The sequence below is a fragment of the Dendrobates tinctorius genome, unplaced genomic scaffold (genome assembly GCF_039654945.1).
Source record: "Dendrobates tinctorius isolate UK_male_01 unplaced genomic scaffold, ASM3965494v1 ptg000071l, whole genome shotgun sequence".
Classification (NCBI taxonomy): Eukaryota; Metazoa; Chordata; class Amphibia; order Anura; family Dendrobatidae; genus Dendrobates; species Dendrobates tinctorius.
Window position 1 is genome coordinate 13666185 of NW_027361739.1, and position 144179 is coordinate 13810363.

The 144179-nt window shown below is 46.8% G+C and overlaps 1 long non-coding RNA gene across 1 annotated transcript; it reads left to right on the forward strand.

Moving 5' to 3' along the window:
- The first annotated feature begins 6395 nt into the window (after positions 1-6395).
- On the forward strand, positions 6396-93250 carry LOC141096121 (uncharacterized). Its single transcript, XR_012233591.1, has 4 exons — positions 6396-6481; positions 6569-6648; positions 6724-6792; positions 92773-93250. It is a non-coding gene; the product is annotated as an uncharacterized lncRNA (long non-coding RNA).
- The last annotated feature ends 50929 nt before the right edge of the window (positions 93251-144179 follow it).

A 144179-nucleotide genomic window follows, 5' to 3' on the forward strand; every position in this document is an offset into this window, starting at 1 on the left:
TCTTAGGGAATTCCCACATGTATTCAGCTTGTCTAGCAGCCGCAAATCATGCAGCTGAGAAGACAAAAACTAGATCTCCGAGCACACCAAAACACTCGGAGATCACCCGAGCGTGCTCGAGGAGACTTAAGCAGCGAAGCTACTCGCCCATCACTAAAGGGGACCCCACGGATGTCGGTGAATTACGGATGCGCTTGTTTAGCCGTGTTCAAAGGGAGGGGGAGTCTGTGACCCAATATATAAAATCGCTGCAGGGGGTTCATGCCGCGATTACTAAGCGGGATGATGTAGGCGTGGGGCTCCTGATGTAATTTTGAGAGACCAACTAGTGGCAGGTATCAGTGATACGCTGCTTACGCATGCCTTGTGGGAGCGCTTGCGGGTCAATCCACGCATGTCTTTTCTAGAGATCTGGGCGGAAGCACGTGCAAGCGAGCAAGAGGGGATGGCAGCCTAGACAGGGAAGGTCCGGAGCAAGGAGGTATCTATTCCGCCCTCAGATGAGCCAGGTTGGGTTAGAGAAATCCGGAAGGAAATCCAGTACATGCGGGAAGAGTGGTCGGACTTAAGAAACAAACCCGTGGTGATCCCGAATTCCTTCGGAGGCAGAACTGACCCTGAGCCCCATCAGGAAATGGGGCAATCCCAAGCAGAGAGACATCCGATTTGCTTTAAGTGCAGAGACACTGGACTTTATGCCCAAGGATGCGCAAGACAGGGGATGCCACTTACCCATAGGCTGTTAAAACAGTGGGCTCCGTGGCAGGGGGATGACGCCCGGAGCCTGAGCAGCCAACAAGGAGAGAAGGTAGTCCCACAAGTTTGGTTTCCCTTAGTCCTCTCGTATGGGCCGAAGTGGATGTTCGGGCCGTCCACTGTCTAGTTGATACTGGTTCCCAAGTGACCACCATGCCAGAGACTTATTTCAGACATCATTTTTCTGAGGCGATACGGCCTGAATGGGGCCCAGTGATCAAGTTAACAGCTGCCAATCAATTGCCCATCCTGGTCGCAGGGGTGGTCTGGATGCAAATTACCGTGTGTGGCAAAGATGTGGGCCGCATAGGAGTAGTGCTGACCACCGGAGACCCTGGCAATGGGTGGCATGTCGAGTGGAGGAAAAGTCCTGGGGAAGGTGGTAGTTCCGGCTGCTGCCAAACTCGTCTTACCACTTGGTCAGACTGTGCTCACACTGCCCGTGCAAGCTTGTACACCCCTTGAAGGAGTGGAAGTCCAGTTAAAGCCAGCCATAATGGATCAACTACCTTCGGGGCTACTCATTGTGTGGACACTAGCTACTGTTCATGGCGGCAATTTTGTGGTGCGGTGTGTCAAGCTAGGAGAGGACAATCTCATGCTCTCACCCAATAGTGAAGCGGCACAAATACTGGGTATGCCGGAAGAACTGATGCAACTAGAGGTCATTCAGTTAGTGGTGAGGAGATCCCTGGACTGTAGCCGTTACCGTGTCCTCATTGCCTCGGTCCAGCACCATGAACGAAGGATTCTGGGACAGATGCGGGCTGAACTGATGGGACATTCATCACAACAGGTGCAACAGGTAGAAGCTATGCTGGGGTGTTACCAGGATGTCTTTACCGGTCATGACGATGATTTCGGGTGCACTGCAGCCATAACTCTCGAGATCCCCACAGGAAATACCGCACCGATTTGGAAGTGAAAGAAATGTTGGCACATATGCTGGAGAGTGGAGTCATCTGGGAGAGCCAGAGCCCGTGGGCAGCCCCCATTGTTTTAGCTTTGAAAAAGGACAGGACCCTGCGTTTCTGTGTTGACTACCGGTGACTAAATGCCTGTACAGTGCGGGACTCTTATCCCCTACCGAGAATTGAGGAGTCGTTGTCTGCCCTGGGAAAAACCAAGTACTTCTCGGCATTAGATCTGACCAGTGGATATTGGCAAGTGCCCATGGCTGAGCAGGACCGGCCAAAGACAGAGTTTATACTGCCTATGTGTTTTTTCGAATTCAACCGGATGCCCTTCGGTATTACCTGGAACCTTTCAGCGACTAAAGGAGTGGTGTCTAGGAGACCTGAACTTTGAAGCTACCCTCATTTATCTGGACAATATCATTGTCTATACAGCTACTTTTGAGGAGCAACTCCGACGTCTGGAGCAGATGTTGATTCGGCTGCAGAAGCACGGCCTGAAAGAGAAACCTCAGAAATGTCACCTTTTCTGCAAGCAAATTGAACACCTCGGACATGTTGTATCCGCTGAGGGAATGAGACCTGCTCGTGGGAAGATAGCGGCAGTACAAGACTGGCCCACTCCAAAGACAGTGAAGGACGTGCAAGCCTTTCTGGGGTTTACGGGGTACTATCAACAGTTTGTGAAAAACTTCACTTGTATTGTTAATCCACTGCTGAAGTTATTGAAAGGAGTGACGTCTGGTGCGAAGAATCGGACCATCCAGTGGGGGGGATAGCCAGGAAGAAGTCTTTTGAGCCCTGAAGATGTCTCTGTCTGAAGCACCCATACTGACCTATGCAGACTTCTCTCAACCCTTCATCCTTCACACCGATGGAAGTCTCCAGGGATTAGGGGCTGTATTGTCCCAGATACAGGACAGAAAGTAACGAGTGATTGCCTATGCGAGCCAATTTCTCCATGACTCAGAACGAAACCCAGGCAACTATACTTCTTTCAAGTTGGAATAACTGGTGTTAGTGTGGGCGATGATGACCGAGAAGTTTATCAAGTACCTGTCGGGATCCACAGTCTTGGTCTGTACTGACAACAATCCCCTGGCCCACCTATAAAATGGGGGTCTTGGAGCAAAGATGGGTGACCAGTATGGCAAAATATCGATACAAGATTGCATATCAAAAAAGAGCTGAGAATACACATGCCGATGCCCTGTCCAGGGTGATGCACGAGCGACCTGGTCGTGACCGAGATGAAGAGTTGGAGGCAGAAGAGATCCCTGGGATTTGGAACCTCGCCAGGGCATTGGCAATGATGCGGGAACATGACAAAGAGGTGTCGGGAAAACACCTGTTGGGACGACCTCGAGTTGACTGGGTTGCGGCTTCAGCAGGAAGACAGAGAACTCACTCAGTTGAGACAATGGGTGGCCCTTAAACAACTCCTCAGCCAGAGTGAGTGAGACGCCTTGTCTTTGGGAATGCTGCAGATTCTCCGAAAATGGGAGAGGCTTCAACTGGAAGACAGTCTGCTCTATCGGAAGGTGCAGTTGGTACAGGAATTGGGAATCACCTGGCAAGTAGTACTTCCCGAAAAGGTGATCAATCAGGAGGCCATGGAAGCTCATGTAAGAGGAGCTCACTTTGGTCCAGAGAAGATGTTTCAGTGGTGGCAGAAGCTAGTCTACCATCCCCGATTGAAGACTGCAGTGGAAGAGGCCTGTCTGTTGTGTCCCATGAATGGGAAAAACTTGTTATGTCTTTCTATGTTATGCATTGCATTCTGTTGCTTCTAGGAAGAAGCCCTGCTCTTTGAAGTTTGTCCCCTCTTCCCTTCTGTAGTTGATGATGTTAGCTCTTGCTCCTCCTTTCTTATTCATTATCAGTTTGCTGTAGCCATTTTTGGATGCACAAGTATACTTCTTTGTTTGGGATTACTCTTTCCACCTGCTGCATTGAACTTAATACTAGATTTCAGAGAATATCAACTCTGTTTCTCCTGGACTCTTTTTATTACACATACATATTAGTCCAAAAAATAGCTTCAAACGAGGTGTCACTCCATATCTGAAATGAACCACCATACCGTCACATGAATAGAAGGCAAAGGAGTGTATATTTCAACAGTAATTTTATTAATCATTAATTAACATAACACGAAAGATGCCTCAGGTCTGACAAAAGACTATAGACAAACCACTGCTCTATCTATAATGCACTAGAAAAAAACATCACTCAATGCAGCAATATAATACCCTAAATAGACTTGTTCTTAGGTGGACAATATACAAGAAATATTAAATACATCCCTATGAATGTTCACAATTAATCAAAAGTAATAAACTCTTCAAGGTGTAATTCCAAATAAATATCATTGCCTATCAATTCACAAAAAAATCTCACCTCACTTAAATACTAATAAAGTGTCTTTGTGCCTATGGGTAATTGCTGAGTGACAAATATCCCCATTTATTATGTGCCATGCTCCCTTTAAAATTAACTTCAAAAAATGCCTCAAGATAACAATAGAGGTGAGTTCGCAAAATATACCTACCTTAAGTGCTTTAATGCCTCACAAATAATCAAATGAACTGGACAGTCAATAAAAGTTATAAGGAACACATGTGAACATTTTTACTTTAGTGGTGAGCAGGAGAATGCCGCGTCTATCACCCCAACATGCGTTTCGCAACTTCTTCTTCTAGGGGTGTGCATAATGCAAAAGACTGAGTGTCTATTTAAATATCCGCTGTACAATCATCTTTTGAGATTGCTCTCACATTATCCCCAAAATACATGACACTACACTTCCGCCCCCATGTATCCATATATGCATAGAGGTATGATAGACAACATTGCATCCGGCGCCGATGTCACTGCCATGAAAGGAACTCTCATCTCCGGACGCGGTGACACGCATGTGTTCCACCCAGTTGATGCCAGGCGGAAGTCATGGCACCACCTGATGCTGGGAGTAGGACGGCCCGGCATGACGACAGCAGCGCATGCGCACCTACCAACTCCGAGAAGTAATCGTACTACATCAGTGTGATAATTGTAAAAGCCATGCTAAAAAATAACAATGTACCTAAAGTGTCCAAGTGCTGAAAATAATAATAAGGTGCAGATATTGAATATGAGTTTTATACCAATATTCTAGTAAAGAGTATAAATATTTAATAAGGTGCAACTATTGAATATAATACTTAAACTGATTCTCATACTAATATTCTAGTGAAGGCTATAGATATAAATATTAAATATACTTCTCATATAAATACAGTACTTAAGTGAACAGTATGGATCAAGAGATAAACAGATCAAACATTTATCGAACACAAATCATAATCAATACATATAAATAATAAATTAAAATACATAATACACATGAGTGTGACAATTAAAATGGATGATAAGCAAGGGAACCCAAAGGTTTACAAGTTCTCTTATTGCAAGACATCAAATCTTCAGAGGCTTCCAAAAATTACCCAAGATGGAAGTGAGCAGAAGTAATAATAATAATATAATAATAAATTTTATTTTTATAGCGCCGACATATTCCGCAGCACTTTACATTTCAGAGGGGATTTGTACAGACAATAGACATTACAGCATAACAATAATCACATACAGTAGATTATAGCAAATACCAAGAGGAAAGAGGGCCCTGCTCGCAAGCTTACAGTCTATGAGGAAAGAGGTAGACACGAAAGGTGGGTGGTAACAGTTGCCCTGATTGTATGGACCAGCCATAATGGTAAGTGTGTGACAGTACGGACACAGAGGGCTAATGGATGCATAAAGCATGTGGGAGAATGATGCGGGGAACCTGGTTATGGTAAAACTTTTGGCTCTGCCACACAGGGATAGATTAGGTTAATGTGTTGAGGCGATAGGCCAGTCTGAATAAATGCGTTTTCAGGACACGCTTAAAATTGTGGGGATTGGGGACTAATCGTATTGACCTGGAAAGTGCATTCCAAAGAATTGGCGCGGCACGTGTAAAGTCTTGGAGACGGGAGTGGGAGGTTCTGACTATTGAGGATGCTAACCTCAGGTCATCAGCAGAACGGAGGGCGCGGGTAGGGTGGTATACTAAAACAAGGGAGGAGATGTAGGGTGGTGCTGAGCCATGGAGGGCTTTGTGAGTGAGGGTAATAAGTTTATACTGAATTCTGGAGTGGATGGGTAGCCAGTGTAATGACTGGCACAAGGTAGAGGCATCAGTGTAATGATTGGTGAGGAATATGATCCTGGCTGCAGCATTCAAATAGTAACCAATTGTGACGATCAAGAGGGTAACGCTGAATAAGACATCTATATGATTAAACACATAATTAGACAGACATATAAAAACATATAAAACACATAAAAACACCCACTCTCCCATAAAACTGTGTGCTTCAGCGAATAATAGAGGGAAAAATAAAAAAGGTACTGGTTAGTGAGTATATTACCTCTTGTTAGTGATATAGACGATGACTCACAGATATGATAAGCGATGGCAGCACAAAAAATGGAGACACTGGTGGTGCGCGCTAGATAGATGATGGTGACAGTTATAAGTGATCTAATCTGCAGCTAAATGCTAAATATGGTGCGCTTACTTGTGAAGCCCGATGTTCAGATGAGTGGGCAGCATGGAGGTGCTGAGCGCTGAAAGTACTGGCAGACAGTGCGCTGAAGCACACAGCTTCCTTATTGAAAAAGCTCATTGCCAGCCAACGCCCTGGTTCTAGCTGCTCTGTTACAATTAGCACTCAGCACTTTATTCAGGGAGACCTCTCCTTTTTCATGGACCTCTGCATGAATCAGTGAGTACTCGGATTGCCTCATCAGTGCTTTGCTATTTTTCAGTTCTTTTCTCTATTTAATAATCTATTTAATAATTTTTTCATCAGTATTTCATCAGCTTTGCTCTCCAAACGGATGAAAATTTGCATTTATCTCTGAGTACACTCCATACCAACTTGTTCATTGTGTGAGTATACAATATTCAATCTATCTCAGCATTTGCGCGGTGATCCACTATTTACTTTACTTACCATTTTTACAGGAGATGGCACAGAGCCTGGTGTTTTCACCAGCTGTAGCTGAGGTTCGTTTTATTTCCTTTCTCGAGTAGGTAAGCGCCAGTGTGTATACGTATTTATCAGAAACCGGAATTTGTTGTGTTTCTAAGATTGATTTGTTCTCGAACTGGATTATACAGGCTATGTACTAGTATATCACGGAGATTCTTAGATCTTGCCATTACTGATAGTTTTTCAGGTAGTATCTTTTTCAACACAGGATCTTTATTTATGATATCCCTAAATTGAGGCCATTTATTATTAAAGGTTGTAATCCTTTGAACTTGATTAGATTTCTCCTCTTGTACTTTCTTTTCACCATATAGTAATTCATTTCTGGATATAATTACAGCTTTTTTGTATCCTCTTTTGATACTCCTTTGACTATAGCCTCTTTTCCTAAACTGGTCTTTCAAATCCTCTGATTGAATTTCAAAATCTTTGGGATTGGTACAAATTCTTTTAATTCGAATAAATCGTCCTACTGGAATTCCTCTTATCGTTGCAGGAGGATGTGACGAGGTAGTGTGGAGCAATGAATTTGTTGCTGTAACTTTTCTGTAAAGAGTAGTGAAGCCTCCACCAGGGGGAGCTGGTGAGGGAAGAGAGGTTACACACTAAGAGCAGCAACCCTGAGCAACAGCACAGGTGCCACAGGTAACGAGAGAGAATAGTCAGACGAACCGAGTCAGAAACTAGCAGGAGCAGACGTACCAGAAGGAGCAGCAATACACGTAGTCAAAATACCAAGCTGAGAGTCAGAAAGCCAGAACATGAGCACGGGGTCCAAAACGTGAGACGAAATACGTGGTCGGGGTACAAGCTGGGGAGTCAGATGCCAGAGAGGGAACGTAACAGCAGAGACAAATACCAAGAGATGGGGTCAGAAATCAGTCCGGGTCATACATGTGAATATCAGTCAAAGGCAGGAGGAACACCAAGGTACAAGGGTCAGCGGCTCTAAACTGGAAGCTTGAGCTATCACTAACACTGGTCAGCAGGCTGTGAGAGACTGAAATAGCCCAGCTAGCTCCAGAACGAGGCTGAGGAGATTAACTCCCACATGACCTGTCCGGAGTGAAGACAGCAGAAAATAAACTCCGGACTGGACCATGACAGTACCCCCCTCTCAATGGGGGGCCACTGGACCCCCAGGCTTCCCTGGATGACGAGCGTGAAAGGCCCGGAGCAACTGATCCGCATGGACCGAACGCGCAGGCACCCATGACCGATCCTCAGGACTGTATCCTTTCCAATGGTCCAAGTACTGAAGTGAACGACGGAGCAAACGAGAATCCACCACCTGTTCCACCTCATACTCGGTCTGACCATCTACCACAACAGGCGGCGGGTGCGAGGGAGACTCATCAGAGGAAGGCACCGAGGGCTTCAGAAGCACTTTAAGGAACACAATAGGAATCCGTAATGACGGAGGCAAACGCAGGCAAAAGGCCACAGGATTAATCACCTCTAAAATCTCATACGGACCAATAAACTTGGGACCCAACTTAGCAGAGGGAATTCTCAGCCTTATGTTTTTGGTGGATAACCATACCTTATCCCCCACCTGATAAGTCGGCCCCACTGAGCGTTGTTTATCCGCAAACAATTTATATTTACCCTGAGCCTCCCCAATGTTTCTCTGACCCTCCCTCCAAACCTCCTCCAACCGCAAAAAGGCCGAATCAGCCCCTGGACACTCCGAATCTAGTCTGGAGAATTCACCAAAATGAGGGTGAAACTCAAAGATGAATAAGAAAGCAGAAGTACCAGTAGACTGATTGACACGATTATTGAAGGCGAATTCCGCTATAGGTATCACAGGGCACCAATCATCCCGTCTGGATGTGACAAGACACCGCAGGATCTGCTCCAAAGACTGATTGGTCCTTTCAGTCTGACCATTGGTCTCGGGATGGTAGGTCGATGAAAAGGTCAGACTGATGCCCAGCCTTTTACAAAAAGCTCTCCAGAATTTTGCCACGAATTGCACCCCTCTATCAGACACCACACTGACAGGCACACCATGCAACCGAATCACATGCTCAATGAATAGCTTAGATAGAGTCTCAGCATTAGGAAGGCCCGTTAAGGGTACAAAATGTGCTTGTTTACTGAACCTATCCACAACTACCCAGATCACGGTTTTGCCATTAGAGGGTGGGAGATCGGTGATAAAATCCATGGACAGGTGAGTCTACGCTCTATCCGGAATTGGCAGTGGCACCAATTCCCCGGCCGGCCGGTTGTGGGAGGCTTTAGCGCGGGCACAAGTTTCACTGGAGGACACAAAACCAGTGACGTCAGACGTCAACGAAGGCCACCAGAACAGCCTAGTGATGGCTTTACGAGTGGCCGAGATTCCAGGATGCCCACTCAGAGCTGAGTCGTGGAACTAGAACAACATGGAAAGGGAAGCAAAAGACCAGAAAAAGCCATACACCTGACAAATGCTATTGAGAACTCTGCTATTAGAAGTGGAAAGGAAGAACAAAGACAAAAGAATCTAATTAATAAAAATATTGGAGAAAGAGAAACCAATCACAAACTAAAATGTTTCTATACTAATGCACAAAGCATGGGCAACAAACAAGGAGAATTGGAACTACTAACGCAGGAGAAGAAATATGATGTCATTGGAATCACTGAAACTTAGTGGGACAATACACATGATTGGAATACAAGACTAGAAGGATACAGCTTATTTGCAAGAAACAGACTTGATAAACGAGGAGGAGGTGTCGCATTGTATGTTAGAAACGCGTATATCTGCACAGAGATTGAAGCTTCAGAGACTGGGAGTACTGTGGAAACTGTTTGGGTAAGAATTCAAGGACAGAACAATGGAAAGGACACCATTGTAGGCATTTACTACAGGCCGCCTGTGCAAGCTGAAGATATGGATGAACTCTTTATGCATCAAATGGCCAAGTTCTCCCAAAAATATGACATAGTTGTCATGGGAGATTTCAATTATCCAGACATTTGTTGGGAATCTCTCTCAGGCAAAACTAACAGGTCAAGGAAATTCTTATCCTCTCTTGCTGACAACTTTATCTTCCAAAAGGTAGGGGAGAAAACAAGGGGAACTGCTACCTTGGAACTAATCCTTATAAACAGGGAGGAAATGGTTGAGGAGGTAAAAGTGGCTGGGACCCTAGGAGGTAGCGACCATGCTATTTTAGAATTTTGGATAACTAGAGGAGGAAGACCTGTGAAGACTCAGACGTCAAGGTTAGATTTCAGAAAGGCAGATTTTAAGGGATTCAGAAAGAGAATTGGAGGGATCCAATGGCTGGATATCCTTAAAGACAAAAATGTCCAGGAAGGATGGGAAATCTTGAAAAATGAAATTCTCAAAGCACAATTGTTAACAATTCCGAAAAGAGGGAAGAATAGGAAGCATTTAAGGAAGCCAGGATGGATGAACACAGAACTTAAGCACATGCTAAAAAGGAAGAAAAAAATGTTTATAAAATGGAAAGAGGGAGGCATATCTAAAGAAGAATATAATGCTGTCTGCAGAACCTGCAGGGCACAAATCAGATTAACTAAAGCTGACAATGAATTGAGGCTCGCAAGAGATGTCAAAAGCAATAATAAAGGATTTTGGGGATATGTCAAAAGTAAAAGAAAAGTCAAAGATGCTATAGGATTTTTACAGGATGAAAATAATGAAATGGTAAGACAGGATGTTGAGAAGGCCGAACTTTTAAATTCCTATTTTGCATCTGTTTTCTCTCAGAAAGGAAATGTGACATCAACTGTTCTTCACTGTCCTATTAAGGGAATAGAAGAATCCAGGATATCTGTAAACAGAAAGATAGTGAGGAAACACTTAGCTAACCTAAATGAATTCAAGTCTCCAGGTCCAGTTGAATTACACCCCAGAGTACTGAAGGAGATAGCAGAAGAAATTTTTGAACCCCTCTCCATAATCTTTGAAAATTCTTGGAGAACAGGAGAAGTCCCAGAAGACTGGAGAAGAGCAAATGTTGTTCCTATCTTCAAAAAGGGGAAGAAGGTGGACCCAGGCAACTATAGGCCGGTGAGTCTGACTTCTATACCAGGAAAGATCTTTGAACAAATTATTAAACAACATGTGTGTCAGTACCTGGATAAGAAAGAAGTGATTAAACAGAGTCAGCATGGGTTTATAACTAATAAGTCATGTCAGACTAACTTAATTTCCTTCTATGACGGAATCACTGATTGGGTGGATCAAGGAAATGCTGTAGATATAGTATATCTTGACTTCAGCAAAGCATTTGACAAAGTATCTCATACAATCCTTATTGAAAAAATGACTAAGTATGGAATGGACAAGGCAACTGTTAGGTGGATTCATAACTGGCTTAGTGATCGGACCCAAAGAGTGGTCGTAAATGGCTGCACATCCAGTTGGAAGAATGTCTCAAGTGGGGTACCACAGGGCTCTGTCCTGGGCCCTGTATTGTTCAACATCTTTATCAACGATTTAGATGAAGGAATTGAGGGTAAACTGATTAAATTTGCTGATGACACAAAGCTTGGAGGGATAGCTAATACTAGAGAAGAGAGAGAGAGGATTCAAAAAGATATAAATAAACTGGAGAAGTGGGCAGCAACTAAGAGAATGGTTTTTAACAGGGAAAAATGCAAAGTACTACATCTGGGCAATAAAAATGAAAAAAGCATATACAGAATGGGAGGAATAGGCCTAAGCAACAGCACATGTGAAAAAGACTTGGGTATACTAATAGATCACAGACTGAATATGAGTCAACAGTGTGATGCAGCAGCAAAAAAAGCAAATGCAATTCTAGGATGTATTAACAGAAGCATACAGTCTAGATCACGTGAAGTCATTATTTCCCTCTACTCCTCTTTGGTCAGACCTCATCTGGAATATTGTGTCCAGTTTTGGGCACCACATTTTAAAAAAGACATCAACAAACTGGAGCAAGTTCAGAAAAGAGCAACCAGAATGGTGACCGGTCTGCAAACCCTGTCTTATGAGGAAAGGTTGCAGGATTTGGGATTGTTTAGTTTGCAAAAGAGAAGACTGAGAGGAGACTTAATAGCTGTCTACAAATATCTAAAGGGCTGTCACATTGTAGAAGGATCAACTTTATTCTCATTTGCACAAGGAAAGACTAGAAGCAATGGGATTAAACTGAATGGGAGGAGACACAGATTAGATATTAGAAAAAACTTTTTGACAGTTAGAGTGATCAATGAGTGGAACAAGCTGCCACGAGAAGTGGTGAGTTCTCCTTCAATGGATGTCTTCAAACAGAGGCTGGACAGGCATCTGGCTGGGATGATTTAGCGAATCCTGCTTTGAGCAGGGGGTTGGACCAGATGGCCCAGGAGGTCCCTTCCAACTCTACGATTCTATGATTCTATGATTCTAACTCCTGTAGCACCCTTAACCGATACTGGACAGGCACAAAGAGCTTATTTTCAGGTATGGATGGAGGAGCTAGAGATTGGGCCTCACAAATCTCCTGCTCCAATCTCGGGGACACCACAGCCACCACCACCCCGCGCTGAAGAATGGAGGAAGGAGGCTCAGGAGGCGATACCTGATCTAGGCTGCGAGACAAGGCATCCGCCTTCACATTCTTGGAACCTGGTCTGAAAGTAATGGAAAACTGAAACCGGGAAAAAAAAAGTGACCACCTTGCCTGTCTCGGAGTCAGACGTTTGGCGGATTCGATGTAAGACAGGTTCTTGTGATCTGTAATGACAGTGATACGATGGACAGTCTCCTCTAAAAAATGCCTCCATTCTTCAAAAGCCAATTTAATGGCCAACAACTCTCAGTTACCCACATCATAATTCCTTTCAGCAGAGGAAAATTTTTTAGAAAAGAAGGCACAGGGTCTTAAGTTAGTTAATGTGGTGGGCCCCTGGGACAACACAGCCCCCACTCCCACCTCAGAGGCATCCACTTCTATGATGAATGGTTTAGACAAGTCAGGTTGCACCAGTACCGGAGCAGTCATGAAACGTTCTTTTAACAAAGAAAACGCCGCTACAGCTGGAGCTGACCAGTTTTTGAGATCTGTCCCCTTTTGGGTGAGATCAGTGAAGGGTTTGACCACTTGAGAGAACCCCTTGATGAATTTTCTATAATAATTGGCGAAACCCAGAAATCGCTGAAGACCCTTGAGATCTCTGGGTTGCACCCAATCCACAATGGCCTGTACCATCCTAGGGTTCATACAAAACCCCTCAGAGGACAGGATGACCCCTAGAAAGGACAATTCTTGAGTAAAAAATGAACATTTCTCCAATTTGGCAAAGAGTGAGTTCTCCCTGAGCCTCTGGAGAACCGCATGAAGATGACCCATATGACTTTGTCTATCAGAAGAATATATGAGCATATCGTCAAGATAAACAACTACAAAGCGTCCAATAAAATCAGAAAAAACATGGTTAATGAAATTCTGGAATACCGCTGGTGCGGTAGTCAAACCGAAGGGCATAACCAAATTTTCAAACAGACCCTCAGAGGTGAGAAACGCAGTTTTCCATTCATCCCCCTCCCGCATACAGATGAGATTGTATGCTCCCCTGAGGTCCAAATTCGAGAACCACCTGGCCCCCGACAATTGATTGTACAAATCAGGAATCAGTGGGAGGGGGTAAGGGTTTCTTATGGTTATTTTATTCTGTTCTCGAAAATCGAGGCATGGGCGTAAACCACCATCCTTTTTTTTCACAAAAAAGAACCCCGCTGCCACGGGAGAGACAGATGGCCGTTTATGCCCTTTACTTAGGCTCTCAGAGATATACTCCTTCATAGCAGCCCGCTCAGGGCCAGAGAGATTGTACAGCCGGGCTTTGGGCAATTTGGCACCGGGAACAAGATCCACGGCACAATCGAATGGGCAGTGTGGTGGTAGAACCTCAGCCTCCTTTTCAGAGAACACATCCTCAAAATCCTTCAGGTACTCCGGAATACCCTCCAGACAGACGGATGACATAGACACAGTAGCAAGACAATTTTCAGAACAACCAGGTCCCCATTTAACAATATCCCGGGACCCCCAGTCAATAACCGGCTTATGCCGTTGCAACCAGGGAAACCCTAACACCAGGCCAGCAGGGAGGTTATCCAAAACAAAGCATGACATGCGCTCCTGGCGTAGGGCCCCCACCCTGAGGGTGAATTCTTTAGAAATGAAATGGAGACCATCCTTAGTGAGAGGTGTAGAGTCAATAGCCACAATTTTTAAGGGAGTCCCCAACCTAACTGTCCCTAATCTACAGCGAGCCACCAGCTTAGAGTCAATCAGGTTCAGGGATGACCCACAGTCTACAAAAGCCGAAGTATGGAAGAAGCCATTCTCAACACCAAGTTCCACCTTTAGCAGTATCTTTGAAAAAGAAGAAAAAGGTGCCTGAGAGTCTGGGTGACCTCCACGATTATCACCTAGACTCAGCCGCTTGTTAGTCGGAGGACAGGAGGGGCAGTCTTTTTTCCAATGTCCGGGATCTCCGCAGTAAAAACACAATTTTCCATCACGTCACCGTTTCCTCTCTTTCTCCTGGGGGTTGGTGGCTCCCACCTCCATAGGTTCAGATGGAAGCAAAACATCAGGGTTAGCAGGGAAAAACGAAAACCCTCGCTGAGTAACACCTCTCTCCCGCAGTCTCCGATCCATACGGATAGCCTGAGTCATAGCATCCTCCAATAAGCTGGGAGGTGGATGGAGAGCCAGAGCGTCCTTCAAGCAATCCGACAGGCCCTTCCTGAACAGACATCTCAGTGCGGAGTCATCCCAGGACACCTCAGTGGACCATCGACGGAATTCAGAGCTGTACCATTCGGCTGAGTGCTTCCCTTGCCCCAGACCCAAAATAGTGTCCTCTGCCACCCTAACACGGTCCGGTTCGTCATAGATAAGTCCTAGGGCCTCAAAGAACCTATCTACCGACATCCGTTCCGGGGCAGTAGGGGGCAGCGAAAAAGCCCAGGATTGGGGACCCTCCCTAAGTAAGGAGATAACAATCCCCACCCGCTGAGTCTCATCCCCAGACGATCGGGGTCTAAGAGAAAACCATAATTTACAACTCTCCTTGAATATGTGAAATTTATCTTTTTCGCCAGAAAATGTGTCAGGAAGTTTAACTGAGGGTTCAGGAGAGTGCAAAATAACATCTACAGAGTCACCTGGTAGACAAACAATATGAGAGGTGTTTCCCTGCATGGTCTTAATAGTCTCAGTCTGTTCATTCTGTAAGTGGGTATGAGACATGACAAGGGACTGATGATTCACAGAAAAGTCCTGCGCCATCTGCGTCAAACTGGACACTTGATCTGCCAAGTTATGCAGCAGGTCCATGACCAAAGAAAAAAAAGTGCAAAATCCCGTTTAAATGTGGTTAGTGATAATGTAGTGAAACCTCCACCAGGGGGAGCTGGTGAGGGAAGAGAGGTTACACACTAAGAGCAGCAACCCTGAGCAACAGCACAGGTGCCACAGGTAACGAGAGAGAATAGTCAGACGAACCGAGTCAGAAACTAACAGGAGCAGACGTACCAGAAGGAGCAGCAATACACATAGTCAAAATACCAAGCCTAGAGTCAGAAAGCCAGAACATGAGCACAGGGTCCAAAACGTGAGACGAAATACGTGGTTGGGGTACAAGCCAGGGAGTCAGATGCCAGAGAAGGATCGTAACAGCAGAGACAAATACCAAGAGACGGGGTCAGAAATCAGTCCGGGTCATACACATGAATATCAGTCAAAGGCAGGAGGAACACCAAGGTACAAGGGTCAGCGGCTCCAAACTGGAAGCTTGAGCTATCACTAACACTGGTCAGCAGGCTGTGAGAGACTGAAATAGCCCAGCTAGCTCCAGAACGAGGCTGAGGAGATTAACTCCCGCATGACCAGTCCGGAGTGAAGACAGCAGAAAATAAACTCCGGACTGGACCATGACAAAAGATTGGTAGACAAACATCCCTCACTGTTAACATCAACTTTCAAATCAAGGAATTCTATGCTTCTTCCATATTTATAAGTGAGTTTGATATTCAAATCATTACTATTCAGGTTTTCCAGCATGACCCCATTGCTGTGCCTTGGGTTTGTAGATACGTAATATTTTTAAAAATAAAAATATTATGGGTCAAAGCAAATTCAAGAAGCTGTAATAATAATTCTACCATCTCTTTATCAATATTACTCGAATTCAAAAACCACGCCGTTGCCCTTAACCCATCCTCATGATGAATTAAAGTATATAAGGCTTCGACATTAGCCGTCACCATAACAGCATTCTCATTCAAATGAATATTGTCTAATCTGCGCAAAGCAGAATTAGTGTCTTGAATAAAAGAGGGCAATTCATTCACCAATGGCTTTAAATAGTGATCAATAACCGTGGCGATTACTTCACACAGTCCTTCATTGTCCGACACAATCGGTCTACCAGGGGGGTCCATTGGGTTTTTATGAACCTTGGGTATTAAGTACATCGTTGGAAGACGAGGATGCATTTCTTTTACAATGTCAACTAACTTCTTTGGAATGACTCCCTTGTTGAAGCCTTCCTCTAAGATTTTTATTAATTCCTCCTGAAAGGTAAGTAGTGGATTGGAGGCCAAATTTTTAGAACACGTTTTATCATTTAAAAGTTTAAACACCTGTTTTTCATACATTTTATTTGGCCAGGTTACCAAATTGCCGCCTTTATCAGCCGGTTTAAACACCACATCGGTAAGACTGGCTCAACCCTCAATAGCCTCTCTTTCTGACCTGCTGCAATTGGACCCACCAAAGCCATTAGAACACAATTGTTCAATGTCATGTATAGCTAATTTTGTGAACACATCCACAGCAGGGCAGATATTCAACAGAGGGAATTTTTTTTAATTATTAATGATGGACAAAGGAAAATTGTTGCTTATCAATGTGGTGTCACTTTCATCTGGCCTCCAGATTCAACAAAGCTCCCCTTTCCTCACTTGTTGAAAATAAATCTTCAACACACGTTTTATAGTGGAGTTTTTGAAGAATAATTTTTCGCGAAAACAGGTGTAAATCCTTGATAGCTATGAATGATTCTAAACGTTGAGAAGGAGAGAAGGTTAAATCTTTTTCGAAAATTGCAATTTGAACAATCCGCCTATATCGGATTGAAAAGTCCAGAACGACGCCTTATCATCCACAGGGGAATTGAGCCTGCAAGCGTTTTAACCAGACGCTGATTCAGATGTTGAGAACATTAGAGGAAGACAGGAAAGTCCGTTGGCCTGAGTATGTAGCTGAGTTGGTCTGGATGTACAACAACCGAGTGCATAGTATAACCGGATTCACACCGTACACCCTGCTGTTCGGCCGAAAAGGGTGAAAGATTACCGAGCTGGAGTTGGACCCAGAAGAGGACTACCCACAGATGGGAGTGTCCATCTGGGTACATGAACATCGATATCGCTTGCAGACTCTGCATCGACTTGTGCAGACCAAGTTTCGGGAACTTGAGCACCATGAGACGATGCCTCTGTGAGGGACAGCTCTCAAGGTTGGAGACTGAGTATTGGTCCAAAACAAATAACCTTGAGGCAAGTTAGAGCATCGATTGGAAAAACTCGGCATTAGGTGAAACGCCGAATTGGATCTAATGGTCCCATCTATGAAGTTCAGCCTGAGGGGGAAGAAGGGGACCCTACCCAAGTAGTCCACCAAAGCATGCTAAGTCCTTGCCTGTCACGAGATCCTGAAAAAGAAAAGAGAACACCAAGTGTTCTTGAAATGTCCACTTCAGCAATCTTTGATTGCGACGAAGAAGAATCCTCTGCCTCACCCTCTGACCTAGACGATCCGCTACCCACAAGCACAGGGGAAGTGCAAGAACCTGAATCTCCTAAAATGGCTGCTCCATTGAACCCGGACATGTCCCTGTCCTCAACTGCCCAACCTGACTCGACCACTCAACCTGACTCGACTACTCACCCTGACTTGCGCCGCACAGAGCGAACAACAGCTGGAATACCTCCCAATCGTTATGAACGAGACCAATTTATTTGGCAGCGAATCATTCAAGAGATGGAGGAGTGTTAATGTCCACTGCAAGAACTCTTGCCCATGGAATGGTGAGCTAAAGGAGAGGGGGAGTGTAGGGAAGAGGACCGGGCTGCGGGTAGCTGTACCGAGCCGGGTCCGAAACTGTTAAGTCTGCCTTCCATGTTGCCTGGGGGAGGAAATGAGGGACCGAATGAACCTCATGACCCAGGTAGGAGGGGTGAGATAAAAGAAAAAGCGCATGTTGTGGCGGGCAGTTGGGCGCGGAGCAGCAGTGTGCAGCAGAGTGAGTAGCACGCTCCAACCCCTGAGCACCAGCGCTACGACAGGCTGTGTCATCTCCCTCCTTCATCAGCGGGACCATTAGAGAGAGAGATGCCATGCACCCAGTGACTGTAAGAGAGAGAGGTGCCACACGCTCAGTGACCGTGAGTGAATACCACGCACGTGCGGGAGAGAGGTATCCGAGTACCAGACAGATGCTTGCGACCTTCCCTACCCTATACGCCAGTCCAGGATTGACTCTGGGAGTGCTGTGGCCTTGTTTGCCTCGGACGCATGGGTTTACAGACTAGGGGCTCAGCAGAAGGTACTGGAGACCAATTGCTGCCATCAGAAGACTGACCACCATTTAAAGGACCCCATCTGTGGACATCTTCCCGGACGTTGCCAGTGCTACAACCCCTGTGGGATCATCTGAGGAGGAGAAACATACAGGACACGATAAGTTTTACAATTGGACTGCTGCTATTCTACATTTTGTGCTCTTGTTTTTGTTTCTTGCATTAAGTCTTTAACCATTTATCTCCCTGCGAGGAGCCTATACTCTGTTAAATTAAGTTTATTAACCCTTGCTCTGTCTCCTGTCCATCACTGCATCCCGCAACCTGTTTACATCTTAGCTTAACGGTCGTCTCTCTCAGCACTAGGCCTATCCCTATAGCAGTCTCTGTAAGCTCCTTTGATCATTACACTGGCCCTAGCAGGGGTCACCAGTATTTCACGCTAGGCCACAAGTCCTCAACATTATAGTTACTGGGTATACAGTGTTCTTGTCACACTGGCCATCTCCATTCCCTGAAGCACAGCCCCAACCCACACCATGTACCGTGCATCTGCACTGCAAGTAATGGCCCACAGGAATGATCCTCTCCTCTGCTACAACCGGACTGTCTCCAGAGCCTAGTTTGGATCTGGTCACAGTCTTCTACTGGCACTGCTTATTCTACTGGTGTCATGGACTTCTGCTGGTGCGGGGCACTGACCTTCTTCACAGTTGAGGCCACTGCCCGCTCTCGGACCCTTCTGTGGTGATGGTGGCTGTAAGCCCACTTCGAGACCACACAACCTGTCAGGTTCAGCTTCTGGTACCATCTCCTCCCTTCTGGCCAGGCCTATTATATTTAATAACTGTGACACAGTTGTAACCTGACCCAGCTCCATCTTCAATCTCTTTCCTGTGGGAACATAGGTTCCCAATATTAGGTTCCTACTAATACAGTTGTTTAGCTTTCATTTTCTCTTTGATCAGCAGGTGGAGGTGTTTGCCCACAGTTACTCAGCTTTAAACACTGTTATATGTGTCCCTTCACTTCTTCATACCCTTACATTCCTCTCTTCTTTAAACTCGCCAGTCATCGGGTGAGAATATTCAGTTCAGACCTCAGATGCTCTTTTTGGGGCCAGCGTAGCTAGTATCCAGGGGTACTGCTGTGGCTTTTGTACAACAAGTTTCCAGATTAATTCATCTTCTGCATATCTCCTGGGTGGGACACCAGCGTTGGCACAATCAGTTCTACAGGGCCCTGGTGACTGACCCTTTTGGGAAAACTTAGGCTTTCTGGCTCTTCTCTCACAGGCTCAGCCTTTAGCCTATTCTCTTGGTCAGTCTGAGAGAGAATGGTATTGTTTCTCTAACCTCTGTAGGTACCACCCACCATTCATCTTCGTCCTCTGTAGGCCTCATTGCTGCTGGGTTCCTTTGCTTTTTTTTGAGGATTGGATATTCTTTCTCATTAAACACAAAGGGACAAAGTGTAGCACTCTTCCTCGTGCTTGCTCTTCACCCTCTGGTTGAACCTCTGGTTGATTCTCAGGGTGTATCCTTCTGGTGATCTAGTGGGGAGTTGTCTCCCAACTGTAGTCCAACTTGCCCCTAGGGCACATTGCTTGTACCAGCACTCAGTCTCCAGGTTCTAGTGGTGCCTTCTGCATTGGGTCACGTTGGGATGTCTCATCTCCTGGAATTTCTGTTCAACAAGCTATCTCATTGTCTGTAGCTGATGTCAGTGTTCACACATCTAGGTGCTCGTGGGTTGATATCTTCCACTGGGTTCAGCTCCAGCTTGGTTATTTCATGGAAGTATGGTTAAACAGTAACATATAGTGCATATACCTCATTTTCCGATCAGCATTTTGTAGCAACGTCCTGTTGAAGCGCTCGCAAGTCCCCTTTCCCTGAGGGTGGTGAGACACTGTTCTAGATTTCTCAATTTCATAGAGTCGATGTAGTTCCTCCATGACTTTCCTGTGTAAACAGGCCCCTTGATACGAGTAGATCCTCTCCGGGCACCCATACACTTAGAGGAAGTTTCGGCAGATAGCAAGGGCTGCTAACTGGGCCATCTTGTCCTAGGTTGGGGTGCCGACTGCGAACTTCATGAAATGGTCTGTCTTCACCAGGCATTATTTGTAGCCATTATGGGACAGGTCAATCATGAGGTCATCCACCATAAACACTTCCAGCAGCTCAGACGTCCTTATTACTTGCGTGAATGCCCTCTGTTCTGGTGGCTTAGCCCATTCAAACTGCCGGCACTTCTGGCAAACTTCTTCCACCACAAACTGCTGCAGGTATTTCAAGGTTCTCTCTGCTCTGAAGTATGCGCCTCCCAAGGACATCTGTCATCACACTCTGCACCATATCTTATGGAATCACCACTGCTCTCTCCTGCCTGTTGGTCTTCTGGTCTAGGGTCACCTACTTTCATAACCCTGATAGTTGTGAGTCCAACTGCTGCAGCTGTACCCATTCATTTCTTGGGCGTTCCAGCACTAGACTTGATCGGTGTACTTCCAATCCTTGATAGGCTATGAGAGGTGACACAAAGCTTCTAAAATCGGGGGTGTCATCACCTTCCAACTCTTTGTCCACATCCTGGGTCAGTTGTTCATGGGTCACTCTGAATAGTGTGTCCGCGTGTGTTTTCGGCCTTTGCCCGATAGGCTCTCTTGTACAGATAATTGGACATTCTCGCAACCCGCCGTTGTTCCAATGCTGCCAGGTTTGCATTTTCTATATGGGCCAGTGAGTTGTCAGTCAACAGATTTCAGACCCCAACAGATGTTCCGGAAACTTTTCAGTCATGGCCCATAGCAAAGCCAACAATTCTAGTTTAAATGAGCTGTAGTTCTCAGGACTTTTCTCAGTATCCTGTAGTACTACACCCATTCCTGTCTTTCTTGGACCTGGGCCAGCAGTGGCACTAGTCTGAAGAGATTTCCATTTGTGTATAACACAAAGGATTGAAGGAAGTCAACATAAGCCAGGATAGGGGCATTCATCAATGCGGACTTCAGTTATGTGGGTGTAGGCCACTTCTGTATGGCAGCTACATTCTCCTTTGTCAGGCACACATCTTCACTGGAAATCGTATACCCCAAGTACTCAATTTCTTTTTGGAACAAATGACACTTCAGGTGCTGTATCGTCAGTCCGTTCTTCGGAAGCTGCTCCAGCACTTGACCGAATCTACCAAGATGCTCCTCAAACGAGGAGGAATATATGATGATGCCATCCAGGTATATTAGCGTCACCCCAAATTTCAGATCACCAAGGCATCTATCACCCGCTAGAATATCCCTGGGGCATTAGTTAAGCCGAGCGGCATCTGATTGAACTCGATTACTCCGAAAGGGAGGATAAAAGCTTTCTTTGGCTGGGACCTGCCAATAGCCACTGGTCAAATCGAGGAAGGAGAAGTATTTTACTTTTCTCAATGCTGACAGGGGTTCTTCTATCTTTGGCAAAGAGTAGGAGTCTTGGACTGTATAGGCATTCAACTGTTGATAATCCACACAGGATCTAAGAGTTCAGTCCTTCTTCCTAATCAAGACCATGGCCGGAGCCCAGGAACTCTGGCTCTCCTATATCACCTCGTTCTGCAAAATTTGGCCTAACAGATCTTTCACTTCCTCATACATCTGGGGCAGGATAGATGCTAGATAGCCTCCGTACACCCGAAGTCGTCGTGATGACGAGCGAACACTTCCTGATAACATCCCAACAGGTCTTCCACTTGTCCCACTGTTCTGGGGAAAAATTCAGATAAGTCTACTTTCCTCTGCTCCAGAATATCACGGCCATCTCTGACTTTCTGCTCCTTCTTTTTCCGGCCCTTAGACACTGACAAGGTCCACAGATCTCCATTCACAGGGTTTAAGTTCATGATATTCGGACTGGCGAGATTCTCATGCATTGCATAGACTCGAGCCACTTCCGTCCTGTGAGTCAGTCGTAGGCTTGCCCTGATGAAATTAATGCATCTCACCAACACATGTCCCTGCTGCACAGTCGCCAGGGTATGTGCAACCAGCTGCCCTGGCATTACTTCCCCCGTTCCTTGGGGTTCAATTTGCACCTCTAATCCTTACAAGGGTGTCCGGTTTTGGATTGGCATAGTAATCACTGTCTGACGGTAATCACTGTCATGGGGGTAGTAGAGGGTGTACCACTTTTTCCAGGGATTTAGAGATGTCAGACGACCTCTGGATTTGACGAGCCTGAGTAAACTGGCCTTCTCCGGCATCTGACTGACTGCTCTCAAACCCTTCTGTGGCAATGGTGGCAATAAGCCTACTTCGTGACTACACAACTTGCCTTGTTCATGTTTCAGATTCTGCCGCCAACTCCTGGCTCCTATGCCTGGCCAAGAATATACATTTTGTAACTGCGAAACACGTGTCACCTTAAACGGCGTTGTCTTCAATCTCCTTCCTGTGGTAACATAGGTTCCCAGTATTGTGTTCCTGCTAATATAGTTCTTTTGCTTTGATTGTTTCTTTGATCAGGTGGCGATATTCACCCACGAATACTTGACTTTAAACACTGTTATATGTGTCCCTTCACTCCTTATTCCTCATACAACAGACTCCAAACAAACCCTGTGTATTATGGCCATCAAGCCTGTATCTGACTATCTACAATACTTACCAAGTATGTAGATTATCCAAAAAATGTGAAGTATGACTACAAGACAGACAAGGGGCAGACATAGCATTTGTGTAACCTGTGCAGCCGAACAGTGTCCAGTAGATAAGGGGGCTCCATACCACCTCCAAAGTAGTAATAAGCTTATGTCATGGACACATTATTGGACTATAAAGAGCCCAATATACTGTTCTTGCACAGGAGCCCTCTTCTGCCTCTGTCCACCTGTGGGACAGACTATAAAGAATTTGTTTAAGATCTATCACTCTGGAGACACACAAGGCTCCATAGGAACTGTAGGCACAACATTGTATGATATTGTATGATATTTTTCATTGAGACTGTATGTAAAGCTTTTTATCTTCATTGAATATAATAAAAGTAGCAAAACTGATACAGTGCATACAGTGATTTCAGTATATTCAATACAATGATGTATTTTGTCCAGTTCAAGAGCCACCCTAATTCTCCCAAACCTTGTAACCACCAACCACTTGCAAACAGCATCAAACTAATGCTACCACCTACAGCCCTAGGTTTTATACCTCAGGTATCCTGAGCAGATATCTTTCAGAGTGTGCATAAGACACGAATCCACCATGTACTCTGTATTTTGACATTAACTATCTCAGACATATGTATTGGTCTGATACACATTTGTCTGATTTCTAAAATGTTCTACAAAACTCTTGGGTAATGTCTTAATTTAGCTATAAATCAAAAGCTTGTATGAAAAGAGGTTTATTCATTGGAGGGAATCATTGAGGAAAGTCTGTCCATATATATTAGTCTATTTGTGATATTAGTTTTATATGAGAAACAGATTCATCTTTGAAGCATTACAGTTGAAAGTGGTGGTGTTAACTGGAATATTATATACAAGCCTAGTTTTAGGACCTAACAGTAAAACCGAGAGAAGTGAAAGTGGTTGCCCGGTGAAAACAAGGATAGTTGATGACTTACTCATGAGTCGGAGTCTGATCGCAAGAACCCGCACTTATTGGCAGAATGGAGAATTTTTCTCCAGGTGGCACATTTTTATCCCCATCACAATTTGGAGCGCAAGATCAGATGCCTGTCTGCTGTTCCATTTATTCTCTATGGATCTGCCGGAAAAAAACAGTGCAGAGTTTGGCAGCCTTAGGCCTGTTTCACACATCAGTTTTTGTTGTCAGTCAAAATCCGCTAAATTGGCGGATAACGGATCCGTTCCTGTACTGACCACAACGTTTGGCACCGGACCGTTATTTTAAGAGAGAGCGAGAGAGAGAGAGATTCGCCGGTAATGCAACTCAATGGGAAAAAAAACGGATCCGCCAAGAAAAATGGCGGATCCGTTTTTTTTTGCAAAACAGCGGATTTTGACTGATGGACACAAACAGATGTGTGAAACAGGCCTTACAGGGAATGAATGGAATGATGGTCAAGCAAGAGCTCTGCCGCTCCATTCTAGCAGCAATAGAAGTGCCTCATTTTGCCGATCAGTGTCAGTCACAGTGGTCAGACTCACCAATCAACATGTTATCACCTATGTCGTGGGTAGGTGATAAATAACTAATTTTCATTGGACAATGCTTCCTGGAAAAACTTGTTGCATCATTCCCAAGAAGACTCATGGCTGTATTAGCTCAAAAGGGTGCTTCTACTCAATACTGAGCAAAAGTTCTGAATACTTATGACCATGTGCTATTTCAGTTTTTCTTTTTTAATAAATTTAAAAAAATTTCTACATTTCTGTTTTTTTTCAGACAAGATGGGGTGCAGAATGTACATTAATGAGAAAAAAATGAACTTTTTTGAATTTAACAAATGGCTGCAATGAAACAAAGAGTGAAAAAGTTAAAGGGGTCTGAATACTTTCTGAATGAAGCAAAGAATAGCCCTCCAGATCATAAATAACCAGTCAGGTGGCAGTGCAATTAAGACCATGAAACATCCATATACCTCATAGTTACATTTCTATGGACATGATCTAATATATATACAGTCATGGCCAAAAGTATTGACACCCCTGCAATTCTGTCAGATAATATTCAGTTTCTTCCTGAAAATGATTGCAAACACAAATTCTTTGGTATTATTATCTTCATTTAATTTGTCTTAAATGAAAAAACACAAAAGAGAATGAAGCAAAAAGCAAAACATTGATCATTTCACACAAAACTCCAAAAATGGGCCGGACAAAAGTATTGGCACCCTCAGCCTAATACTTGGTTGCACAACCTTTAGCCAAAATAACTGCGACCAACTGCTTCCGGTAACCATCAATGAGTTTCTTACAATGCTCTGCTGGAATTTTAGACCATTCTTCTTTGGCAAACTACTCCAGGTCCGTGATATTTGAAGGGTGCCTTCTCCAAACTGCCATTTTTAGATCTCTCCACAGGTGTTCTATGGGATTCAGGTCTGTACTGATTGCTGGCCACCTTAGAAGTCTCCAGTGCTTTCTCTCAAACCATTTTCTAGTGCTTTTTGAAGTGTATTTTGGGTTATTGTCCTGCTGGAAGACCCATGACCTCTGAGGTAGACCCAGCTTTCTCACACTGGGCCCTAAATTATGCTGCAAAATTTGATGGTAGTCTTCTGACTTCATAATGCCATGCACACGGTCAAGCAGTCCAGTGCCAGAGGCAGCAAAGCAACCCCAAAACATCAGGGAACCTCCACCATGTTTGACTGTAGGGACCGTGTACTTTTCTTTGAATGCCTCTTTTTTCTCCTGTAAACTCTATGTTGATGCTTTTGCCCTAAAAGCTCTACTTTTGTCTCATCTGACCAGAGAACATTCTTCCAAAATGTTTTAGGCTTTTTCAGGTAAGTTTTGGCAAACTCCAGCCTGGCTTTTTTATGTCTCGGGGTAAGAAGTGGAGTCTTCCTGGGTCTCCTACCATACAGTCCCTTTTCATTCAGATGACGACGGATAGTACGGGTTGACACCGTTGTACCCTCGGACTGCAGGGCAGCTTGAACTTGTTTGGATGTTAGTGGAGGTTCTTTATCCAACATCCGCACTATCTTGCATTGAAATCTCTTGTCAATTTTTCTTTTCTGGCCACATCTAGAGAGGTTAGCCACAGTGTCATGGGCTTTAAACTTCTTGATGACACTGCGCACGGTAGACACAGGAACATTCAGGTCTTTGGAGATGGACTTGTAGCCTTGATATTGCTCATGCTTCCTCACAATTTGGTTTCTCAAGTCCTCAGACAGTTCTTTGGTCTTCTTTCTTTTCTCCATGCTCAATGTGGTACACACAAGGACACAGGACAGAGGTTGAGTCAACTTTAATCCATGTCAACTGGCTGCAAGTGTGATTTAGTTATTGCCAACACCTGTTAGGTGCCACAGGTAAGTTATAGGTGCTGTTAATTACACAAATTAGAGAAGCATCACATGATTTTTCGAACAGTGCCAATACTTTTGTCCACCCTCTTTGTTATGTTTGGTGTGGAATTATATCCAATTTGGCTTTAGGACAATTCTTTTTGTGTTTTTTTCATTTAAGACAAATTAAATGAAGATAATAATACCAAAGAATTTGTGTTTGCAATCATTTTCAGGAAGAAACTGAGTATTATCTGACAGAATTGCAGGGGTGTCAATACTTTTGGCCATGACTGTATATATATGTATATATATATATATATATATACAGTGTATATATGCCTTATATGGCCTGAACGGTTGTGTACCCAGCTTAATGGCATCTTCTTCCAACGTGTTTCGCCCCTCTTTTGGTCATTGAGGGTTTTATCAGGGAATTCCTTCGATCAGGACAAGAAAATAAGCCATAGTATATGAGGATAACAGCTCACGGGCCCAGGCAATATTCCCCCACATAAACCCCTCATACAATATGAGCCTCCACACAGCCCATACATACAGTATAAATCCACACACAACCCCCTTCATACAGTATGAGCCCCCACATAGCTCCCTATATACAGTATGAGCCCCTATATAGCCTCCTATATACAATTTGAGCCAGCAAATAGCTCCTTAGATACAGTAGAGATCGCACAAAGCTTCGTAGATACAGTGTAAGCCTGCACATAGCTCCCTATATACAGTATAAGCCCCATATAGCCCTCTGTATACATTATAAGCCTGCACATAGTCTCCTATATACAATATGAGGCCCCACATAGCCTACTCAAATTCAATCCAGAAAAATGTTTCAATGCTTTCTCTCAGTTTTAGAGATCACAGAAATGTTCACCAACTACGTAACACGGTATGTCTGAAAAATGAAGGCCTACAATATTTTTTAAAAGATTTTTAACAGTTTTATACATCACAGAAATGTTTATAGACTGCATATCACTGTGTGTCTAAGAAATGGAAGTCTACAACACTTTTAAAAACTTTTGTTCACTTTTAAAGATCACAGAAATATTCACAAAGTAACCCTGTATGTCCTGGAAACGGAGGCCTGCAAAAATTTTAAAAGCTTTTTTCTGCAGTTTTACAGATAACAGAAATGTTCACAGACCATGTAACACTGTATGTCTGAGAAATGGAGGCCTACAACATTTTTAAAAGCTTTTATACACAGAAATTTACTCGATACCAAGGAATAGTGTATGGCTGAGAAATGTAGCCCAGGAAACTGTTTCATCGATTTTTCGGTGTGTTATATACAGTAACACAAAAAGGACTTCAAAGCACATTATACTTGATGGATCAAAATATATTACATTTTTTGGCACCCACAAAAAAACTGGAGCTATACATTTGCCAACGGACTGCACAGGCCTATTCCCTGTCTACAGACTGGATTCTGTCACTCTTCCTGCTCCTGCAACTCTTTACTCCCTTGGCTAAGTGCAGATTATATGTGATGCAAACAATTAGCCCTTAGAAGGGCTGTTAGTATGATGGCTCAGCTTCAGCACCAGTATCAACACTACAGGACTCTAATTTGTTATACTGTGCACACAGGAATTGACAAGCACTTTCTCCCTCCAATACGAAGTGTCACAGAGCTGTGAAATTATGTCAGTGTGCCAAGCCAGGTGGCGCCTGTCCTTTAATAACCTTTGATGATGTCACATTGGCAGCCAATCACAGTAATGCCACAACTAAGATGGCCATGGCATTACAGTGACTCAGACAGTCCTCACATGCTTATTGGCTGCGTAACAGGCACCAAAGATGAGGGGCAGGGATTCAATTGTGAACTTGTGCACTGTCCATTACTCGCCAAGTAAAGAGCACATTTGGACACCGTGATACTAGAGTAATAACCGAGTATCACCGTGTACGTTAGCTCATCCCTACTTCCGATGAGTCAAGGCTGGAAGAAGTTGTCATGTTGGTCTGTGCCAAATGGAAAATACAGGACTAGTGAACAACTCCATAGGAGAGAATGTCAGCTATTAGTGGGACGCCCTCACACTCAGGGCTGTGGGGTACTCGGTACCGGGCCCGATGAGCTTCAATGGGAGATGTCACGGCAGCTAGGTCCCGGCCCGTGACATTGGACCGGCCATCATGTCTGGAAATGTCCTTATAACGAGGTAGTCCTTGTTCCAAGGGCAGGTTCCTATGTAAAACCAAGAGAAAGCACCTAAAGAGGTGCAAACTATGTACATCAACAGTTCGGGATCACTCAGCATCTATGATCTCCACAGTTCAAGTATAAAGGCTGCCAACCAAACTGGGCAACAACTGGGAAGAAAACAAAAACATGATAACCAAAAAAATAGAAAACAGAGCAAAGGGTGCAAATACCCTCCAAGGTAACAAAGTTAGTTTGAATTAACATTAGGGTTAGTTATCCCCTCCTGGGGTTCCAGAAGCTGGTTGTTTGGGCTGCTTCCAGGGGAGATGCTCTGGGAGTCTTCATCCTATTGTTGATTGCTTACCGCTCACAGGTATTCTGCTTCCCAAAGAGTGAGATTGGGGCCGGTCGGGGTAAATGAAAGGGCAACGGAGATGTCGACTGCCGGTGGGGATGGCGTGTCAGCGATTGCCGGAGGTACCTCTGCTGCTGCTAACAATTCAGCAGGTGTCATCACCGGTACTACTGAGTCTTGTTCCTCCAGTTCCATCGGGACCTCAGTTAGTGACACTGTAGCCTGGGGTCGCCGGCGAGGGGCGATTAAACCATTCCTATTCACTGGCTCTGTTCCTAGGATTAGGGTCATGTTCGTAGCGGTAATCATACCTGGCGCCCCCTGATGAGGTTCGGGTCCCCGTACAGGTACATGGTAATGAGCTGTGGTGGCCGCGGCCCCCGGAGTTGCCTGCGGGGCAGGTCGCAATTGGATCCGAGCAGGGGCAAGGTTGGTTTCTACTAAGGCCCTCGAGAGGGGTCTGCGCGGCCGCGCCAGGTCCGGACGGGGACGCAGCCCTTGTCTTCCATTCTGCTCCGGGACCCTCATGTATCTCCTCCAGGCAGGCCTCATGCAGCGGCAATATCTGCTTTGAGGTGGTGACAGGCGCTGCAGCGGGCATCTCAGCGGCCGTATGCTCCGTAGGGGCGGCCTGGGGGCGAGATGCCCTTCCTCCCCACATTCTTGTGGCCTTTTCTCTCCTTCCATCATGGCATTCTGGCGTTCTTCTTCCCACCTTGGCTCTTTTCCTGCCACTGGCTTCCGCTCCTCCTTCTGGAGGCGACATCTTCTTCCAACTCCTCCATACCAAGCCAGTATACGAACCTCTCAGGGGGTGGGCCATGTTGCTTTCGCATAGAAGTTCAGACAGGGGAGGCCCAGGACTGTTCGCGCTCTTTTCTTAGGACCACCCATGTTGTCACGCCCTTCTTCACCGCGCTGGCGGCCATTTTTAGCATTCATTTCACAGTCTATCAAATTAGGTCTTCTGTACCTTTCCAAAAGTTTTAAGTCCAACAGATCTCAGGCACACAGAACACGATGGCATCGGGTCTCGTCATCCTGTTCGTGATGCCAAAATGGGATGCCCTCACACCCAGGGCTGTGGGCTACTCGGTACCGGGCCCGATGAGCTTCAATGGGAGATGTCACGGCAGCTAGGACCTGGCCCGTGGCACTGGGTGCCCATTGTAAAAGGAGAATGTTCAGTGTGCTTATGGTAGTGAAAGTTTATAAGTGTCATGACGCCACCTGTGGTGTTCGGCAATAGAGATGTAAGCCGACGCTGTAGACAGATCCTCTGGGACAGATGGTGTGGTGCAGGAGTGATGTTATAGCCCTCCACAGGCAGGGCTGTAGTCCCAGGGCAGTGTAGGTGAAATGACACTTAGATGGTGTAGTGTCAGGCGCGAGGGATATAGCAGGGCTGGGCAGATTGGCGCAGGAATAAGTGGAGGACACCAGGGCATATAGATCCAAAGCTTTACTCACAGTCTGTTGTACAAACGGGTGCCTGCTTCCGTGCCGTGTCCTCCGGGTTAGGGACTCAGTCAACTTCCAGACCAGATGGAATACACCTGTCCAACACTCCACCAACATTTGTTGCCTTTTCTGAACGTCTCCTCTTATAGCGCCTTTGAGTGAAGTACTCCTAGTACTGAGTTACACTGGAGTTCCTCCTGTCAGATGTTCCTATGAACTCCACTTGTACAGCAGACAGCTGTAGCCTGCTTCAGGGACTCCTTGCTATTAAGTCCCGGCTCACTAATATGTTGCTATTGTGCCCCCAAGTCTTGTATGGGAATAAAGTGGTTACTACTTCTATTCCTCCGGTGTCTGCTGCAGGACCATTAGTATCCGTACAACCTCAGGGACCGGACCCCGGCCTTGCGCTTAGAACTTCAAAAGGGTTCTCTTCTAACCCTGGTCCTTGTTCTCTTATTCTCCTCACGTTCCGTGCTAATCCTTCTTCCCAATGGAGAATCAAGCTTCCTTTCTCTGTCTCTTTCCTGTGCCAGCAGACCCAGATCACTGTGGCCTGCTGCAGCACTTCCCTCTTCCATCCCTCTCCCGGGGATCTTCTCTGTCTCACACTCTGTCCTTCTACATCCTCACTCACTGACTGAGTGGAAGACTGACTGACTCAAATCTTCCCGCTCTTTTGGTGCAAACTAAACTCCACCCACCTCCCAGCACGTTTCGTGTTCCAAGCAGGGAGCCACCAAGGGGTGCTTTGCTATACTCCAAGCAGGGAGCCACCGAAGGTGCTTTGCTACACTACTTTGCGGCGTGGGGTGTAGGTGTTGGAGTGTGGTCAGGTGCTTCCACCTTACCTGGATGGTGGGGCACCACACCTCAGGAGGAGGAGCAGTACCTCTGTGGCGACTGAGCCTCAGGGGCGCCACATTAGTACCATCTATAACTGTACCATGATCACTTGTATGTTCTACCATTATATAATCACCTTATTACAGCAATATAAGTGTTGGTCTTTGTATACTGAATTATTTCCAGTAACAGCGCAATCATCTTCTGAGGTTCCCCTCCACTCATAAATAAAGTGTGCCACAGTAGTTGAAATCAGGGTTGCTTAGATAGGGGCCCACTCAGATGTTTCACATCCCCCTTAGCTGAATCTCTAGCTACACTTCTGCATGTTCTACTTCATTCTCTAGGACATATTCCATATTTTCAATTATGCAACACTAGAGATGACCCATCCCTCTAATATCTGACATGTTCTAAAATAATTCCAATCGTACAAAGACTGAAAACAAAGGATGAAAGAAAGGGTAGAATCAATGACACCACTGAAGGAATGATCCAGGGCTTTGTCTGAATCATGGTATGGATCATGCTATGAAAGAATAGTGGTAATTTACAGAGAACAAGACAAGTTCTTCAGAAGAATTGACCAAACAACCGTTACTCTGAGTGACAGTTCTTCCAGAGCCGTCTATGAATAATAATGAGATTGTCCGCACTACATAAAATATCGCTGAACAATAGGTAATTGATTTCTTTTTTATATTTTTCAACTCTTTCTATATCAAATTTGTTATAAATAGCTGCCAGAATATCTGATGTTTCATAGCAGAACTCGTCTTTTATCCAATCTTATGATGTCTTTACATTTGTCTGTCATATTAAAAGACAACCAAGCTTTTCTGAAAGTCTATCTTATCTCTATTTGCTGTGAAGCTATTAACTATTGTTAATCATTTGAGGCAGTGTATGAGGCAAAAAACTGTTTACCCTCAGAGGTGTATCTAGACTTTCCTACTCCATTTCTTTCAATATTCAGTTTGGAATTCAGGAATCCCCTGCAGATCCAGCAGGCTATAGCGAAAAGCTGTGGAATTTTTTTGGTGCTTGAAATGATTTTGGTGGCCTTTCCATGGCTCTGTAGCACTATAGGTATCAATAAAGGCTATAGCAGAAAGTGGTGAGTAGGGTGGCTAAGACCACATGGAGTGCATTGGGATTCTGCATTACTGAGACAGCAGACTGTAAACACCAGGGAGTCATCCGAAGGAAGCCCATATATTGACTATGAAGGTTGAGCCCAGAGACTGCCAACCATCTTCAGTTAGTGCGAGAACTGCTGGTGCAGGTGGTGGGAATTTTGTGAACTACAAGGGTATGTTTCCACGGTCAGGAAACGCTGCGGATTGGACGCTGTGTACAGCTGCAGCATCCAATCCACAGCGTCCAGATGTTACAGCATAGTAGAGGGGATTTTATGAAATCCCATCTCCACTATGCGTTCAAAGACACAGGTGGCAGACATGTGTATACGCACATGTGGTGCATCTTCATAGATCGCAGCATGTCTATTTATCATGCGGAGATGCTCAGTCTCCACAAGATAAATTACACAGTCTATATAGAGGATGCGGTGATTCCGCATGTGTGTAAAGAAACCCGCTCTTGACCCATCCTGCACAAACAACTACAGACCATTCTCCAATCTCCCCTTCATCTCTAAACTTTTGGAGCGCCTAGTTTACTCCCGCCTTACCCGTTACCTCTCCACTCATTCCCTCCTAGACCCTTCACAGTCCGGCTTCCGCCCCCTACATTCGACTGAAACTTCACTCATCAAAGTGACCAATGACCTTCTGACAGTAAAACGAAAACGTAGCGGTGACCACTCTCTGCTCATTCTTCTTGACCTATCTGCAGCTTTTGATACTGTTGACCACCATCTTCTACTCTCTAGGCTCCAGTCACTAGGCATTAAGGACACTGCTCTTTCCTGGTTCTCCTCCTATCTTTCCGACTGCTCCTTCAGTGTTCTGTTTTCTGGCTCCACTTCATCTCCTCTTCCTCTCACTGTTGGGGTACCTCAGGGCTCAGTCCTTGGCCACCTTCTCTTCTCTCTCTACACGGCCCCAATTGGACAGACCATCAGCAGATTTGGTTTTCAGTACCATCTTTATGCTGATGACACACAACTATATACGTCATTCCCCGACCTTACCCCCACTGTACTAAAGAACGCCAGTGACTGTCTGTCCGCAGTCTCCAACATCATGTCCGCTCTCTATCTGAAACTCAGCCTCTACAAAACTGAACTTCTTCTGCTCCTGCCGTCTACTAACCTCTCTAAATCTGACATTTCCCTCTCCGTGGGTGGCACCACAATAACACCCCGGCAGCAGGCGCGCTGTCTGGGTGTTATGTTTGACACCAGTCTCTCCTTCACATCCCATATACAATCTCTTGCCCACTCTTGCCGCTTACACCTAAAGAACATCTCTAGAATCCGCCCGTTTCTCACCATGGAAACAACAAAAACCCTCACTGTAGCATTGATCCACTCCCGCCTGGATTACTGCAACGCTCTATTAATTGGCCTCCCCGTTACTCGACTATCCCTTCTCCAGTCCATACTTAATGCAGCAGCCAGGATCATCCCTCTGGCTAATCGGTACTCGGACACATCCGCTCTTCGCCAGTCCTTACATTGGCTGCCCATTCATTATAGGATCTAATTCAAAGTACTTGTTCTCACCCACAAAGCTCTCCATAGTGCAGCACCCCCCTACATCTCCTCCCTCATTTCTGTCTATCGGCCTAACCGACCGCTGCGCTCTGCAAACGACTTTCGACTAACCTCTGCACTAATCCGTACCTCCCACTCCCGACTCCAAGACTTCTCCCGCGCTGTGCCAATCCTCTGGAATGCTCTACCCCAAGAAATTAGGACTATCCACAATTTGCATAGTTTCAGGCGCTCCCTCAAAACACATTTGTTCAGAGCGGCCTATCACATTCACTAATCACAGTCATTCTATTTGTAAGTGTGCATGTGTAGCCCATTCTCTATCTCCATCCATCCCTCACTCCCTAAAGATGGCTGGTCCATAATTGTAAATACATCATTGTAAATACACACCTGTACTTTGTATCTCCCCCACCTCATTGTAGATTGTAAGCTCTCATGAGCAGGGTCAACTTATTTTGCTTTAATTATTGTATTGTTAACGTTGTTACTTATGACTTATGTTTGGAAATGTTAAACTGTAAAGCGCTGCGGAATATGTTGGCGCTTTATGGGTCACCCTCCCAGGGCTGTGGGGTACTCGGTACCGGGCCGGTGTCAGGGGGATGTGTCACAGCAGCGGTGACCCGGTCTGTGGTCCTGGGCGCCCAAGTAATGGGGGAATGTAGTTAATGGAATAGTTTGTGACGCCACCTGTGGTGTTCGACAAAGTGAGATGTCAGGCCGACGCTGCATGCAGATCCACTGGGACTGATGGTATGGCACAGCAAAGATGTAAAAGCTCCCCACAGGTGAAGCTGTAGTCCCAGGGCAGTGTAGATGTGGTTGGCACGGGGATGTAGCAGTGCCGTAAGAGTAGGAAGCAGACAAGACACAGCACGGTGCAATTTCTGTACCTTTACTTGATAACTGTAGTCCAGGGTCCTGATTACAGATGGTAACGGAGCAGGCTAGCCTGGAAGCAATTCAGGATTCTCTCTCAGCAGACAGGCTGTGCAGTCTCCTTCCTAGCGCTTAGGTGAATGAAGTAATCCAAGTACTGAGTTACACTGAAGTTCCTCCTGTCAGATGTTCTCAAGAACCTTACTTGCACGGCAGACAGCTGTAGCCTATCTCGGGGGCTCCTTTCTCCTGAGTCCCGGCTCTCTATCCAAGCTGCTGTTGTGCCTCAAGTCTTAGATGGGAGTAGGGCATTTACAGCCTCCTACTCCTCTGGTATCTGTTGTAGGACCATTAGTATCCGTACAACCGTGGAGACCAGGCTCCAGTTCATGCGCTCTCAAGCTGAGGGAGCTCTCATTCCTAGCTCAACCTCCAGCTTCTCTCTACACGTCTGCACACTTCACCCTCCGCAGACTAACTGCCCACTCCTTCTTCTTGGCCCTCAGAGAGCACTCCTCCCCTTAATCCTGGTTCAGAGTTCCCCCTGCTGGCCTGGAGTGGAACTGTGTTGCATGTATGGATTGACTGCGAGAGAGACCCATCATTGCCTCCAGGCCTGGCATTACCCTCCCCTAGAGAAAGGCAAAGCCACTGTGGCTGCCATGCTCCTGGGGGCGCCACATTCCCCCCTAGTGCAAGTCAGCAATCCTGGGCTGAACAAAAACATGAAACACATATAAACAATTCAACAATAATAATTGTACAAGATTGAAAAATGAAAAATCTACAAAAACCAAGTGCTTCAAAAATGGTCCTATGATGATAAGTCCAGCATCAATGTCCATGGTCCATTCCTGGGCAAATGGTGAATTATTTACAGATAAAGTTTTTTTGACCACACAAGTCCTGTGGTTCAGTGTCCATAAAGAAAACAAGGAAATTCCAAAGGGAACTCTTACAGGTTACCTGTAGGCACAAAAGCTTGAAAAACAGTTACATATATACATAAGTTCAACATTTACGTTAACTATACTATATACCATATCTGATGGGCAGTATACCTTGTGTGATACGAGTAGACCTGCGTAAGACTGGGGTAGAGTGTAATGCACTGGATACACTACTGGTGGTTCTACATGGCACAGGGATACGCGATTGTCTAGTAACTCTTGGACTCACCAGGGGCACAACAGGTTCACCACTGGCAGGGCGAGGGTTCTCTGGCTCCACTGCTGGTGTGGCTTCTGCTGCCTGATTTTCCTGATCCTCAGGATTTTCTTGAGTCACTTCTTCCTGTGCTACCATTTGAGGAAATGTCAACACTGGCACCACTTCGTTCACTTTAGTCCAATTCGCAGGGAATAGCTTGGATGTTACCAAGCTCTTCCACTCTTTCCTTCAACAGGTCAGGACATAGTTTCAGGTGATCTCTTGATATTGCTGCCGAGGTCCCCCTCCATCTTTACTAACAAGGCATACCTTAGTATTATAAAAGATCGAGGGCAGAACGGTATAAGGTTCAGCTTCCCACTGATCATCCAATTTGTGCAATCCTCTCTTTCTTTTCAAGACTTGTTCTCCCGGCACCAAAGGAATGGCAGGTGCATTCTGATTGTAAAGCTTCTCCTGCTTTTGCCTTGCCTGGGCTAAACTCTTCTCCACACATTCTTGAACTCTTCTGTACCGCTGCTGCCTCTCTGTGTCCCATCAGCATCTGGTGACATTACTTCCGGCGTCAGGACTCCCATGTCCAAATCTAGAGGCAGTTTACCAGGTCTCGCTCTCATCAGGTATGCTGGGGTACAGTTGGTGGAGTTCACTGGGATATGGTTATAGAGATCCACCAGGTCTGGTAACTTTTCTGGCCACAGGTTTCTCTCCTCCAAGGGCAGAGTCTTCAGGAGGTCAATTACTACCTGGTTCTCACACATACCGTTGGTCTGTGGGTGGTACGGTGTTGTCCGGATCTTCTTACAGCCATACAGGTTACAAAATTCATGGAACACTTATGCCTCGAAAGCTGGACCTTGATCTGTTAGCACTCTTTCAGGATACCCATGTGGTCTACAGAAGTGATGTTGAAATGCTCTGGCTGCTGTCCTGACTGTTTGATCTTTGACAGGCACAACTACCAGGAATCTTGAGTAGCGGTCCACAATGGTAAGAGCATAGATGTAGCCCGACTGGCTTGGAACCAACTTCACATGGTCCAGGGCTACTAACTCCAGTGGCTGTTTGGTGATGATTGGCTGCAGAGGAGCTTTTTTGCTATTTTGATCCTTCCTGCGCAGGTTACACTGTCCACACTCCCGGCACCACCTCTCAATGGTTTTCCTCATACCAGCCCAGTAGAACCTCTCTCGGAGCAATGCTTCCAACTTCTTTTATCCGAAGTGTCCAGCTCCATTGTGGTATGCTTCCAGGACCATTGATGCCTCTCTCTTTGGGACTATCACCTGCCAAACCAGCTCATGAGTGCGGGCATTGATACTCCTCCGACACAGCTTCCCTTCATAGATGAACAGCCGGCCCCTCTCCTTCCACAATTGCTGAGTTTCCTCAGGAGCATCCGGCTCTGGGCGTGAGTCAGCCTGTGACAGTAGCTCCTTCACCAGGCAGACTGCAGGGTCACTATCTTGCGTTTCTGCCCAGTCATGATGGGGCAATGGGTTCAGGGTGACCTCCTTCAAGCCAGACCGTCTGTTCCTCACTCCTTGAGCACGTTGGGCCGCCAGTGGCCGGTGGAAGCGAGGCAGCTCTATTTCTTCAAGGGCCTCAGGGTCTTCTCCTGCATCTGGTAGGTTAGGCATCCTGGACAGCGCATCAGCATTGGCATTCTTGTGCCCTGCCCGGTACTTGATGGTAAACTCATAATTAGATAGCTGAGCCATCCATCGCTGTTCCAGTGCACCCAGTTTTGCAGTGTCCAAGTGAGTCAACGGATTGTTGTCCGTAAAGATAGTGAACTTGGCGGAGGCTAGGTAATGTTTGAACCTTTCGGTGACAGCCCAGACTATGGCAAGGAACTCCAACTTGAAAGAACTGTAGTTATCAGGGTTCCTTTCAGTGGGGGCAGCTTCCTGCTGGCATAGGAGATCACTCTTTCTTTTCCATTCTGTACCTGCCACAGTACCGCTCCTAGTCCCATGTTGCTGGCATCTGTGTACAGCACAAAGGGTTTGTCATAATCTGGGTAGGCCAGAACTTCGTCACCTGTGAGAGCCATCTTCAATCTGGTGAAGGACCTCTCCAACTCCTCAGTCCATTCAAAGGTGGAATTTTTCTGTTTGGTCTTCTTGGACTGCCCCACCAGAAGGTTTTGCATAGGGGTAGCTATTTCAGTAAAGCCCTTGATGAATCTTCGGTAGTAGCCTACCAGTCCAAGGAATTGGCGTACTTCATGGAGGTTGCTGGGCTTCGGCCAGTCCCGGATGACTGTGACCTTGTCAGGATCTGGTGCTACACCTTCTGCACTGACCACATGACCGAGGTACTGTACCTTGGGCTTCAGGAGGTGTTATTTGGAGGGCTTCACCTTCAGGATAAAATTGGACAAGGCTTCAAACACTTCAGCCAGGTGTTCCAGATGATCTTCATATGTTTTGGAGAACACAATGACATCATCCAGGTACAACAGGACCGTATCAAAGATAATGTGTCCCAGGCAGCACTCCATCAGCCGTTGAAATGTTCCTGGGGCAGTGCAGAGCCCAAATGGCATATAATTGAACTCACAGAGAACCATTGGAGTGGTAAATGCTGTTTTCTCCTTGTCTGCCTCTGCCACGGGAACCTGCCAATACCCACTGGTGAGATCCAAGGTGGAAAAGTAGTTAGCAGTTTTAAGTGCAGCTAAGGACTCTTCAATTCTAGGTAATGGGTAGGCATCTTTATGTGTAATGCTGTTAATTTTCCTGTAATCAATATACATTCTCAGGTTACCATCCTTTTTCTTTACAAAAACTATTGGAGCTGCCCAGGGGCTACAACTGTCTCTGATAACCCCAGCCTCCTTCATCTCTCTCAACATACTCTTAGCACATTGGTATTGTGTTGGGGGTATAGGTCTGTACCTCTCCTTTATGGGTGGATGGTCTCCTGTGGGGATATGATGTTGAACCCCTTTTGCCTGCCGAAAATCTAGTGGGTGTTTGCTGAATACCCGCTCATACTCTTGTGTCACTCTGTAAACCCCATTTCTTTGGTATGAAGGTGTAGAGTCAGTCCTCACCTGCAGTTGCTGACACCACTCCTCTGGCTGTTTCACAGAGCCATTGTCCTCCACCTGATCTGATGAGACCAAGGGTTCTGCTGCCGGCAAAGAGTTGTTATTAACAGTGAGCAGCTTGGCAACTGTGGCGTACCGAGGTATCGTGGCCTCCTCTTCCCCACAATTCAAAAGGCGTACAGGTAATCTCCCTTTTCTGACATCAACCACCCCTCTGGCTGTCAGGACAGTGGGCCTGCTGTTGGAGTATACTGGTTCTACCAATGCCTGGTAATCTCTCCCTCTAAGACCTATAACTGCCCGACACCAAACCAACATTTCACATCTGGGGGGTATTGCAATGGGGAAAGCATCACTCACTCTGACGCTGCCAATCTCTCCGCCAGAGAGTTCTACCTGTTGCCTTTGCATCAGGGCTCGGATCTCCTTCCGCAGGACTCGTTGTTCTCCGAAACAAGTAGTCTCAGCCACCTGTTGCAACAAGACAATAACCTCTGACAGACAGTTTTCAATTACATTTGTACCGAGTCATCATGGGATTACATTCACGTCGGTCGATATCAACAACTATCAGGCCCTGAGATTTCAGCTCTACCCGGCCCACTTTAACAGTAATCTCCTTACATCCAATCTGTGGCAACGACTGACCATTACTGGCAACTACTGTTAACTCATCTGTTGGGCCACGGGTGAGTTCAGAATCAGCCCAATACTTCTTATACAGAATTAATGGTATGCTCATGACAAATGTCATCCTAGTTAAGGATTACATCAATTATAAAGTTCGCATAATAGGACATTCATGGATACAAATAGACTTATCGCACTGATATATGAAACAAACCGTGAGCAAAGGAGCTCCAAAAAGGCGATAAATAGATCACACATAATATGGTAAAAAAATATAAATTTATTGAAAGTAATATATTAAAGAATCAAATACAGATCCATAAAGGGGGATGTTAGAACAAATAGTGTCAAATCCAAGACAAAATGGGCTAAACAGCAAAGGGAGACAGCGCTGGAGAGCCAAACTGGTTTACCAAATTGATGTAAGAAGATATAATAGGCAACTAGTTGCCCTCAAAAATTAATAATAATAGTGCGCTCTAAAAAGGCTCAAGATCATGAGTATGTCAGGTGTCCACACTTACTCATACAACATAAAGATATCATATGTCCACAAGGAGCGCAGTACAAAAATATGAAAAATGTGGCAGAGGACACTCACCAGCGGCTACCAGTCTGTACACCCACCCCGACGCGCGTTTCGGAGGGTCAGTCCTTCATCAGGGAGCATGACACATAGGTAAAACAGGGCCAAATAAATACCGGCAAAAACCGGAAGTGGCGGCGCCAGCTGACCGGAAGTGACGCATGCACAGTCTCAGCAGCCGCGGTCACGAGCGGCATCGGCGTCACGCCACGAGTGCGCACCATGGCAACCACAGGGGCTAGAGATGCCGAAAGCCGCGCGGGAGCGGGGGAGCCAGACGCGCATGCGTCACGTCAGTGACGCGGTCACAGGGGTAATGATAAGAAGGGAATCAATCACTGATGATGAACATACAAAGAGGTGTAAACAACAGTAGATCAATGTTGATAATAACAGTTTATGTAAAACGGAAGAAGGGGAGTGGGAAGGGAGGAGAGGAGGGAGGGAACGGGGAAGGAAGAATACCATCCAAGAATTGAATAATTAAATCATTAAATATGAACATGAGTCATTACATATGAAAATACTAGATGCAAGTTTATCAGAGGATACAAAAGATCATATAGTACATAAATAATACACATAGAGTAATATACCCCTGACAATACGCAGTAATACCTCATGCTAGTATAACATACAATAATCATGTATAAATGTAATAAATAATATATACAAAGAACAAAAATACAAAATTACAGAGAAATAATAATAAAATAAAAATGAAAGTAGCAAAAAAATAAGACAAAAACAAAAATAATAAAAAAAAAAAAAGGGGGGGGGAAGGAAGGGGAAAGGGAAAGGGGAAAGGAGGAGATTAGGAGGTAGTATGGTCAGCATCTCGTTGAAATCCACCAAGCCACTTGACATATACATTTGGCAGCATCAGAAATACGCAAAACTAGAATAGAATAAGAAAGAAACAATTAAAAACATAATAAAACCACACCATTCGTCATGGAAGATGACACAGATGTGCAACAGGAAAAAGCGGTCACAGAAAGGGAGCAAAGCTAAGGTTCTCATTGAGACCATTTGGGTGGACAGTATTAAGCCTCCAAATCCAATGTGCTTCCTTTTGGGCCAGGCGCCGAGAAATTCCTCCTCCCCGAATGCCTACCTCCAACACATCGATACCCCTGACCTTCAAACCACTGGCATTGCAGTGATGATGTAATTTGAAATGACAGGGTAAGGTCTTAAGAGTTGAAGCATCTTCATGTTCCATAGCGGCTTGTATCCCCAGCACATGTTCCCTCACCCGGATTTTTAGTTGTCTAGTAGTCAACCCTACATACTGTATACTAGAGAGCACGGGCAGGTAGCAAAGTAGATCACATTCTTAGTGGTACATGTTATATATTTGCGTATTTTGAATTCACGTGATCCCGAGGAATCTCGGAAGACAGAACTCCGTTCAATATTTACACAAGCCACGCAATGACCACAAGGGATACAACCACGTCTGGTTGTAAGATGGCTAAAAAAATTTGATGGAGGAGTAGGAGCATAATGACTATGCACTAATTGGTCATGGAGATTCCTGGCACGGCGATAGGTGATAAGTGGACGGTCAGGCAAAATTTTAGATAGAATGGGATCAGCCATCAGGATCGGCCACGATCGGCTACGCCGCCACTTCCGGTTTTTGCCTGTATTTATTTGGCCCTGTTTTACCTATGTGTCATGCTCCCTGATGAAGGACTGACCCTCCGAAACGCGCGTCGGGGTGGGTGTACAGACTGGTAGCCGCTGGTGAGTGTCCTCTGCCACATTTTTCAGATTTTTGTACTGCGCTCCTTGTGGACATATGATATCTTTATGTTGTATGAGTAAGTGTGGACACCTGACATACTCATGATCTTGAGCCTTTTTAGAGCACACTATTATTATTAATTTTTTAGGGCAACTAATTGCCTATTATATCTTCTTACATCAATTTGGTAAACCAGTTTGGCTCTCCAGCGCTGTCTCCCTTTGCTGTTTAGCCCATTTTGTCTTGGATTTGACACTATTTGTTCTAACATCCCCTTTATGGATCTGTATTTGATTCTTTAATATATTACTGTCAATAAATTTATATTTTTTTACCATATTATGTGTGATCTATTTATCGCCTTTTTGGAGCTCCTTTGCTCACGGTTTGTCTCTTATACAGAATGTACGGCATAGTGGTCATCTGGGAGCCAGTGTCCAGCAAAGCATTCATGGGGATGCCGTCAATCACCACAGGAAGGATCGGTCTCCCTCCCACATACTTGGCTCTTCAGTTCCTTGGGCCTGGGGATCCTACTCCTGGGGGTTGGCCCTTTGCCCCAGGGGTTGCTCGTTTAAAGGACAGTACTTGGCAAGATGACCTGCCTTGTAGCAGCGACGACAGATGGGACATCCGTCCTGGTCGTAGCGATCGTTGTTCCTTTCTCAAAGTGGCGGGGCTCTCCTCCTCTGGAGCCACGGGACTTCCTCTGGACTGGAAGCAAGCTGGATCTTTTCTTTGGAGGACACCTGCAGGGACTGCATGGTTTTCGTAAGTGCAGCCATTCCTTTGGTCAACTCCTGGACCTGAAGACGCAGCTCCTCAGTTGGATCTTTATCCAGAGTCTGTGCATCAGCCTCCACAGGGATGGAAGGAAAAGATGTTGCTTCCTGATGGTAGGTGATCACTGGGCGCCTCAGGGGCGCTGGACAGCTGTCGGTGGGTTCCTGCAGTACCCGTATAGCCCTGTCCTTAAAATCAGCAAAGTCCAGATCAGGGTCTTGCAAGGTTAAGATGTGTAACTGCCCCCTGTGGGGACTGGACAGGAGTCCTTCAATGAACTGCTCCTTTAACAGTTTATCTTCCTCCTTCACACTGTCCAGGATCAACTTGCTTAATTGCTCGCAGCGCCTCCTGCAGGTTGAGAGCATAATCCCTGACACTGTCCTGTTCTCTCTGCTTACAGCCAAAGAACCTCATCTTGATTTCAGCTGCAGGGCGGGTGTCAATGGTGCTTCTCAGCTTGGCCAGGATCTTTGCAACAGTCTCTTTATCAGTGTCCTGCCAGGCCTTCACTTCTCTCTGCGCTGCACCTGTTAGCTGTCCAATCAGGATATTCACTTTCTGGCTCTCTGACAGAGGGTATACTTTAAACAAGCTGCACAGTCTCTCTTTAAATTCACTCAGGGTATGCGACTCACCTGAGTACTGCGGTAGCCAGGCTGCTCCCGGTATGGAGGGCATGGACAGCGGCATTATGGAGTCCACTGTGGCAGGCGCTCCTCTTTGCGGTGCGGCAGAATTGGCTCGGATCGGACATTCTCCTTCCCCCCTAGTTAACGTTAGCCAAGGCAGGGGGTTGTGTGAGCTCGCCGGCGGCCGCCTCACAGGCCCGACGCTCCGGGATGTAGGCCTCAGTTCCCCCTCCTCTCGCGCTGTCCTCTCTTCCCGCGCGGCACTTCACTGCTTCGCGCTCTGTGGCAGGCTCTGCCCACGAAGGCCTGCCTCTTCTTCCTGCGCGCTCCAAGCAGCGCGGCAATGGCGGCTACTGGCACCAATTTCACACACAGTCTTTAAACACAGTCTATGGCACACAGGACCCGGGGGTACCGTGCTCCGTAATCCTGTTCGTGACGCTAAGCTGGGTCGCCCTCCCAGGGCTGTGGGGTACTCAGTACCGGGCCGGTGTCAGGGGGATGTGTCACAGCAGCGGTGACCCGGTCCATGGCCCTGGGCGCCCAAGTAATGGGGGAATGTAGTTAATGGAATAGTTTGTGACGCCACCTGTGGTGTTCGGCAAGTGAGATGTCAGGCCGACGCTGCAGCAGATCCACTGGGACTGATGGTATGGCGCAGCAAAGATGTAAAAGCTTCCCACAGGTGAAGCTGTAGTCCCAGGGCAGTGTAGATGTGGTTGGCACGGGGATGTAGCAGTGCCGTAAGGGTAGGAAGCAGACAAGACACAGCGGGGAGCAATATCTGTACCTTTACTTGATAACTGTAGTCCAAGGTCCTGATTACAGATGGTAATGGAGCAGGATGGAAGCAATTCAGGATTCTCTCTTAGCAGACAGGCTGTGCAGTCTCCTTCCTAGCGCTTAGGTGAATGAAGTACTCCAAGTACTGAGTTACATTGAAGTTCCTCCTGTCAGATGTTCTCAAGAACCTTACTTGCACGGCAGACAGCTGTAGCCTATCTCGGGGGCTCTTTTCTCCTGAGTCCCGGCTCTCTATCCAAGCTGCTGTTATGTCTCAAGTCTTAGATGGGAGTAGGGCATTTACAGCCTCCTACTCCTCTGGTATCTGTTGTAGGATCGTTAGTATCCGTACAACCGTGAAGACCAGGCTCCAGTTCATGCGCTCTCAAGCTGAGGGAGCTCCCCTTCCTAGCTCAACCTCCAGCTTCTCTCTACATGTCTGCACACTTCACCCTCCGCAGACTAACTGCCCACTCCTTTCTCTTGGCCCTCAGAGAGCACTCCTCCCCTTAATCCTGGTTCAAAGTTCCCCCTGCTGGCCTGGAGTGGAACTGTGTTGCATGTATGGATTGACTGCGAGAGAGACCCATCATTGCCTCCAAGCCTGGTATTACCCTCCCCTGGAGGAAGGCAAAGCCACTGTGGCGGCCATGCTCCTGGGGGCGCCACACTATATAAATAAAGATTATTATTATGAGTTCAATGAACACATGCGGAATCACCGCGCATACAAAAGTGGGCAGGGCTTTGGGCGGAGCTGTGTCCAAAGCGCTTCCAATATGCCCTGTGGAAATGGAACGCCCGCCAGGGCCATGGGGATGCTCAGTACCAGGCCGGTTCTTAAATGGATGTGTCACGGCAGCAGTGACCCAGTCCATGGCCCTGGGTGTCCAATGAAAAATGAGGATTAAAGGGGGAAATAAAGTTTATAAGAGGTTAATTTGAGACGCCACCTGTTGTACTTGGCAATAAGGTGTTGGCCGGCGCTACTTGAAGAGATCGCTGGGGCTGATGGTGATGCAGCAGAGTTGGTACAGCACTCCACAGGTAGAGCTAAGTCCCAGGGCAAATATATTATAAAAGATGGTGATGATGGATGTAATGCAGGGCAGGTGACACAGTAAATAACTCTGAGGACACAGCAGGGCAACAGTTTCCTTTAACTTTACTGGATGTTCTGAGGTGCAGACCGGAGCACTGGTACAGGTGGAAATGGAGATCCGGGCAGCCTGGAAGCAATTTAGGATCCCCTCAGCCAGATGGTGTTGGAGGCCACCTTACTGCGCTGTTCTCTGAGGTCCCTGCTGCCTGAAGATATGCTCAGTCCTCTGTTCCTTACTGTTCTTTAGTCTTTGCCTGTATGGCAGGCAGCTTGAACCTTTTATAGTTGTCACTCCTTCTTGGTGCCTCCGGCTTTGGTATGCTGCTGTGCCTTCAGGTGTGTGATGGGGCCAGGAGGCCTGCAGTCTCCTGCCCACCGGATATGGCTGCTGGGACTGTTGTACCCGTGCAGCCATGGACTCCGTCATCTGGTGTTAAGCACTCTTTCCTGGGGTGAGCTTGCTCACAGCTCCAAACCCCAGGCTTTCCTAAACTTTCACTTTCCTTTCTCTTCACTCTGCTCTTGGGCCGAGCTCCTCACACCTCTTGTCCCTTGTACAGACTCTCACAGACTGCCTAACCCCACCTCCAGGTCAGAACTAATAATGAAGCTTTCCTGAATCCAGGTTTGGAGCTCCCCCTTCTGGTCTGGGGTCAGGAAAGGTATTGTATGCTGGTGTTATCTGGCTAGGGAAACCCTTCTTGCTTCCAGGCATGACTTCACCCCCTGTGAGGCAGGCAATGCCACCGTAGCAATCGGACTCCTGGGGTGCCACAAAAACATACCCTAAGGGTGTGTGCAGACGCTGCGGAATGCTCTGCGGATTTGGTAAAATCCACAGGTAAATCCACAGGTCAGAAGACCTGCGGTTTATCTGCGGATTACCCTGCGGTTTTGCACTGCAGTTTATCATCTCTACAATGGAGCAGATGGCAAACCGCAGCGGAATCCGCAGAGAGAATTGACATGTCATTTCTTTCTGCGGATTGAAAACCGCAGCAAAACCACGCGGAAAAATCCGCACCGTCTGCACTGCGGTTTTCGTTTTCCATAGGTTATAATGCTACTGTACACCGCAGCAGAAACTGCTGCGATTCCGCAGGGCCAAAACCGCTGCGGATCCACTGCAGATTCTGCAGCGTGTGCACAGACCCTCATGAGCCTGCAAAGCAGTGGACTAGATTGCCTAGCAGGGTATATTGTTGATGAGATTTTCCAGGTTCTATGCAAATTTCTGCAGTCACTTTGCTCAAGTAGGATTGCCACACATACTGTTATTATTCCTCTGTATTACCAAGGTGAGTGGGTGGTCACCTGACCTCAAAAATGTGGTTTGCATAATTGTGGTCACGTGGCAACTACATTCTCATCTGTTTCTCTCAATGTTCTATTGAGAGAAACGGATAAGTATCTAGTCAGACTGATCACTTCCTTGTGGTCACGTGACCACCCATTCGCTTTAGGAATACAATAGGAATCTTGACAGTGTGCACAATGCAAATTCTATGTGAATGCAGACATTTGCTTACAGCCTGGAAAACTCTGCTGTGCTGACGTTGTACGATAAGGGCTCTGCTACATGTAGTCTAAAAGAATGGTTCTTCAGTGTCCAAACATTTTTTTGTGCAGAGACTATTGTGGCGTGGCTAAGGGTTGCATAATCGATGGGAGATATAGAATCATAGAATCATAGAGTTGGAAGGGACCTCCAGGGCCATCTGGTCCAACCCCCTGCTCAAAGCAGGATTCGCTAAATCATCCCAGTCAGATGTCTGTCCAGCCTCTGTTTGAAGACTTCCATTGAAGGAGAACTCACAACTTCTCTTGGCAGCCTGTTCCACTCATTGATCACTCTAACTGTCAAAAAGTTTTTTCTAATATCTAATCTGTGTCTCCTCCCATTCAGTTTCATCCCATTGCTTCTAGTCTTTCCTTGTGCAAATGAGAATAACGATGATCCTTCTACAATGTGACAGCCCTTTAGATATTTGTAGACAGCTATTAAGTCTCCTCTCAGTCTTCTCTTTTGCAAACTAAACATTCCCAAATCCTGCAACCTTTCCTCATAAGACAGGGTTTGCAGACCGGTCACCATTCTGGTCGCTCTTTTCTGAACTTGCTCCAGTTTGTTGATGTCTTTTTTAAAATGTGGTGCCCAAAACTGGACACAATATTCCAGATGAGGTCTGACCAAAGAGGAGTAGAGGGCAATAATGACTTCACGTGATCTAGACTGTATGCTTCTGTTAATACATCCTAGAATTGCATTTGCCTTTTTTGCTGCTGCATCACACTGTTGACTCATATTCAGTCTGTGATCTATTAGTATACCCAAGTCTTTTTCACATGTGCTGCTGCTTAGCCCTATTCCTCCCATTCTGTATATGCTTTTTTCATTTTTATTGCCCAGATGTAGTACTTTGCATTTTTCCCTGTTAAAAAACATTCTGTTAGTTGCTGCCCACTGCTCCATTTTATTTATATCTTTTTGAATCCTCTCTCTCTCTTCTCTAGTATTAGCTATCCCACCTAGCTTTGTGTCATCAGCAAATTTAATCAGTTTACCCTCAATTCCTTCATCTAAATCGTTGATAAAGATGTTGAATAATACAGGGCCCAGGACAGAGCCCTGTGGTACCCCACTTGAGACATTCTTCCAACTGGATGTGCAGCCATTTACGACCACTCTTTGGGTCCGATCACTAAGCCAGTTATGAATCCACCTAACAGTTGCCTTGTCCATTCCATACTTAGTCATTTTTTCAATAAGGATAGTATGAGATACTTTGTCAAATGCTTTGCTGAAGTCAAGATATACTATATCTACAGCATTTCCTTGATCCACCCAATCAGTGATTCCATCATAGAAGGAAATTAAGTTAGTCTGACATGACTTATTAGTTACAAACCCATGCTGACTCTGTTTAATCACTTCATTCTTATCTAGGTACTGACATACATGTTGTTTAATAATTTGTTCAAAGATCTTTCCTGGTATAGAAGTCAGGCTCACCGGCCTATAGTTGCCTGGGTCCACCTTCTTCCCCTTTTTGAAGATAGGAACAACATTTGCACTTCTCCAGTCTTCTGGGACTTCTCCTGTTCTCCAAGAATTTTCAAAGATTATGGAGAGGGGTTCAAAAATTTCTTCTGCTATCTCCTTCAGTACTCTGGGGTGTAATTCATCTGGACCTGGAGACTTGAATTCATTTAGGTTAGCTAAGTGTTTCCTCACTATCTTTCTGTTTATAGATATCCTGGATTCTTCTATTCCCTTAATAGGACAGTGAAGAACAGTTGAGGTTACATTTCCTTTCTGAGAGAAAACAGATGCAAAATAGGAATTTAAAAGTTCGGCCTTCTCAACATCCTGTCTTACCATTTCATCATTTTCATCCTGTAAAAATCTTATAGCATCTTTGACTTTTCTTTTACTTTTGACATATCCCCAAAATCCTTTATGATTGCTTTTGACATCTCTTGCAAGCCTCAATTCATTGTCAGCTTTAGTTAATCTGATTTTTGCCCTGCAGGTTCTGCAGACAGCATTATATTCTTCTTTAGATATGCCTCCCTCTTTCCATTTTTAAACATTTCTTTCTTCCTTTTTAGCATGTCTCATAGATGGCTTGTCTCCATAATGTAAGGCATAATAGATGTTGCTTTATTACTGTTTTTGCAAGGACCTGTGAGAGGTCACAGTCACGTGACCAGTCAGCTGCTGGGTTCGTGGGTGTGGCTGAGGCTCCAGGACTGAGCCTGAAGAAACGGACCTTTATGTTTTCCTCTTGAGCTGACGGCTATTTTCCTTGTTACTTGCGGCTGGATGGGTTTACGATGTAATAAACCACATGAACTTTAAAGGAACCTGTCTCTTGACTGTCTCCCGCTGCACCTGAGCGAGTCGAATCCCTACACTATTAATACCTACATCTTGATCAGAGACTACTGATACCTACCTGTTGTGCAGAGACTACTGATAGACTACCATTTACTGATTACGCTTGTTTGTGGATTGCATGCTAAGAATTGGGCTTTTTTATGAAAACCAGTGCACATTTTGATCAGTTTCACAAGGAAAGAAGTTGTTCTACATCCGAAAAAGTATATGCGACATTTACTGTCAAAAGCATTAAACCCTGTACCCCACTCCGATCATCTCACCACCTGTAATCCTGTTGTGCAGTAAAAAAACTGGAAAGGGTCAGAAGACCCGAAGCTTTATTTTCAGAATGAAAAAACAAAAATGACATCCGCACCACGACCTCTAATTACCAACCCGTATTTAGTGCATATTTACCACCAGACTGTTCCTAAATAAAAGCAAATTTATCACTACAGAGTGACTGAATAATTATTTATACAGTTACATAATAATGCAACTATACAAAAGTCAAATACCACACCAGGATCACATATAGCCACTGCAAAGTTCGATTCCTCATTCTTTACTGCACACAGGGCACATGCCCTGTGTGCTCACCCAGCTACTCCACTGTTATCAGCTTCTGTGGATTACCTCATATAATCTGTACTGGCAGATAAGTACTGTGTTTCTTTCTTATTTTGTGCAAATGGTTTAACTCCTATATCCCAGTTGCTACAGGATACTTATGTGCACACGTAGCGGAACTCTCACGAGAATTCCGTAATTCCATTCAGCGGGAAATTCGCATTTTAAATTCCTGTGATTCTCCCACGGAAAAACTAGCGATTTGCAAGCGTAATTAGCTTGCAGAATGCTAGCGTTTTCCAAGCGATCTGGAGCATCGCTTGGGGAACTGATTGACAGGTTGATCACAATCATCAAACACAGTGTTTGACAAGTGTGACCAACTTTTTACTACTGATGCTGCCTATGCATCATCAGCAGTAAAAGATAAAATGTAAAAAATAATAAAAAAAAAATAAAAATATTGTTATTCTCACCTTCTCATTAACTTAGTGGAATCGTGGTGATCCCGCACCCATAGGAATGCATTGTTCCGCTTACTTCCCACATGTGGCTGTGCACACCATGCGAAAAGTAAGCAGAACATTTGCAGATGGTACCCTTTGCGAGAATGACCGCGAGACGTCACGCTCCCGCAACGTCATCGCGAATGACCGTGGGATGTCGCACTCCCGCGAGATCTCGACGTCATTGCAGTCATTCTCACAAAGGATTACTGGGACCGGGAGCATGGAGAGAGGCAGGAAGGCTGCGCGGGACGCCGGAAGGTGAGAATAACAATATTTTTTATTTTAATTCTATTTTTTACAGGGATATGGTACCCAAAGCCCGGAGGACAGTCTCCTCTCCTCCGGACCGTGGGTACCATCCGCAAATGTTCTGCTTACTTTTCGCATGGTGGGCACAGCCACATGCGGGAAGTAAGGGGAACAATGCATTCCTATGGGTGCGGGATCACCGCAATTCCACTAAGTTATTGAGCATGCTGCGTTTTTTACCGCGAAGCGATTCCGCCGCGGAAAAAAACGCAGCATTAGCACAGCATTGCGGAATCCCATAGAATTGCATGGGATGCTTATTTTTCGCGTTTTCGCGGCAAAATTGCGCGTTTAAAACCGCCGCGAAGACGCGAAAAAACCGCGACATGTGAACTCAGCCTAAATGGAAAATGCCCTAAGCACTTGCTCTTTCATGGACTGCTACAGGTGCAAGTGTCCTATCGTCCTCATAAGCATTCCTGTTGTGCTCCTTGGTGAAGCTTTACAGTAAACCCTATTAAAATGTAATGAAATCCTGCTGCATTGAGGCTGCTCTTCCCTGTATCTGACAAGTAGGGATGGGCTTTCCGATATTGATATCTGCCTCTGCAAACTCCTTCCCCATTATCCTGAGGTGTTTCCCCTCCATTTTATCCATTATATAGCACTGTAGTGGTCATTTTGTAATTCCAATTTTTTTCTCCCATTGACTTGCATTGATATCGGAAATTGGAAAATCCGATATCCGATATTTTCCAATATCTGAAATCAGAATTCTGATACGATATTGGGCAATATCGCTCATCCCCACTGACAAGACGATCTGTGTCACTGTAATTTAAGTGATCACCGTTACTTGCCACAACAGCCCTTATAATTATCACAATTCCGAACGCTGAGCCCTAATAAGTCAAACATATAGGAAAACTAATTTAATTATATTCCATATTCACTATACAAACCATAATACCATAGACTCAGTACTAAATCATAGATCTCAATGTCACAAGATCTACTGCATAATTCACTCTTAACCTGAATCCATAGAATCCAGGAAAAGAGATCAACTACCTCCAGCAGCCACATCACACACTTTCTCTGCCAGCCGTGCTTTGGAATCTATGTCACAGGTTTTCATAGGTAAAGTAGCTCATGTAAGGGCTAAGTTATAATTTCTGGGGCAGAACAATAGTTGGGCAGAGAAGGTGGCTGCCTAGGGCATCATTGTACAGAGGTCTGCAATTTATGAGGTTGAGGGAGAGGAGCAGCTGGTAAACACTAATAAAACTCTTGATACACTGACGAGCAAAAGGGTAGCAATGTTTTGAACTTTCAACTTTCAGGCTTCATATCTCATCATCCACTACTGCTTCGAATGTGAGACTACCATCATTTTATAGACAACCATCCTGCCTATCTCATCCAAAAATTTGACTATTTTGTATATGATTAGTTATGCAGATTTGTGGCCTGTCACTGCATTGTTACTGTTTTGCTCCTAAAAATCTACATTTTAATTTTTACTATTTTGTAAAGCCAGTGCCACCTTTGCTTTCAACACTGCCTGAATCCTTCTGAGCCTACGCATGTTCAGATTCAAGCATGTTTCGACTAAAATCTATTCCCAGGTCTCTTCCATAGGTTCCCAAAGTTGGTACATTTGGTCGACTCACTTGGGTATATACACATCTTTTAGTTCAACTCTACTCACAAGCGTTTGAATGGATTGAGGTCTGGAGACTGTGGAAGCCAATCAAGCATCCCCACTTCATTGTCATTGAACCATTTCTTCTCCAATCTTTATGTATGCTTCTGGTCATTGTCCTCCTGGAACATTATGTCATCCTTTTCATACCCATAATACTTGAGTGTATAAAGTAACTTGTCTTGTAGGATACTCACATATAGCACTGTATTGAGACCATCATTGATCCTGGTGAAGTATACATTGCCTTTGTCTGTGAAAAAATCCCATATCAACAGGCTTCCCCCACGAAACTTCACAATTACTTCAATTTCTCAATCCGTTAGCCCCTTTTTCCTTCCAGTCCCATTTGCATCTATTAGAGTCTAGTCTATTGACTTTCATCTCATTGCTCCAAGTCACCGGTTTCCAATCTTCTACTGTCCACTTTTCATACTTTTTTCCATACTTGAGCCAACGTTTCTTAAGACAATATTGAAGTTGAGGCTTCTTTATCATTTTTCACGCTACTATTCCAGACTTGTGTAATGTCGGTGCTTACATTGTCATCTGTGATCTCACTATTATGAAGCACGTGAGTCACCTCCACTGCCGTGTTTGCCACACAAGAAATTATAGGCCTTTCAATGAGCCAAATTATTGACTCCGATATTTTGCCTGGACGTCCACCTCTTGGCTTTTGAATGGATGGACGGACTTCATTTCGAATTTTTCTGACCGTAATAGCACTCACGTGATGCAGTTTGGCAATCTTCTTGGCTGAGAGACAGCTTTCGATGAGCTGATTGATGCTGTTTCTCTTTTCTTGGAAAATCTTCTTCATGGCTGCTCCACGATTCAAACCAGTGACCTTTTTCTTGGGAATCAACCTAATAACACTGAGCTATTAGGGAATGTGAGAGCAGGTTGTAATTTGTAATATACAAGAAGAAAAACATTTTTCCACCACCTGGAGCAAAACTGTAAAAATGCAGTGATATGACAAGAATCTGAATAACTAATTATATGCTAAATAGTTGAAAGTGAAATTTATGTATGAGATAGCCAAGATGATTGTCTATAAAATGGTGATAGTCTTACATTTGAATCAGTAGTGGATGGTGAGATATGGAGCCTGAAAGTCAAAAGTTCAAAACATTGTTACCCTTTTGCTTGTCAGTGTAGATTGACGAGCTGGACTTCCATTTAAATTTGCACATATGCAGAGTGAAACATAGAAGATGCATTATAAATAAAAATACTAAGGATTGGTAAGGAAAGAAGTGAAAAAAAGGGGACAGGAAATCATCTAATTTCTGAGTGTCCATACAATAGCTATCAAGATGATCTACAGTTGTGGGGAGGCACATCATGAATCCCCTGCATGGGACATCAAAAAGCTTGTCCCATTTTGGTGTACAAGTTGGAGAGTATCGGGCTATTGATGTGACAGCATACAGAACTTGCTTGGTGGTGTAGTGTCGGTGGTGGGGTGCCGAGCTGGGGGGGGTGGTCCTACTTTTATACCGCGCAGAGATGACAACAGAGACACGATGGAGGCAGATTCTGGGTGCAACAGGTCCAAGTTTATTTCTTCACTTGCCGTCCGACTGACGGCACACCTCGCGGCCCTCCGTTTCCAGAGCCGCTTCTCACACCGTACACTGGAGACGTGTCTGCACACACCGTCCCCTCCTTTACTGTCGACGCTCCTGACAGTTCCGTCACTGTGGCCGCCTTAGGCCCATTAACCAACAGCGCTTCTACTGCTCAGTCGTCGTGTCACATACGGTGTCTTACACCCAGTACCTTGTCTCAACTGCGGTCCTTTCCTGTCAGGACCACCCCCCTGACGTCCTCTCTCCTCAGTCCCCCTGGTCTGGATTCTCCTCAGAGTGCACAGACTGTCGTAGTCCTCCTGTCACTTGAGCTCCCCCTGGGGACTGGAACTTTCTGGAACCCTCCCTCAGTATTTATAACTCCCCCGGTTCCTTGAAACTGTCACTCTAACTGTCACCACGCCCCCCATGACCAACGGTTTCTAAAGCCCTAAGCTGCTGTAAAGTCCTTTGCTCACACTCCACCCTGCCATCTAATGGTAATCCCAAGGTACTGCACGTCCACTACACTTTCCTAGTTGTTTCCCCACTGTAATCACTGACTCCTACCTACACTGTGCAAACCTATCTTTCTTCACTCTGACTAGTCCGTCCGTCCGTCAGGTCACCTTCCCTACACTCTCCCTTCCTTTGTCCATTGTCGTCCTCGACAATCGTCATCCCTGCCTTCGTCGTTCTGAATCTACACCTACATTCTGTTGTCGGACCAGAAGTTGAGCCAAACCCACTATCTGCGGGGGCCGAACCATACTGGGAGCACTATGCTCTGAGCAGCCTACTGCTACTCACCAGCGTGCACGCCACATGACAACGTCTTTCAAATTGGGCAAGGTACACCTGTATTCTCTCTACGGCGTGTATCTTTCCCCTACTCTCCCCTACTGTTACCTTTCACTATCCGGTACGCCATGATCGAGGCCACTCACCTACCAGATCATTGCCGGCGCCCGCCTTTCCTTCTTCAGGGGTGTCTGTGGTGTTGGGGACCTGACCTAGGACGGCTGTCTTTCTCACGTCTTCCAACTCATTTTCCTTCTTTCAATTACATGTCATGGTCGGCGTCCCGGTCTCCCAGACCTCCTCAACTCTTAGATCCCTACTGGATCTCACACTTTCCTTTGGTCCCGCAGACCTTCCCTTACCCGGACCTGTTGCATTTTACTTTGCATATTATACATCATACAACTTTATAATAGCACAAGTACCCATTTTTATATTATTTTTTTTTCATTTTCTTTTGCTTTAAAACTCAACGTTCAACAATAAACATCGCCAGTACTCCTTTTCCCTCCCCCTTCCTTGGACATGAACACTCCCTCTTGTCTTCGTATCCCCATTCTGTCAAGTTTCCAAATCAGTAAAATAACATCCTGTAAGAGGAACATTCTAAAAAAACAGCTTAATCACATAAAACATTTTTTTTTTTAAAACTAGAACTGTTCTTTCAGACTCTGACAGTCCAGGCCATCTCTTGATGGCCGGTAGCAAGGGGCCCACAGCCGTGGAACTCCTGGGGTGAAGGGAGTGTCCAATACAGTCCTCTTTACGGGGGTTCGCGTTCCTCAGGTACCGCCAGTACCGCCACCGCATAATACCCGCGGGGGCAGTATTCTTTATAATAAGAGACAAAGTCCCCTATTTCCAGGGCACGGCCGTGGCGTATGGAGGCTACGTTCACGTATACCTTCTGACCAGTCTGATCACGTATGAAGCCATACCCCCGGTCCACATTGGTGTACACCAGCCGCCCCCGGGATCTTTCCACCGCCATGCCAGCCTCTCCCCTCTCATGGAGCAGGTTCCAGACTTCCTGCCCCCTGGCCCTCTTCTTCTCTATAACTCCTGCGACCCAAACAGAGGGTCCGGCATGAGCCCTGGAGTCCGGTGGGCGGGACTTAACCGAGGAAGGACGTGGATCAGAGGCGGCCGATGATTTTTGCGGCTCAACAGCCGCTGGGGCCAGGTGGCAAATGGGGACAACCGGGTCCTTGGAGGCTGGAATCACAAGGCCCACTAAGTCGGCCGCAGTCGACTTCAGCAGCGGCATAACCGCGGCCTCAGGACAGGCCGCATCCACTACTTCCAATGGAGCCGGAGTAACGGCCGGTTCCAACGACGCAGCTGCTATCAGCAGGGGGAATGCAGCAGCGTCTTCTTTGGATGACTTCCGCACTGGCGGCTCCAGGCGGGGTACCTCAGGGACTTGAGCAGGGGCCTCGCACAACTCTGCATACACCACTGGGCCCGATGTACCCAGGCCTTCCGGTGCGCAGGGGGCAGCGTGCTGCGGCGGAATGATGAGGGCCGCTGGCGGAGGCACTGGTGGTGCCGGGGGTACTCTCACCTTCCCCGGCGCTGCGGCCTCCATCACATCAATACGCGGCTTCACCCGCAGCCTCCGTCCCTCGCTCCACTGTCCCGCGGGTCTTTCCCCCAAACTCGGGGGCTCCGCTGAGAAGTCCTCTGCTGGTATTGGTGGCGGCCGTTCTCGCTGACTCCGCTCAGGCTCCGCTCCCCAGCTCAGCATCCCGCTGCTCTCCCGTGGCTCTGAGGGCGACTTCTGGCACAGCTCCATACCCTGCCGCCACTGCCACTCTAGGCGGCCGATGCCCCGACACCTGCAGAGTCTCATACCGTCCGTTGGGCAGCACTCGAATGGCATCAGACAGCCGCAGCCAAGTTTTTCTTCTGTGCCACTCCCTCTGTGAGGTGAGGTGTCGGCAGGCCTCTCCACCCTCCTGTCAGGGTCCAATATATGGAAGCGTCAATCTCCAGGCACATACTGCTTCCTTTTGGGGTACGTTGGAGGGGGTCCCAGTCCATTCAACACGACTGCAAACACCCGGACCTCTCCTCTGCGCTGAAGCAACACCGCCATACTGCACAGTACCTGGTACCGCCCCGGATCCTCTGCTGGCCACACAGATCCGCCACAGCGCTTCCCATTTGTATTCCACAGGTAGGTCATTTGTAATCCACAGGTAATTGTAATCCAAACAGAGTAGTCCAAGTCCTTTTCCAGTCTTTGAGGCAGGTCTGCCGCAGAAGATGAGGTATTAGCGGCGTCGATCCTGCCGACTACGCCAAATGTAGTGTCGGTGGTGGGGTGCCCAGCTGGGGGGGTGGTCCTACTTTTATACCGCGCAGAGATGACAACAGAGACACGATGGAGGCAGATTCTGGGTGCAACAGGTCCAAGTTTATTTCTTCACTTGCCGTCCGACTGACGGCACACCTCGCGGCCCTCCGTTTCCAGAGCCGCTTCTCACACCATACACTGGAGACGTGTCTGCACACACCGTCCCCTCCTTTACTGTCGACGCTCCTGACAGTTCCGTCACTGTGGCCGCCTTAGGCCCATTAACCAACAGCGCTTCTACTGCTCAGTTGTCGTGTCACATACGGTGTCTTACACCCAGTACCTTGTCTCAACTGCGGTCCTTTCCTGTCAGGACCACCCCCCTGACGTCCTCTCTCCTCAGTCCCCCTGGTCTGGATTCTCCTCAGAGTGCACAGACTGTCGTAGTCCTCCTGTCACTTGAGCTCCCCCTGGGGACTGGAACTTTCTGGAACCCTCCCTCAGTATTTATAACTCCCCCGGTTCCTTGAAACTGTCACTCTAACTGTCACCACGCCCCCCATGACCAACGGTTTCTAAAGCCCTAAGCTGCTGTAAAGTCCTTTGCTCACACTCCACCCTGCCATCTAATGGTCATCCCAAGGTACTGCACGTCCACTACACTTTCCTAGTTGTTTCCCCACTGTAATCACTGACTCCTACCTACACTGTGCAAACCTATCTTTCTTCACTCTGACTAGTCCGTCCGTCCGTCAGGTCACCTTCCCTACACTGGTAAAAACCATCCCATGCTACCAACAAGAATTAGATGGCTGTACTGTTTATCTGGCTGATGTGTGGTATACACCGAATGTTAAAGTAAAACATGGACATTATGAATCTGAGTCTGGCTGCATTATTGCAGCCAGGTAGGTTTTTCTGGTTTGTATAGCACCATTAATTTCACACCCATTGGGGGATCACAATCTAAACCCTATCAGTATGTCTTTGGAGTGTTGCACATAATCTAGACAAACACTGAGAGAACATGCATACTCTTTGTAGATGTCCTTGTTGGGTTCTGAAGCCAGGGCCCCAGTGCTGCAAGGCTACAGTTCTAACAACTGAGCCACCGTGCTGTCCCTTACTTTGAAATACTGCAGCGTTTCAGAAAAAACATAGCGCCAGAATTACCGTGAGTACATGAATGAAGAATCAGAATCACCATCAGTACATGAATACAGCACCAGAACCACTGTCAATACATTAATGCAGCATCAGAACCAACATAAGTAAGTTAAGGCAGCACCACAACCACCATCAATACATGAATGCAGTGCCAGAACCACCATCAGTAAATGAATTCAGCACCAGAAACACCGTCTGTACATGAATGCAACATCAGAACTATCATCAATATATGAAAGCAGCACCACCACCGTCAGTCCATAGTTTCAAAGACAGAACCACCGTCTGTACATGACTGTAGCACCAGACTTACCTTCGATACATGAAAGCAGTGCCAGAAAACAAGTCAGTGCATAAATGCAGCACCAGAAAAATTGTCAGTACATGAATGCAGCTCCAGAAAACAAGTAAGTACATAAATGGAGTGCCGTAAACACCATCAATATATAAATGCAGAACCAGAAACATCGTCAGTACATGAATGCAGTGCCAGAACTACTATCAGTAAATATGCATAGCACAAAGCTTTATACAGTTATCCATTGTAATGTCAGGTGAGCCTCATATATATTTATATTACATGAACCTAAAAATTCACAGAGCATCCATAACAATGGATGCTGCTGGGAGTTGTTGTTACCAGCCATTATCAGACTGCAGACCATACAGGAACCATAGCACTGATGATACATAGTCAGTATCACAAATAAACATTTACATTCAGGTTATCTTCTCTGATTGGAGTCATTCTCATGCCTTTTGTCTCCATAGAGTACAGATGACATGATGAGATTTCACACCCAGAGTCCATCTCTCCAACCTTCTTCTGACTTTCCGACATGGTGAAATTAAAAAATATATATCATTATATTACCCCCATAAATAAAAATATATGAAAAGAAAAATATTTCAGCTCACCTCTTGGCATCCTCAGATAGCAGGATCCACACCGTCGCACAGAGCCACCCTGGCCTGGTGGATGAAAGTCCAAATATTCAGTATTCTCCAGTGATCTCAGGCAGGAAGGTAGTAGTAAAAATTATTCCTTTGTTTCTTTTGTTTAAAAGAACATTTTACAGACAGTGGATACCACAGTGGATGGTAGAAAATCCGACGCATTTCAACTCAGAAGAGTCTTAATTATGAGTTGAAACGTGTCAGTAGTAAGGGGGATGGATGTCTTGTCAAAAAGAAATCTGACAGGTGCCCTGACCCCTGTCAAATTGATATCAAAGTGATATCAAAGTGTATCAAATTGATATTAAAGTGAATTAAATAGATATCATACAGATATGGTAGTGCATTAAAGTGTATTAAATAGATATCATACGAATATCGCAGTGAATCAAAGTGTATTAAATTGATTACTGATACGATTCACACAAATTGATAACAAAGTGATATGAAAATGTCCGAAGTAGATAGCATACGGCTATCGTAGTGTATCAAAGTGTATTAAATTGGTTACTGACACGAATCCCAGTAATCAAAGTGAAACAAAGTGCGATATCTATTTTATAAGCCGATTGATACGTTAATCAGAATTGTTTTATTGTGCCTATTTTTTTATAGGGACAATCATTATTCTCTTTTATAGGCTATTTGATACACCTATTATTTATATAGGACCATTTATATAGGATTTATAGTGCCATTAATATGTATTCTCTTTTATTAACAATTTGATATGATAAACAGTACTGATTTTTGTAAAATAAAGAATGAGAGACACCTTTTTCAGATATAAGTTATAACGTTTATTGAACAAAATCAATCACATTTTATAAAGACGTATGAATAAATTTCATTGTTCAATTATATTCAGTCAGTTACATCATATTTCTTGAAATCCACAATACACCACAATTAATCAAATCAAATCAATTATCACTGAACACTCGCTATTACAATCATATAGATGACTCGGAATTTAATAATGTATATTCATATTATTTCTTACATAAAAATGTATAGCAACACAATTGATAACTGCTACATAGTGAGCCACGTTGATTGTAGTATCGGTGATACTCTTTTTTTAAGCCTCAATGGGCCTTGAGTGATACCTAGTGGGAGGAGTGTAAAGGACGGACCGCACAGCGTGGTTTGAATAGAGTTCGTGGCTTAGATGTTCCATCAGTTTCGTTCAATGGAATTTTTAATCGATCTAATTGTTCTCTAGTAGTGGAATTACCCACAACAGTGGAGCGCACATTTAATTCTGCCATAGCCTGCATAAACGTATCCCAGCCCCTGGGTAAATTCCGGCTGGACATGGCATGACTCTGAGTTGTGTTATGCACCAAATCCAGCATGTTAGAGCTGGGAATTACGGTTGCTTTGAATATAAATTCACTTTGTCATTCCACGATGTAATATTTTGGTTCTGTAACAGTCTGCATTCTTTTTATATCGAGGATTTACATGACTTACAATTTCAATAACATCTGTATTTTTATCAGGTTCTGAATTCAGCAATTGTTGGTGATCAGATTCAGGAGTGCTAATGATCTTTAAAGTTGATAGTTCCTCAGCATCATGTTTAACATGAGCCAAGTATCTCTGTAGTACATCACTATATTTTTTAATTTTCACATTGTCTGGTATATCATAACGTTGTAAAATCTCAGAAATTTCTCCATCAAGACGTTGGATAACACTCTGGTGTATATTGGTTGTAATAGGGGGTCTTAGTTTTATTAGTTCCTGCTTGGGAACAAGAAGCATTTTCTCGGTATGTTCCATTAACTACCGCTGAGTAAACTTGTCAATATCGGAATCGCAAAACCTAAAAGAGGACCTATAAATCCTCCCGTCTGCTTTAGTAGACGCTTCTTTTTCTTTATGCGGTTGGATTTATTACTTGTGGTTCTTATAGCTTTACTCCACTTTTTTAGTATATTTTTTGTCGCTCTTTCAGAGGAATTCGCCCTCTTATGATATTTAAAGTGATTTCCCCTATCAAATTGGCGTTTGAAGAATGGAAGCACTTTTTGGAAGGGGCGGCTCATCCGATCACTGTGATTACTGATCATAAAAATTTAGCCTATATTGAGTCTGCTAAAAGACTGACCCCCAGTCAGGCCCGTTGGTCGCTTTTTTTTCTCGGTTTCAGTTTTCCATTACTTTTCGTCCTGGGTCCAAAAATGTCAAGGCTGATGCTTTATCTCGAAGTTTTCATTCTGTGTCTCTCCCCGAACTGCCGTCCTCCATTCTTCTTCCCAGGGTGGTGGTGGCTGAGGTCTCGTCGGAGCTGGAGTGGGAGATTTTTGAAGTAGAGATGAGCGACTTTGCCTTTTTTCGGGTCGAGTCGGATTTCATGAAACCCGACTTTCTCAATAGTCGGGTAGAACGAAATCGGCCAATTATCGTGAAAAGTCGAAGGCTGACTGAAACACGAAACCCAATGCAAGTCAATGGGGAAGAAAAGTCGACAGTGAGTGGAAGACAGGAAGCACACCTACAGTGCCCATTTTAATGCCAAAAACATCAATTCTTATTACTTAAGCTTGTCAACCTTAATTTACTTTATAATAATAGTTAGGCATTGAAAACTGGGGGTTATTTGGCTAAAGTAGTGGGGGGGTAGGGCTGGCTCGAGATTTTCATGGGCCCAGGGTCAAAGAAGGTCAATGGGCTTCTTTAACACATGCCACAATTCATGATCCTCTGATACGGCAGAGAAATAGTGGTATAGTACAATGAAAAATACTTCACTTCTTACATCACATGACTGATATCCATTTTAAATTCTCCAATAGCTCCAAAAACGGACAGTATATTACTCCATACAGTATTATGGCCACCGCATAGTGCGCTATACAGAGTAATGAGGCCCATATATTTCTCCATACAGAATTATTGGTCCCATATAATGTTCGATACAGTATATGATGATACAGTAGATGAGCTCCACATAATGCTACAGTATATGTTGGTCCCCATGGATGAAGCTCCACTGTCTTATGGGCCCAAATAATGCTCCATATATAATGGGCCCCATTTCTAATGCTCCAGTGTATCATGTGCCCCATAGATGCTGCTTCAGTGTCTGATCTGCCCCATTTGGAATGCTCCAGTATATGATGGGCCTCATGGATGATGCTCCAGTGTATGATGGGCCTCATGGATGATGCTCCAGTGTCTTATGTCCACCTTTGGAATGCTCCAGTGTATGGTGGGCCCCATATATCATTCTCCAGAGTATAGTGCTCCCCAAAAATTGCTCTCAACCTTTAAAACAATTAAATAAGTCTCCTCGCTATGGAATCCCTGTACTAGTCTGGACTCCTCGTCGTCCCGATCTTCCATCTCTCTGCACTTGGACTGTTTAGGCAGAGGGTGTACAGATGTGATGTCATCGCGCTCTCTGACCAGAATGTCACTGTCAGGAAACTCGGAAGACGACACGGCGGTGGAGCAGGGAGAGGTAAGTATTTCAACTTTGCAAGTGCTGTGATCCTGAGCAAGCAGGGGGGCCCACTCATTGGCGACGGCACTGGCACAGGGCCCCTCATAGTACGGCGGTGTGTCTGACGGTGGGTGGGCCCTCACCGGCAGAGACACTTTTGCGTACTATGAGGGGCCCTGTGCCAGTGCTGTTGCCCATGAGTATGCCCCCCCCACCTGCTCAAGGAACCTGCACTGTCATCTGCACTTTCCTCTTTGTCACCGTGTAAGGTGGTATAGTATGCGGGAAGGGGAACCTGAGTTTCATCAGGGTCAGATTCTGGCTGTGAAGAGTGCGATGGGAAAGTAGTGGTCTGGGTAAATGTACCAGCAGAATCATCTAGCAGTGGCTGGGCATCAGTGCACTTGTGGCGCCCCCTGGAGTACGGTCGCCACAGTGGCATTACCATTCTCCTAGGGAGTGTGATGTCATGCTTGGGAGCAACGAACGATCTCTCTAGCAGGTTAACTGATTGGGCGGCGTTATTCCCACGAGTCATGACCCTCCAAACAGCGTTCATGAAGGCAAAGTGTTTGTGTGTGAAGGGAAGGGGAAGTGTGTGGATGTGAGAAGGGGAGCAGGAGAATGAGCAGAGTTAAGGCTCACTCCTAGCTGGAGCGCATGGTCTGGATTCCGGTCTCCGAGTTTGTAGGGACACTGACGGTCCTGCAGTAGAAACCGGAGGAAGTAGCAGCTGTAAGTGCTCTGTTCCTAACTAAGACTCAGAGGCGACAGCAGCGACATGTGTGAGCCAGAAGGAAAAGGCTACGGCTGCCTGCCATACGAGAAAGTTTCAAAAGAGAGTCAACAGGGGGAACTTCAGTGAACTCAGTACTGCGAGTACCTCAGATAAGCGCTAGAACAGAGGCCACACTACCTATCTGCAGAGAGAGAATTCCTAATTTGCTTCCAGGCTGACCAACTCCTTCTCCATCTGTACTCTGGGTCCTGGACGGCACTTACCAAGTACAGGTAAAGGAACTGCACGACTGTGTCTGTCATCTTTCTCCTGCGCCTGGCGCATGGCTCTGCTAAATCCTGCACTGCACACCATCTACCAACTCTTTCATCTGCCCTGTGACTACGGCCCTACCTGTGCAGGGCTTCTACATCTTAGCTGCACCACAGCATCTGTCCCAGAGAAGCGACACTGCAGCGCTGGTCAATCTGATCAGAAACCACAGGTGACGTCACGTATCATTCACCTATAAACGTTATTCACCCCTTTGCATGGATGCCCAGGCCCACAGACCGGGTCACTACCACCGTGACACATCCCTCTGAGACACCGGCCCGGGACCGATTAACCCCACTGCCGTGGCTGGCCACCCACACTCCATGTCAGATTCATCTTGGACTGGGGAATTCACGGTTTGACTTGATAACCCAGGCAAGGTATGTGAGAAAGAGCTACATGGCTAATGTGAAGTGTGGCCTGCTGCATCATTCACTTTTGGTGGGGGTGAAGGACACAAGCAAAGGGGTTCTTCCTGACCAGGAGCCAGCACGTGATGACTCAGTGCTTGCATTTTTTTGAAACTTCAGAAGAAGAGGGCATATTTGCTGGAGTCTGTTTCGGCAATGTAAGCCAAAACCAGTTCCTGATGTTCCGGCTTTAAAAGCAGTTAACCTACTCCCAGAAAAGGTAGCCTTCCAGGCGTTCCGGAGCCAGACCATGACGCAGGCTCAACACCTCCTGCCTTAGCTGCTATTGTGCTATCAGAAGCGTACAGCTCTATACAGTCAAAGGATAATTGTCAATCTCCCTATATATTTCATGAGTCACACAGAGACGCTCACAGGCTCAGTATGGATTAGACAAGAATATAAAAAGTAGAAAAAGGGTACAGTATCATCAGATACCAGGTATATATAGTATAGTTTAAGCATTCTAAATCTCCGTATATATTTCAGGAGGCAGACACAGATGCTCTCAGGCTCAGTATGGATTACAACACAATATAAAAAGCCGTAAAACGGCAATGGATCATTGTCAATCTCAGTATTTATTTCCACAGTCAGAAACAGACTCTCACTTGGTCAGTTTGGATTAGACCAGAATATAAAAATCAGCAAATGGGTAATGTATCACAAGCGTAGAGCTGTATACAGTGTTGGGGTAATTTTTAAATCTACATATAAATTGCAGGAGTAACCCACAGACTCTCACACGCTCAGGATGGATCACACCACAATATAAAAAGAAGATCCGCAAAAAATAATCACACATGTGGGCCAATGTTCCAGGTGTCAATGATACACTTAGAGTGGTTGGTGGAGGAGGACTTCCTGGCAGAAAGGGTACAGTATCACCAGATACTAGGTATATATAGCATAGTTTAAACATTAAAAATGTACGTCTATATATCAAGAGTAGTGTTGAGCCACCCCGCTAGTGTTCGAGTTCGGTTCGGTTCGTCAAACAGGAGGCAAGTTCGTCGAATGTTCATCGAACGTTCGACAAACACCGTCGAACCCCATTGAAAACAATGGCAGGCAAACACATACAAACACATAGAAAACAATTACAAAACACCTTAAAAGGTGTCCCAAAGCAGACAAAATGCTCAGAAGACAAAAATAACATATGGAAAAGGGCAATTACATATAGAAAAGAGGTGGAGGAGTAAAAGGAGGAGGAGGAGACACAGATATAGGCATGTCATGCCCTTATAAAGTCAAGAAAGGCTGGACTAAAAATCTAAAACAAAAAAAAATCTAAAATTCTATACCATCGGACTTCCCACCATAAATTATACCAACTGCTGATCGGGCGGCGTTATTCCCATGACCCTCCAAACAGCGTCCATGAAGGCAAAGTGTTTGGTTTCCGTGGGCAGTATGCTTGCAAAGCTGAACCTTAAAGGAATGTCCAGAAGGGCACCACCAGGAGTGGAGCCTGCGATTTAATTGGACTCCACACGGGCAACCTCAGCCATGCCAGCCACAGAAAAGGACAGATTGCAAGCTTTGTCGATTCTGTGGGTGGTGGTGCATGGCCGTTTTTAGCTGTGCTAGCGATTTGTCAGCTTAATTCCATTAACGAACGAGACACCAGCATGCCCCCGCACGTCCAGCTTACTAGAGAGACACGCGAGGCTCTGGCACGTGAGATCGAGCAATAACAGGTCTGTCATGTCCTTACATGTCCGGGGCTGCATGCGCGATACACTGAAAGGACCAGCGTGTGTCACTTACAGGTGCGAATAACCCGCTGAACCCCGTTAGTGATGGGAATCTGGGATTCCAATTCTTTCCCGTGAAAGAGGATTTCCCAGTTAGTGCAGGTCAACCGGAATTCCGGAATTAGGCCTAACCGGCATTCCAGAAAGAATGTGAAAAAATTAAGTGTCCAAACCACAGGTGCTGTAGCCTGCTTAACAGCTGGCCTCCTCTGCTGAGTAGCACGCAGTTCTTACATAAACAGGCAGCATAGCTTGGTTCACGGGTGGCCAACTCTGCTGAGTAGCAGACAGTGCTTACATAAACAGGCGGCATAGCTAGGTTCACGGGTGGGCTCCTCTGCTGAGCAGTAGACACAGGTACTAGGCCCAAAGTATTCACTGGGCTAAATGGAGTTAAAAAATGGTTCTTACATAAACAGGCGGCACAGCTTGGTTCACGAGTGGGCTCCTCTGCTGAGTAGCAGACACAGTTACTAGGCCCAAAGTATTAACTGGGCTAAATGCAGTTAAAAACTGGTTCTTTCATAAACAGGCGGCATAGCTATGTTCACGGGTGGGCACCTCTGCTGAGTAGCAGACAGTGCTACAAGGCCCAAAAGGATTTTCTGGACAAGATGCGGTAAAAAATTATTAGAAACACACACGGTGTAGCTCCTTGACCGGTGTACTACACCGCTGGCTACCAGACACCGCTACTATGCCATGAAACTGTCTATTAACATTGAAAACCATTATTAATGTGAAAATAAAGTTACTCTTTTGGTGAACGAACCGTTCTCGAACGGAACTTCGAACAGCCGAATTTTAAGCAAAGTGTTCGAGTTCGACGAACGGCTTGAACACCGCCCAAAGCAGCTCGAATTTGAACTTGGCGAACAGGTCGACTCGAACACCACTCATCTCTAGTCAGGAGGCAGACTCAGACGGTCTCAGGCCCAGTATGGATTCGACAAGATTGTAGAAAGTTGAGAAAGAGTACAGTATCACCGGATAACAGGTATACATGTAGCATAGTTTACACATTAAAAATCTATGTCTATATATCAGGAGGCAGACTCAGATGATCTCAGGCCCAGTATGGATTCAACAAGATTGTAGAAAGTTGAGAAAGGGTACAGTATCACTGGATACCAGGTATATATAGCATAGTTTAAACATTAAAAATCTCCGTGTATATTTCCAGAGTCCGACAAAGACACTCACAGCCTCAGTATGGATTAGACATGAATCTAAAAAGTAGAAAAAGGGTTGTGTATTCGAAGCGTACACCAGTATACACTGTTGGGGTATTTTTCAATCTTCATATATATTTCAGTCTCAGTAAGACAGTCCAGACTCTACGCAAGAGGAAACGAGATGGATACAAGCACAGACGGAAAGTCGAGTGATAGCAGAAATTTTGGAATTACTAATCACGGGAAAAACTTCCGGGAGAATTCTCAGAGGTGATGCTGACCCTTAATTACTTTGTCTGTGGAGACAGCGAAAACAGTTCTTGTGAAGAAAGGTTTGCTGTATCGCAGTACCGTGGATCCCATCACCGTTACTCATCTCCATCAAATTGTGATCACAGGGAGAGATGTAGACATTGTCCTCACTGCCTATCATGATCTGTCAGGTAACTTTGGAGTGCAAAAGACAGAAGCCACAGGCCGTAGGCGATTCTATTGGATTGGCATGAGAGGACACATTTAAAAATGTGGGCAGGAATGTCACATGTCTGTGAGTAGGAAAACCGTGAAAGCTGATGATAAACCACCACTGCATCTCATTGTGAGTCGACGTCCATAACAAATGGAAGCCATTGATCAGACTACACAGCGGTGGAGCAGGGAGAGGTAAGTATTGCAAGTGCTGGGGCCCTGAGCAAGCAGGGGGGCACACTCGTGGGCGGCGGTACTGGCACAGGGCCCCTCATAGTACGCCGGTGTGTCTGATGGCGGGTGTGCACTCCCACCATCAGAGACACTTGATTGTACTATGAGGGACCCTGTGCCAGTGCCGTCGCCCAAGAGTGGGCCCACCCACCTGTCCAGGGCAACGGTGGGACAAAATCCTTTGAAACCCATGCATGGTTCATTTTAATGAAGGTTAGATCATCAACATTTTGGGTCGACAGACGGGTCCTTTTTTCTGTCAGGATTGATCCAGCTGCACTGAAGACTCTTTCCGATCGCACACTAGCAGCAGGGCAAGCGAGCTCCTGTAAGGAGCTCCTGTAAGGCATATTGTGCCAATTCAGGAAAGGTGTCCAGTTTACAGGCCCAATAGTCAAAGGGGAATGACCTGTGAGGGAGAACATCGCTATGGGAGGAGAAGTAGTTTGTAACCATCGTTGACAACTGCTGTCTCCTGTCACTTTGAATCGATGCAGTATTACCAGTCGTGTGAGCGGTACCTGATTAATCAGTCCACAACATGGTCATGAAACCCCTGTGTCCAATGCCACTTTGGCTGTGTGCACCACGAACACCTCTTCCATGTTGCCTCCTACGGCTCGTGGGAGAACCATCACTGCCGCTGTGTGCTGGGAATGCCTCAAACAAACGGTTTACCAGAGTTGCTTGTTTGCCTTTATAGCATGGATCCAGGATGCTGGCCAACCAGTAGTCGTCATCGTTCATCATTTTGGCAATGCAGGGGTCGCTTTTTAGGATCTGCAAGCCATAATCACACATGTGGGCCAATGTTCCAGGTGTCAATGATGCACTGCGAGTGCTGGGTGGAGGAGCACTTTCTGGCAAATCAACCTCCCTCCAGTCACGCACAAACCCTGTACCTGACCTTGCCACGCCAACATTATCTCTTGCCCCCTGAGAAGCATCCTCCTCCTCTAAATAATCATCCCCATCATCCTCCTCCTCCTCTTCCTCTTCTTCCTCCACCTCGTCCAGGAGAGTTCCCTGAGTAGACAATGGTTGACTGTCATCAAGGCTTCCCTCCTCCTCTTCCTCCTCGGCTGCAGACGCCTGCTCCTTAATGTGCGTCAAAGTTTGCATGAGCAGACGCATAAGTGCGATGCTCATGCTTATGATGGCGTCATCTGCGCTTACCAGCCATGTGCATTCCTCAAAACACTGAAGGACTTTACAGAGGTCTTTCAGCTTCGACCACTGAACACCAGACAGCTCCATGTCTGCCCTCAAACTGCCTGCCCTTGTATCCTCCCACAAATACATTACAGCCTGCCTCTGTTCGCACAGCCTCTGAACCATGTGCAGGGTGGAGTTCCACCTTATTGCAACGTCGATAATTAGGCGGTGCTTGAGAAGGTGGAGCAATCGCTGCAGCTTCTGCATACGACTAGAGTTGAGCGATACCGTCCGATACTTCAAAGTATCGTATCGGATGGTATCGGCCGATCTTTAAAAAAAGTATCGGTATCGCCGATTCCGATACCGGAAGTCCCATTCAAGTCTATGGGACTTCCGGTATCGGAATAAGAAAAACCCTTTCCTGCCCTTGTACAGCCTCTCTGGGGTCTGTACGGGCCTTTCGGGGGGCTGTGCCGGCCTGCCAGGGGGTCTGTGCAGGCTCCGGTGGTCTGTGCCGGCCTGCCGGTGGTCTGTGCAGGCTCCGGGGGGCTGTGCCGGCCTGCCGGGGGGCTGTGCCGGCCTGCCGGGGGGCTGTGCCGGCCTGCCGGGGGGCTGTGCAGGCTCCGGGGGGCTGTGCCGGCCTGCCGGGGGGCTGTGCCGGCCTGCCGGGGGGCTGTGCAGGCTCCGGGGGTCTGTGCAGGCATCGTCCGATGGGACTACAAGTCCCATCGGGCGATGCCTGCTACCATGACAGTGATTGACACATTAGCCAATGATGGGACAGTAGTAGTCCCATCATCCGGCTAATGTGTTAAATGTAAAAAAAAAAAATTACATGCTACATACATACAACATGCATACTACATACATGCTACATTCATACTACATACTACATACATGCTACATTCATACTACATAAATACTACATGCAACATACATACTACATATATACTACATGCATGCTACATACATACTGCATGCTACATACATACCACATATATACTACATACATACTACATGCATGCTACATGCATGCTACATGCAACATACATACTACATATATACTACATGCATGCTACATACATACTGCATGCTACATACATACCACATATATACTACATACATACTACATACATGTTACATGCATGCTACATGCTACATACATAACACATATATACTACATGCATGCTACATACATACTACATGCTACATACTACATATATACTACATGCATGCTACATACTACATGCTACATACATACTACATATATACTACATGCATGCTACATACATACTGCATGCTACATGCATGCTACATACATACTACATACATACTACATGCTACATACATACTACATATATACTACATACATACTACATACATACTACATGCATGCTACATGCATGCTACATACATACCACATACATAACACATATATACTACATGCATGCTACATACATACTACATGCTACATACATACTACATATATACTACATGCATGCTACATACATACTACATGCATGCTACATACATACTACATGCTACATACATACCACATACATACTACATATATACTACATGCATGCTACATACATACTGCATGCTACATGCATGCTACATACATACTACATACATACTACATGCTACATACATACTACATATATACTACATACATACTACATACATACTACATGCATGCTACATGCATGCTACATACATACCACATACATAACACATATATACTACATGCATGCTACATACATACTACATGCTACATACATACTACATATATACTACATGCATGCTACATACATACTACATGCATGCTACATACATACTACATGCTACATACATACCACATACATACTACATATATACTACATGCATGCTACATACATACTGCATGCTACATGCATGCTACATACATACTACATACATACTACATGCTACATACATACCACATATATACTACATACATACAATACATTCATACAATACATACATAGACATACAGTACATATAACATAGAGTAACATACTTACCAATACTTGTCACATTGTTCCCCGAAGCCATTGTCTTTTCCGGAATAAATATTAACATAACAAACCACAAAAATACTCACCCACGATCCGAAGCAGTCCACGAGTGTGTCCCACGACGATCTTGGGTAGAGAACTGCAGCATCAGATGATGCTGCCGTTCTCTACGGGCTGCAGGAATCCAATGACGGAAGGTAGGTATCCTTCCGCACTGTATTCCTCCGCCACTTAAAAAAAAAAAGTCCCTAGTCTCACTTTATGCCATTGCTGTGTGGGAATTTCCCACGCAGCAATGGCATAAAGTGAGACTAGGGACTTTTTTTTTTTTAAGTGGCGGAGGAATACAGTGCGGAAGGATACCTACCTTCCGTCATTGGATTCCTGCAGCCCGTAGAGAACGGCAGCATCATCTGATGCTGCAGTTCTCTACCCAAGATCGTCGTGGGACACACTCGTGGACTGCTTCGGATCGTGGGTGAGTATTTTTGTGGTTTGTTATGTTAATATTTATTCCGGAAAAGACAATGGCTTCGGGGAACAATGTGACAAGTATTGGTAAGTATGTTACTCTATGTTATATGTACTGTATGTCTATGTATGTATTGTATGAATGTATTGTATGTATGTAGTATATATGTGGTATGTATGTAGCATGTAGTATGTATGTAGTATGTATGTAGCATGCATGTAGCATGTAGTATGTATGTAGCATGCATGTAGTATATATGTAGTATGTATGTAGCATGCATGTAGTATATATGTAGCATGTATGTAGTATGTATGTGGTATGTATGTAGCATGTAGTATGTATGTAGCATGCATGTAGTATATATGTAGTATGTATGTAGCATGTAGTATGTATGTAGTATGTATGTAGTATGTATGTGGTATGTATGTAGCATGTAGTATGTATGTAGTATGTATGTAGTATGTATGTGGTATGTATGTAGCATGTAGTATGTATGTAGCATGCATGTAGTATATATGTAGTATGTAGTATGTATGTAGTATGTATTTGGTATGTATGTAGCATGTAGTATGTATGTAGCATGCATGTAGCATGCATGTAGTATGTATGTAGCATGCATGTAGTATGTATGTAGCATGCATGTAGTATGTATGTAGTATGTATGTAGTATGTATGTAGCATGCAGTATGTATGTAGCATGTATGTAGTATGTATGTAGTATATATGTAGTATGTATGTAGCATGTAGTATGTATGTAGCATGCATGTAGTATATATGTAGTATGTATGTAGCATGCATGTAGTATGTATGTAGTATGTATGTAGTATGTATGTAGCATGCAGTATGTATGTAGCATGTATGTAGTATGTATGTAGTATATATGTAGTATGTATGTAGCATGCATGTAGTATGTATGTAGCATGTAGTATGTATGTAGCATGCATGTAGTATGTATGTAGCATGTATGTAGTATGTATGTAGTATATATGTAGTATGTATGTAGCATGTAGTATGTATGTAGCATGCATGTAGTATGTATGTAGTATTTTTTTTTTTTTTTTTTTTTTAACATTTAACACATTAGCCGGATGATGGGACTACTACTGTCCCATCATTGGCTAATGTGTCAATCACTGTCATGGTAGCAGGCATCGCCCGATGGGACTTGTAGTCCCATCGGACGATGCTTGCACAGACCCCCGGACATCAGCACAGCCCCCCGGCAGGCCGGCACAGCCCCCCGGCAGGCCGGTACAGACCCCCACAGGGTGCACAGACCACCGGCAGGCCGGCACAGCCCCCCGGCAGGCCGGTACAGACCCCGGGCAGTCCACACAGCCCCCCGGCAGGCCGGCACAGCCCCCCGGCAGGCCGGCAGAGACCCCCGGAAGGCCCGAAATGACGGCGCATCATGATGCGCACACACCGCGCATCATGATGACGTCAGGCCGTCAATCAACTGAACTTCCGATTCCGATACCGAATTCCGATATTGAAAAAATATCGGAAGTCGGTATCGGAATTCCGATACAGCAAGTATCGGCCGATACCCGATACTTGCGGTATCGGAATGCTCAACACTACATACGACTGGAGTGTACGGGCGACCGGCGGATGTGCGAGCACAGTCTTCGCACCTTATGGAGCAGGGCTGTTAACTCCGGATAATTATTGAGGAAGCACTGCACCACCAGGTTCAAGGTGAGAGCCAGGCAAGGTATGTGTCTGAGTTTTGAAAGGGCTATGGCTGCCACAAACTTCCGGACGTTATCACTAACTACCTTGCCTGCCTCAAGATGTAGACTGCCCAGCCACGGCTCAGTTTGTCACTGCAAGTAGTCGGCCAGTACCTCTGCGGTGTGTCTGTTGTCGCCCAAACACATCATCTTCAACATAGCCTGCTGACGCTTACCACTAGCTGTTCGATAGTGGTACACCTCATGTGTAGGGATTAGCGATATTGCCTGATATCGTTCGGAATTCCGATTTCCGATATTGAAAAAATATCGGATATCGGAATTTCCGATTTCCGATATCAATGCAAGTCAATGGGAGAAAAAAATCGGAATTACAAAATGACCACTACAGTGCTATATAATGGATAAAATGGAGGGGAAACACCTCAGGATAATGGGGAAGGAGTTTGCAGAGGCAGAGGAGCAAAAAAATCGCTAGAAAAATGCACAGAGCGAAAGCTGTAGCAGGAAAACATCTTCTTAAGGCTGGTTTCACATTTGCGTTTTTTAGCGCTGGAAAAAAACGCATATGTGCGCATGCGTTTTTTCCCCTATATTTAACATGGGTGCGCATACCTGCGCGCTTGTAAGCGCATGTATGCGATTTTCATGCGCTGCGTTTTTTTGGGGTGTGCGTTTGTATTTTCCAGACGCAGCATGTTGCATTTTTTGGCCCTGCAAAAAAGCGCATGCGCACATATGCGCACGTTTTGCGCTAAAAATGGCCATTATAGCCTATGGATGCGCATATGTGCGCACTGGCATGCTCATGTATGCGTTTTTTTGCATATGCGTTTTTTTTTTTTAACCATGGAATTTAGGGGTTTGGGTTAGAGTTAGGGTTAGTTAAGGGGGTTTAGGGTTAGGGTTAGGGTCAGGGTCAGGGTTAGGGTTGGGGTTTGGGTCAGGGTTAGGGTTAAGTATGGTTTGGTTAAGGGTTAGGGTCAGGGTTAGGGTCAGGATTAGGGTTAAGTATGGTTTTGTTAAGGGTTAGGGTCAGGGTTAGGGTTAGGGTTAGGGTTAGGGTCAGGGTTAGGGTTAGGGTTGGGGTCAGGGTTAGGGTTAGGGTCAGGGTTAGGGTTAAGTATGGTTTTGTTAAGGGTTAGGGTCAGGGTTAGGGTCAGGATTAGGGTTAAGTATGGTTTTGTTAAGGGTTAGGGTCAGGGTTAGGGTTAGGGTTAGGGTCAGGGTTAGGGTTAGGGTTAGGGTCAGGGTTAGGGTTAGGGTCAGGGTTAGGGTTAAGTATGGTTTTGTTAAGGATTAGGGTCAGGGTTAGGGTCAGGATTAGGGTTAAGTATGGTTTTGTTAAGGGTTAGGGTTAGGGTTAGGGTTAGGGTTAGGGTCAGGGTTAGGGTCAGGATTAGGGTTAAGTATGGTTTGGTTAAGGGTTAGGGTCAGGGTTAGGGTTAGGGTTAGGGTTAGGGTCAGGGTTAGGGTTAAGTATGGTTTTGTTAAGGGTTAGGGTCAGGGTTAGGGTTAGGGTTAGGGTCAGGGTTAGGGTTAGGGTTAGGGTTAGGGTTAGGGTCAGGGTTAGGGTTAGGGTTAGGGTCAGGGTTAGGGTTAGGTTTAGGGTTAGTTAGGGTTTAGGGTTTGGGTTAGGGTTAAGTATGATTTGGTTAAGGGTTAGGGTCAGGGTTAGGGTTAGGGTTAGGGTCAGGGTTAGGGTTAGGGTTAGGGTTAGTTAGGGTTTAGGGTTTGGGTTAGGGTTAAGTATGATTTGGTTAAGGGTTAGGGTCAGGGTTAGGGTTAGGGTTAGGGTCAGGGTTAGGGTTAGGGTCAGGGTTAGGGTTAGTAAAGTCATGGTTTGGGTAGTGTGAGGGGCCACCTAAAAATGTTGGAAAAAAACGCAAACGCGGTAAAAACGCACTAAAAACGCATACAAACGCATAAAAACGCTGCGTTTTTTTCATGCATGCTCATAAAAATGCTTGAAAAAAACGCAGCAGTTGTATGCTTATGTATGCGTTTTTTCAATGCGTTTTTTTGCGGGAAAAACGCGCTGCAAAAAAAAGCAAGTGTGAAACTAGCCTAACAGCGGTGTTTTTTCTTTGGGTTAGAATTAGTTGGGGTAGGGTTAGGGTTTATGGTTAGTAGGGTAAGAGTTAGGGTAAGGGTTAGGGGTTAAGGATAGTTAGGGTTAGGGTTAGTGATTTTACATTATTAAATTAAAACTGCCGGTGGTGGTGTCAATATGCCCTTTGACTGACATGTGTCCGCGTTCAGCTCACCTTACTTTGCAGGGAGTTTCCAGGAGCACCACGTGAAGGAATGGATACACTCCCTTTAAACCATGCTTAGTCTTCTTCTGCTGATTATATTACTGTTATTCAGTAATTCTGCATATTGATATTCTGCTTTTGGTTCATGTACATCTGCTCCTACTGCTTCCTAAACCTCTGTCTATGGTTATCCTGCTATTGGGTGGTCTCAGAATGTCCCAAACCCAGAGGAAATACGCAGAAGTAACAGTAGGCACAGGAACTTGAGAGAACCAGCTGGTGAGTCTGGAACCCGTATAGGCAGCAGAAATCAGCATAAGAGCCAATGGAACTAACGGGCACCAGCTGACGTTACCGGAGGCCGATAACTAAGCAGGAGGTAACCTGTGCCAGAATGCACTATCAAGGACCAGCAGATGTTACTGGAACTCGAATACCACAAAGGAGGGACCTAAGCCATTGACTCTACTGAGAACCAGCTGACGTTACTGGAACCCAGAAAAGCAGCAGAAGGTAAAAGTGCCAGTGGCTGTACTGGGCAACAGCTGACATTACTGTAGCCCGGATACCACAATGTAGTAGTGACATAAGCCAAAAGCACTGCCGAGAAGCCCAAAAAACCCCCACAAAGATGCAAGTTCAAGAGCAAAAAGACAGGAGTCTGGGGACATCTCCATCTGTCTTCTTGTCTTGGGTCTTCTGCATCTGTCTTCCTGTCTTGGGTCTTCTGCATCTGTCTTCCTGTCTTGGGACTTCTGCATCTGTCTTCCTGTCTTGGGTCTTCTACCGGAGTAATGTCTTCTCGGCAGAAGGTGCAAGAGCCACATTTGCCCCCCGCAACCCAGACACAGTCTTCTTTACTCCGCAGTCGCAGCAGGGGAGGAGGAGGGCCTACTGACACTGTCGAGACCAGCCTTGAGCGCCAGGTCCCGAAGTCCACGTAGGGGGCTCCTACACTTCCGACACCACGGATAACAGCAAACTGAGCCGGAATGATATACGGCGGGGGCGTGGAACAGTGCGGTGGACACAACCGTGTAACGGCGAGCGTTGTCGAAACACGGTTTGGAGCAGGAGGTACCCGTGCCCTTGGGCACTCCCGAGAACCAGCTGGCGATGCTGGAACTCGGTTTACCCCTCGGGGAGGCACCTGTGTCTGCACTTCACTGCCTGGAAACAGCCGGCGTGGCTGGATCCTGCCTCTTGTGCTTCTGCCTATAGGTGTTTGGCATCTGTCGTCCTTTTTTTCCACTTTGGTCTAACAAGGTACAGCTGGCGTTACTGTTGCCCAGAAACACAGCATGCTGTGAAAGTGGCAGTCACGGAAATGGGCACTAGCTGGCGGTACTAGAGCCCAGAAACACGGCATGCTGTGAAATCAGCAGTCATGGAAATGCGCACTTGCTGGCGGGACTAGAGCCCAGAAACACGGCATGCTGTGAAAGTGGCAGTCACAGAAATGGGCACTAGCTGGCGGTACTAGAGCCCATGGAAAACAGTATGAGGTGAAAGAGTCAGTCACAGAACCAGGAGTTAGATGTTGGTAGTAGAGGCCAGAGCACTGGCATAACAGATGACGCTGTGTGCAACATAGGCACATGACAGAGCATGCATACTGCTACCAACATGCATGTAACCTGTCTACTCTGGCCCAGGGCAGCAAAAGTCACCAGAAATCCAGGCCTGGTTCATTTTTAAGAATGTAAGCCGGTCCACATTTGTAGCGGATAGTCTGGTACGTTGGTCTGTTAGTACATTGCCAGCTGCACTAAAGACACGTTCAGAAATCACACTGGCACCAGGACAAGCCAGGACCTCCAAGGCATACTGGCTAAGCTCGGGCCATGTATCCAACTTGGAGACCCAGTGACGTAGCGTGAGGGGGGCGGGGGGGCAGCAGCAGCAATTCCTCTCTGTGGGAGAAGCGCGGAGGCAGTGAGGCACAGTGCAGTGCAGCGGTGGGCAGGGAGCAATCACAGCAGCTCCGCTGCCTGCAAGCGGGAATAGCAGGAGCGGAGCTGCAAGGACCCGTCCTGCTTCCTGCCCGCCGCCCGCGCTTCCTGTTTGACACAGAGAAGCGCCGCTGAATGACGTCATCATTCAGTGGCCGCTGCTGTGTGAGCGAGGAAGCGCGGGCGATGCTGCGGACAGGTGAGAGGAGAGAGGTGGTGTCTGTGTGTATGTCTGTCTGTGTGTGTGTATGTATGTGTGTGTGTATGTCTGTGTGTATGTCTTTGTGTGTATCTGTGTGTGTATGTCTGTGTGTGTGTCTGTAGGTTAGCCTGGCCCTGGAGGAGATGGGGACATGAGAAGACCATGATGGGGAGAGAAGGCCATAATGCCTGGGGTGATGGGAGAAGGCCATGATGGGGGTGATGCAGAGAAGGCAATGATGGGAGTGATGGAGCAGGCAATGATGGGGGTGAAGGAGCAGACAATGATGGATGTGATGGAGCAGGCAATGATGGGAGTGATGGGGAGAAGGCAGTGATGGGGTGATGGAGAAGGCAGTGGTGGGGAGAATACAATGATGGGATGATGGAGCAAGCAATGATGGGAGTGATGGGGAGAAGGCAGTGATGGGGTGAAGGAGAAGGCAATGATGGGAGTGATGGAGTGATGGAGCAGGTAATGATGGGGATGATGGAGCAGACAATGATGGGAGTGAAGGGGGGATGGAGCAGGCAATGATGGGGATGATGGAGCAGGCAATGATGGGAGTGATGGGGAGAAGACAATGATGGGGTGATGGAGCAGGCAATGATGGGAGTGATGGGGAGAAGGCAGTGATGGGGTGAAGGAGAAGGCAATGATGGGAGTGATGGAGCAGGCAATGATGGGAGTGATGGGGAGAAGGCAGTGATGGGGTGAAGGAGAAGGCAATGATGGGAGTGATGGAGTAGGCAATGATGGGGGTGATGGAGCAGACAATGATGGGAGTGATGGGGTGATGGAGCAGGCAATGATGGGAGTGATGGGGAGAAGACAATGATGGGGTGATGGAGAAGGCAGTGATGGGGTGAAGGAGAAGGCAATGATGGGGAGAAGGCAAGGGTGGGGGTGATGGGGAGAAGGTAATGATGGGGGTGATGGAGAGGGCAATGATGGGGTGGTGGGGGAAAAATAAATGATGGTGGGGGAGAATGCAGTGATGGTGGTGGTGGAAAGGGCATTAAATGGGGGTGGTGGAGGAGAAAGCAAAGATAGTGGTGGGGGAGAAGAAAATGATGGAGGTGGTGAAGAGGGCAATGATGGGGTGGGGGAGATGACAATGGGATGCGAGGGGAGGAGGACAATGAGGGGTGTGGGGGATTGGGATGTTAGGAAGGGGGACTTATAATGGCCTTAGGAACAGGGGGAGGTGGAGGAAGATGTTATCGCTTATTATGTCTAACACAGTCCCTTAGTATATAGTGTACTCACTATGTCTAACACAGTCCCTTAGTATATAGTGGACTCACTGATTCTGTATAACACCACCCTTAGTTACATAGTTTCCTCTTTTATTATGTATAACACGTCCCTTATTACGTACCATCCTCTCTTTTTATATATGGTGCCGTCCCTTATTATATAGCTTCCTCTGCTGTTATGTATAGTGCTGTCTCTTACATAGTGTATTCTTGTTAATTTTGTTTTTTACAGTGCCCTCTTTTATTACATAGTCCCCTCTCTTGTTAGATATAAAATGACTGCTGATGGAGCAGCCGGTGACCAAACTACCAGTCCATCAGCTCCTCCATTAGAAAGGAAGCTTTCCCATGCTCCATCAGCCATCATTGCATTATACAGCTAACAAGACAGGGCGGTATGTAATAAAAAACAGGGCTCTATATAATCCAATATGTAAGGTCTGTCACATTATTAAAAATTATTATTAAAAAAGCCATTAGGTCTTCAGCCAGCATCATCAAGCTAAGACATACATATATATATATATAGAGAGAACTGCAAGAAGATGAAAGTCTAGAAAGAAATAATAACAGCAGAGTTAGTAGCAGACTAAAAATTAGATCTTTGAGTGTAGTGTGGGCTCTTTGGATGCTTCCGGATTATCAACGACCAAAGGGACGGCAAATTTTTCGACCGCCCCGGGCGCCACAAATAGTTGCTACGCCACTGTGGAGACCCAAAACTTGAAGGGGGCAGATCCATCCTGAAGCACACTGACAGGGGTGGAGAGGTATTGTGCCTCCATGTCACGGTAACGTTGCCTCCTAGTGCGTTGCACTGTCTGTGCTGATGGTGCCCGAACTGTTTGCGGGTTCAGAAACCGTTGGAACAGGTTGGGTATACTGAACCTGTCAGTAGCAGATGTACAGCTTCTGCTACCGGCTTCGGAACGGATTCCGCTGGGCGCAGGACGCACTGAGGTGCCTGTTAGAGCACACGCATCACTGCTATGCGGTGGAAAAGAGTACATGAGTGAATTAACCAGTGCATCTTGGTACTCCTGCATTTTACGCGCCCGGTTTAACGGTGTAACTATGCTTTGAAGGCTGTCTCGGTAACGTGGATCTAAGAGGGTGGCCACCCAGTAGTCATTTGTGTGGAGAATACGAGCCACGCGTGGGTCGTTTCTCAGACACTGCAGCATGAAGTCACTCATGTGCTGAAGGCTGCCAACTGGCCATGCATCGCTGTCACCAGCTGGAGGAATGTGCTCTGGCTGCTCTGCATCACCCCATCCATGCTCTATCTGGTGACTACTAGTAGAGCGCTGTGTACTTTCCTCCTCTGGCTCATCCTCATAGTCCTCCTCATCCTCCTCGCTTGCTGTGTCCTGCCTGGACCTTTGTGAGGCACCCACAGAGCTTTGCACCAACCGGGCCGATGAAGATTGCCTGGTTGGTGCAAGTGTCTCATCATACTCCTCCTCCTCCAGAGAAACCTCATCCCTTAGTCCTTTAAGTGATGATTCTATAAGGCATATAAGGGGAATAGTCAGGCTGAATAGGGCAGCATTTGCACTCACCATCAGAGTGGAGTCCTCGAAGCACTTCAAAATGGTGCATATGTCCTTCATGGATGCCCACTCTCTGGTTGTAAAGTGGGAGGGCTGAGATGTGTGTCGCCTACTTTGCGCCTGCTGCAGCTGCAACTCCATAATTGCAGGTTGCTGCTCACACAACCTCCGCAGCATATGCAAAGTAGAATTCCACCTGGTGGGGAGGTCAACAATGATGCGGTGCTCGGACAGGCCCAATCTGCGCTGCATGGCTGAAAGGTGCGATGCAGCCATGCTTGAACGCCGCAAATGAGAGCACTCGTATCTGACTTTGTGCAGCAGCTCCTCAAGGTCAGGATAGTTCCTAAGGAAACTCTGCACCACCAAGTTTAGGACATGGGCAAGGCATGTAATGTGAGTCAGACCACCTAGGCCCAGAGCCGCGACCAGGTTTCAGCCGTTGTCGCACACCACCATACCTGGCTGGAGGTTGAGCGGCGCAAGTCACATGTCGCTCTGCTCCTTGAGCGTGTTCCACAGCTCGGTTGCGGTGTGGCTATCATCACCCAGATAAACCAATTTCAACAAGGCCTGTTGATGTTTGGCCGATGCAGTGCTGATATCAGTTGTTGTGGTACGCCTGGGTGCAGGCGAGTTTGACGAGGAGTATGAGGAGGAGTCAATTTGTACGGAGGAGAGGCCTGCAATCCGTGGAGTTGGCAGGACCCGCGCACTTGCACTGTCTACTTCAGTTCCAGGCTCAACTACATTTACCCAATGGGCGGTGATGGAAATGTAGCGTCCTTGGCCATGCTGACTGGTCCACGTGTCGGTGGTCAGGTGGACCTTGCTACTAACTGCATTTTGTAGCGCATGCTTAATTTTACGCTCCACATGCTGTTGCAGGGCGGGGACGGCTTGCCTGCTGAAGTAGAAGCGGCTGGGAACGCTGTATTGTGGGATTACAAACCCCAACATATCGATAAAGGCTGGTTTGCTCACCAGCCAGAATGGTAGCATTTCCACTGCAATCAGTTTGGCAATGCGAGAATTCATGCCCTGTGCTCGTGGGTGGTTTGCCGAGTACGGGCGCCTTTTCTCCCACACCTGTGTGACAGATGGCTGCACACTGGATTGGGTGTGATGCTGTCACTCCACAGGGTGCCTCTTACTGACATGTGTCAACATATTGGTGGTATTAAGGTTGCTGACGTTCTTCCCTTTCCGCACAGTTTGTCGACAAAGCTTGCATCTGACTACTGTAATGTCATCAGCAACTTGGTCAAAAAAGGCCCATGCACCACAACTCTTGGGCGCACCCCTTGTGTTCTTTAAAAGAGCCCTGCTCCTAACGGGTGCTGAAGTTGAGGGAGCAGACAACCAATTTTTCCCTCTTCCTCTCCCACGTGGACGGCCACGCTGCGCCACACCTGCAAGCTCTTCCTCGGAGCTATCCCCATTTGCTTGCTGCCCCTCAGCATGCTATGATGGGTCAAGGACCTCGTCATCCAATACACTTTCATCAGCAGAAACCGGCAGTTTCATCATCATCTGCTGACTGGGGTCTGGTCACTGTGGGCACTGGCCCACCCTCCACTTCTTCCTCAGACGGACACAGTGGTTGCGCATCTGTGCACACTACCTCTTCTTCAGCTGCAGGAATGCTGTCTGGCTGGCACACAGATTCCAAGCCAACAGATTCTGAGAAGAGGATAAAGGTTGGCTCCTGGCCCTCTGAATGTCTGGGCGGTGAAGAAGCAGATGGGTGCTGCTCTTCAGTGGCCTGACCCAATGTGGTGGAGAGGTCCTGGGAGGATGCTGCGCTCACTGAGGTGGATTCCTCAGCTGCCATCCAACCAACAACGGTTTATACTTGATCCTCTCTTATCAGCCTATGGCCCTGCGCTCCTAACAAGCTGCGCATAAATGACTGCTGCCGGGTGAAAGTAGGTGCTGAGTGACTTGGGCCTGCTGCCTGCTCTGGATGTGCACCATGTCTAGCTGCTGATGCACCTCTTCCGCGGCCGCCGCAGGGACGTCCCTTACTCCCTGCCTTCTTCATCTCTATCGATGGATTCAGAACGGCAAGAAAGTAATTATTAGGAATTAGTGTGCTTATTCCTATAGGACTACAAACAGGTATAAGAAACACTAATGGCACTATATGATGATGGTGTGCCTGCTACACTTTATTTGAATCTAGTGTGGCCTACGCAAAGAGTAACGTGTGTTTGTGGTATTGGTGTACACGTTATGGTCGGATGTCACAGCGCAGTAAATGACACTGCTCTGATACCAAAAAAAAGGATTCTCCGGGACTGGGCCAGGTGCTGTGTGGCACCAGCCACAGAGGTTGTTTGGGTCGCTCACAGCACAATCCCTATATAGTGTTTAACTTTTAGGAAAAAATAGAGGAAGGGGATTTAAGGGATGAAAAGAAAAGGCAGTGAGACACACACCACACAGTGCTGCAGCAAGAGGAGCTACAGCAGCTGCAGTGAATGTGCTCTGCACTGCCTCACCAAGCACCTCACTGAGAGTCTGCACAGCACAAAAAATGAAACTGAGCGGGGTCAGTGAGGAAAAAGACTGCTTCTGTAACACACAGGGGCTGCTACAGTCGCTGAAAAACAATTTCTATCGCTCGCTATTAGATCCGAGATCTCTCCCTATCTCCAACAGCAACCTATCCCTATCTGCTTTCACAGTATAGTGAGGCTAAAATGGCAGGCGCAGCCTTTTATACTGCCTGATCACACCATCCAGCCAGCCAATCGCAGCGCAGCCCCTAGCTAGCAAGTTTGGACGCCTCTTACCAAGCTTAGGGGAGTTACACAATGTTGGGAGAAATTCTTCAGCTCCTAATTGGCTCCACGGAGCGCTCAGAGGCTGAAGGATTATGGGATTTCTGATTTCCGATGTGAAAAAAATATCGGAATCGGAAATCGGAATTCCGATATCGAAAATATCGGGCCGATTTCCGATATTTCAATATCGGAAAGCTCATCCCTACTCGTTTGCAACACTGGCAGCTGCGGATGGAGTGCTCGTGCGACTGTATTCTGTGGACGAGCTTTCGCTTCTGGAGGAGGAGGAAGGTCGAAAGCCTACAGCCAACTGTTTCATATACCGTGGGCTAGGCAGCACTGTCCCACCACCGCTGTCCGCTGTGGACCCTGCATCCACCACATTGACCCAGTGTGCAGTGACGGACACGTAATGGCCCTGGCCATGCCTACTGGACCAAGCATCTGTTGTGAGGTGCACCTTTCCACTCACAGATTGCTTGAGTGCATGGACAATGCGGTCTTTCACATGCAGGTGTAGGGCTGGGATGGCTTTTCGAGAAAAGAAGTGCCGACTGGGTAGGTCATAGCGTGGTACTGCATAGGCCATGAGCTCGCAGAAAGCTTCGCTTTCAACCAACCGGTAGGGCATCATCTCTAACGAGATTAGTTTGGCAATGTGGGCGTTCAAACACTGTGTACGCGGATGAGAGGATGAGTACTTTCTTGTCCTACTGAGAGTCTCTGGTAGGTAAGCTGGACTTGAGAGCTGCATATGGTGGAACTAGCGGTGGACATGGCGGACTGAGAGAGGGTTGGTGATGGTGATGGTGTTTGTGGTCTTGCGGATGGTTTAGATTCAGTCTTTCGTAGCAATAACATTGTGATTCCCTGACTGCTTTGGCCTTGCGACGACACCTCAACATTTGCTGCTGGTGGTGTGCTAACCGGTGGGCTTACAATGGGGGAAGCGATGTAGCGTTGCTGATTACCTTCATTCGGAGCAGGTGCACATGTGGTACGTGAGGTTTGGTAGTCCGTCCACGCTTGCAAGTGCATGGTGGTTAAATGTCTAAGCATGCAACTGGTATTCAAATTTCTCAGATTTTTCCCTCGGCTAAAGGTCTTTGCGCACTTCTTACCGATAACCTTTGCCTGATCATCAGGATTTTGTTCAAAAAAGTGCCACACTGCACTCTTCCTACTATGGAAGACATTTTGAGATCTTGCACGCTGTGCTAATTTGACCGTCTGGCCAAGCTGTCCTGCAACTCTTTGGGTTTTTGTAAACTGTTTTTGAACTGCTACGGGCCTGCCAGATAACAGCTGTTACAATGTCGATGCCTGCTGCGGATCCTCCTCCTCCTCTTCTGAGCTATTGGCAGCGGCACCCTCTTCCCCCAATGGATGCCAATCTGGGTCAAGAACTGAGTCATCCATCACCTCCTCTTCAATTTCATGTGCACCTTCCTCTGTGTCACCGTGTAAGGTGGTATAGTATGTGGGAAGGGGCACCTGAGTTTCATCAGGGTCAGATTCTGGCTCAGTATACTGCGAGGACAATGTAGTGCTCTGAGTGAATGTACCAGAAAAATCTAGCAGTGGCTGTGCATCAGTGCACTCCATGTCCGATTCATCTTGGACTGGGGAATTCACGATTTGACTTGATAACCCAGGCATGGTATGTGAAAAGAGCTCCATGGAGTAATCTGTAGTGTGGCCTGCCGCATCCTTCACTTTTGGTAGGGGTGAAGGACACAAGGAAAGGTGTTGTTCCTGACCAGGAGCCTCCACTGACGACTCAGTGCTTTTATTTTTTAAAACTTCAGAAGAGGAGGCGGTAGAGCTGGAGGCTGTGTCAGCAATGTAAGCCAAAACTTGTTCCTGAAGCTCCAGCTTTAAAAGCGGTTTACTTACTCCCAGAAAAGGGAGCCTTCGAGGCCTTGTGGAGCCAGATGATGACGCAGGCTCAACACCTCATGCCTTAGGTGCTATTGTGCTTTTGCCACTACCAGCAGATGCACCACAACCCCACCACCATCAGTACCAGCTGGCAACCCCCGCCCACTTCCACGGCCTCTTCCACCATACTTCCTCATTTTTGGAAAAATGTACCCAAAATACCACCAGCTATATGGTACTGTAAAACAAGGTACAAGGTGTATATAGTATTGGGGAGAATTGGAAGCTCCCGAGAGATTTTAGAAGGCTTAACTATTATCTCAGGCCCACTATAGATTACACCTCAATTTAACAGGCTGAAATAGGCAGGTGTATGACCAGGCACAAGGTGTGTATATAGTATTGGGGAGAATTGGAAGCTCCCTAGAGATTTTAGGAGGCTGAACTATTAGCTTAGGCCCACTATAGATTACACCTCAATTTAACAGGCTGAAATATGCAGGTGTATGACAAAGTACAAGGTGTGTATATAGTATTGGGGAGAATTGGAAGCTCCCTAGAGATTTTAGGAGGCTGAACTATTATCTCAGGCCCACTATAGATTTCACCTCAATTTAACAGGCTGAGGCTGGTTTCACATTTGCGTTTTTTAGCGCTGGAAAAAAACGCATATGTGCGCATGCGTTTTTTCCTCTATATTTAACATGGGTGCGCATACCTGCACGCTTGTAAGCGCATGAATGCGATTTTCATGCGCTGCGTTTTTTTGGGGTGTGCGTTGGTATTTTCCAGACGCAGCATGTTGCATTTTTTGGCCCTGCAAAAAAGTGCATGCGCACATATGCGCACGTTTTGCGCTAAAAATGGCCATTATAGCCTATGGATGCGCATATGTGCGCACTGGCATGCTCATGTATGCGTTTTTTTGCATATGCGTTTTTTTTTTTTAACCATGGAATTTAGGGGTTTGGGTTAGAGTTAGGGTTAGTTAAGGGGGTTTAGGGTTAGGGTTAGGGTCAGGGTCAGGGTTAGGGTTGGGGTTTGGGTCAGGGTTAGGGTTAAGTATGGTTTGGTTAAGGGTTAGGGTCAGGGTTAGGGTCAGGATTAGGGTTAAGTATGGTTTGGTTAAAGGTTAGGGTCAGGGTTAGGGTTAGGGTTAGGGTTAGGGTCAGGGTTAGGGTTAGGGTTAGGGTTAGGGTCAGGGTTAGGGTCAGGGTTAGGGTTAAGTATGGTTTTGTTAAGGGTTAGGGTCAGGGTTAGGGTTAGGATTAGGGTTAAGTATGGTTTGGTTAAGGGTTAGGGTCAGGGTTAGGGTTAGGGTTAGGGTTAGGGTCAGGGTTAGGGTTAGGGTTAGGGTTAGGGTCAGGGTTAGGGTCAGGGTTAGGGTTAAGTATGGTTTTGTTAAGGGTTAGGGTCAGGGTTAGGGTCAGGATTAGGGTTAAGTATGGTTTGGTTAAGGGTTAGGGTCAGGGTTAGGGTTAGGGTTAGGGTTAGGGTCAGGGTTAGGGTTAGGGTTAGGGTTAGGGTTAGGGTCAGGGTTAGGGTTAAGTATGGTTTTGTTAAGGGTTAGGGTCAGGGTTAGGGTCAGGATTAGGGTTAAGTATGGTTTGGTTAAGGGTTAGGGTCAGGGTTAGGGTTAAGGTTAGGGTTAGGGTCAGGGTTAGGGTTAGGGTTAGGGTTAGGGTTAGGGTCAGGGTTAGGGTTAGGGTTAGGGTCAGGGTTAGGGTTAGGGTTAGGGTTAGTTAGGGTTTAGGGTTTGGGTTAGGGTTAAGTATGATTTGGTTAAGGGTTAGGGTCAGGGTTAGGGTTAGGGTTAGGGTCAGGGTTAGGGTTAGGGTTAGGGTCAGGGTTAGGGTTAGTAAAGTCATGGTTTGGGTTAGTGTGAGGGGCCACCTAATGTTGGAAAAAAACGCAAACGCGGTAAAAACGCACTAAAAACGCATACAAACGCATAAAAACGCTGCGTTTTTTTCATGCATGCTCATAAAAATGCTTGAAAAAAACGCAGCAGTTGTATGCTTTTGTATGCGTTTTTTCAATGCGTTTTTTTGCGGGAAAAACGCGCTGCAAAAAAAAGCAAGTGTGAAACTAGCCTGAAATAGGCAGGTGTATGACCAGGCACAAGGTGTGTATATAGTATTGGGGAGAATTGGAAGCTCCCTAGAGATTTTAGGAGGCTGAACTATTAGCTCAGGCCCACTATAGATTACACCTCAATTTAACAGGCTGAAATAGGCAGGTGTATGACAAAGTACAAGGTGTGTATATAGTATTGGGGAGAATTGGAAGCTCCCTAGAGATTTTAGGAGGCTGAACTAATGTCTCAGGCCCACTATAGATTTCACCTCAATTTAACAGGCTGAAATAGGCAGGTGTATGACCAGGCACAAGGTGTGCATATAGTATTGGGGAGAATTGGAAGCTCCCTAGAGATATTAGGAGGCTGAACTATTATCTCAGGCCCACTATAGATTACACCTCAATTTAACAGGCTGAAATAGGCAGGTGTATGACCAGGCACAAGGTGTGTATATAGTATTGGGAAGAATTGGAAGCTCCCTAGAGATTTTAGGAAGCTGAACTATTATCTCAGGCCCACTATAGATTACACCTCAATTTAACTGGCTGAAATAGGCAGGTGTATGACCAGGTACAAGGTGTGTATATAGTATTGGGGAGAATTGGAAGCTCCCTAGAGATTTTAGGAGGCTGCCAATGATGCTCTCAGTCCAAGTATGGCAGCAGGCAGCCTAATAAGCAGGACTGCTGCACATAAAAGTGTGGAAAAATGAACGCTTGGTAACTGCAGAAAAGAGGAAGAAAAGTATTTTTGCTTTTAAAAAAGCAGTTTGCACAGCAGTGTGCAAACAGCAATGCAGCTATCTGGGAGCCTTATAAGGCAGCCTAATAACCAACAGAGCTGATGCACAAAAATAGAACCTCCCCTGTCACTGCCCACAAACTGTTGTGTTGTACAGTGGAAATCGCTACCAGCAGAAGCAGTTTTTTTGCTCTTCCCTGCCTAACGCTCTCCCTTATTCAGAATCAGCAGCTGCAACCTCTCCCTAATGCTAATATCGGCAGAAGTAGATGGCGGTCGGCGTGCATGCCCTTTTATAGCCCCTGTGACGCCACACAAAGCAAGCCAATCACTTGCATGCCCTTCTCAAAGATGGTGGTGACTGATGCCCATGTCATCGCGTTGCCCACACTGTGCGTCCTCCATCATTGGCTGAAAAGGGGCGCTGGAAGCATCATTTGAAACGTGACTTTGGCGCTCTGGTCGCCGACCTCGTGGCCGACCTCACGCTATGGTCGGGTTTCGTTTTATGAAACCCGACTTCAGCGAAAGTTGGCGACTTATGAATTTGACTGACACGTTTCGCTCAGCTCTATTTTGAAGCTCAGTCTTTTGCTCCTGCCTGTAAGCCAGGGGGTAAATTGTTTGTCCCGGAACAATTTCAGTATAGACTCCTTCAAGAGTTTCATGAGTCTAGGCTGAGAGCTCATCCTGGAATTTCGGCCACGCGAGATGCTGTGGCAAGGGTTTTTTGGTGGCCCTCGTTGGGTATGGTTGTCAAAAAATTTGTATCTGCTTGTGGGGTTTGTGCACGTTCTAAGAGCTCTCATAGCTGGCCGGCCGGGGAAGTGGTGCCTTTGCCGGTTCTGTGAAGGGATAAAACTAGAATCAGAGCTGATGTTTCATTTTCTCCATTCTCTAAAGCTTTCGTTTCTCCATTTTTGTTGCTTTAAGATAAATTTTTGTAATTGGGGTAAAAGTTCAGGCTGTCATGAAACCAGACTGTTCCTCATCAGGTGCAAGATAAGGGACCCGGAGGTGTATTACTCTGAAGAATATGCCATTATACTACTTTCTATGATGGACATATATGCAGTTTCCGGTTTTCTTGCAATATTATTGGCTTATAAAGTGAAATGATGCTATTGGTAGTTGAGAAATTTGCATAATTAAGCAAAATATTATAAAAGAAGTGACTAAAATAAACGGGACTAGTGATCTGTCTTGATCCTCCCGTACAGAGACCCCCGTCTCTGTGTGGTCATTCCCAGTTGCTAGCAACGCCCTGTGGATTAATTTGGAAAACACTGGATCAACCGTGAAGGGTTAATTTAATCCTCTCCCTATCAGCTGGCACCCAACGTGGAGCCCCCGAATAGGGACGCTTCTGCCCCCGGAGGACAACAAGACAAAGGACCCTCGGAGCGGACACAGGTGCTGGCAAATTGGGACTGATCATCCCCCACGACAACCACGGTAAGTTAGCAGTTATACTGTTCAGACTGACCGTTGGTGTGGTTTTCCTTTGTCTTTTGCTGCAAAGAGGATCTGAGGTTTGTCCTTGATGGTGGGGTGATTCAAGGTTCAAGGGTGGAATCATATAGAGGTGCAGTCCCGTTGGGGGCCCAGTGCTCGAACCATACCTCATAAGGGACGGACACACCGGATTGACCAGTGATTGTGACTCTCTTTATAGTCAAAATATCCTGAAATCCTGATCACTGTTAGTATCAGGTGTAGTGATGTGATCGAAGATTGGGTAGGGTACGTAACTCAGGTATATATAGATATATATATATAACCAGAGGTGTTCGGAGGGATAGTCTGAGACGCCCTCCTCCTTTCACTGAGTACTGCGTTGAATTTTGGGCATCCCAGAGGGGGATTTTTGACCCAGTGGAACAGAGACTGATACGGCCGCCAGTACTGTGCACAACTGAAGTAAGGATATTTAGCTCTAAATGAGAGAATCCGTGGAAGGAAAAGAAGAATTTTGTGTCTTGGCACATGAATTGTGTGACGGAGGTGTTAGGAAGAACAGAGGAAGTGAATTCTGATTGTTTCTGTTACTGCTATGTTGAAGAAGAAAAAATGTCTATTATGACAGGGACTGGATGTTTTGTGGTTCAAGAAAGTGACTGTGGTGTGAGAAAGTGATTGATTAAGAAGGAACTGAGATTGAGACTAATGTGTTAGGCAGACAAATAGTTAAAAGTGATGATTTGAAAGAAGAAGTCTCCCTACTAGATGATAAGGTCCCTCCCCAGGAAATCAAGCCTCTCCTCCCGACTGTAAGCTCTTTTCCCATTAACCCAAAGGCACCAATATATCCTGGACTACCAAAGCAGCCCCCACCTTTCCTTTGTTAAACGCTGACAGTACCTATTATCATCTGCCGCCAGCCTCAGTCCCCATTATGCCTAATATTGTTAGTGGTTATGAGTATCCACCCCCTTTACCCCATCCCAAATACACACCCTTTGCAATCAATTACCCGATCCAGAGACTTCCCCCATGGCTTTTTACAGGCAAATGGCAGCAAATCAAGAGTAATGTGCCGAGTCCGGACGATGCATTAAAGTAGAAAAAAATAAAGTTTCCAGAAGAAATTAACCTGCTCCGTATCAGCAGAGGAAAAAAAAAAAGAAAGCTAGCAGCCAGCAGCTGCTCCAGTAATCCCAGCTCCCCCTCCCACACTGCCCCCACTGCAGCTCATTCACACACAGCAAACCCCAGCCCCTCCCTGCCAATTCTTGTCTGGAATGCTGGCACTGTGGCCGACTCGGTCACTTTCAGAGAGACTGTCACACTCCCGCTGATAGATGCTACCCTCAAGTTCCCTCTTCCAATCGTAATCTAAATACTGGGAACCCTAGAGGATACCCCGGTTACGGACAGCCCCAAAATCCTGATAATTGTCCATACCGAAGGGGTGGCCAACCAGGGTCTGCCATCACAATGTCCTCCACCAAACCTGGGGCATGCTCATCCGTCACGCTCCCTGTAAGGAACACCCTTGTTAAGTTCATGGTAGACATTGGGGTGGCCAATTCTATAATGAAATCATCAGATGTACCTACGGATATCCCTATTCAATTCTCAGATCAAGAGCTTGTTTTAATGGGAGTAGATGGCAGACCCAATAAACATACTCTTACAAAACCCATCCCTGTGGGACCCTTCCCCGAGGTTACTGCTCAGTTTGTAATCTCTCCCACATGACCGGTAAATTTACTGGGGGCAGATATATTATCACAGTTCCGCTCCAGAATACAATTCCAAGATGATGGTCAGATGGTTCTTACGTTACATAACCCCTATGCAGATGAAGACAGTGAGGAAATCTGTATTTTGCATGCCTTTCCCACAGTTATGCCACAAGGGGACCAAAACAGTCCCAACCAGTTTGCAAAAAAATATGAGCGAGTATCTTTTGCGTTGCTGCCACTGTTAGCCTCCTCAAGCATCTGAACTGTCAGGTTTCGTCCTCGAGACTTCAGTTCTGCCTTGGTCAAGTGATATTCTTGGGTCACTGTCTCCTACAGGGTGCCAGACAACTCGCAGAAGAAAGAAAAATAGCTGTCAGCTCCCTTCCTTTCCCAAAAGATGAAACTGAACTCCAACGTTTTCTTGGACTATGCACTTATTGTTGTCAGTGGATACCGGATGCATCCCGCATAATGCAACCCCGTTACAATGCCTTGAAAGATGGTATAATGAATTATAAGGAAAGATGGCAGTGATGAGGATTACCTCCAATATGATTGTTCCCAGTTTCTGATAGAAGAAACAGCTACACCATCAAATGCCAGTGAGAATCCACTCCCAAATCCCGATCTGGTGTTATACATGGATGGTTCAAGATATGCTGATGAGTTCGGTAGATTCCACACAGGATATGCTGTTACCAGAGGACACTGTAGTGCACGCAGCTGTGCTCCCGCCCTCACAGTCAGCACAAGAAGAAGAACTCCAGGCTCTGTCTACTGCATCTACTTTGGCCAAGAACAGAGGGCTAATATATACACGGACTCACCGTATGCATTTGGTATTGCTTACGATTTTGGGGCTCTATGGGCCAATCGAGGGTTTATTACTACTGCCAGAACCCCAGTGGAAAATGCTGAAGCTGTTAAAACCCCCGTGGACTCGATCAAATTACCTGCTCAGGTGCTATTATCAAAGTTAAGGTTGCACGGTCCTAGGAACAGTCCACAGACTGTTGGCAAAGCATTTGCAACTATGGTGACCACACGCTCTCAGCGTAAACAGTTACTAGAAGCATTGACCCTACAAGAACCTGATGATCTACAACAGACTGAAGTTTTCTGTTGGACCCCATGAGACCGCTTAATGACGATGCAGAGAATGTCTCCAAAGGAAGAGGTGAAGCAAAGGAAGACTGATGGGGCACGTATCGATAATGGTCTCTGGAAAAACGACCAACTCATGTGTCTTCCTAAGCGGATGTATCCTGCTATTGCCATACGGGCCTACATATCGAGGAAAGAATCAGGCCCTCGCCCTGGTGCAAAAATTCTACTGGGCCCCAGGAATTCCCACAGTTTTGACAGTGCTCAAAAGTGCCTGTAATATCTGTCAGACTTGCAATCCCGGTCAACTTCAACGTGTACCCCCGAAGTATCCTGCTAATCCCGACTATCCTTTTCAAAGGCTCCAGGTGGACTATATCACGTTGCCTAAGTCTGGAATGTATGAATACTGTTTGGTTGTTGTTGACATGTTCTCCAGTTGGCCGGAAGCATTCCTTATTACCAACATGACTGCAAAAACCACAGCGAAGAAACTGGTGATGAAAGTTATATGCAGATATGGGGTTCCAGAAGTTGTTGAAAGTGATCAAGGTCCGGCCTTTTCTTCTCATGCGTACCAAGAAGTTCTGACAATGCTTAGATCCACTGTAGCCCTCCATACTCCGTACCACCCACAATCCAGTGGGAAATTTGAGAGGCTGAACGGCACACTGAAGGGACAATTGACCAAAATGATGCAGGAGACTATGGCTCCATGGCCAGAGCTCCTACCCATTGTACTATACCACATTCGTACTACCCCTATTGCAAAACATGGCCTGTCCCCATATGAGATATTGTTTGGTACTAGGCCCCCAGTTGCAAATTTCCAGCCTCAGCAGTTATCAGAAGAAACTGACCGTGCTTGTTCAATGTGTTATTCAGCTTAGTAAAAATCTTGCTAACACCCATGCTCTATTTTCTTCTTCTCTTGCAGATTCAGCAGAAACCGACACCTGTCATAACCTGAAGCCTGGTGATTTGGTAGTCGTGAAAAGGCATGTCAGGAAGCACGGACTAGAACCCTTGTATGACGGTCCCTATCAAGTTCTCTTCATCACCCAAAAAGCCAATAGCAAATAAAGGGGGCATAATGTTTTGGTTTTTCGCATTTTCCATATTATTATTGGTAGAAGTTAAAGTTAGAAGATATTCAAAGACTCAGAGATCAATATGATAAAGATAATGATTGTAATAAGGACAGTTGGTGGTCAGACACCTTCTCCTTTCTCAATCCAGCCAATTGATTTAAGGAAATTGGGGGCTGGATAGCTGGGATCTTACAAAACTTGTTACACATTGCTGCCTGTATCCTTGTTGTATATGTGATACTAAAACTTGTTCTTTGGTGTATTTCTGTATGTATTAGGAAATTCTGCACTAAGACAGCTAATGATGATACCAAAGGCGTCGTTGCCCCTGCTCTTTTCTGCACCGATCTCAAAAGGCTACTTGATAAAGATGTTGAAGCCAAGCACATGGCTACCTTCAAAAGATCTCCACCACCGTCATCAAAAATTGTTATTCGTGAATTGCAGTGTACAGGGGGGATGGGTGCACCGCGCCAGCCATGACAGGTAAAACGGCATCAGTCATGTGAAGACCTGTACGCCTATAGCTGTTAGCTTGAGATAGCACCTCTGATGCTGCATATGTGTTAAAAAAAATTTCTAGGGGGGATTGTGAAGGGTTAAAACTAGAATCAGAGCTGAAGTTTCATTTTTTCCATTCTCTGAAGGTTTCGTTTCTCCATTTTTGTTGCTTTAAGATAAATTTTTGTAATTGGGGTAAAAGTTCAGGCTGTCATGAAATCAGACTGTTCCTCATCAGGTGCAAGATAAGGGACCCGGGGGTGTATTACTCTGAAGGATATGCCATTATACTACTTTCTATGATGGACATATATGCAGTTACCGGTTTTCTTGAAATATTATTGGCTTATAAAGTGAAATGATGCTATTGGTAGTTGAGAACTTTGCATAATTAAGCAAAATATTATAAAAGAAGTGACTAAAATAAATGGGACTAGTGATCTGTCTTGATTCTCCCGTACAGAGACCCCCGTCTCCGTGTGGTCATTCCCAGTTGCTAGCAACGCCCTGTGGATTAATTTGGAAATCAGTGGATCAACCGTGAAGGGTTAATTTAATCCTCTCCCTATCAGTTCCTGATAGACCATGGACTCATCTGTCCATGGACTTTATACTGTTGTGTGGGTGGTGGTGGACAGGTTTTCTAAGCAGGCCCATTTTGTACATTTGTCCGCATTACCCTCAGCTAAAACTTTGTCCAAGCTGTTTGTGCAACACGTGGTCGTCTGCTTGGGGTACCCATGAATGTGGTGTCTGACAAAGGTGTGCAATTTGTGGCTAGGTTCTGGAGGGCATTCTGTAAAAAAGTGAGTATTACATTGTCTTTTTCTTCTGCGTACCACCCTGAGAGTAATAGTCAGACTGAACGCACCAATCAATCCCTTGAACAAATTCTTAGATGTTTGGCCTCTGTTAGGCAGGATGATTGGAGTGATGGGTTGGTTTTGGCTGAGTTTGCCTTCAACAGCCATGTGAGTCAGTCCACCAGTATGTCCCCATTCCTGGTTAACTATGGGTTCAGTCCACGTTTTGGGGAATTTTCCCGCTTGTATTCCGGTTGTTCTGGGGCGGAGAGGCCTGTACAGCGTTTAAAAAATCTGTGGGCTGAGGTCCGTCGTATTATCTCCAAGGCTCAGGGAAGGTATAAGTTCTTCACAGACAAGAAGAGAGTCTCGGGTCATACATTTCAGGTTGGAGAGAAAGCTGGCTTTCCACACGGAATACCAAACTCAAGGCTCCGTCAGCCAAGTTGGGTCCAAAGTTTATTGGTCCATGTGAAATCTGTGATGGCCACGTGTGACTGGACACACCGCCTCCAGCAGGGCCGAATTTATATTACACACGTGACCCTCCAGCAGGCGAATTTCAGAAATAAACATGTATCTGGATACACCGCCTCCAGCAGGGTGAATTTTAATAATAAAGGGAAACACCAGGGAAACCGATACAATGGAGGGCCCTGCGATAGGGAATGGGGATGTGGAGACCTCCTGCACTGCCCTGAGTCAGTGTCTCTGCACTCCTCACAGTCCCTATACAGGCTCCGCACCTGTCGCCAAGCAGGAACCTAAAAACCCTAGCTCGCCCTGCACCTAGCCCTTTCTAGTGAAATGGACGGTGCAGAAACTAATCCCACCACTGCACTAAAACACACAAAAGGAAAGACACAAACAGGGAAAACACCACTTAGCTTTGCTCTGTTGCTATTGCTCCCAGCAACAGAGTCCAGCATCAGAATGCAGCTTTCCTCCAGAATATCTGCTACTCCACCAAGCTTTGTCAGAGCTGCAAGGTACACTTCTCTGTAATTCCTTCCTTCACCAGACTTTACACCAGAGCTCTCTTGAGCTGCAAGGAACTCCTCTTCGTAGTTCCTTCCTTCACCAGTCTTGGTTGGAAATGAGCAATATCACCAACAGTAATTGCAACACCTGACACTCTTTCATAGGTCAGAGCCAGAGCAAGCACACCTGCTTTATAGACACATGCACTAAACTAAAGTAACCAGAGTGCAATGACCCTAACGGCCACCGGGGGCAAAACCAGAACTGAAACCACACAGTGCAATGACCCTAATGGCCACCGGGGGCAAAAACAAACTTTAAGCACACAGCTTAAAGAAAAAAAAGGTTACTAGTGCTTTTATCTGTCATAATCCAGCATGGATCATGACAAAATCATGGAAATAGTCAATCCTATAGCGTATAGGTTATGTCTCGCAGCTTCATTCAAGATTTCCAATGTGTTCCATAAGTCCCTTTTAAAACCCTTGGTGTCTGTTGAGGAGGGCTCTGTGTCAGCTGTTCCCCCGATGTTGGTGGAGGGTCACATGGAATATGAGGTTGGATACATTGTAGATTTTCTTCTTGTATGCCGCACCTTGCAGTATCTGGGTATTCAAAAGGAAAAAAGGAGTTTTAGTTACCAAGATAAGGTAAAAAAGATTATTTTATTTATCACAAAACATATACTAAAATAAACAATTTTATATGTAGCTGTTCATATGACAGAGTGTCAATTTACAAGAGACAAAGGTGCAACAGAAGCGGCGTGCCTGGCAGCTGGGTAAAGTACTTAGACGAGACGCGAGACGGTTTGAACTTTAAAGTGTAACTATTATATATATAGATGCCTATAGGGGCTATCTTGAGCAACCAAACAAGCTAACAATAACTGTCCTCGCAGGGATCAACACAAGAATACACTGGTAATGCAAACACGACTAACCAGACCGGTCACTATAGGGCTGCGGTATGGCCGACTACGGGTCCTTAATTAAAACTCTCTGACGTCCGGCAGAGTACTGATCGGCGATGCTTCGGCATTTCAGCTGCTGGGCTCAGCCGATGAGGATCTGGCGAAGACATCGGGCACTCCTAGGCCCAGGCGAGATGGGAGCACAGCAGGCCCCTGGAGAGTTCCTCGGTGTAGCGCCCCCCCGGCGGAGGCAGTGCGGTGTCGCCTGGGGGAGGGAGAATGGAGGCCGCAGCCCGAATATGGGAACGGGCGACTGCGGCCTCGAGTGGCTGCGGGCAAGCCGCAGTCGCAGCCCAGAGCTGCATTATGGGGACCGTGGGCGGCAACGGACAGGCCGCAGCCGCGGGGTGGAGTAAGGCGGTGACTGTCACGGGCGGTAGCGGGCAGGCCGTAACCGCGGGCTGGAGTGGAGCGGCGACGGCCGCAGGCAGCAGTGCACAGGCTGCAACCGCGGGCTGGAGTGGAGCGGCGACAGTCGTGGGTGGCAGCGGACAGGCCGCAACCATGGGCTGGAGTCGGGCGGTGGCGGCCGCTAGGAATGCGGGCGGACGGTCAGTGTTCCTCTGCTGGATGGCTCGGTGCCGTCCGCCTTCTGCCCACGGTGAGTCTCCCTTCCATCTCTCCTGTCGCTGCTCTTTTCTCTGGTCTCTGGCGAAGGCCCTTACTCTGGTTCCCTGGCGCCCGCTAGCTCCCAGGCCTCTTCTCTCCTGCTCTGTCGACTGACTGCCGCTGGCGTTCACAGCACCTTTTATATTAGCTCCTCCCCCAACCTTTCTAGAAGTCTCTGCGGTCCGACCCCTCATTATGTCCCCCCGGAAATAGTCCCCCTAGGAACCTTAGTGATGGTTCCCTTGGTTCTGGCCCGGGCACACAGCAGGGACTCCTCCTTCTACACTCACACTGTCCCTTTCCATAATATTCCGCCACACTGCCTTTCGGCATAAAATCCCCCCACCGCCTCTTGCTATACTGTGCTCCCTTTCACAATTACTCCCTTATGGCCCCATAATGTTCACTGGCAGTAGCATCAATTCTCCCTGTCCCTCACTTAAAATATTAGGGCATTTAATCTTTGGCTCCTCCGTGTAGCATTTACCGTTTCCTTGTCCACTGTCTCTGCGGCACTGTCACAACAGCAACAGTGTGATGAGGTTGTAAGCAGGTTAAATGGATGCAGTAACACAGAGGCGCAGAGCAGGGGTTAACAAGAGGGCAGTTTAATTTACAGCAATAAACTCCTTGCAGGGAGACAACAGGGAATATAACAGGAAGGGGGAAAAGCAGGTGAAAACAGTATACGGTTATTGTGATACCACACAACGGTCTTGCTATCAAATGCTTATCTTGACTCCGCAGTCCTTTAGTTGCTGGCAGTCCGATGAAGGATGTAATGCCGGTGGAGTCCGACACTGCGTCTTCAGGCTTCCCTGCCCAACACACAGTCTCACTTATGGCAGCAGCGGGAGGTCACCGGTTTTGCCCGCTGAGCCCTTAGTCCATTTATCTGTGGAGCAAAAGAGTAAAGCTCTCCACAAGGTTCCACGTGGCACATGTCTCCCTGAGCAGCTGCCGTCACCTGAATGGCTGCTCTACATGGCTCTGTTTGGCATGCACTCCTCTGTGTGCCAGCCGGCACCTGGACACCTGCGCTGCTCTGCACATCCACCGATACCAGTAAGTCTCTCACGAAGCCGTCCTGTATCTGTGCTGTGGCCAGGAGCTTTTCCAAACAAACTCCAGCTCGGAGTACTCTGACATGCACATTTGGCGATGCTCCCCAGGTCCTTATTGCCCCGGCTCTTTTCTCTGCCACGTGGCCAGTCACTGCTCGCGGCGCGACGCATGTGCTCACTCAGAAAAACCTCTGGCGGGAAGCCCCTCCCTTCCCACGCAAACCTCCTTATATTCTCTGGACTCACCACACCCCCTCCCTGCAGGTCATGGGTCTCTTCCGTCCTTGATCTGCTTCCCCCCTGCAACAGGAGGTTCGGCCTTGGCTCTTCAGCAGCACTTGCAGCCTGATCCTCCCTTCTAAAAGGTCACACCACTGCACGTGAAGCTGGGGGCTGATGAACGCTCTTCTTCCCCAGTCCCGGTGCTCAAGTATTCGAATGTATTTGTGCCTGAAAGATGTGAATACAATTAAATATAGGAAGAAGGTAGCCGGGATCTCCTGATTCCTGTGGGCTTGAGTTAAACGACTGTTCTCATAATATTTAATAGCAGTACACTAACCTCCTGGAAGGATGTGGTGAGTTTCTGATAATTGACAGTTCGGACCAGCAGCATCACTGTGGCACTGGCCCAGCTGTGCGCTCTCAGTTGCTACAATTAGAAGCAGCTTTACAGTTATTTATTGGTATTGGCACTCACTGTACATGTGAGATAGCAGGTACGCGGGATGCAGCAATGAGCAGGAGGCAGAGCAAGAGTTAAAGGGTTTATTACAGGGAATACTCCACGCAGGGAAAGAATGGGTTACTAGGGAGCAAAGTTGAATAATATATTGGGGTAAGAACAATTGTTTATGTAGCGGGTAAACTTATCAGTCTGTTGGTTTCCGGGCTGTGAAGGCTTGAAATCCCATGGTGGCGCCCATGCAAGTGAAGTCTCTGGCGTGGTCCTGTAGCACGTTGAGGAACTGTCTCCTGACGTAGCCGGCATATCCTGGCTCTCCTAGGCGAGGTCCTGCATTCTCAAGTCGACGCACGTGATGTGGCACAGTCTATGGAACGGCCAGAGCATGACTCAGTTCAGCGGGGGAGAAACTACCTGGATTTGCATGAATCACCAGGTCAGTCTTAGGCCTCGTGCTCGTGGCAGTCAGCGAAACGATGCAGGACGAATTCTCAGTAACAGAGGTGAGCAGGCACACAGTTACTTGTTGCTCATAGTCAGTGGGCGCATTGGCCGGGGGACTACAGTGCAGGCCTGAGCTATCACGTCGCTCCCAGGATAGTGAACCAACCTTCTCCCGCTGCGCACTATATCTTCCCGCCAAGTGTCCCGCTTTCCTGCACGCTGTCCCTTTTATCCCTAACACGCCCCTTACTGTCGAATGCAAAGGTCTGTCCGGGTCAGAAAGCTTTCCCCCTGGCAACAATGGTGACAGCCCCGACAGTTCCGGAACTGGCGCAGGAGAGGTACCACTGGCCCGGTCCATCTTCCTACATACACATAAATATACACCCTCTAGGCAGTGATGCATTTACTCAGCCAATTCATCACATATCCTCAGTGTCATCTTTCCCATCATTATATCACAGGCACAGGCAAGAATGTGAGAATAGCAGGGGTCTGAGCTGAGAACAGTGCACAATGTGCACATCATGCATGGATAGGAGCAATCCTTAGATTGGTGAGCATCACAGTAGGACTCTGTGACATGTTATCCCAATCAGAGCTGCTTTAGTACACTAGCAGTGCAGTTGACATTGGGCACAGTGAATTTGCTGCACTGGAATCCTTGCATTGTGTGTGGGGAGGGTGAGTATGCAGTGCTTCTCCTTTCATAGCAATGATTCGAGAGCAGTACATGCAGTGTATACACTGTGCCCTACAACAACCGTGCTACTACTTTAGTGTACTAAAGCAGCGCTTATTGCTGAAGAGTCCTACTGCACTGCCCACGAGCCCAAGGAGTGCTCCTATAAATGCATGGCTGGTAATGGGAAACTCATTTCTGCTACCCCTAGGAAGCAGTGACAGAGGCTTTGTTGGGCGAGAGGTAAAACTGGGTGGCTTGGCAGAGAAAGCTTCCCTATCCTTCGACTCCAAATCAGAGGCTGAGGTCTACACCCTGGTTTGGTCTTGTGGATGGGTCGCGTGCCTTAGAGCCTTGTTATTAACTCAATGTCCAGTGGGTCCCCCACCAATGGCGAAATGTCCCAAAGGCTCTGTCACTCCAATCTAGGATGTATGCCACGTATCCCTTGGACTGGATGGGTTGCGGGGGGGGTGGACCAGGCTAAAAAGGAAAGAGAGCAGTTGATTGGACCCAGCTAGTCAGCTCTGATGGGGAGAAATTCACTTGAAGAATGACCCAGAGGATGATGATGTATTATGACCATGTGCAGGGTTTTTTTTTCATCATGGAGGAGCAAACCGGACATAAGTTGTCTTAGATGGGTGCTAGTCTGCAAGACGATGAGCATGTCTATTTCATAAAGAAGGATGAGCCCCGAGGCTGGATTGTAATTTCATTTTCTATAGTCAGAATGAAGGAAAGAGGAAAGCCAGTGGTCAATCAGCCTTGCCAGGAGGTGCTGGTACCCAGGGTCGACATGTCTCTGAGGGCCAGAGAAACAAACTACAGCAGAGAGACTGCATTGGTACTCTTCAGGTCCTCAAGTGAGGACAAGAGCATTGGACTGTCAGGGGTAGTGGCCAATTTGGCCTTAGTATATGTGGCCCAGGGAGCTCACACTGTGGTCTATGTGAGGAGAGTGAAGGCAAAAGAGACCTGGGTCTAACATGGCAGATTGAGAAACCCTTGTCTGAAGAGGAGAAGAAGCCAGATGTCGAGCGCGCCAAGTTGTTTATCGGTTGCACCTCTGTGTGTGTAGGCCCAGAGCTCCCGCAGGTAAAAGACTCATAGAATCCGGGACTCCTTGTTTATTGGCAATGATGAACAAGAAGTTGTTTCCCCCATTCCAAGTTCTGCTGCACTCATTGCCCATCGCCCTACTGGAATGCAGCGACGCTGCAGCTGTTGGAGGGTTGTACACTGGATCATGCAGTAGAGGGATTATGTACCTGTCTCAAGGGCAGAGGTGGTGAAAAGGACTGTGTCCCTGTCCCACAGACTGATGGGGGCTAATGGACTGTGCCCTTGTCAAAAGGGCATATGTTTTGGTGGAGAGGGTATTGATGTCCTGATGTTCCAACTGATTTGAAGTCAAATGGACAGTGTCCATCAACTATTGGGGCCTCTGTTGTGATGGCCTGCGGGCCTTTGAAAGAACTTAGACTCTTCATTCCGGGTACTAACACAGTGGGACCAGGGTCATGCTGACCCATCAAGTAAAAAGATCTTATTTGTCTCCGGTAAAGAGACTTATTTGTGCTTTCTGTGGTATGCATTGGTGTCTTCCAGGTGTCTGAATGGTCGAGGATGACCATTGTTAAAGAGGGGAGAATGTACGGATGGTTGACTGTGCTGTCACTTTCCTACCCCTGAAGACATCAGTTTTGCTATGTGTAGTATGTAATGTGAATAATGTCTTGTGTCTTTTGTAAATACTGTATCACGTGAACTGTGTTGAAATATGTTATGTGGTGTAATGTATAGAGTGTGATAAGTATTTTAAGTATAATATGCAAAGCGTGTTGTAATGTTATAGGTAATGTTGGTAATATATAATGTAAGATGAATAGTGTAATGCATAAGATAGGAGTTAATGTTCGGAACTAGCCCACAGTGGGAAAGGGTTAGTGTTAGGGAAAGGACTGTTTTCCTGTTAGCTGCGAAGATGGGGTTTGGAGCGCTTCATAATGTAAAGGAAACATCCATAAGACTTTGTACCTGCTATCCATTGTATATAACTCTTACCAAGTTATCTTTAAGTAATGAGTTTATTTTGGAATGATGGTCTCCCTCATTGAACTGTGAAACATCTGGTCCTGACAAGCCCACTGCATCAACTACATGTGGCCTGCATGGATTTAAGGCCCTCATAGCACAAGTCCACACACCAAGCCAGGATCTACACTTTCATGGAAAATGCTGGGGCACTGAAGACGAGTGCATCATCCGTGGCTGCTGCCCTGCGCCATGTTACAATGGTATGATGGCGAGCAGCTAGAGGCCTAAAAGTTATAGCACACTGCCTTATGTGGTGATTTATGAAACAATAGTGTCACCTGCTGCAAAGGCAAATACAATAATGGGATGCATTAAAAGAGGCATAGATGCTCATGAGGAGAACATAATTTTACCTCTATATAAGTCACTAGTGCGGCCACACTTAGAATACTGTGTACAGTTCTGGTCTCCAGTGTATAAGAAAGACATAGCTGAACTGGAGCGGGTGCAGAGAAGAGCGACCAAGGTTATTAGGGAACTAGGGGGTCTGCAACACCAAGACAGGTTATTACATTTGGGGTTATTTAGTTTGGAGAATCGAAGGCTTAGGGGTGATCTTATTACAATGTATAAATATATGCGGGGACAATACCCAGACCTTTCTAATGATCTTTTTACTCTTAGACCTGTGACGGGGACAAGGGGGCATCCTCTACGTCTGGAGGAAAGAAGGTTTAAGCATACTCACAGACGCGGATTCTTTACTGTAAGAGCAGTGAGACTATGGAACTCTCTGCCATATGATGTTGTAATGAGTGATTCCCTACTAAAATTTAAGAAGGGACTGGATGCCTTTCTTGAAAAGTATAAGATTACAGGGTATATACACTAGTTTCCTTAATATTGCGTTGATCCAGGGAGCTAGTCTGATTGCCGTATGTGGAGTCGGGAAGGAATTTTTTTCCCCAATGTGAAGCTTACTGTTGCCACATGGGGTTTTTTTGCTTTCCTCTGGATCAACATGTTAGGGCAAGTTAGGATAGGATATGGGTTGAACTAGATGGACTTGAAGTCTCCCTTCAACCTTAATAACTATGTTACTATGTTACCTCCTTGCTCATCAAAGGCATGAACAGATCTCTGTTCATTACAGAGAGATGTCAATCAATCTCCAATTAATTGTCTTTTCCATAATACAATTTCCTCTCTACTTATGTGACTCTTCTTTGAAATGTTAATTGTTACTGAAACTTTAAGATTTCCAATTTGTAATCAGGATTGAGAGTCCTCAGTAGTTGATACCTTTTAATGGCTAACTGAAAAGATGGTAACACATTGCAAGCTTTCGAGACTACTCAGGTCTCTTCATCAGGCTAGACTAATACAAAATCTGAAGTCACATATTTATGCACAATACAGCCTAGAAAAAATGCAATAGATAAGACAAGTGACGTGAAGCAGAACTATCAATATGGGAGAGGGAGAAACATAAATAAATTTCTGCTTCATGTCACTTGTCTTATCTATTGCATTTTTTCTAGGCTGTATTGTGCATAAATATGTGACTCTTCAGATTTTGTATTAGTCTAGCCCGATGAAGAGACCTGAGTAGTCTCGAAAGCTTGCAATGTGTTACCATCTTTTCAGTTAGCCATTAAAAGGTATCAACTACTGAGGACTCTCAATCCTGAATATTTTTCTATCTACTGGCTAACACGGTACAAAGATATGCATCTTTCCTGTATCAATCTGTAATCAGCACTGAAAGACCAGTAGCTTTTATCACCAGATGTATGTACAGAGTATGTCTATGAGTAAATCTTCAAAACCAATTGCTATGCTGAGGAGACCTCAAAAAGATTGGTTAGTAATGACAACTTCTTTTAAAGTAATGCCAACTTGATAAGTTATTACTGTGGGCCCGACTACACATATGGTATCACATATAAAAAGACAAGCACTTCTATGTTTGTATGCCCTTCACGAGTCAGAATTTTTTAGGATGACCACACAAAACTGTAATTCTTTCTTATTAGATACTAGCTGAAGAGCCCAGCGTTGCCAGGGCAAAGTAACTAACTTTGGTTAGTTATAACAAATTATAATGATTGTATCTATATATATAAAGCTGAGTGTAGAGCCCCGCCCACTCCGCATAGCCACATTCACTATAATATCCCACATCATCCTGTCAGCCAGAGCTACCGGATTACTACCCCTAATATCCCACATCATCCTGTCAGCCAGAGCTACCGGACTACTACCACTAATATCCCATATCATCCCGTTAGAGCCACCGGAATAGTACCCCTTAATATCTCATATCATCCCATCAGCCAGAGATACCGGACTACTAAAGTGCTGCCGAATATGTCAGCGCTATAGAAATAAAATTTATTATTACTATTTTTATTATTACCACTAATATCCCACATCATCCGGTCAGAGCCACAGGAATACTACCCCTAATATCCCACATCATCCCGTCAAAGCCACCGGACTACTACCCCTAATATCCCACATCATCCCGTCAGCCAGAGCCACTGGACAACTACCAATAATATCCCACATCATCCTGTCACAGCCGCCGGACAACTACCACTAATATCCCACATCATCCCGTCAGAGCCACCGGACTACTACCCCTAATATCCCACATCATCCCGTCAGCCAGAGCCACCGGACTACTACCCCTAATATCCCACATCATCCCGTCAGCCTGGGGTCAGAACCAGAGCGCTGAGTAGAACGGTCCTAGCTTCCATACCGGGGATCCCTTTAAGAGAGGCCTGGCATCAGAACCAGAGCACTGAGTGGATTTGCCCTGACTTCCATACCAATGATCCCTTTAATAGAAGCCTGGGGTGAGAATCAGACCGCTGAGGGATTTACCCTAACTTCCATACCAAAGATCCCTTTAAGGTAGCACTGGGGACAGTACCAAAATACAGAGTGGATTTGCCCTGACTTCCATACTGGGTATCCCTTTAAGAGGGACCTGGGGTCAGAATCAGAGCACAGAGTGGATTTGCCCTAACTTCCATACAGGGGATCCCTTTAAGAGGGGCCTGGGGTCAGAATCAGAGTGCTGTTTGGAATTGCCCTAACTTCCATACCAATGATCCCTTTAAGAGAAACTGGGGTCAGAACCAGAGCGCTGAGTGGAATTGCCCTAACTTCCATACCGGGTATCCTTTAAGAGAGCCTGGGATCAGAACCAGAGCGCTGAGTGGATTCGCCCTGACTTGCATACCAATAATCTCATTAATAGAATCCTGGGGTCAGAATCAGAGCGCTGAGGGATTTGCCCTAACTTCCATACAGGAAATACCGTTAAGAGAGCCTGGGGTCAGAACCAGAACGCTGAGTGGAATTGCCCTAACTTCCATACTGGGGATCCCTTTAAGAGAGGCCTAGGGTCAGAACCAAAGCGCTGGATGGATTTGCCCTGACTTCCATACCAATGATCCCTTTAATAGAAGCCTGGGGTCAGAATCAGAGCGCTGAGGGTTTTGCCCTAACTTCCATACCACAGATCCCTTTAAGAGAGGCCTGGGATCAGTACCAAAGCGCAGAGTGGATTTGCCCTCATTTCCGTACCAGGGATCCCTTTAAGAGGGGCCTGGGGTCAGAATCAAAGTGCATAGTGGAATTGCACTAACTTCCATACCAATGATCTGTTTAAGAGACCCTGGGGTCAGAACCACAGAGCTGAGTGGAACGGTCCTAACTTCCATACCGGGGATCCCTTTAAGAGAGGCCTGGGGTCAGAACCAGAGTGCTTAGTGGAATTGCCCTAACTTCCATACCATCCCTTTAAGAGACCCTGGGGTCAGAACCACACCGCTGAGTGGAACGATCTTAACTTCCATACCGGGGATCCCTTTAATAGAAGCCTGGGGTCAAAACCAAAGTGCTGGATGGATTTGCCCTGACTTCCATACCAATGATCCCTTTAATAGAAGCCTGGTGTCAGAATCAGAGCGCTGAGGGATTTGCCCTAACTTCCATACCGGAGATCCCTTTAAGAGGAAAGATGTGTGATGGGGATATGGGCATGGTAGGGGGTGATTCATTTCTGTCATGTGCTCTCTGCTCCTTTCTGAGGGGCAGACAATAGCTGGGAGCTTATGTTCCATGGATGCTAGATTTCTCCCACCCGGTCAGTGTCAGGTGTTGTAGAGTGGGAAAACTGTTGCTCATAGCAACCAATCACAGCTCAGCTTCTTTTAAACAGCTCTGGTGAAATGAAAGATACTTCGTGATTGCTTGGTGATACACACATACATCCAATTTTATATATATAGACTATGTAATGTACCCAATAGCCAGAATCTTTTTTTTCTCTTGCCCAGATCCTTAGCAGACTGGATTTCCTGGATTTTGTCCCACCAGGCATGACACATCTCAGTAAGGGAAACAAATTAGATTGAATGGAGATCTTCAGTAAGCTATTGGGAATAAGTCTCAAAGGGGTTGTCTCACATACCACATTTATCACCTCTCTACAGGATAGATTATAAATGTATTGCTGGGACCCAGCTACCAAGACCCCTACTCATCTTAAGGCCCCCGCGTGTAATAATCATGCTGTATTCACTGCTGGAACTTTATCATAAATGTTCTGATCAGTGGAGGTCCAAGAAGTCAAACCCCAAATGGTCAAACAGTTTTCTCCCATCTTGCGGATAGGTGATGTATGTTGTTTTTGGGACAACGCCTTTAATATTCTTTCTATGCATCTATATTTAGTATATGGAATGAGGATATAAAAACTGATTATAAGTTTATAACTCTATGGAGGATGGGTGAGGAGAGGAGAGAGAACAAGTGCGGCACAATGCTGGCCGTCTCTCCCTAGATGAAATCCGCGATGCTCCATCTCTACCCACTCACTCCTCCCCATCGCATCCAGCAACGGCGCAGAGCCGCTCAGCATTAAGGTCAGGGTTTCTGCCACCACCCCCATCTTTGGTTGGCACTTTTAACGATGGGATGTCTTCTCCATACAGACCACCTCTTCGGCCGGACGGGCTTTTGCGCCATTTTGCTCCACAGATGCCCACGACATGCGGAGCCTCCTCTGGTTTTCATGCCTTTGTCCGCCATCTTCGGTCCCTTGACTGCTGCCTTCTTAGCTTTTTTAGGGGTCCTTCCACTTTCCTTGTGCGAGGACTCTGAATCCTGCCGACTATGCCAAGTTGTAACTATGCCAAGTTGTACTGACAGCGGCATTTAACTCACACTCACCGGAAGTGCGTTGCTATTCCCGCCCATCGGTGACACCGTCACATGATCGCTGGTCACCGATGGGTCGGCATGGTAACTAGAGTTCTGAAGCAGACCTCTATGGCTGTCATTGCAGGATTGCTATGAGCGCCGCCAGGTGGTCGCCGCTCATAGCAAGTGGGCATTTCTGCTACACAAAGGTGATCTGATCATTGGTTGCCTGTGTGTAGCAGAGAAAATCAAAGTACTGCAGCTTCTAGTCTCCCATGAAGATTATGGAAACATGCAAAAAGTAAAAAAAAGTTTTTAAAAATGAAAAAAATAAAAGTTCAAATCACCCCCCTTTCACCTCATTCAAAATAAAACAATAAAAAAATCAAATATACACATATCAGGTATCGCTGAGTTCAAATTGCCCGATCTATCAATATAGAAAAAAAACCTAAATGGCATAACGAGAAAAAAATTCAAAACGTCAGAATTAAGTTTTTCTAGTCTCCGCTACAATGTAATAAAAACCAAAAATGAGCGATGAAAAAATCGTATCTGCTACAAAATGGTATCAATAAAGACATCATCTTGGAGTGCAAAAAATAAGCCCTTACCCAGCCCCAGATCACGAAAATGGAGACTCTACAAGTCTCGCAAAATGGCGCCATTTTGTTTTTTTTCTGGTTTTTTTACTAAATTTTGGATTTTTTTTTCACCACTTAAATAAAAAGGAACCTAGACTTGTTTGGTGTCTATGAACTCGTAATGACACGTAGAATGATAATGGCAGGTCAGTTTTAGCATTTAGTGAACAAGGTAAAAAAAAAATAAAAAAACAACTGTTGAATTGCACTTTTTTGCAATTTCACCGCACTTGGAATTTTTTTCCCGTTTTACAGTGCACGATATGTTAAAACCAATGGTGTCTTTCAAAAGTACAACTCATCCCGCAAAAAAGAAGCCCTCACATGGGGAGCAAAGACGGCAATACCTCTGGTCGTGATAAGGTTAAATGTACTAGCAAAGAGGGAGGCCTCTCACTAGGGTTATATTAACTTGCTTTTTTTTACTGGACAGCTTATCAAAAAATCACAGATTGCCAATATTTTCTACGGGCACGTTGGAAAACCATGATAAATCATCATTACAATTCTAATTCTAAATTCATAACTCTGATATGAAGATGTTAGCTGCCTTCACTGTGAACTGTAAAATAATGATAATTACAGACATAATAATCTTTACAGATTTCTCCAGCTTCAAAAACATAATGGCTGTATTAAAAAAAATCTATCAAAGAAATGCTTAATTTTTACAAACTGTTCAGGAATTTCTGGTCTGTTGGCAACCCTAGTGCCCACTGTACTATTAATCCTTGACAACATTTTACAGCAAAAACACAAAAATAAAAACTATGTCTATAATGCAAGTTTAAAAAAGAAACACTTTTTCATTTTAAAAATAAAATAAAAAAAACTAAAACAACATAAGAGGAGGAGAAATATCCTCCTACATGGGGCTGTAAACCCAGTCTGCCACAGCCTGCATTGCTGAAAATGGCCCAGACATATTTGAACCACAGTTATGAGTTCACAAAATTTCCAAAAATTGCTTAACTGTATATGGTTTTACCCAGGGTTAACTTACTTTTTCACTTCCTAAAATAAAATGGTCAAATAGACAAAATGTTAATCACCCTCACAAATAGTAGAGAGCTGTATCCTAAAATACTGGACTAGTTCTTGGAAAAGCCCCCACCTCATCCCTTCCCTTGCATTATTACAGTTATAGCAGCAGCGAGTGCATATACCCATCCTACTGTGCCAAATTTACGAGGTGTAATACAAATCACATATGTTACTTTATTCTTTCCTCAGGCAATTTTTTTCTTTTTAATTTTGGATATTGTAAGAGAGAAACAGATTGTGATAGTTAAAAATAAAAGGATTTTTTTTTCTGGATTTATTCTGTGTTTAGATCTGGGTTATGTAAAATTATAGCAATGAGCAAAAGTTTTGAAATTCAATTTCACTGACTTTGCCAAAGTTTTCACAAAAAGCTTTGATTCTTGGCTAATTGATTCAGACATTTACAGTGGCATTTAAAAGTTTGGGCACCCCTGGTCAAAATTACTGTTATTGTGACCAGTTAAGCAAGTTGAAGATGGAATGATCTCTAAAAGGGCTAAAGTTAAAGATGACACATTTTCTCTGTATTTTAGGCCAAAAAAATTATATATTGTCATTTTTTACATTTTAAAAATTACAATAAGGAAAATAGGCCAACGCAAAAGTTTGGGCACCCTGCATAGTTAGTACCTAGTAGCATTCCCTTTTAAAATATCACAGCTTGTAAACGCTTTTAGTAGCCAGCCAAGAGTCTTTCAATTCTTGTTTGATGGATTTTCATCCATTCTTCCTTGGAAAATTCTTCCATTTCTGTGAGATTCCAGGGTTGTCTTGCATGCACTGCTATTTTGAGGACTAGCCACAGATTTTCAATGATGATTGAATAGGGGGACTATCGCCTTTTGAGGTAGTCTATTGTGGATTTTGATGTGTGAGATCATTATCCATTTGTAGAAGCCATCCTGTTTTCAAATTCAGCTTTTTTAAACATGGTGTTATGTTTGCATCAAGAATTTGTTGAAATTTCATTGACTCCATTCTTCCCTCTACCTGTGAAATGTTCCCTGTGCCATTGTCTGCAACACAACTCCAAAGCATGATTGATCCATCCCCATGCTTAATGGTTGGAGAGATGTTCTTTTCCTGAAATTCTATGCAATCATTGCGACCAAAGAGTTTTATTTTAACTTCAACGATTCACAGGACTTGTTTCTAAAATGCATTGGGCTTGTTTAGATGTTCTTTTGGATACCTCTGATGCTAAATTTTATGGTGAGGGTGCAGGAGAGGTTTTCTTCTGATGACTCTTCCATGAATGCCATATTTGATAAGGTGTCTCTGAACAGTAGAACAATTACCACAACTCCAGAATCTGCTAAATCTTTCTGAAGGTCTTTTGCAGTCAAGTGGGGGTTCTGATATGCCTTTCTAGCAATCCTACAAGCAGCTCTCTCTGAAATTATCTTGACCTCCACTGTTCCTGTAAACTGCTATTTCTGAATTACATATTGAACTGAGGAAAGGACAACTTGAAAACGCTTTGCTATCTTCTCATAGCCTTCTCCTGCTTTGTGGGCCTCCACCATTTTCATTTTCAGAGTGCTAGGCAGCTGCTTAAAAGAATCCATGGTGGCTGTTTTTTCGCACAAGGTTAGAGGAGGCTGTTGTGAGTTCATTTTCCCCTTCACCATTGAGGTCTGATGAACTCCCTCTTCTGGTGAAGGAAGGTAGTGAGGCTGATTACCAAGTACCTGAGCAGGATGATGATGACTGGGTGACGGGAATTGCTGACTGGATATAAGGCAGCCGACGCCCTTCTGCCTTGCTGGTGATTTCTCTGAGGGATTCTAGGAGACCAGTCTGATTCCTGCTCCTCAAAAGCTAAGTTTTCGCTCTGCTTTTTGCATTTGTGTTTTGGTTTTGTTTTGCTTTGTTTTTCTGGATTTCTGCCATTCCCTGCTGGGGTGAGCTGAATTCCTTTTTGCCTTTTTGCTCTGTCTTCAGAAAATACCTGAGTACTGATATAGTCTTTTTGAAGCCTAGCGTCTTCAGGACTTTCTTTCCCTATCAGTCTGTTGGCTCATGTTTTGATAGGGTTTTTGTGTGGATTGCAGACAGCAGCTTTTCTATCCTGTCCTATTTAGTTAGCTTTGGCCCCATCATTTGCTCAGCCTATCTTTCTATCTGTGTTAGTGTTTGTTCATCTTGCTTCACCGTCATTATATGTTGGGGGCTGCCTATTGCTTTGGGGTCTGCTCTAGGGCAGTTTAGATTTCCCTTTCTGTCTTTAGGTTATTTAGTTCTCCGGCTGTGATCGACGGGTCTAGGGCACCGTAGGAACCCCCCACGGCTTCTGCTAGCTGTTGTTGATAGGTTCAGGGGTCTGCAATCCGATAGCTGCCAACTTCTCTGGTTTTCTGGACTTAGCTAGTATTTCTGTTTTTGCCTCCTACAGTTACTCATTCATAACAGAATCACCAGCCATACCGCAGATCCTAGGGTACTCAATAGCAGGAAAGAATTCTAAAAAAAAAAATAAATAGAAAAAAAAAAGGTGTGTATATTTTTTCCTCTATATCTCTGAGGCCATAGGGGGAATTTTTTTTTCTCTCAATGGAGATAAAGCAATTGTCTGATCATGTGGAGCAGCTCGCTGCGGAAGTGCGGGGAATTTCCGCCTACCTTGCTCATTCACATGCTGCTGAACCAAAGATCCCTACTCCTGATGTGTTTTTTGGGGATCGGTCTAAATTTTTGAATTTCAAAAATAATTGTAAATTATTTTTTGCCTTGAAGCCTAACTCGTCAGGGAGCGCTGCGCAGCAGGTTAAAATTGTCATCTCTTTGCTGCGTGGCGATCCCCAGGATTGGGCGTTTTCTTTGAAACCAGATGATCCTATTCTGACTAATGTGAACGCATTTTTTCAAGCCTTGGGGTTGTTGTATGACAAACCTAATGCTATTGATCAGGCTGAAAAGAGCCTGTTGGCATTGAGCCAGGGTCGAGATTCTGCAGAATTGTATTGTCAAAAATTCCGAAAGTGGGCGGTCCTTACTACCTGGAATGATAATGCCTTGGCAGCTCTCTTTCAGAAGGGTTTGTCAGAAGCCGTAAAAGATACTATGGTGGGATTTCCTGTTCCCTCTGGTCTTGTCGATTCTATGTCATTAGCCATTCAGGTTGATCGGCATTTACGTGATCGCAGGACTGCACGAGAGGTGTTGCCACCTGTTGAACAAGTGTCTGAACCTATGCAATGTGATAGAGTTTTGTCCAGGGAGCAACGTCAGGAGTTCAGAAGGCGTAATAAGCTGTGTTTTTTTTGTGGAGATGCCTCGCATATTATTTCTGTCTGTCCTAAACGAGAGAAACGTTTTGCACACATGTTTTCTGTGGGTGGTGTTCAACCTAAGTTTCTTCTGGCAATTACGCTGATCTGCTCCCTGTCCACATTTTCCGCCAAGGCTTTTGTGGATTCGGGAGCAGCCCTGAACCTAATGGACTTGGATTTTGCTAAACGTTGTGGATTTCCTATGACACCTCTGCGGACGCCTATCCCTTTGAGGGGGATTGATGCTACTCCTTTGGCGAAAATAAACCTCAGTTTTGGACCCAGGTGGTAATGCGGGTCGCCCCAGACCATCAAGAAAATTGCAGATTTTTGGTGTTGCATAATTTGCATGATACCATTGTTCTGGGGTTTCCCTGGTTGCAAATTCATAATCCAGTTTTGGATTGGAAATCTGTGTCTGTGGTGAGTTGGGGTTGTCGGTGTGCCCTTAGTGAGGCTCCGGTTTTTTCCACCTCTCCTCAGTCGCATGATGTTCCTGACTATTTGGCGGACTTTTATGATGTATTTAGTGAGAATGAGTCTGCGTCTTTGCCTCCTCATAGGAATTATGACTGTGCAATTGAACTGAGCCCGGGGTGTAAATTTCCCAAGGGTCAGCTCTTCAATTTATCTGTACCCGAGCACGAGGCTATGCGATCCTATATTAAGGAGGCGTTGGAGAAGGGTCATATTAGACCATCCTCTTCACCCTTAGGTGCTGTTTTTTTTTCGTGGCCAAAAAGGATGGTTCATTAAGGCCTTGTATTGATTATCGTGCCCTCAACAAAATTACTATTAAATATCAGTATCCGTTACCCCTGATTTCGGATCTATTTTCCAGAGTTAAAGGTGCTTGCTGGTTTACCAAGCTTGACCTCAGGGGGGCGTATAATATTATCCGCATTAAACATGGGGATGAATGGAAGACGGCGTTTAATACTCCGGAGGGACATTTTGAGTACCTGGTGATGCCTTTTGGGCTCACTAATGCGCCTTCTGTCTTCCAGTGCTTCATGAACGACATTTTCCGAGACTTTGTGGATACATTTTTGAATATCTATCTGGATGATATTTTGATCTTCTCCAAGGATTGGGATTCTCATGTGGAACATGTTTGGACTGTGTTCCGGATCTTGAGGGAGAATTCCCTGTATGTCAAGGGATCGAAATGCCTTTTTGGGGTACAGAGGATTTCATTTTTGGGATTTATTTTGTCTCCATCAACTATTGAAATGGACCCGGCCAAGGTACAGGCCATTTATGATTGGGTTCAGCCCACTTCTTTGAAGGCCCTCCAGAAGTTTTTGCGTTTTGATAATTTTTATCGGAAATTTATAGCAAAATTTTCTAGTATTGCCAAGCCATTGACTGATCTGACTAAGAAGGGTGCTGATGTGTTGAATTGGTCTCCGGAGGCTGTTTCTTCCTTTCAGGAGCTGAAGTGAAGATTCACTTCTGCCCCGGTTTTGTGGCAACCTGATTTCTCACTCCCGTTCCAGGTAGAGGTGGACGCTTATGAGATTGGTGCAGGAGCTGTTTTGTCCCAAAAGGATCCTGTAACATCTAAAATGAATCCCTGTGCTTTCTTTTCCTGAAAGTTCTCCCCATCTGAACGTAACTATGATGTGGGGAATCGGGAACTGTTAGCCATGAAATGGGCATTTGAGGAGTGGAGACATTGGTTGGAGGGAGCTAAACATCAAGTCGTGGTCCTCACTGACCACAAGAATTTGATTTACCTAGAGTCGGCCAAACGCTTGAACCCTAGACAGGCTAGGTGGGCCTTGTTTTTTACACGTTTTGATTTTGTGGTCTCTTTTCTTCCTGGCACTAAGAATGTCAATGCTGACGCTCTCTCTAGGAGCTTCTTTGCTGATTCTCCTGTGGTGACCAAGCCTGCTACCATCTTAGGCGAAGGGGTAGTTCTTTCTGCCATCTCGCCCGATTTGAGACGTGCTCTGGAAGAGTTCCAGGAGGACAAACCTGAGCGTTGTCCCAGGGGAAAGTTGTATGTTCCTGACCAGTGGAAGAAGAGAGTGATGTCTGAAGTTCATTGCTCTGCATTGGCTGGTCATCCAGGTATTTTTGGTACTAGAGATCTGGTGAGTCGGTCTTTTTGATGGCCCGCCTTGTCTCGTGATGTCAGGAATTTTGTGCAGTCCTGTGGGACTTGCTCCCGGTCTAAACCTTGTTCTCGCTCTAGTGGGTTGTTGATGCCTTTGCCGGTCCCCAGGAAGCCATGGACCCATATTTCAATGGATTTCATCTCTGATATGCCTGTCTCTCAGAGAATGACTGTTATTTGGGTGATTTGTGATAGGTTCTCTAAGATGGTTCATCTTGTACCACTCCCTAAGTTGCCATCTTCCTCTGAGTTGGTGCCCCTGTTTTTGCAACAGGTGGATCGCTTGCACGGGATTCCTGAGAACATTGTATCTGACAGAGGAGTTCAGTTTGTGCCTAGATTTTGGAGGACTTTCTGTTCCAAGCTGGGAATTCAGTTGTCCTTCTCCTCTGCTTTTCACCCTCAGACCAATGGGCAGACAGAGAGAACAAACCAGACCTTGGAGTCGTATTTGAGATGTTTTATTTCCGCTGATCAGGATGATTGGGTTTCATTTTTGCCCTTGGCCGAATTTGCTTTAAATAATAGAGCTGGTTCTGCCACTTTGATGTCACCTTTTTTTTGTAACTTTGGGTTTCATCCTCGATTTTCTTCAGGGCAGGTGGAGCCTTCTGCCTGCCCAGGAGTTGACCCTGTGGTGGAGAGAATGCACCAGATCTGGGACCAAGTCTTGGATAACTTATCTCTCTCCCAGGAAAAGGCCCAGCGGTTTTCAAACTGACATAGGACCATTGGTCCCCAGTTTAAGGTGGGTGATATGGTTTGGTTATCATCAAAAAATATCGCTATGAAGGTGGCTTCTCCTAAGTTTAAGCCTAGATTTATTGGACCTTACAAGATTTTGGAGATTATTAATCCGGTCTCTTTTCGGTTGGCTCTTCCTGTCACATTTAAAATCCATAATGTGTTTCATAAGTCCTTGTTGAAGAGGTTTGTTGAACCAGTAGTTCCTGGGGTGGCACCTCCGGACCCTGTATTGGTTGAAGGTAATATGGAATATGAGGTAGAGAAGATACTGGATTCCCGCCTGGCTAGACGGAGACTCCAGTATTTGGTTAAGTGGAAGGGCTATGGTCAGGAGGATAATTTCTGGGTCTCTGCCTCTGATATTCATGCCAAAAGATTGGTGCGTGCCTTTCATTGGGCTCACCCTGACCGCCCTGGTGGCATGGATGAGGGTTCGGTGACCCCTCCTCAAGGGGGAGGTACTGTTGTGAGTTCATTTTCCCCTTCACCATTGAGGTCTGATGAACTCCCTCTTCTGGTGAAGGAAGGTAGTGAGGCTGATTACCAAGCACCTGAGCAGGATGATGATGACTGGGTGACGGGAATTGCTGACTGGATATAAGGCAGCCGATGCCCTTCTGCCTTGCTGGTGATTTCTCTGAGGGATTCTAGGAGACCAGTCTGATTCCTGCTCCTCAAAAGCTAAGCTTTCTGCTCTGCTTTTTGCATTTGTGTTTTGGTTTTGTTTTGCATTGTTTATCTGGATTTCTGCCATTCCCTGCTGGGGTGAGCTGAATTCCTTTTTGCCTTTTTGCTCTGTCTTCAGAAAATACCTGAGTACTGATATAGTCTTTTTGAAGCCTAGCGTCTTCAGGGCTTTTTTTCCCTATCAGTCTGTTGGCTCATGTTTTGATAGGGTTTTTGTGCGGATTGCAGACAGCAGCTTTTCTATCCTGTCCTATTTAGTTAGCTTGGGCCCCATCATTTGCTCAGCCTATCTTTCTATCTGTGTTAGTGTTTTTTCATCTTGCTTCACCGTCATTATATGTTGGGGGCTGCCTATTGCTTTGGGGTCTGCACTGGGGCAGTTTAGATTTCCCTTTCTGCCTTTAGGCTATTTAGTTCTCCGGCTGTGATCGAGGGGTGTAGGGCACCGTAGGAACCCCCCACGGCTACTGCTAGTTGTTGTTGATAGGTTCAGGGGTCTGCAATCCGATAGCTGCCAACTTCTCTGGTTTTCTGGACTTAGCTAGTATTTCTGTTTTTGCCTCCTACGGTGACTCATTCATAACAGGAGGCTATGTGTTTCTAAACCTGTGGAATCTGCATCAGCTGGCCTTTCCTAACATTGAGGGTGAACAAGCCATATCCCTTACAGGCTAATTAAGGTCTGGAACCTTGGTCAAAGTTATCTGAGCACACAAATCTCCAAAGGTGCCCAAACTTTAGCATCGGACCATTTTTCATTTTGTAATTTTTAAAAAGTGAAAAAATTACAATGTGTATTACTTTTTAGCCTAAAATACAAAACAAATGTGTCATCTTTAACTTTAGGCCTTTTAGAGATCATTTTATCTTCAACTTGCTTAACTGTTCACAATAACAGTAATTTTGACCAGGGGTGCCTAAACTTTTGCATGCCACTGTATAACAATATGAGGTCTCCTATGACTGTATCCAAGCCCTTTCAAGCTATTTAACGCAAACACAGCCTTAGTTAAGTCAAAGTGATCTCAACAGTTTTGGCTTTGAGCCCCTAGTCCATGTAACTGTGGAGCGAAAGGATAGAGCTCTCCGCAAGGTTCCACTCGGCGTGTGTCTTTCTGAACAGCCGCAGTCACTTGAATGGCTGTGCTGCAGTGCTCAGCCTGGAGTGCGCCTCTCTGGATGTCAGCCGACACCTGTCTGCCGCATGTTCCACTGCGCACCCGTCGGTATGGGTGAGTTTCTCACGCTGCCACCCTGTCTCTGCATGCTGCAGGCTATCGCTCTCGGGACGCCCGTCTCTTTTCCCACGTAGCCCCTTTTAACTTACTGTCCCTGTTCACGCCCCATTCACCAAAGTTACCGGTTCGCTCCGGCTGCAATTGCAACAGGAGGTGTGGCCCCAGCAGTTCCGGACCCAGCACTTCAGCAGCGCTGGCAGTCCAGTCCTCCCTTCTACATAATTAAACTATACACTATATAGTATATACAGTATATAATGTCAACGGTGATTCCTGAATTACCTGTAGACTAACACTATACACAGAGCTCTTGTGTATAATGTCACTGGTGAGTCACTATTAACTGTACACTGGCACTATACACTGTATACTATGACTGAGCTTTTGTGTACTATGGTACTTTTGGTAATATTAGTATTGTGTCTTTTTAATTAATGATCAGTATTGTATTCAGTCACTATGTGGTGGTATTACATGGTCTGGTCATGGTGTGACGGTATTTGTTCCTTGTATGTGTTATTATTTGGTCACTATGTGGTGGTAATGTGTGGTCTGGTCATGGCGTGATGGTATTTGCTCTTTGTAGATGATATCCAGTGGCAATATCCTGTTTAATATCACACTACACTGACAGATTTTTTTATTTTTAAAATGAAAAATTATCGTTTTATAGGGCTGATGTATTCCATATCAGTGTATGTACATATGCAGTGTTTTCAAAAAGTAGTAGTCAAAAAATGATCTCTTTCTGAGAGCAGCAACAGGTCCATTTATTTAAAAAATTAAGAAACAATAGCTTTCGTCATCCACCGAACCAGGGTATAATGGCAACCTACGGTCACTGTGGTTCTGCCGGCCAGCAGGCCGTCCTCAGCAGAATAAAAAGTGAGAAGTTGTGGAAGGGATGCAGGATCAATATGCAAACTCCAGACCTCAGGTGCAACAGGAAATAAAACTCGCTTTTACAGGAACAGTTGTTGAATATGATGATTACCGCTCTCCAGTTATTCAGTATACTAAGCCAACAGCTCCTCATTGTATGATGAATCCAGCTCTTTTCCGACAATGTGTAGTAGCTCTCCTCACTACCACTGCATATAGCGCTATATGTACACTAAAACAACTTTCAGCCTGGACCTAAGCTTACAGGAAAGTACCTCAGCTTTCTTCCCACCACTGGCAGTGGCAACTAAGAATCGTATTAAGACATCTCTCCTTTGATCCTTAACTGACGTCATCTGACAGTTGGGCACTTCTTGAACAGCGCAGGATGCGGCTTCACAGATTTTGTTGGAGTCCCAACAGCGACCAAGCAAAGGCACTGTCTGGCCTCCTTGAGACTCCAGCACCAATCAACCCTAAGGGCACAGGGTTGCTTCTCCATGGCTTGGTAATTCTTCCATGGGGGCTGCTACCCACCAGACTTCACAATAACCCTTTAATAACATGTGTGTGTAAAAATGGCCAAAGAGCTGGCTTCACACACAATCAGAGTTCACAGACATTTGTGATGCCTAGCTTTGCATGGCACCACATTTTAACAAACATCCAAAACTGTTTACCTTTTATGTGAGCAGTAACCAGTTTGCTCTTTTAATAGTGAAGCAGCAATTGCTTTTTATCAAACTGCCCAAAAATTATCTCAATTGTAGGATCACCAACAAGCTTGTTGTTGGAAACATAAAAAAGCAATAGATATTTTAACAGTCATCCCTAAAATATTTGGAAGCTGTTTCAGGTTTACTTACCCTGTGCAGGGTAGAGTTCCCAGCAGACAGCTAGAAAATAAAATAGGCAGACAGGAGATGTATGGCAGTCTATCGGCAGTGGTAACAGCACAATCAGTGGCGCAACTACAAAGTTATGGGCCCCAGTGCGAACTTTCAAATGGGGCCCCCCCCCCATGTCAACATACACACACAGCTCCGCTCCGGACACCTCATACACACACGACTCTGCTCCGTACACTTCATACACACGCGGCTCTGCTCCATACACCTCGTACACACGCGGCTCTGCTCCGTACACCTCGTACACACGCGGCTCTGCTCCGTACACCTCGTACACACGCGGCTCCTCTCCCTACATCTCATACACATGCGGCTCCTCTCCGTACAACTCGTACACACGCGGCTCCACTCCATACACCTCGTACACACGAGGCTCCTCTCCGTACACCTTGTACACGCGCAGCTCCTCTCCATACACCTCGTACACGCTCCGCTACATACACCTCGTACACTCGCGGCTCCTTTCCGTACACACGCGGCTCCTCTCCGTACGCCTCGTACACATGCAGCTCCTCTCCGTACACCTCGTACACACAAGGCTCTGCTTCGTACACCTTGTACATACACGGCTCCACTCTGTACACCTCATACACACACGGCTGCGCTCTGCACACCTCGTTCACACACGGCTCTGCTCTGTACACCTCGTACACACATGGCTGCACTCCGCACACCTCATACACGCGCGGCTCCGCTCTGCACACCTCGTACACACGGCTCTGCTTCGCAAACCTCATACACACACGGCTCCGCTCCGCACATCTCGTACACACACGGCTCTGCTACATCCACCCTGTTAACCCCTCCTGACCCCATACATAAACTTACACTCATTCAGGACCATGGCAACCAGCACAGACACCGAGGCTCCTGATCATGTGACCCCCCTGACTCCTCCCCTCCTATGACCTCATCACAGGTCCTGTGAGCACAGAAAAGGACAGCCTAAGATGTCACTGCAGGTTGGAAGGGCAAGGATTGGGTGCATGGGGGGGGCGTGGTGGCTCAGTGCAGTGCAGAGAGAATAGACTCCTGGGCAGGACATGGAGGGGGTCAAAAACCGACTGTCCCGCGAGAATCGGGACGGTTGGGAGATATCATGGTCTGACCTGCTGGGCCCCTGACTCCTCCCTGGCCCGGTCGCAGTGGCGACTGCTGCGACCGTGATAGTTACGCCCCTCAGCACAATATACAACATCATTGACATGTGGTCAAAGTATGGCTGTGCAGAGCCAGCACTGGTAGCAGGAGCACTAAGGTATAGATAAATCATGATGGACAGACAGGTCATGCCTAGCTGAATTGGGGGTATCAACACTGGTGCAGCAGAACAGTATAGAACACAACAGACTGACAGAATGGTTGGGGGTGGAGCCTATATAAAATGGGTGGAGCATGCCAGTCAGGGTGAGTCAGCAGAAAGGGAGAGAAGGAGCAGGAGACCGTGGGAGCCCCAAGGAGCGAGAGCCACGAGCAGAAACCAGAGAGTACAGCGACGGGAGGGAGGCTCACGGTGGACTGCGCCGAGCCAACTGACAGAAGACCGCTGCTTCACTCCAACCCGCGGCCATTGCCTCCTCACTCCAGCTCGCAGCTGCAGCCTGCCCGCTGTCACCCACGGCCTCTGCCACCTCACCCCAGCTCGCAGCTGCGACCTGCCCGCAGTCACCCGCGGCCGCTGCCGCCTCACTCCAGCTCGCGGCTGCGGCCTGCCCACTGCTGCACACAGCCACTACCGCTCCACTCCCGATCGCGGCTGCGGCTTGTCCATTGCCGCTTGCAGCCGCCACCGCCCCGCTCCAGTCCGTGGCAAGGGCCATGCCGTCGCCCGCCCCGGGTCCCCTAGTGCAGCCGCTTGCTCCGCTAGTGGCCTACCAACTGCCACTCAGCCCCGCCGCTGCCTGCCCCCGTACAGGGTGTCGGAACACCCGAAGACTACGCCAGATCCTCAGCAGCTGGGCCCAGCGGCTGCGACGCCAAAGCACCATCGTCCAAGACACCGAGGGGAGGGAGGTCAGGATGGATAAGTGACACCACATAATTAAGGACCTGTAGTCGGCCATACCGCGGCCCTATAGTGACCGGCCTTTGCCGGAGTAGTTGTGTTCTTATAACCAGTGTCTGAGTCCCTGCGAGGACAATTTCTGTTATTTTGTGTGGTTGCTTAGGATAGCCCTAGCGGCATCAATCCATAAAAGTTATTACTAAAAGTATAATCCATCTCTCGCCTCATCACTGCATCCCTCGTACCTGCCATGACCACATTTGGCGTAGTCGGCAGGATGCAGTCTCCGAGCGCAGACGACGACACCCCAGATCAAAGTGGGGCCATAGATTCAGCAAATAACGAGGGCCCCCGGTCCAGCATTTCTTTGGAGGCTATGCTAAGCTACTTGCCTAGGTTCTCCGGCTCCAACACTATGCTATGGAGCTGGACAGAGCGAATGCGAGGGCTCTTCCGAATGCATCCAATGACCCCTGACCTGGAAGCCGAGGCAGCACTCATGGCATTAGATGGGGAGGCCCAAGATTCAGTAATGTTGAGGCCCCCGGGACACCGCAACACCTTTGCTAGGGTCTTGCGGATTCTGGAAGAGACCCATGGGGATCCAAAAAACGTGGGAGAGTTGAGGACCTGGTTGTTCAGTCGAATGCAGGGAGAGGGGGAGACCATTACCCAGTATATGAATGTCCTCCAGGAGTTATACACAGCCATCAAGCGGAAGTACGGCGTAGGGGTAGGACCCATCGACATTACCCTACGCGACCTGTTAGTGACTGGACTCCGAGACCCGTTAATAAAGCAGGCATTACACGAGCAGGTCCGAGTAAACCCATGTTTGGCCTTCTCTGAGGTGGGGAGTCAGGTGCGTGCTCGAGAGCAGGAGCAGGGAATGACAGTCCCCGTGGGGAAGGTCCGGAGTGTGGAGGCCTCCGTAAACACTGTTGGGGAGCCCCAGTGGATAGAAGAGATGAGACAAGAGCTGAAGAGCATCAGAGGTGAGTTGGCCGAAGTGTAAAGAAGGACTGAGCCCACGACTGGTCGGCTTAGTCTCAATCCCGCAATGCCCGGAGTGGCAGGGCCTTTCAGCCCCGGTGCTATGAGTGCGGGGAGCTGGGCCATTTTGCACAAGTGTCCACGGCGTGGGAGGTTCCCACCCCGGCGGCCATTAAACTAGAGGGCTCCGGGCTGGGGGGGACGCCACTCGGAGCCAGAAGCCATGACATGGGGTGGTGGAAGTCCCGAAGATCTGGTCGCAAAATGTCCGGTGGTATGGGCAGAGGTCGAGTGCCGTGCTGTACGGTGCCTAGTGGACACGGGGTCGCAAGTAATGACCATGCCTGCAACTTAATTCCGGCAGCATTTTCCTGAAGCAGCAAGACCCCAGTGGGGGTCAATGATAAGACTGGTAGCTGCCAATCAGCTACCGATCCCTGTCGTCGGGGTGGTTTGGATGCAAGTGACGCTGTGTGGCAAATCCCTCGGTCACCGGGGAGTGATCCTGACCCAAGGGGAAACTAGTAACAAACATCCAGTTATCCTGGGCATGAATATACTGCGGGAGTTTGGCAATTTACTCCTCATCGATCCCACGCAAGTGGCCTTGAACCAGTGGGGTTCCCGCACGGCCAAAGGGCAGGTCTTCCAGCAGTTGGTACGGGAGGCGTGAGTACTCCAGGACTGTCAGGAGGGCGAGGCACTTGGCAAAGTCATCGCGCCAGCAGCTCCCCCGCTTGTACTGCCCCCCCGGGCAGACAGTGGTGGCCCTGCCTATCCGGGCCCCAGTGCCTTTGGAGGGCGTGGAGATGCAGGTGGAGCCATGCTATTCGGAACACCTGCCCCCTGGCATACTGGTGGCACGCTCCCTGGCCACGGTGCAGAGAGGGACCGTCCTGGTGCGCTGCGTCAACCTAGAAGACCAAGACATCGTCTTGAAGCCCGGGGCCGAAATGGCCAAGCTGGTAAGGCTGTTGGAAGAGGTGCTGCCAGCCCCTACGGTCCAGCTAAAGGTGCAACCCGAGGACCCTTGGGCAGTGACTATTCATACTCTGCAGACCGCCGAGTCCTCGACCCAGGAGAAGGGTCGAAACATCCTGGAAAGAATGCGGGCCGAACTCTCCGGCCTGGCTCCAGCCCAACTCCTCCAGGTAGAATCTCTACTCGGACAGTACCACGAGGTATTTTCCAGCCACGAGGATGATTTTGGATGCACCACAGCCATCACACATGGAATTTCCACGGCAGGAACGGCCCCCATCCGGGAACGATATTGGCAGATCCCTCCAAAGTTCTACCAGGAGGTGAAAACTTTACTGGGCCAAATGCTCCGGAAGGGGGTCATACGAGAAAGCAAGAGCCCCTGGGCGGCCCCGATCGTGTTGGTCCGTAAAAAGGATGGCACCTTACGATTCTGCGTGGACTATCGGAAGTTGAACGCCTGCACCATCAAAGACTCGTACCGCTTCCCCTCATAGAAGAGTCCCTGTCCGCTTTGGGGAAGGCAACGTACTTCTCGACTTTAGATCTGGCTAGTGAGTAAAGGCAGGTGCCGATGTCGGAGGAAGACAGAGCCAAGACGGCGTTCATTCTTCCCATGGGACTGTTTGAGTTCAACCGGATGCCGTTTGGGCTGGCCAATGCCCCGGGACCTTTCAACGACTGATGGAGCGATGTCTGGGAGATCTCAACTTCGAAGCCACGCTGATATATCTGGATGATATCATCATCTATGCTGCCACGTTTGAGGACCACCTGAGGCGGTTGGGGCAGGTGCTTGGCCAGCTGCAGAAGTACGGGTTGAAGGTAAAACCCCAGAAATGCCACCTGTTCCGCACCCAGATCGAATATCTGGGGCATATCGTCTCCGCCGAGGGCATTAGACCGTCCCTGGAAAAGGTTGCTGCCATCCAGGGATGGCCTACTCCCGAGACGGTAAAAGACGCGCGGGCCTTCCTGGGGTTGGCCGGATACTACCGTCGTTTCGTAAAGAATTTTGCACGCCGAGCCTGAGCTCTGCAGGACCTGCTAAAGGAGGCTCCAGCCAGGGCGAATGGGCGAAAGATCCACTGGCAACAACCGCAAGAAGAAGCATTCCAAGACCTGAAGGCTGCACTCTCGGGTGCCCCGGTCTTAGCTTATGTGGATTTCTCGCAACCGTTCATACTTCACACTGACGGGAGCCTCCATGGGCTAGGGGCTGTGTTGTCACAAGTTCAAGATGGCCGGGAGAGAGTGATCGCCTGTGGTAGCCGATCACTTCATGACTCCGAGCGTAACCCTGACAATTATAGCTCCTCGCAGTAGTGTGGGCTATGACAGAGCGGTTCGCAGAGTAACTAGCGGGCTCCGAGGTGGTGGTGTGGACCGACAACAACCCCCTGGCCCATTTGGAAAACGCCAAACTAGGGGCTCTGGAGCAGCGTTGAGTGGCCCAGATGGCCAAGTTCAACTATAAGATCATCTAAAAAAGAGGAGCAGAAAGTGTACACACTGACGACCTCTCCAGGATCCGACATGCAACCCCAGTGAAAAGTTGGAACAACGAATCGGAAGGGGAAGAGACGTCGTTCTCCCTCACCACCGCCGTGCTCTCAGCTGCCACACAGGAGGAATCCCAGCTAGGACCCTCACGGGGTATGCTGGAACATTCACATAACAGATGGATCCAACAACAGCAAGAAGATGGAGAAGTTGGACTCTTGTGCCGATGGGTGACCACCGGCAGATTACCTAACAACTCTCAGAGACAGACCTTAACTCAGGATATGTTGCTGATATTACGCCAATGGGAGAAACTGATCATCAAAAAGGGGCTATTGTATCGTAAGGCCGTATCACGGGCGACGTCCGCAACAACTTGGCAGGTAGTTGTGCCCGGAGCCCAACTCAGTGAACTGGCTCGAGAAGCCCACAAAAAGGGGGCTCACTTCAGAGCTCAAAAGACCTTGCAATGGTTGCAGCAGATAGTTTACCACCCGCGCTTGCTCGCTGCTGTGGAGGTACCTTGCCGGGCCTGCCGCCTATGCGAGCTAGCTAAACCACCCGCACAATGGGCCCCGATGCAAACAATAGTAACATCAGCACCCCTTGAGCTCTTGACAGTGGACTATCTGACCATTGGTCCCGTGTACCAGGGGTATGAACATTGTCACATTATGGTAGATCATTTCACCAAATTTGCCGTGGTAACCCCCACCCGAGACCAAACTGCGGAGTCGGCCGCCTGTGCAATTTGTAAAAACTTTATCCAAGTGTACGGCTGCCCTCAATGGATACATTCAGACCAGGGAGAGTGCTTTCTGGGAAAAGTCATGGAGGAACTACATCGCCTCTATGGAATTGATAAATCCCGGACCACGCCATACCACCCGCAAGGAAACGGGGCTTGCGAACAATTTAATCGGACCTTAATTCAAATGTTGCATACTCTGGAGAGTGACTGGAAGGCCCGCTGGCATGAGTATATACCTGAACTAGTGTGGGTCTATAACAGCCGGGTACACCGGCTTACCGGCTATACCCCCTACTCACTACTATTTGGGCGAGAAGGCAAAGGGATCACAGAACTAGAATTGAACCCGGAGGAACCCCAACTCTGGACCGGGGTGTCATCATGGGTCCGAAACCACCGACACCGGTTACAGACCCTCCACCGTATCATCCATACAAAACTCCGGGACCTATAGCACCCAGGGGGAACTCTGCCTCCGCCCACTGACTTCCAAACAGGGGATCGAGTACTTGTGCTAGACCTGCACCCCCAGAACAAGTTAGAACCTCGGTGGGAAGAAAGCCCTTGCCGAATAAGCTCCGACTGCCCTGTCTACGAGATACAACCTGAGAAAGATGGGGCACTTCCTACTCGTACTGTGCACCGTAATATGCTACGACCCTGTACATCCGCTGATCCCATGCGACCCGAGCCTACTCCTCAGGTCCCCGACCCACTGCCAACGGTCTGGGACCTGGATGACGAAGAAGACGTTCCAGCAATACCCGCCGACCCTCCAAGGAATGACATCTCCGTAGGCCCAGTTGACCCGCCAGAATCGACTAGCCCACCACCTTCCACCCCCCCAGAAAGGTCCACCACAGTCGAACTGAGACCCTCCGAGCGAACAACAGCTGGCAAACCCCCCGAACATTACGAACAAGACCAGTTTGTATGGCAACAAGAACTCTCGCCTCCAAAAGCCAACCCGAGCCTACTGAGGCCCTCGCCCAAGGACTGGCGAGCATACAGGATGGGGGAGTATAGGAGGAAGGGCCCCCGCCGAGTGTCCATGCCGGAATCAATGGGACCGTCATCTAAGTTCCTCGTACCTGCCATGACCACAAGGCCACTGTCTTGGTACAGCTGAATCTTGTTCAAGTGGTGTATCTCTGTTTGCTGATATGCGTCAAATTGACATAATATCTGATAAAACATTTGGTACATCATGTCATATCTACAGTTTTGTGAATAATGTTTGCCTCCTTCCTGATTTACTATTCTTTTGCATATTTGTCACACTTAAATGTTTCAGATCACCAAACAAATTTAAATATTAGACCTGACCTGGGCAAAGTGCGGCCCGCGGGCCACATCCGGCCCTCTGGCTGTCTCAGTCTGCCGTGAGGCAGGAAAACAGAGGTCCATGGGCCGCAATGTGCCCGCCCGCTCACTGTCTCCATCTGCACTGACTTCTTTGGTGGAGGAGAGACCTCCGGCCACTTTCTCCACCAATCATTGTGTGAAACAGCTGATGCAATGATGTAATTTCATCGTGTCAGCTCTGTACTGCAGAGAGTCAGCGCACCGGAGGCAGAGGGCGAAGCAGAGCGCCGGGGAATGGGACCACTGTGAGTATGTGGTGTTCTTTTCTTTTCAAGTCTCCAAGACTTTTCACGTGCTGCACCAATTCTTTGGAATGCACTACCCAGGTAAATACGATTAATCCCCACAGTTTTAAGCATGCCCTAAAAACGCTTTTGTTCACACTGGCCTATCGCCTCAACGCATTAACCTAAATATCCCTGTGTGGCTCATTCAAAATTTTTTACCATAACCAGGTTCCTCACATCATGCTCTCACATGCTATATGCTGTGTCTGTACTGTTACATATTTAGACTGTTAACTGGTTCATGCAGCAACATGAACACCCGATTCTTACGCTATGGCTGGTCCGAACAATAAAAACAATTTTTACTATCCACCTTTCGTGTCTCCCCTTTTTCCTTATAGATTGTAAGCTTGCGAGCAGGGCCCTCATTCCTCTTGTATCTGTTTTGATCTATGTTTTATTGGTATGCTGTAATGTCTTTTGTCTGTAGAAGTCCCCTCTATAATGTAAAGTGCTGCGAAATATGTTGGCGCTATAGAATTAAAATTATTATTATTATTCATGTGTATGGAATATTTGTGTGGGCATGGGGAGGCTATGAGGGTGACATGCTGCACATGGTGCTGCATATGGGGTGACATTGTGCTGCATATGGGGGTGATATGGTGTTGCATATGGGGTGACATGGTGCTGCATATGGGGGTGATATGGTGCTGCATATGGGGGTGACATGGTGCACATGGTGCTGCATATGGCGGCAACATGCTGCACATGGTGCCTCACATGGGGGTGACAAGGTGCTGCTTATGTGGGTGACATGGTGCTATATATGGGGGTGACATGCTGCACATGGTGCTGCATATGGGGTGACATGCTGCACATGAGGAGGCTATGGGGGCATCATGCTGCACATGGATAGGCTATGGGGGCGTCATGCTGCACATGGGGAGGCTATGGGGGCATCATGCTGCACATGGGGAGGCTATGGAGGCATCATGCTGCAAATGGGGAGACTATGGAGGCCTCATGCAGTATATAGGGAGGTTATGGGGGCTTCATGCACTGCATATAGGGAGGCTGTGTGGGGCTCATGCAGTGTATATAGGGAGGCTGTGTGGGGCTCATGCATTGTATATAGGGAGACTGTGTGAGGCTCATGCAGTGTTCATAGGGAGGCTGTGTGGCGCTCATGCAGTGTATATAGGGAGGCTGTGTGGGGCTCATGCAGTGTACATAAGGAGGCTGTGTGGGGCTCATGCAGTGTACATAGGGAGGCTGTGTGGGGCTCATGCAGTGTACATAGTGAGGCTGTGTGGGGCTCGTGCAGTGTACATAGTGAGGCTGTGTGGAGCTCATGCAGTGTATATAGGGAGGTTGAGTGGTTTTCATCCAGTGTATATAGGGAGGCTGTGTGGGGCTCATGCATTGTACATAGTGAGGATGTGTGGGGCTCATGCAGTGTATATAGGGAGGCTGTGTGGGGTTCATGTTTTATATGGGGAGGCTCTAGGGCTCATGCTGTGTATAGGGAGGCTGTGTGGGGCTCATGCATTGTATATAGTGAGGATGTGTGGGGCTCATGCAGTGTATATAGGGAGGCTGTGTGGGGTTCATGTTTTATATGGGGAGGCTCTGGGGCTCATGCTGTGTATAGGGAGGCTGTGTGGGGCTCATGCTGCATATGGGGGAGGCTGTTTAGAGCTCATGCCGCATATGGGGGAGGTTGGTGTGGGGCTCATGCTGTATATGGGGGGGAAGGTGTGGGGCTCATGCCGCATATGGGGAAGAAAGGTGTGGGGCTCATGCCGCATATTGGGGAGGAAGGTGTGGGGCTCATGCCACATATGGGGGGGAGGTGTGGGGCTCATGCTGCATATGCGGGAGTAAGGTGTGGGGCTCATACCACATATGGGGAAGAAGGTTTGGGGCTCATGCCACATATGGGGATGAAGGTGTGGGGCTCATGCTGCATATGGGAGAGGCTGTGTGGGGCTCATGCAGCATATGGGGGAGGCTGTGTGGGGTTCATGCCGTATATGAGGGAGGCTGTATGGGGCTCACACATATAAGGGGCTGTTGAGGGGTTCATTCGATATACAGAAGGGGCTGTATTTGGGTTCATTTGATATATAATTCATCCAAATCGAGCAAAAAGGAAGCCAAGTCTAAAATATATCAATTTTTATTAGATCGCTAAAAAATTATACATGAAATGCAAATATCAATTTAAGCACAAAAAATGCGGACACTACAACAAAGAAAAATGTCACTGTAGGGAAGGTGACCTGACGGACGGACGGACTAGTCAGAGTGAAGAAGGAAAGGTTTGCACAGTGTAGGTAGGTGTTAGTTATTACAGTGGGGAAACAGCTAGGAAAGTGTAGTGGACGTGCAGTACCTTGGGTTGACCATTAGTTGGCAGGGAGGAGTGTGAGCAAAGGACTTGACAACAGCTTAGGGCTTTAGAAACCATTGGTCATAGGGGGCGTGGTTACAGTGACAGTTTCAAGGAACCGGTTTGGTTATAAATACTGAGGGAGGGTTCCAGAAAGTTCCAGTCCCCAGGGGGAGCTCCAGTGACAGGAGGACTGCGACAGTCTGTGCGCTCTGAGGAGAATCTAAACCAGGGGGACTGAGGAGAGAGAACGTCAGGGGGGTGGTCCTGACAGGAAGAACGGCAGAAGGGATGAGGCACTGGGTGTGAGACACCGTATTTGACACGACGACTGATCAGTGGAAGCGCTGTTGGTTTACGGGCCTAAGGCGGCCGCAGTGACGGACCTGTCAGGAGCGTCGACGAGTGAGGAGGGGACGGTGTGTGCAGACACGTTCCTAGTATAAAGTACGGTGTGAGAAGCGGCTCTGGAAACGGAGGGCCGACAATGGAAGCGAAGTAAAGTGTATTGCTTTGAAGTGCGGTATACTGTGGAAGCTGTCAAGTGGACGGCCAGAGAATAAAGCTTGGACCTGTTGCACCCTGAACTTGCCTCCATCTTGTCTCTGTTTTCGTTTCTGCGCGGTAAGAAGAGGGACCACCCCCCCAGCTCGGCCCACCTAACTCTACATTTGGCGTAGTGGGCAGGATCGCCGCCGCTAATACATCATCTTTTGCGGCAGACCTGCCTCAAAGAATGGAAAAGGACTTGGATTACTCTGTTTGGATTACAATTACCTGTGGATTACAAATTACCTACCTGTGGAATACAAATGGGGAGCGCTGTGGTGGATCTGTGTGGCCAGCAGAGGATCCGGGGCGGTACCAGGTACTGTGCAGTATGGCGGTGTTGCTTCAGCGCAGAGGAGAGGTCAGGGTGTTAGCAGTTGTTCAGAATGGACTGGGACCCCCTCCAACGTACCTCAAAAGGAAGCAGTATGTGCCTGGAGATCGACGCTTCCATATATTGGACCCTGACAGGTGGGTGGAGAGGCCTGCCGACACCCCACCTCACAGAGGGAGTGGCACAGAAGAAAAACTTGGCTGCGGCTGTCTGATGCCATTCGAGTGCTGCCCAACAGGCGGTATGAGACGCTGCGGGTGTCGGGGCATCGGCCGCCTAGAGTGGCAATGGCGGCAGGAGATGGAGCTGCACCAGAAGTCATCTGTAGAACCACGGGCAGGCAGCGGGATGCTGAGCCGGGGAGCGGAGCCCCCGAGTCCGGAGGGAAGGCCCGCAGGACAGTGGAGCAAGGAACGGAGGCTGCGGGGGAAACCGCGTGATGATGGGACGGAGGCCGCAACACCGGGGAAGGTGAGAGTACCCCCGGCCCTACCAGTGCCTCCGCAAGCGGCCCCCACCATTCTGCTGCAGCACGCGGCCCCCTGCGCACCGGAAGGCCTAGTTACCACGGGCCCCATGGTGTATGCGGAGCTGAGCGAGGCCCCCGCTCATGTCCCCGAACTACCCCGCCCGGAGTCACCAGTGCAGAACTCACCCAAAGAAGACGCTGCTGCGCTTTCCCTGCTAATAGCAGCTGCATCGTTGAAATCGGCCGTTACTCTGGCTCCGTTGGAAGTAGTGGATGCGGCCTGTCCTGAGGCCACGGTTATGCCGCTGCTGGAGTTGGCTGCGGCCGACTTAGCGGGCCCTGTGATACCAGCCCCCGAGGACCCGGTTTCAAGGAACCGGGTTGGTTATAAATACTGAGGGAGGGTTCCAGAAAGTTCCAGTCCCCAGGGGGAGCTCCAGTGACAGGAGGACTGCGACAGTCTGTGCGCTCTGAGGAGAATCTAAACCAGGGGGACTGAGGAGAGAGAACGTCAGGGGGGTGGTCCTGACAGGAAGAACAGCAGAAGGGATGAGGCACTGGGTGTGAGACACCGTATTTGACACGACGACTGATCAGTGGAAGCGCTGTTGGTTTACGGGCCTAAGGCGGCCGCAGTGACGGACCTGTCAGGAGCGTCGACGAGTGAGGAGGGGACGGTGTGTGCAGACACGTTCCTAGTATAAAGTACGGTGTGAGAAGCGGCTCTGGAAACGGAGGGCCGACAATGGAAGCGAAGTAAAGTGTATTGCTTTGAAGTGCGGTATACTGTGGAGGCTGTCAAGTGGACGGCCAGAGAATAAAGCTTGGACCTGTTGAACTTGCCTCCATCTTGTCTCTGTTTTCGTCTCTGAGCGGTAAGAAGAGGGACCACCCCCCCAGCTCGGCCCACCTAACTCTACATCACCGCACCATGAGGCGAACAGCAAAAAATCAACAAATGAAGATAAATATCTACAGAGGTGCAAAATTTATATATACACATACAGTATAAGTGGTAAAATAAATGCATAACAAAGACGTTTTTGCATAGTGCTTGTTTCTGTGTAAGTGTGTGGATAAATATCGCTATAATTAGTTCTATATACATCAGAAAAATAAGCCGAACAAAGTGCAAATATGCATGAATATATGTAAAGACTTAGGGTATCAGATAGCCGATATATGCCTGTGCACAGGCATGGTGCGGTGACATTTTTCTTTGTTGTAGTGTCCGCACTTTTTATGCTTAAATTGCTATTTGCATTTCATATAAGATTTTTTTAGCGATAATCTAATAAAAATTGATATATTTTAGACTTGGCTTCCTTTTTGCTCGTTTTGGATTAATTACATTTGAAGCTGTCTGTTTCCCGGGCATTTCTTATTAGGAATATTCATTTGATATATAGGGGGAATTATACAATTAATAATAATATAACTAATAATATAACAGTATAATAATTATAATATATCGATATTAATATTGAGTATAATTAATTTCGGCCTATTGGTTCGGCCCTCCACAACAGTCACGGTCTCACGTGTGGCCTCTCGGGAAAATTAATTGCCCACCCCTGTAATAGACAAAGATAACACAAGTAAACACAAAATGCAGTTTTTTAATGAAGGTCTTTATAATTAATGGAAAAAGAAATCCAAACTTACAGAGCCCTGTTTGAAAAATTGATTGCCCCCTAAATCTAATAACATGATGGACTACCCTTAGCAGAAACAACTGCAATCAAGCGTTTGCGATAACTGGCAATGAGTCTTTTTCATTGCTCTGGAGAAATTTTGGAACGCTCATCTTGCAGAATTGTTGTAATTCAGCCACACTGAAGGGTTTCTGAGCATGAACCGCCTGTTTAACCCCTTCACCCCGATGCCTGTTTTCACCTTCCTCACCAGGCCAATTTGTTCAATTTCTTTCCATTGTCATGTTATGACGTCATATCTTTGAAACACTTCCATTGATCCCAATGAATCTGAGACTGTTTTATCATGACATATTGTACTTTATGATAGTGGTAACATTTTTTTTAAATGACTCACGATTATTTGTGAAAGAATCAGAAATTTGGCAAAAATTTTGAAAATGTAGCAATTACAGACCTGTGACCCCTGCTGTCAAGGGCAGGTCTGTTATAAAAGGGGCTGAGCGCTGGATCCCGGTGCTTTTGGCAGGAAGACAGGAGCTGCAGCAGGTGAAGGTTTGCTCCCTCCCTGCGAGCTATCCTCCAGACGGCAGACTACGCTTGAGTGTGTACTACCCTGCCCTCAGCAACAGCACCAGTGACCGCTTACCGCTGCCGGATGCCGACCCTACGTGACCACAGATAGGAAACGCATGGGGTGCACAACCCCCGTCGGAGACTTCAACTCCTCAGCCACAGCTGTAGTCTTGAGACCGGATCCATCCTCCACATATGCCGGAACAGCAGCCACTGGTACCCGGACATACAGCAGCCCACCGGGAGTCCCAAGACTCTTCGCCGCTGCCAAGAGACAGTGCCTCCGGTACATCCAGGACCGCTTCATCAATGTGACTCGCCGCCTTTGGCGCCATCGTGGGAACTTCTAACCACCTCCCTCTGGACGTCAGAGTCGGATAAGTTGAACGCTACGTTTTCCCTTTCCCGCCGTTAGCTATTTTTTGTTTATCATTGGTGACAGCTGAAGTCAGGCTGTCACCACATTATACTCTATTTTTCATATTTTTGCCTGCGCAATATCGCTGTCTGACTTGTACATACCAACTCCCTGAGTGGAAAAAGCTTTGTCATCTTTTTCTTCTTGTCATATAAAAACACCCGTTAACACTTGGTCTGCCTCCTGCTCGTCACTGCATCCTACGCATCGATTAGAATCCTTCACTAACAATATGCCTGTCAACTTAAAAGCAATACCGAGGTCTTTGTTGGTTCACTTTCCACCCACCACTTTGACGTTGGTCATCATGCCAGCATCATCAATTTCACACTAACTTTGCCTGGTCCAATGCCTGGGATAACTCAATGTCCAACTCCACACCCAGCTGCTGCTCTTCCCCCATCTCCACATCCTACAGCATGTGACATTGTACACTGAGAATCCCCAACAGCCCCATGAACATGTAGAAGTTGCTGTTTTTAAGCCATCTCTTGCTGCATCTTTATTTTTTTCCACCGCATTGACAATTTTGGAATCTTTTTCAAAGGGCCATAGTGGGTGACAGGTGTCCCTCATCATCTGCCAATGGTTATTTTAAAATAACCCAAGCTCCAGTTGCTTGTACAGATGCTCCAAGATATGCAGCACTGAATTGTATTGTGTTGCCATATCGCAAATCAGGTGGGGCTCAGGCAGACTTTCTATTTGTGCAAAGGTTAAATGGCATGCTTTGCTACATAAGAATGATTGAAATGCCAGACACTATCCTGTGCCTTCTCTATCTTCAAGCAGATACATTTCTTTAAAAAAAATTGAATAATTAAATTTCGGATGTGTGCCATACAGGCAGCATAAGTTACTTTGATAAAATATGGTGCAGATGTAAGGTGGTGGCAGTGCTATGGACAGTAGAGACAAGCTGCCCCTTTAAGAGACAGCACCCCCTTGGTTAGAGCAGTGGGACATTCTGTGCTTCCCTGCTTTAAAGGCTGTTTGGTTTCATATGCCAGACTACAGAGGGGAGGGGCTGCCTTTCTGTGTGGAGAAGAGATATCTGCAGGAAGCAGGTGTGCCTGCGTGAGCTGTGAGGAAAAGAACGTTTAGTCTGCGACTGTGACTTTGTAAACTATTCTGGGGATTAAAAGGTGGCTTTCCTGCCTTGCCATGAGAAGCCACGAAGAAAGGACAAGAAAGGAACCCAGAGGAGGAATCCATCGTTCCTAGGAGTATCATTGAACTTGCACACAAGGAAAACAGGGCTTCCAGGAAGAAGTGCGCACCATCTTGCAAAGCTTCAGGGACCCCCGGGAATGGACTGAGATACCAACTACTGTGAGTGTTAACCCCGTGTGCGCACATGTTTAGGGCTTAGGATAGGCTGCAATAGACAGAGCACGGTAGCCGTGAGGCCAAAGTAAGAGTGGCCAGATAGGTTATAGTTAGAGTAGCAGCATACTGTACTTTATTGTATTGTTTTGCCTTTTGAAAAATACACTGATCTGTAATAGTTGGTGCACCATGCCATTTGTACGGCCCAGCTAGAGAATATCACTTTTGTAAATTGTTTTATGCTATTGCATACCCCTGTTTACACTTTCCTAACACTGCATTCCTTGCCTGTAAATAAATTAACCCTTTGTTGCTTGCTGTCTACAGCCAGAACTCACTTGTAGTACCCTGAAGGAGTTAATGAAATTCCTGGAAGAGATCTATGGCGAGACTGCTAGCTCGGGACACCTCCACGCCAAATTTTTCTCTAGACTGCAGCAGGAAGAAGAAGGTATGTGACAGCACTGCAAGAAGTGTTGACAGAAGTGCAGAGGAAAGAGACAGATGGGCTCGGTGGCATGGGCTCCAAAGTCCGGAACAATTCATTCTGGGACTGCATAGCACATCCTTGAGGAGAGCACTGTCAGAACGGGTCCGTGCAGGTCCGGCTCTTTCATTCCGTCAAATCCTGGCAGAAGCAGTGGCCCGAAGCAAGGAAGACAGCTACACGTCTGGTGTGATGCGTGTCCAGAATGCCAATACCAGAGGGGACCCAAATCATCAGGAGGCGCTGGTCCAGGTAGTGCACGACTTGCAGCGGTCTCGTCAGTATGCAAGATAAATTAACCCGGATGGAGCAAAGAATGGTAGAACAACAGTCTGACTCAACACACTCATATAACCATCCCTCGCCCCGACCTTTAAGGGGTCAGTGGGTGCAAGCTCCCCCCAACCAGGTATCAGAGGTGCGATTACAGGTTTGGGGTGTCCCTAGGCGAAGAGGAGGCATCCAATGCTGGGAATGTGGAGGACAAGGGTACATTGCCAGGGACTGCCAGAATTATGCTTAAAGCCAGCAACAGCCGCCGTTAAACTACCAACCCCCTCAGTAACACAGCACTCTGTGGGGGAAGCAAGAAGAGAGGCCGCTCCTTATCATAATGAACACTTGATTGCTGGGAGTCCCATCCTGCGTGCTGAATTTGAGGGCGTTCCAGTGGATTACTTGATAGATACCGGTTCACAAGTGACAACTATGCCAGAATCATATTTCAAACAGCATTTTCAGGCCCTGGCTAAGCCAAAGAAGGAGTCGTTGATCTGATTGTTTGCTGCCAATCAACAGCCGATCCCGGTCACAGGGGTTGTGTAGATGAATATTCGAATCTGTGGGCAAGAAGTAGGAAAGAAAGGGATCCTGCTACTTCCTGAGCCCATCAAAGAAGATGTGCCTGTAGTACTGGGAATGAATATCCTGCGAGAACTCGATCAGATAATGTTCACCAAACAGAGACCCAGTTATTGGAAGAAGGCTGCCACACACAAGCCTACTCAAGAAGCCCTTCAGCGATTGATCCGTGGGACACAGAAGAGTGTGCTGTCTTATCAGGCAGTAGGGGTCATCAGGGCCTGTAATCTTGCCTCCCGAGCGAGAAAATACATCACACCTTCCAGTGGGGACTCATCGCAACCTTGACGAGCTGGAGGTGATAGTTCAGCCTGTGGTAGGTGGGGGAGCTGACCAAGAAGTCATGATAGCTCGTACGATAGCTGTGATCCAGCGAGGACACGTCCTCATAAGTGCTTTGAACGTGGGCCTGGGGAAGTCACCTTGCCACGGGGGACAGATCTGGCCTGGGTGTACCTACACAAGGGCGAAGTGGTGAGTCAGAAAAAGATGTCTTTATTGCCAATCAAAGGTGCGGGGTGGACCCTGGCAGTCACTGCGAGGCCTGAAGAGAAGCCATCCCCGGAGTGGAATGGGTGAATCATCCATGACCAAATGGAATTGGATGTGAAGAATCTTGGCCCTGAGTATGTGCGGGCGATAGAAGCTATGCTGTGGGAAAATCAGGCCGTATTCGCCCGTCATGCTGAAGATTTTGGCTGTACCGAAGCGATCGCATACGAGATACCGACCGGGGACGCTCGCCCAATTCGAGAACGATATGGCAAATCCCACCCAAGATGTACCAAGAGGTGAAGACATTACTGAGGCAGATGGTGGATTCAGGAGTAGTGCAGAGTAGTCAGAGCCCTTGGGCGACACCAGTGGTGCTCGTCAAGAAGAAGGATGGGACCATCCGGTTCTGTGTAGATTACAGGAAACTCAATGCCTGCACAGTGCGATACTCTTATACATTACCCCGAATTGAGGAATCCTTGACAGCGTTGGGGAAAGCCAAGTACTTCTCCACCTTGGACCGTGGCTAAGAAAGACAAGGAAAAAACTGCCTTCATCCTCCCTATGGGATTGTTCAAGTTTAACTGGATGCCCTTCGGGCTCTCCAATGCTCCGGGCACGTTTCAACGGCTGATGGAAAAGTGTTTGGGAGACTTAAACTTTGAGGCTACCCTGATCTACCTGGATGACATCATTGTGTTCTCTGCCTCGTTCGAAGACCATCTTGCCTGGCTTGGACAGGTACTCGGAAGACTGCAGGCTCATAACCTGAAGGTGAAGCCAAAGAAGTGCCACCTCTTCAAGAGAGAGATCAAGTACCTGGGCCACATAGTGTCACAAGATGGAGTTCTGCCTTCACCAGAAAAAAGTGGCTGCTATCCAGAAGTGGCCAGTTCCTCGAACCATGCAGGAACTCCAGGCCTTCCTTGGACTCGCTGAGTACTACCGACAGTTTGTCAAAGATTTCGCAAAGGTGGCAGGTCCTCTGAATGAACTGCTGAGGGGGACTGCCGGAGTGCCAAAGACCAAGTGCATTCCCTGGGACCAGAGGCGAGATGAGGCCTTTCAGGCTATAACGAATGCTCTTACTTCAGCCACGATTTTGGCCTACGCAGATTTCGATTAACTGTTCTTGTTGTACACAGACAGTAGCCTTCATGGACTCGTGCAGTACTTTCCCAAATACAGTATGGACAAGAGAGAGTCATTGGGTATGCCAGTAGATCCCTTCAAGACAGTGAAAGAAACCCCCATAATTAAAGCTCTTTCCGGTTAGAGCTCCTGGCCCTCGTGTGGGCCATGACAGAGAAGTTTGTGGGATGCCTGGCAGGGACCAAGATTCAATTTCGAATGGACAATAATCCCCTGGCCCACCTTGTGAATGCTAAATTGGGGGCCTTAGAACAACGGTGGGTGGCTCGCCTGGCTAAGTTTGGCTTTAACATCCGTTATCGCTCTACTACTGAAAATGCAAATGCCGATAGCCTGTCACGAGTGACGGTGGAAACTCCAGCGGGGGGTCTCTATGAACAATTCGAAGAGGAAGAAACCCCAGACTTCCGTAAGACTTCCGTAAGTTCAAGACCCCAGTGGTTGCGGTCCAGTCGAGAAGGAAGGCCTGCACACTCTCTACTCTGGGGAGAACCAATGAAGAGTGGGGAAATGTTCAAGATGAAGACGGAGGGCTGAGACAGATGAAATGCTGGGTAGCGCAGAAGCGGAAGCCAGGCAAACAAGAGAGAGATAGTCTTCCCCAGCGCTTTAAAGTTTGCACACATTATCATCACTGTCTCTGATGGGGCTCACAATCTAAATTCCCTATCAGTATGTTTTTGGAGTGTGAGAGGAAACCGGAGTACCCGGAGAAAACCCACGCAAACATGGGGAGAACATACAAACTCCTTGCAGTTGTTGTCCTTGATGGGATTTCAACCCAGGACTCCAGCGCTGCAAGGATGCAATGTTAACCACTGAGCCACGTTTTGTAGCCTATACTTTATTTGATGATTATTCCTACCACATACTTTGCCCTACGTGGTTCCCTGCTCCTGCATTCCAAGTAAATCACAATTATTGTAGCCCCTTTTTTAATCTACTAATGTGGGAGAAGGTTAGCTGCATGTTATTGGCCTATTATAATTCTCCCTGGTAGGACAATAGGAGATTATATAAGTAATATTTGTACTCTTAAAATATTACATTGTGCCACATTAACTAATGTAAATTATTAACATAATCACACAGTCTATTACTGGCTGCAGAATGACATGACGGGGTTAGCCCATGTTGGGTACATGATTTTGGGGCACTTACTATTAAATACCGTAGGTATGACAGGTCCTTCTTCTGTCCTAATCATGTCCCCAACACATCTGTTAAAATAAAGATCACGTGACCAACCACATTAACTCATTCTGCAGTCAGTAATGCACAGTGTGATATAGCGACTAGAGAGCGCAAACAGTGCAAAATTTTTAATGCAACCCAATTACAAAAATGAAACATATGTGCAAATTATCTATTCCCCAAATAGCTGACATACAGTGTATATAGCCATCATATAATCATATATTTGAGGATGAATGTAATTCCTCTCCCACACAATCTCTCCTTGTTCATCAAAGTTTTGGCCTTTTGTGCCCCTGTATGGTACAAGCCATGGACATTAGGATGACACAGGTACTACAGAACAACCAACAAAATTAAGGAAGATTGCATGAATATTGCTTCGTCAGCAAAAAAAAAAATAGCTAGTAAGAGCTCCAAGAATATGGGGACCACAGAGGAGTAAAGTTTGGGATCTATCTTAATGCAAGATACTAATTTTAAATATTTTTTTTGCAATGCTCCTAGGGAGTCACTTCGTTATTTTCTCTACAGTTTGCAGTCTACATTGACTCTTTAAGCAAAGCATAAATATCCAGGTCGAGACAGTAAATTATTTTTCCTGACAAGAAATATCTTCCAGTCTGCGTTTTTGTTATTGGGACCTTTGACCCACAGTCACTACGTATGACAGGTTTCTGAATCAAACCCTTGATCATTTCACTGTTTCTTATAAACATCTCGAGGCTCCTTAGGGTGAGTCAGACAGTTAGTCAATGGCAATAACATTACTTGTCTGCCTCTCATGTTTATCGGGGTTAAGTTATGGTGAAGTTTGTGTACTTTACGATCCATATTTAGAAAAGGTCAACATTAAATCTCAACCAATTTTGTTATTTGAGGAAATTTGACTTTGTAATATTAAATTTATTGGAAGACGTGTGGAAACATAATACAACTGGTGCAGTGTATTTCAGAGAATGGTCAGGGTCTTTCAGAGAATGGTTAAAGGGAACCTGTCAGCAGGGTTGTGCATAGTAACCTACACACAGTGTCAGATCGGCACCGTTCAACTGAATAAAATAATACCTTTGTTGATGAAATCCGTCTTGTGCTTCATTTTTAATCCTTATTTTCATTTTTGTGTTAATTATATGCTCGTGTCCGAAGGTGGGGTTCATGTATGTGGTGCTGTGATTATATATTCATAATGCAGACTGCTGATAGGTCATTGATCCCTCACTGACATGCCCCCTAGTTTGCATAATGAATATACTAATGTGTGTATTTGAATAAAAGCATGTCAATTAATCAAAATGGTGGCACCTGCACACTTTCTCTTATCGGTTAGTGCCTATTATCTTCCTGTGTTTCAAAGAAAAAAAATCACCATCAATATGGCACTGTCTGGTGCGCCTGCGCATTAGCATCTATCGTGTTCAGATAGATGCTACTGCGCAAGCGCTGCCGCCAGCTGCTTGTTGCTGCAGCCAAAAAAAACAACACTACAACAAAATGGCGCCGGCAGTGGTGCTTGCACAGTAGCATCTCTCGGTACACGATAGATGCTACTGTGCATGTGCCGCCTCAGGCGCCATGTTGCTGTAGTGTAAATTTTTTTTTTACTTTTTGACTGCAGCATCAAGGAGCCAGTGGGGGTGCTTGCACGTACCATCTATCTCGTACCAAGAGATGCTACTGCGCAAGTGCTGCCGCTGGCGCCATTTTGTTGTAGTGTCCATTTTTTTGGCTGCAGTAACAAGGTGTCGGTGGTGGCGCTTGCGCAGTAGCATCTATCGAAACACAGTAGACACACTGTACCAGTTGCATTATGCTTAGGACACGAGCATATCAATAATAGTGATGAGCGAGCACTAAATGCTCGGGTCGAGCAAATTGGAATACCCGGGTGCTCGACCCGAGCAACGAGCCCAATTTAAGTCTTTGGGAAAACCGAGTATTTTTACCGCAACCCCCTGGGGGTCCTTTTAAAGTCTAAAAATTTCTGAAAATGGTGGAAACCGTGCTCAAATGCCATGGGAACATCATGGGGAATGCCCCTGGAAGCATTTCTGACACCCAGGTCACAGCGTTGAGCAATGTTGTCAGAGTCTTACTTTATTTTTACAGGCGCACCAAAAAACATACAAAAACTAAACCAAAATGGATTTTCCTGGGAAATATGGTAAGGAACATCCTTTCCAGGGTAATGACTTTTATATAAGGCAAAATAATTAACCCGAAACAAAAATGTTCCTCCACCACTTGAGCTATGTTCACACGTATCGTATTTTATGCGTTTTTCATGTTTAGCATTGCTTTCAACCAAGGCAAATGCATTCACTGGGAAATGTCATTTTAACAGTTTACAACCTTCTTAGGCCATGTGGTGTGTGACACATCATCCTGTTTCATTTATGAAGGAGGGACTCTGAAAGTCACATAGTCTATTTTTAGAGTGCCAGCAGTTGGCCCTCACTATTCTTAGAGAGCCATCAGCCGGCTATGCTTTGTTGATCCCATTATTAAACATTGGGTCTCTTATACTGTTATTGCGTATGCAGTGAGTGGCAGGGCTGTCCAAAAAATTTGGACGCACCCTAACAACCCATTGAACAGACATCATGGATGACCACATGCAACTATAGTTCCCAGTATTCATTTGGTACTCCCATCCTGTTTGCTTATGCATTGAATGCAAGGCCTGCCCTGCACCAAAGTTACATGCACCCCAATAAGTCTTTGAACCCACGTACTGGATGGTCACAGGAAAAACAAGTTTACATTATTCATTTGGTACTCCCATACTGTTTGATTATGTATTGAATGCAAGGCCTTCCCTGCACCAAAGTTACATGCACCCCAATAAGCCTTTGAAGCCACGTACTGGATGGCCACAAGAAAACCCACTTCCCATTATTCATTTGGTACTCCAATACTGTTTGCTTATGCATTGAATGCAAGGCCTGACCTGCACCAAAGTTACATCCCAATAAGCATTTGAACACATGTATTGGATGGCCACATGAAACCAAAGTTCTCATTATTTTGATTTTTTAAGCCACCTAAAGGTGAAACCTGCTGTTTACCTTGGATACCAGCTCCCTGCACCAGCACGCTGGTATCTAAGGTACACAGTGGGTAACTAAGTGACGCGCGCGCTTAGTTACCCGCGGTTTACCTTAGATACTGTTAGCTTTGTACTGGGCAAGGCGGACTTCCCGGAGTGGACCCTCTGGACCGTGACACAGAGGGACCCCGGATGAGCAACCAGGTGGAACCGACCCCTATACAGGGATTGTTAGGAGCAGGTCCAGGGGTTCGAATGCCACGGCAGCCGGAACCAAGAGGGGCGGCTCGGAGTGGAGTGCGGGGACTGACACGGGAAGGCAGGTCTGGAGTAGAACAGTAGATACAAACATGGGTAGGCTGGACTGGAACAGGACTGCAGGTGCGGACACCGACAGGCAGGACCGGAGTAGGACTGCAGGTACGGACACGGGTAGGCTGGACTGGAACAGGACTACAGGTGCGGACACCAACAGGCAGGACCGGAGTAGGACTGCAGGTACGGACACGGGTAGGCTGGACTGGAACAGGACTACAGGTGCGGACACAGAGAGGCAGGACCGAAGTAGGACAGCAGGTACGGACACGGGTAGGCTGGACTGGAACAGGACTGCAGGTGCTGACACGGACAGGCAGGACCGGAGTTGGACTGCAGGTAAGGACACGGGTAGGCTGGACAGGAACAGGACTGCAGGTGCGGACACAGACAGGCAGGACCGGAGTAGGACAGCAGGTACAGACACAGGTAGGCTGGACTGGAACAGGACTGCAGATACGGACACAGACAGGCAGGACCGGAGAAGGACAGCAGGTACGGACACGGGTAGGCTGGACTGGAACAGGACTACAGGTGCGGACACGGACAGGCAGGACCGGAGTTGGACTGCAGGTATGGGCACGGGTAGGCTGGACAGGAACAGGACTGCAGGTGCGGACACAGTCAGGCAGGACCGGAGTTGGACAGCAGGTATGCAGGACTGCAAGGAAGCACAAGGCAGTGAGAGGGAGTGGAAGCTGCAAGGCAATCCCCAGGACCTGGATGGATGTCGGAAACAGTAACGATCAGGCGCCTCCATTAAGGGAGGGCGGCCTGATATAGCTGCAGATGTGCCCCCATTGGTCCGGCGGTGCTACCAGGTCAGGGCACCGCCGGCCGATAAGATCATAGGCAGAGGGTCGGCCGTGGCCTATGGCGCATGCGCAGAGCACGCAATGACGTCACAGGCCGCGGGCCGGTCAGAGGAGGACAGCGACGCTGGAGCAGGGGAGAGCGAGGCTGCGGCGCCGGGTAAGAATGAGCGCTCGCGACGGGGGAGCGGCGCGGCGCATGGCTGGAGGCATGGGGGCCGTGACAAATACCAGGTCCAGCTCGCTGATCGCTGGTCTCCCGCCTGTCACACGCAGCGATGCGTGCTGGCCAGCGGGAGACCAATGATCAAAAAAATGTCCAGGGCTTTCGAGCATGATCAGCGATACGCAGTGGGGGGGGGCGGGCGCTGATACGTGTCACACACAGCGATATCACAGGCGAGATCGCTGTTGCGTCACAAAACTTGTGACTCAGCAGCGATCTCGCTAGCGATCTCGCTGTGTGTGACGGGGGCTTAAGTGTATGGGCTGACAAACATTTCCCCCTGGGGCTACACATCAACCTACTGTGTAAATATCTTTTTTACGGCCATCATAAATATCCTTGCAAAAACTATAGTGGCTGTTGCATCACGGAACACTTTCATCCTCGTGTTCTAGTGGTGGGGTCTGAAGAGACATGGAGTATGGTCTCTTAAAAATGTTTTCCCAGTTTACAGGAGCGGGTCTCCTACACTTGCAATGCCTATACACCACTAAGGGTACCGTTACACTATGCGACGCTCCAGCGATCCCGACAACGATACGACCTTGTAAGGATCGCTGGTACAACGCTAAATGGTCGCTAGAAAGCTGTCAAACAGACAGATCTACTCAGCGATGCAGCAACGATCCGGCGATCCGTTTAATAACCTCCGCGGTCGTGGAACCTTGTCACACAGCAGCTATTCTGACGACTTCCACCTGCGTCCCTGTGCTCTGCGTCGCCAATGAGGTCGCTCGTCGGCGTCAAACACAGAAATGCATGCTGGCCAGTGGGACACCAGCGATTAAAGAATGGCCCAGGACATTTGAGAATATTCAGCGAGAACGCAGCAGGGGCTCGGTCGCCGCTATGTGTCACATGTAGCGAGATCGCTGGCGAAGTCGCTGTTGCGTCACAAAATTTGTGACGTTTCAGTGATCTCGCTAACGATCTCGCTATGTGAGACGGGGGCCTTAAGTGTTTGGGCTGACAAACATTTCCCCCTGGGGGATACACAGCAACCTACTGTTTAAATATATTTTACGGCCATCATAAACACCCTTGCAAAACACTATAGTGGCTGTTGCATCACTGAACAAGTTCACACTTGTGTTCTAGTGGTGCTGTCTGAAGAGACGTGGAGTATGGCCGCCGAAAAATGTTTTCCCAGTTTAAAGGAGCAGGTTTTCTATACTTGCAATGCCCATACACTAAGTGTATAGCCTGAAAAACATTTTCCCCTGGGGGGGGCACCTCATCATAGAGTGTAAACATTTTTGGAATGGGCACCATAAACACCCTTGCAAAAATTTCTAGTGGCTGTTGCATCATGGACCATGGTCACCATGGTGATCTAGTGGTGCTGGATGATGAGGATGAGGAGAAGGAGGAGGATAACAGAAAATGGCCAAAATCAGGAAGCGTATACCCATGTGTGGGTGTGAAGAGGTGCATTTGAATATACCTCACAAAAAAAGACACTGGATTTGAGGTTAGGTTTCACTGTTATCAAGTGGCGGTGAACAGAAGTCTGGCCCAATTCAGCCCTTGTTCATTAATATAAGAGTCAGCCAGTCAGTTGAC